At 37.9% G+C, this 114,067-nt stretch overlaps 5 protein-coding genes across 8 annotated transcripts; 3 read left to right on the forward strand and 2 right to left on the reverse strand.

Annotated features, from left to right (window-relative positions):
• Positions 1-14,146: 14,146 nt before the first annotated feature.
• Positions 14,147-28,187, forward strand: LOC145786351 (PAN2-PAN3 deadenylation complex subunit Pan3-like). 3 transcript variants are annotated; one of them, XM_082597993.1, is made up of 17 exons: positions 14,147-14,445; positions 17,210-17,368; positions 18,077-18,255; positions 18,355-18,448; positions 18,613-18,756; positions 20,472-20,642; positions 20,950-21,059; positions 21,550-21,712; positions 22,137-22,295; positions 23,362-23,478; positions 23,778-23,903; positions 24,505-24,634; positions 24,841-24,955; positions 25,582-25,694; positions 26,220-26,349; positions 27,030-27,233; positions 27,434-28,187. In XM_082597993.1, exons 1-17 carry the CDS (start codon positions 14,403-14,405, stop codon positions 27,569-27,571), a joined length of 2,295 nt encoding a protein of 764 aa, XP_082454119.1. In that variant the 5' UTR covers positions 14,147-14,402; the 3' UTR covers positions 27,572-28,187. The 3 variants fall into 3 exon arrangements, with proteins under 3 accessions (XP_082454119.1, XP_082454120.1, XP_082454121.1); XM_082597994.1 differs by having other exon boundaries at positions 18,358-18,448; XM_082597995.1 differs by lacking the exons at positions 14,147-14,445; positions 17,210-17,368; positions 18,355-18,448 and having other exon boundaries at positions 18,194-18,255.
• Positions 28,188-35,615: 7,428 nt separating this feature from the next.
• LOC145786628 (ubiquitin-conjugating enzyme E2 K-like) lies at positions 35,616-39,794 on the reverse strand. Its single transcript, XM_082598319.1, has 6 exons — positions 39,553-39,794; positions 39,159-39,252; positions 37,429-37,570; positions 36,946-37,109; positions 36,788-36,855; positions 35,616-36,431 (listed from the first exon to the last, which is right to left on the reverse strand). Exons 1-6 carry the CDS (start codon positions 39,607-39,609, stop codon positions 36,357-36,359), a joined length of 600 nt encoding a protein of 199 aa, XP_082454445.1. The 5' UTR covers positions 39,610-39,794; the 3' UTR covers positions 35,616-36,356.
• A 19,642-nt stretch (positions 39,795-59,436) lies between these two features.
• On the reverse strand, positions 59,437-69,312 carry LOC145786623 (kelch-like protein 9). Of its 2 annotated transcripts, none has more exons than XM_082598312.1 (12): positions 69,205-69,312; positions 68,214-68,437; positions 67,674-67,846; positions 67,214-67,353; positions 66,864-67,010; positions 66,528-66,651; positions 66,014-66,149; positions 65,518-65,674; positions 65,167-65,359; positions 63,581-63,762; positions 61,181-61,319; positions 59,437-60,915 (listed from the first exon to the last, which is right to left on the reverse strand). In XM_082598312.1, exons 1-12 carry the CDS (start codon positions 69,276-69,278, stop codon positions 60,739-60,741), a joined length of 1,866 nt encoding a protein of 621 aa, XP_082454438.1. In that variant the 5' UTR covers positions 69,279-69,312; the 3' UTR covers positions 59,437-60,738. The 2 variants fall into 2 exon arrangements, with proteins under 2 accessions (XP_082454438.1, XP_082454439.1); XM_082598313.1 differs by having other exon boundaries at positions 68,214-68,434; positions 69,205-69,278.
• Positions 69,313-82,226: 12,914 nt separating this feature from the next.
• On the forward strand, positions 82,227-94,689 carry LOC145786462 (uncharacterized). Its single transcript, XM_082598120.1, has 10 exons — positions 82,227-82,355; positions 85,175-85,318; positions 86,092-86,294; positions 87,485-88,333; positions 88,644-88,714; positions 89,754-89,905; positions 90,421-90,745; positions 91,411-91,476; positions 91,884-91,961; positions 93,370-94,689. The coding sequence occupies exons 1-10, from the start codon at positions 82,272-82,274 to the stop codon at positions 93,504-93,506; spliced, it is 2,109 nt and encodes a 702-aa protein (XP_082454246.1). The 5' UTR covers positions 82,227-82,271; the 3' UTR covers positions 93,507-94,689.
• Positions 94,690-97,917: 3,228 nt separating this feature from the next.
• Positions 97,918-105,636, forward strand: LOC145786475 (uncharacterized). The gene is made up of 4 exons (XM_082598139.1): positions 97,918-98,628; positions 100,113-100,181; positions 100,998-101,141; positions 102,139-105,636. The coding sequence occupies exons 1-4, from the start codon at positions 98,175-98,177 to the stop codon at positions 102,492-102,494; spliced, it is 1,023 nt and encodes a 340-aa protein (XP_082454265.1). The 5' UTR covers positions 97,918-98,174; the 3' UTR covers positions 102,495-105,636.
• The last annotated feature ends 8,431 nt before the right edge of the window (positions 105,637-114,067 follow it).

Here is a 114,067-nt window from a genome sequence, read left to right on the forward strand (position 1 = left end):
ATAATTAAAAACACCTTTGACTACAAATTAAAACTAGGTTCAGAACATTTATCTAATTTACCAGTGGTGGCGAATTTTTTATGGTATTAGCCTTAAACATTCGGAAATGTTTTCATCCTATTAGTGTTTCAAATTGTCCATGACATTTTTAAGAACGATTCATCTACCTGTGTGGGAGCTTACACAGAGCACGTATAGCTTAATAGTCCATATAGTCCCTTAAATAATTTATAAATAATTAGGCTCCAACAACACTTAACTACAGAGAAGAATATATTTTGCACTTCCTACATTGGTTCGGGGACCTTCCGTCAGTGGTTCAAAACTTTTGCAAGTGTAGGCTAAAAAACGCCAGGATAATGCTTTCAAAGTGCCAATATCAATTTAGACAAGGTTAGGCTACCACAGACACAATCAATCATTTGATCTTTAAAGAATTAGTTTGCTCTCTGGTTTGACTGAAAAGAAAAGTAGGCTAATGACAAATTCTAAAATTAGCAAAAACAGAAAGGAGGTAAAAAACAACAATTGGACGGCTACAGATGCAATTTGTAGGTCATTTTTACAGAAATGTCCGCCCCGTTAGCTCAGTGGTTACACGCCAGGCTCAAGATCACTCGGCGCAAGTTCGACTCCCGGAGTGTGCGCTTGAGCAACGCACTTTCAGGACTGCTCTCCATTCAGCGGCACCTTGTGAATGGAATAATTCCCCGGCAACAACACTTCAACCATCGGAAAAGTTCACTTTGTCAATCTCGGTAACCGGCCCTGCGTCAAGAGCTTCTACAAGTATATGAAACTACCAAGAATAACCAATCAAGGCTTGTCAGTCCGAGGATGAAGATTCAAAACCAACCAAGCCAACCAACCAACCAAATGGGAAAGCAGCACTATTTGGCATGGTGGTAAATATTAGAACATGACCATCGATTTAACAAAAAAACATAAGCTATGAGGATTAAAAAAATGTTTAATTATGCTTGTTTTTTTGAAATCTTAGCCTGATATTTTATTTTCTCGTTTTTGTTAACCACACTCTTTTTTCCCCTGATTGTTTATGCTTCTGTTTCTTTTTTGTTAAATCAATGGTCATGTTCTAATGTTTACTAGGTATGATAGTGCTACAAGGGAAAGAAGTAGAGGTCGACAAAGATTAGTAGGCTACTGCTACTACTTGTACCAATTATGAACATAAGAACAGTAGCATTGACAAAAGGTTCCGACATGACTAGGGGCCCAAAACCTTTTCAGAAGACATGAAAAAAAAAAAAAATAATAACGTTGCATAGCCTAGCCCGTTAGCTCAGTGGTAACGGTAGGCCTACCATATTTTCATCGCCTAAAAAAAGGACACGTTAACCACGAGGACCAGCAAGTAGAATTTTACGCCTGAAGAATCTTTTACATGTTTTTAGATTATTACAGTATAGGCCTACGCAGCCAAAGTTACCAAAAAAAAAACACAAAAAAAAACAAGAAAACAGATTGACTGAACGTTTAACTTATTTTTTTTCTCATTTCTAGTGCTTCCGACAACAAATGATTTTATATTTTGAAAAGTCAGCAAAAAGTAAAAAAAAGACCTAATTTTTAGACAGTTTCAGTCAGACAGCAAGGATCGCAAAAATCTGCAAAATGTGACAAATCAGGCACGACCTCCAGGTCAAGCCTTAACTTTTTTCAACAAGGAATGGTCAGCCTTAACGAAATTGTTAAATTATTTGCAAAAAATATGATTAAAACAGTAGGCTAAAACAGTAGGCTACACTTTCCATGCAGCTGAAACATGGGCCCAAGAAGTTGACAGAAGTTGACAGAGTTAAGTTTCTGCTTGTAGAAATGGAGGGGTCTGTGAATTCGTTCACTCATGAGTTGCTCCTGAACGAAGAGCGTTGGAGTGGAGCACTTTTAGACATTCGTTTCGATTTGTTTCAAGTAACAAACGAGCTAAACTCAATTGGTAATCAACAACGTCTACAAGCGTTGTATCAATATAAAACGTATGTATGTAAAAGAATATTTTTTTTGTGAAAGTGTGAGCATGGCCTTTAAAATGTTTAATATCTTACAATGAACCAGGCAATGAACGTTCAACAACAGTTCCATAAAATGCGCCAATTTCTTGTAGAATTTATAAATCAGCATGTTACATTGGTATGCAAAATGTTTAGAAAACAAATAGCCAGTGTTGTAGGCGTCAATGAAATAAATTAACGGCGTCAGCGCGAATTGCCTAAAAACTTTACGGCGTAAAGTACTGCGTCAGCTCTTAAAGATATTGACGGCGTCAGCGTCAGCGCTAATTTCTAGCGCTATTTTAGTCAAGATCCCACAAAACTGAAGCATTTCAACCAAGTTTAGGCTAACAATAGCTATAAATAAAAAGCAGGTAGGCTATTATGTTTTGAGACTGCATTGTAATTAGCTGCTTAGCTTAGGCTATTAGTTATTTCCTTGTAGAAACACAGCAAGCATTTCAAAACGTTAGTCTGACAATTTTTTGCGTTTGGAACGCATAACATCCTTTCCAAGTGAAAACATGTGCTCCACAGCATGCTGGATGGTATTGGTGTGTTGTATTTAACAAAAAAAGCCTTGAAAGCGTTTACTCGGAAAGGTATCGCTGTTCCAAGCGTGCTGTGATGGCTTAGCATATATAAATCTTTTAACGAGGTCCACTGCACCAGCATCGCTCTTTTCAGGGGCATAGAGCTCTTGAAATAAAGCATCTTCAACCTCCGACATTCATTGATTTTTCGCTTTCTCTCTCTGATCCCTCGTTCTCGATACTATCTTCACGATATGAGTGATCACCATTTGGCGAACTTCTTCCGCTTGTATTCCAGGTAACCATTCCAACAATTCAATTCAATTTATTTTTTGCTGCTGGCGCAAACATGTACAGAACGGCAAAGTAAACATACGAATTTGACACCAACAAACGCGAAAGCCGGTAATTCGGATGAGTCGCGCTGGCCAGAATACATTGTGAAACGAGAGTTTCCATGAAAACAAAAAATGACGCATAGCGCGTGACGCAATCGGCAAAATAGTTGACGGCGCTATCACTTCCGTCAACTAAAAAATAAACTGACGGCGCTAGCCTCAGCGTCAACGTAGCCTACAACACTGCAAATAGCCTACAAGCCGTCGCTGAAACGTCATCAAGCAATATAATCCCGTTGAAAATATAAACATGAAAACCCAAACTGTCAAAAAAGAGGACAAATCCTCTTAAAAGAGATTATATGGTAGCCCTAGGTAACGGGCCAGGCTCAAGATCACTCGGCGCAAGTTCGACTCTCGGGGTGTGTGCTTGAGCAACGCACTTTCAGGACTGCTCTCCATTCAGCGGCAGCTAGTGAATGGAATAATTCCCCGGCCACAACACTTCATGAATCGGAAAACTTCACTTTGTCAATCTCGGTAACCGGCCGTGCGTCAAGAGCCTCTACAAGTATGCGAAACTACCAGGAATAACCAATCAAGGCTTTGTCAGTCCGAGGATAAAGATTCAAAACCAACCAACCTATAGGCAGAGATGTACGCATGCGCCGCAAATTCTACGCCGCATACATGCGGCGTAGACTTTTTGTTTGCGCTAACGCTTGCGGCCACATTTTTTTGGATAGTTTGCGCTTGAGGATGCGCCGTAAAGTTTTCGCGATTTTTTAGCGCATAGCGTCAACGCATACTTTTTAATGTCTTAGTTGTTGTTTGCATTTTTTTTTTGTCAAACTGCGAAATGTTAACGTCTTGCAATTGCCCATTGTTCTAGTGTTGTGTCACAGTGTCATCTATTGTTCAGTCAGCTGGAGTTTGTTTGTATATCGCACTACTGCCTTTGACGCTAGAGTCCCACGTGGAGACTGAAGTCTTGCAGAAAAAAAGAAAGAATTAGTTAAAACAACTTAGGCCTACTGAGAAATTACTTAGTAAATTACGGGTCAGAACAGGAATGTAATTTAAGCAAGCAAGTAGGTAGGTTGGTAATGCCGCTCCATGTAAAATGTAAACAATGACTTGGCTTCGTAGTGTGAAGTTTTTTTTAGTCAAGCAGTGTTGAAGGCGTTTGTAAGCAATTGTGAGCACTTTAATTTATATTAGTTAAGTCTTGCATTTTGGGACAAATCAGAAACTTCTCAGGCAATGAGCAGTGCAGCCTATGTATCTAAACAAACTCAAATATTTGGTCTCCGACCGTGATTGCTTGCATGATGTTGTACTCTGTATGTTATATGTAGTACATTACTTTGCCGGTTATTCTTGTTGTAGGCTATGTAGCGTAGTAATGTGTAGGCCTACATACAGTAGGCTATCAAGCTAAGGTAATTTTTACTTGACAATTTATACAGTACATTCTGTTGCGTAAGTATGTAATTATATATGTTTTGTAACTTGATGAGCAGTTTAGCAAAACATGCATCCAGGGGCCAATTGTGAGAGGCTTTTGAGTAGCCTACTGCTAATAACACTAGTAATGCTAACTATCCCTGAATGCTAATAACAAAGAGTTGTGCAGTTCAGAATCTAAACTTGCTTGTGTCTGGCAGTTTTGTCTTCCATTAACCCACTTTTTAAAAATCTTATCAGAAAAAAGCATAGAGCTTACTGAGAGAATTATGGCATTAAAAGCAACATTAGTCTTATTCAAACGGAATTATTTTAAAAGTAGTGTTTTTTATAATGGATTTTTAGGGAGCGACAGTTAGTATATTACTAGGAGCGACAGTTAGTATAACACTAGAATTTTCTTGATAGGCATATGCTACAGTTTCTTTACTAATCTCCAAGTGAAATGGAGAATGATAATACAAATCCATGGCCCTGCATGGAAAAGTATTTTAAGCTCTTCTTCGAAAGGCAAAAACTCATATTTTCAATGCCAGCTGTGCCTTCCGGCCAAAAAGATAATTTCTTGTAACGAAAAATCGCGAAGTGGCTTGAAAAGTGTGTTGTTTCGAGTGGTTTATACCGTGTGAATGTTTGGCACCTAGCAAACAAAATGAGTTTGCGCTAGAGTATGCGCTAACGCTGACGCCGCCAACTTTTTTTACAAGTTGCGTTGACGCATGCGGCGTATAGTTTTTCGAACGTTTGCGTTTGCGCTGACGGCGTCAATATTTTTTGTATGCGCGTACATCACTGCCTATAGGCTATGTGTTGACTCTGTTCAGCTTAATGGTGTTCGTTGTGGGACTAGAGATTTTCATTGGTAGGGAAGAGTGGGGTTGGTTGAATCGTTTTAAGGTTTTATTCCACTTGTGGGCGCTACACACTATAGATCATGGTAAAAATTGGTCTGCTGATACTTGGACATACACTCTACTAGATGAAAATGGTTTCATATAGATACTACAAAGCAGTTAAAATTGATGCAAATTTCAAAAAAGGTACTAATTTTTGAGACAACGTGGTTGGTTGAATCACATGGTGGGGATAGTTGAATCATTCATAAAATCATTTAAAAAAATTCCTTGTGTTGTATAACATAACACATTATTTCGAATAACTACAAACTAACTAAATGGCAAAATATTTATAGCATTCCACAAAAACAAAAAAAAACAGTTTAACACATTTAGTGCAAATAACAGCCCATCTGTACATAGCTCATGAGCCCATTACGATACATAAGTTATAAGGTAAGTACGATAATAAGGTAAGTGCTCACGAGCCTTATTCACTGCGAACGATTATCTGCAACTTGGTGGCCTTGGAGACATTGCTGCCAAAAAGCGTTTAACAAGCAAGCCTTGCTTTCCTCGCTAGTGCGAGCGAGTGAAAGCGACACCGGCCTAACTTTATCAGCCTTTTTAGATTTTTTTTAAAGTTAGCTAGATAACTAAATAACTAGACAGTTTAGAAAATAGCCTACGACAGCTAGATCAGTGGCCCCCTTGCTGGGAACCACTGATCTAGGCGAGTAGTTAGCTTTTTTTCCCTCCCTAGATTTTTTTTTTGGAGTCAGCCTTTTCCCCTTAAGGGAATTAGCTGATTGCCACGTAGATAGGTCAGGTGAGAATAGTCAGTTAGCTACAGCGAGTCTAGACAGTACGTGACCAGCTTTTAGGGTGTGGTCAAGACAGAATTTAGCTGAACTTTCCTTTAGAAGGAAAGTTTGAAACTGTTAAAGCTTGAATTTCGGTAAGTCCTTTTGAATTTATTTCTTACTTACCTAAATAAACATCTTTAAACAATACTTACTTCATGATGGGCGATTCTAAGGCCAATGAGTTTAAGTATCAAAGAACCTTGGTTGTGCAAGCATCCAGCCAGACCTGGCTTGATGTAAGCACCTTCATCAGCTTCTTTATGCAAGATGGCTTCCTTGCAAAGTATGGAAAGGAGCTAAAAGCTGTGCGTGCCAAGAGCCTGCGGCAGCACATTTTCACCGTCACGTTCTCAGCTTCTGAGAACGAAACAAAATCCTTGTTGATGGAACAGCTGGCGCTAGACCATCAGTCACCTGTGACCTACAAGTACAAGGAAACTGATTATGTAATCAAAGTATGGCGCCCTATGCCACCATGCGACGTGATTACTTTATATCCAGTGCCAGACGAGTGGCATCTGGACTTAATCAACGAGTTTGCTTGCCAAGCAAACTGGGGGAAAGTCTACCAGATGACCAAAGGTAGACATAAGCAGCACCCCACCATCTGCAACGAGTTTCTGCATGTTTACCTGCAGAACACTAAACTCGATAACATCCCAGAGAAGGTGCAGATGTTTGGTGAATGGATCTCCATCACCAAGCCTGGAGAAGGACATTTGCCACTCTGCCAGATTTGCAAAATCCGGGGACACCTAACGTCGAAGTGCCCCACGAAACCGAAAAAGACCCAGGCCAACCCACATCGAGACGGGGCGTCCAAAACTGATCCACCCCGTGACCGGGCGTCCAAGCCGACCAGAAACTGGACGCCTAAAAGAAGAACAAAACACTCCCGGGATAGGAGCGACAAAGTATACTCAAAACGCTCCCGGGATTCGTCACCGGCCAGGTACCGTCTACCCTGCCATGTTTGCGGATCAACAGACTTTCACAAGCCTGGATGTGACGCAAGAGAAAAGTTCCGGGAAATGTGTAGTGGAAGAGGAAGGGGAAGAGGAAGAGGCAGAACCCCCCCGCCCCAAACAACAGGAAGAGGAAGACCCCCCCCCACGAGCGACGATGGCTTTATCACCGTGGGCAAAGGAGGGAAACACAAACCCAAAACCAACGTGCGCAGCATCTTCTCGCCAGATGCTGAATTGGATAAGCCCATGTCCAACACAGAGTCCAAGACATCGACTCCAAAAGAACTCGCACACACGCGGAGATCGGCTCCCCAAACAGCATCTCCGAAGACGATGAATCCCAGAGATCATGACGCATCCCACGCCAGCTCCAAGGATGCGTCGGTCTCAGTTGACAATGACAACTCGTCAACTGACTTGGAGTCCGTTTCTTCGAGAGAGTCTCTGCGGGCTGGACTGCCCGGGACCTCTCCTCCCCATCGAAATGTCTTCAGTTCGATGGGTGAGCTCACGGACTCAGACGGCGACGACCCAGCCATCTACACGGTCTAGTCCGACTTCTTAAACTTTAACCTGCTGCTTTCTCTATCTATAATCATGTTCGCAGATACGGAGAGTGACGATTCGGACGCCGGACTGGGCAACCTCAAGGTTGGCTCAATGAACATCAACGGAATATCCAAGAAATTGCGAGATGTCAAACACTTCTTTACATCTCACAGACTCTCTGTTCTGGCAATACAAGAAACACACAGAATCCCCACCGATCAACTTGAGACGTGGGCACAACATAACAATTACACAACATACACCAACATAGAACCTGATAGGACCCCCTTCTATGCAGGGACAATGTTCATCGTAAAGAAGGACATACACGACAGGTCCGAAATCACACATCACACCATAATACAAAATCGAATACATCACCTCAACATCAAATGTGGTAAAAATAACATAAACATATTCAACGCATACCTTCCGCAGAGCAGCGGAGAGAGAAAGTCATGTTTTGAACTGCTCTCCGAGGCTATGCTGGAATATGAACATCAACATGTGGTCTTACTTGGTGATTTTAACGTGATCCTTGATCCGTTGGACACTGCTAAGCCGCAATTTTTCTTCACTACACCGGATAAAACAGCACTTAGAACATTAATACATCATAACCAATTGACAGACATATTCAGACAAGAATATCCTTACAAAAGACTGTTCACGCGCCAAAACCACAACAGTAAGACCAGGATAGATAGAATATACATAAATGAACATGCACTTGAAAATTATCATAACATCAAACATGAATACTTCACATCATCAGACCACTGCACATTACCAATAATTCATCTCCAATATCAACAACACACCAAATGGGGTGAATATTCATACAAAATCAATAACAGCATATTAGAATATGCTCACGTCATAACAGAGCTTGAAACGGCTTGGGAAAATTGGACCATAAACGTACCACAACTAGAACCACCAGACATGCTTATAAGGTGGGATCATGGCAAGAAAATGTTGAAAAATCGACTGATTGAACTCTCGCAAGATGTCGCACTCAAGCGTAGAGAAGATTACAATCAAGCGAAAAATATGCTCCACACTCTGGACGCTCATCCAGACCACGTCCTGGAAGATCGTCGCCCGGAATTCTTGGAGAAAATCAACAACTTCTACGATTATAAAGCAGTCGGATCGCAAATCAGATCCAGAACTATCCCAACTAGCGATGAAGAGCCATCTAAAAGCTTCTTCAAAGCAGAGGAACAAAATTGTAAAAGTAGCTCTATCACTGAGATACACGACGCAAACAACACAACTCTCACCAAGAAAGAAGACATTCTCAAAGAAGTACACAGCTTCTACCACTCCCTATGGGGTGTAAAAGACAACATAAACTCTCAAGAACAAAACAACTACTTAAACATTCTTGGAGAGGCCAAAATTGAGGAAGACGCAGCTGAACAAGCGGAACAGCTGATCAGTCTCAAAGAAGTAAAAACCGCCATCGATTCTCTTAACAAGGATTCTGCACCTGGATCAGATGGTCTCGGCTCATTATTCTACCAAAAATGCTGGCATTTCCTGAAACACGACATTCTAGAGATGCTTACAAATTGCTACTTGAGAAAAACAATGACTCCCTCAATGAGAGAAGCAAAAGTGAAATTAATCTTTAAAAAAGGTGAAAAAGAAAAGCTCAAAAATTGGAGACCGATCTCTCTGCTCAACACAGACTACAAGATCTTGAGCAAAATCCTCTCCAACAGACTCACACCCATGATCACAAACCTGATTTGTCCGAATCAGAAATGTGGACTGCCAAACCGCAGAATAGAGCATGTTACAATGAATATACAAGCTGCCCTGGAAGCTTCTCAAACACAACACAGGGACTTGTACGTCATGATAACTGACTTTGAAAAAGCCTTCGATAGAGTTAGTCACTCCTTCCTCTATGGAATCTTGAAGAAACTCGGAGTAAAACCAATAATGATGAATTACCTGTCATTAGTTTACCACAAAACAAAAAGCAAGATAGAAATCAATGGAGCTTTAACAAAACGAATAAACGTTAAAAGGGGCATACGACAGGGTTGTCCCCTCAGCATGCTCTACTTCATAATCTGTGCTGACGTTCTCACCCGACGCATAGAGAAAAACCATCTGATCAACGGTTTTCGCTTTTCCAAGCTGACAATCAAAATCCAGCAATATGCGGACGACACCACATTCATCACAAGAGACATTCCATCTCTCAAGGAAATCAACAAAGAACTAGCCATCTACCAGACGATGTCCGGCCAGAAAGTGAACCAGGGAAAGACCCAGATCCTGGCGTCCAAACCTGACCTGGCCCAAAGAGCTCAGCAACTCTTTCCAGAAGCTGCGATCTTGAACAACGTCAAGATCCTGGGCATCTGGCTAGGCACAAACAAAACACAACTTGACAAGATGAACTGGCAGACCGCCATCAAGAAAACTCAAACGATCGCCAACATCCACAAACCACGAAGACTCTCCCTCTATGGAAAGATCTCGATCATCAACACTCTCTTGGTACCCGTCACTTTGCATCTCAGTAGAGTGCTGATGCCAACGAAACAACACATCAAAGAACTAAACAAAATCCTCTTCGACTTCCTCTGGTATCCTTCACCATTTGAACAGCTCCAGAGAAGCAAGACGTTTCCTCCTGTCAAAGATGGAGGCATCAACATGGTGGACATCCAATCAAAATTTCAAACAAGCCGCATCGACAGAATTCGCCACCTCTTCTCACTAGAAGACGCCACCGAAATCTGGCACGAATGGGCCATGTTCAATTTGAGCTACAGAATGAGACACATTAATCCTCATCTGTTCTCCAACAGCATTCCGCATGCCCCAATTCCAAACGAAATGTATGCGGACATCTTCAAGTCCTTTTACAAACTCAAAGGCTTGAAACACGACTGGGAAAATACTTCCTACAAAAATATCTACATCAATCTGAAAACGCAAAATGAAAAGAAAATTGACAAGATTGATGAAAACGGAAAGAAGATTCCTTGGAATGAGATCCTCTTGAAAAACAAGGGAATCAAACTCTTCCTTCCACCTCACCTATCCTCCATGTCCTTTCGGATTGCACATGGAGGATACAAATGGGGAGATTTTAATAGATCAATACACTCCGACAGAAAAACAAACTGCAAATTCTGCAGAAAACCAGAAGACAATGTGGCCCACGTCCTCACCAAGTGCTCCTTTGCACAAGGAATATGGGAGCGCCTGAAACAACAATATCTTGGCCTAACCAACGAAGACATAGAAATAACAAAGGACATGATCCTTTACAACCAACTCCCTGGAGGACAAAAGAACAACCCGATTCTTTTGACCATGATAAATGTCGCCAAGCACACCATCATCCAAAAGAAGAAATCTCTGGACATAGGCGACACATATATACAGGACACAAAACGGTCCACCATTCAAGCCCTGTGGGTGATCATGACAAAAACGAAAGACATAACACAAAAACATAACATTCCTTTGTCATCTGACATTTCTACTCCTTCTAAACCTCCTCCTACGGTCAGAAGAAAGAAGAACCAGTCGAGATCCACTCTTCAACCGCCCTCTCAGTCGTCCTCGGTGGTAGGGATGACTGATTGCAGCGGTGGATCTCACTAGCACAGTACGGTCGTAGATCATCTTTGAAGAAGATTAGACAGCCAAGGGCGTAACAACCCACCTTTATCCCGTCCCTCTCACTCATCTACAACGGCCTGATGCCGGAAGAGTGATTGCAGCGGGAGATCTTTAACCGTCCCTCTCCGTTGTCCCACTCGCTCTGGGACGACAGGATTGCAGCGGCCCATTCCAAGACGACTCTGGGGTCAGCGAAAGCTACCCTCTCTCTGGCCGCTCCTCTCTGGCATCTCCGCCAAATGAGGTGTCAGACTGCAGTGGCCCGTCTCCCACAAGCAGGTGCCCTTCTTCAAGCGGGCAACAAGAAGATACACACACATAAACAATTACAAATAAAATTAAAATTAACTCTCTACCAAAACACGCTAGTTCTTGAGCTTGACCCGCCATCTCCTAGACTGCTCCAAGATCAGCAAGAAGAAAGTTGAGACAGGCAGATCAGCTTGAGGCAGCCACTAACCAAACATTTACATCCACATATTACCATCTACCGCGGTGGGTCCCTTCGGTCGTAGTGAATCCCTCGCCTCCCTGGTAGGTATCTTCCATGTAAGTATGGTGTGCCTGCTGAGTGTTTGGGTGTGTGGACGGCTCCCGGAGCGGACGCACTAATGATGAGACAGGAAACAAATCCATTCCATATGGACAATTTGTAAACCTGCAAGATGTAGTGGTATCCATCTTGAACTCTGAGCGTTGCGCGAAAAGAAAAAAAAAAAATACATTTCACCCAAGCTTCTCTGTCAAGACTCTTATTGTAATTTTCTCCACATTGGTTGCCTAGCCATGCTCTTCCATCTGCAGTAGCTGCTGAACCTCTTTTTCCTTTTTCTTATGATTGAATTTTGCTCTTCTTCTGAGGCTTCTTAGCAGTCTTATGCTCAATCGCTTCTTTTTCTGGCGTGGGCGTCAGTATCGCACACTTGAGGCGTTTTCTTCCTACATTTCTTTTACCTGTTTTGACAGGGGCCTTGGGTAACGCACGCACCATTTCAGGACTGAATGGCATTGAATTAACGCCAGGACTTGTCAATGCGAGTCTTTTCCGACATGAACGAGAGGTTGAAGGTGTATTGACCGGTTCCTCATCGCTTGTGGCGGCCAACAGGCCTTGCACCTCAGAAATTGAGCTTTCGTTCGAGGCTGGTGGCTCATCAGCAACGCCAATGCTTTGTGACATCACAGGCGTTTGAATATGATCACATTGGTCAGTGGATTCATTTGGCAGTTTATTTGACTCGTCTCTGATTATTGATTTCATCAGGTGAAAATATAACGGGGTTGGTTGAACCACGTGATTCAACCAACCCCACCAAGATATTACAGAAAATAAGAGTAAAAGCTATTTTACACTGAGTTTGAACTTGGCCGTCATTACTGATTTCTTAACACGTAACTAACTGGCTGCAAAAATAACTTCCACCTTCTCATCTGCACACTATCTAACCAACGCTAAACGAAAAATACTAACAAAACTGAAATGTTACAAACAGCTATAAAATATGGGGGTACTCAAAAACGCCAACTAAACACCAATTTCAAAACTCGTGCGTTGCAGCATGCTGAAATGATGGCCATGCCTTGCGAAACAAGTCATCTGATTCGGTTCAATGATTTTAGTCTCAGCGCAGTCGACCGTGATTCAGCCAACCCCCGATTTAACCAACCCCACTCTACCCTACCATGCTCAAACTAGCCTCTAAACGGGCCTGAACACAAGTAAAAAGTCTCCAACAGCGCTCTGTAAATTTGACGGAAGAGAGCAATGCTTGATAGGCACTTCATGAGACAGACCGTGATATACGAAGCATCACCCAGCCCGGAGCACTCATTTCCATTACAGCTGCACTTTTCAATCTTGCCCGATCGCAGTAGACATGTAGCTGCTAGCCATCAAGTGTGTGTGTAGCCAGTAACCACCTATTCCAAACACTTTCAAAAGGGACTTATGTTTGTCTCCAATTTAGATCTGGACCAACTCCAAGGTCCAATGGAAATAATATCATAGGCAAAGGGGCCAGGCTTGGTAGCTCAGTAAGCCTACAGCTTGAATGAAAAATAAACTTTTTATTTGCAACCATTTTTCAAAGTATTGTCTTCACATTTCGCTGTTCTTCATCTTCACATTTCTCTTAAAACCGTCGGCATAAAACATAAGTGTTTGTCTTTGTCAGTTTTGTGAAAGTCGCCGTTTCATTTTCGACCCCAACTGAAGAAAATAAATTAAATGAAACAATGACAAAAATTAAAAACAAATCTGGCAACTTAAAAATCTAGCAACACTGAGATCGGAGTGGAACAAGGATGGGGATGGAATTGGAGTCGGCCAGTTATATATTGAAATTGAGGAGTCGGAATCGTATATTTTTCTTTTGACTGCACAGCTCTGTTAAATTGTGCTGTTCCAGCGTACACCTCAAGAGGAACCAGCGTTTCTCGCTTCTCTCACTTGGTGTTTGGGCAGACGATCAGTATTTTAACATTTATAAGAAGAAAAAAAATGTTTTTCATTGTTAAAAAAACGGAAATGGTAAAGAAACATTTTCGCTTTGCAGGTTCCAATCAATCCCTGTCATTCTAGTGTAAACACTGAACAGTAATGACAAGACTGACATTACAATGACCAGGACTGTTGCTAGATGACTAATAAGTTAGATTTTTTGTCTGGATGTACATTTCGAGTTATGTTTCCTTTCTTATGGTTACAATTTTTGCTGATTGGCCAGCATAAAGCGCAGAAGAAAAGTCATAGGCTATGCTGAGAAAATTGTTTTTTTAACAACCTTACAATGGTGTGTGCTGACTAGTTTCTTGGCCTATGAAAAATCTGTGTCACCTACAGTATGCCACATACCGGTACCATACGTAAGGATACTGATCGCAGTTGTGTCTGTATCTTACAGGATTTTAAGTTAGTTTGTTTTTTGGTTTGTCTTATAGTGAATGAAAGCAAAAATGGTAATCTGATCAATTAAAGTGTTGGAGTCACCATTTAGCGTAGGCTTTGTGAAAGTCAGTTGCCAATACATAAAACTTTTATGCTTCTTGTTGGTTACCTCTTTCTCTGCTGAAAAGTTGATGCAACTCAAGTCATCAAATAATAAAAAAATAGCTGCACATCAGAATTTCTCAAAACATTGCAGTATTATATCTGACAAGTTATATCCAAAAAGATGACAGATCCTGCCAACAAAGATACGACAATGCTGGATCATAGTACGTCGAATGGTTGAGTTAAATATAGGCAGTGGCTATTTGACCGGCGCCGGTCTTTGAATCTGAAACACTATTTGACCGGTCATGACGTCACTATACAGTCACTTTTTTTCTTTTTCTCTTTCAAAGCAAAAGATGAGAAGCACGTATATATAAGTTCTAAATCCGACCGTTTTATTCAACTCGTTACGTGGCGCGAGCGTTACGTCGCCGGCTCCTGTTCTAGAGGGACTAAGTTCGATACTACCCGGAAGCGTTCCTTTTTCTATTATTTGTTTTTTAACTAAATTTTAACCCGAAGTGCATTTTTGTAGTTAATTTTTAAATTGAGTTGTCTACAGCCCAATTTTTTATGTCTTTTCAAATGTGAGTAATAAAGTTAGAGTTTTTTTAATTTGCTGAAATTTGAGAATTTCTCTGGGTAATTTTCCGTTTGGGGCCGTGCTAACTATAGCCTACTACATAATTTTTCATTCAGGCACGTTTTAAACCTTTCAAAGTTTTGCCACCTTTTCCCGTTCATTAACGTGCTGGTAGGTCTATATCGATTTTTGTAGTTAGTATCTTTTTCGTCCCGGACGCGTTAATGACGAAAAATAAAATGTTTGATTGATTGTTGTGACCGTATTTGCCGAACGAAACATTACATTTTTGCTCTCAACAACAAGTAGTTATATACAATGCTTCTTTTAAAAAATTGTAATGGTATGTAAATGTAATGCAACTCAAATTAAAAATTGACTACAAAAGTGCACTTCGGGTCAAAATGTAGCTAAAAAAATAAATTAATAAAAAAAAGGAACACTTCCGGGTAGTATCGAACTCAGGCCCTCTAGTATAGGAGTCTGCGACGTATCGCTCGCGCCACGTAACGAGTTGAACAAAATCGTGGAATTAGAAGTTATATACGCGCTTCTCGTCTTTTGCTTTGAAAGAGAAAAAGAAAAAAAGTGACTGTATAATGACGTAATGACGGTCAAATAGTGTTTCAGATTCAAAGACCGGCGCCGGTCAAATAGCCACTGCCTTAAATATATAACTGGCTTACAATATTCATTACCGTACTCATTCTAACTAGACCATTAATTTTCATAATTAGTAGTCTGGTAATAAATAAATTTTTCCTGCGTTTGCTACAATTATGCACGATGTGCTTACAGTTATGTATGATATCTTACTTATATAAGCTATACTAAGGTTGTTTTGGTTTTAATTTATCATGAATTTTATGCAATGTCAAAATTAGTTCACACTGAATAAATTTGTTACCAGTCTTCTTCAATTTCTTTAATCTTTTAAATGATTTTTGCCTGGTATAATTGATCTATATGAAACCTTTCCATGTGATCTTTTATTCTCTCATTGTGCAACGAACTATAAAATTATTCTTTGAAGCATGTTGTCATTGCTTAAGCCTTAATAAAGTTGTTTTTTAATTAACACAAAGTATTGAAAATTCAATGAGGCTGTTTACCAGGCATTTAGTTAAATAACATGATATTATATGACGTTCTTGTGCAAACCAAGCTGGGTGCAACTTAATTCGTACCATGAACAATTTGTACCGTCAGTTTGTACCTTGAAAAGATTGAGAGAAAAAATTTAAAAAAGCCGAAGTCGATGATCACAGTTTCGGCAAACATTTTAAAAGGGTTAGGGTATCGGAGTATCGTAATCCGCAAACAAATAAACTGAAAAGATCGAGAGAAAAAATAGAACAATGCTGATCGCAGTTTTTGGAAACATTTTAAAATTTTCGGTAATGATCCTAAGAGTTTGCCGAAGTCGCTGATTGCAGTTTCCGCAAAGATTTTAAAAGGAGGGTTAGGGTTGATCAGAGTTTCCGCAAACATTTTAAAAGAGTTAGGGTTTAGGGTTAGAATATTTCCGCAAACAAACAAACTGAAAAGATCGAGAGAAAAAAATATAACAAAGCCGAAGTCGCTGATTGCAGTTTCCGTTTTTCTGCAAACATTTTAAAATTTCCGGTAATGATCTTAAGAGTTTGCCGAAGTTTCTGATTGCAGTTTCCGCAAATATTTTAAAAGGGTTAGGGTTAAGGTTGATTGGAGTTTCCGCAAACATTTTAAAAGGGTTAAGGTTAGAATATTTCCGCAAACAAACAAACTGAAAAGATCGAGAGAAAAAAAATATAACAAAGCCGAAGTCGCTGATTACAGTTTCCGTTTTTCCACAGTTTCCGCAAACATTCTAAAACTTCCGGTAATGATCCTAAGAGTTTGCCGAAGTTGCTGATTGCAGTTTCTGCAAACATTTTAAAGGGGTTAGGGTTAAGGTTGATCGGAGTTTCCGCAAACATTTGAAAAGGGTTAGGGTTGATCGGAGTTTCCACAAACATTTTAAAATTTCTGATAATGATCCTTTGTTTGCGGAAAATTTTAAAATGTTTGCGGAAACTGCAAACAGCGACTTCAGCTTTTTTCAATTTTTTTCTCTTGATCTTTTCAAGGTACGAACTGACGGTACGAATTGTTCATGGTACGAATTAGGTTGCATCCACTAAGCTGAACTACCACAAGATGTATAAGGTGATAATCTGCTTTTATTTTGATGTTTTGTCAATCAGACAAAACCGACTTCATTGGGCTAGGTCAAGTAGTGACTACCTGTGTCTGACTGTCGTGTCTCATTGACAAAATGTCGGAACAAAAGCAGATTATCACCTTGTGAATCTTGTAATAATTTACCTTAGTTTGCACCAAAAAACGCATACCATGTTAGGCTATTTAACAAAGTATGTTAGTCCACAGTGCTTTAGTGGGAGAGCTACCTTCATTTGCACATGTTAAAGAATCCAAATTACAACATCTCATGCAAAGAAATGCAAAAACTACTTCCCAAAACCACAATGGATTTGACACTTCACTATCTGTGGAAGCGAAAGCATTTCAACCAAGTTCAGGTATTTTCTTTTTTTTTTGTGTATTTTTCTTTTGGAACTTTTCAAGTGCCGTGCATGAGATAGCATTATTTGTATTCAATGCATCTTTATAAAAACAAATTATAATCAACAAATTATACCAAAATTGACTTGATACATGTGCTACTATATTATTTTGTCAAGGAAATTCTACAGGTGGTGGACATCATTCTTCAACAAAAAGCAAAAGCAATGCTTTTCATTTTCTTACCTTGAGAAAAAGGGTAGTATAATGTTAAATCTGTCATTTTGTACAATTCACCACTATTATTCACTTGCAGTTGTTGATTAAATCTATATATATAGTTAACTAGAGTTTATACGTTAAGTCAATGCATTAAGATGCCTTTAATTAAGTTCATTTTTAAACTGCTTGATGCCTTTCATTTAAGATGCCTTTCATTAAGTTCATGTTTAAACTGCTTGTTCTTTCATCATTTATTGTGCAACTAAGCAGATATATATAATATATAGGCTACTGTAGCTGTTTCACTGAAAAACTGTTATCTGTTGCACCATTTTTATTCCTCTCACTATTTTAATTGTATTAAAAACAACAAACAACAACTGATTTACTCTTTGAAGATATTTTAATGGTACGGTATGCTAAGTTATACCTTTTCTACTTAATGTACAAAAATATAGGCATCATGTCTTACACTGAAATAGCGTAAAGTTGTGTATGTGCAGATACCACCATGAAGAATCTGCAAGGAGTTGGCAGCCACCATATTTCTTCTGGAAACGACTTTATTCCCAGAAATACTTCTGCTCCATTGCTGAATCAAAACCAACAGAATGGAAAGTTTAAAATTCCAGAATTTATTCCAAGCAGGGCCAGAAGCAGAAGTAATCTTTCTCAACAACAGGTTTGCTTTTTTGGAAAAATTTTCTAATAGTTGAATATTTGTTTTTATTGATTTTTCGGAACATATGTACAGTGGCAATCAAATTCTATTTTATTTCAGCAGAACAATAATGGGTCGTACTCTGACATCTCACCGTCAAGAATACCACATCAAGCTAATACTTCCACACCATCGATGTTAGAGTACCTTCCAGGTGGCGGTTGCTTTCGTATAAATATCATCTTTCGATACATTCACAAAAACCTTTCTTGTTCTTCAAAATACATGGTCTTTATTTTTTACCTAAATTTTTTTCACAAAAGGTCTAACGATTAGTGTTCTTTGTGAAATATTATTTCAATCAGATTTTACCTACAGGAAATCAAATGTCATCGACATTTGGTGGCCCGCTGCATGCTTCTCATTTACAAGATTCCCTGCTGTATCCCACGCCTCCCCCTCAAAGTAATTCAGTTAGTTATTTCAGTGGAGACGGAAATACACCGCTTTCAGTTGGGCATGGTAAGTGTTCTGCTGACTTATGCAAATGGATTGCTCTGGTAGACAACAATTTTAACTGGACCAAAAGATTGACGTGCCGGGTCAAACTGTGGTTGGGTATATGACTCTAAATGTCTTCAATACTTTTCATATAGTTCTTTTTTTCTGCTGTGTCTGAACACGAAAAACAGCATTTGTTGATAAACTTTCATGCTTCTATATATTTTTAAAGTGATTTTTTTGTATGGAAATTGGAAATGTCTTTAATTTTTGTGACTCATTTTGAGTATGATGAGGTGCGAGATGTTGATTTGTTACTGAAATTTCTTCGCTTTGCAACAATGTTGTTTCCAATATAAATTTAAAAACTAGTGAACCGTACGAACTACAGAGGCAATTTACTAAAAAGAACTTCAGGGCAAAGGAGACACCAGACACGATGCAGATCAGTTACCTTGCATCTAGATTCTAACATTTCAGGGTGTTAAAATTTTGAGTTAATTATGCAAGTAGCGCTTTGATGTTTTTACAACTAGCATCACCTGAGATCATATAAAGGTTTGCAGCAATATTGAGAAAACAATTTTCTTGCATGTGTTGCGAATTTTAATTAAGGCAGTTAGTTAGTACCCTTGTGCTGTCACACATATAATATAGTTATATACATGAAATTTTTAGTTATTCTGTACATGAGGTATTTTAGGTAGGTGTTTTTCTGTGATAAGAAAGTATTCCCATCAAGTTTAAATAAGTTTTGAAATGTTAAGGCAAAGACAGAGCAAGCAGCAGAGACTTGAAAGCTAGCTTTAGAGTTATCGAAGAATATGTCCAAAAACTACTTTCAGAAAAGGCCAGAAACAATACAAGCACAAAGGAAGGGAAAGGTTTGCTTTGAATTTCATATTTAAATTTGACCTGTGCTTTACACTTAATCTTTGTAGTTTGTACCTTAGTTTCTGCAATTGAAGCACAGAATTCATGTACTGTAGTTCTATACTGTTTGAAAGGTAACAAAACAGGTTACGTAAGAAAAAAAGTAAACGAAAGTTATTCCGAGAAAGTGAACTACATTACATAAGACCCACCAGACAGCATGGTAGCTCCTTTTAGACACGTGAGAAACTTTACAAATAAAACACCTTTCAACCAAGCAGAAAATTTTCTTACTGGACCACTTTATTTACATAACTGACTGAGTCAATTGAGTGGTAGTGGTTGTTGTCTTTGCTGGTGCTTCACTATGTACCCTACAAAGGAAACGCTACAGCGTCTCATATTGTTTTCAGAATTATTTAATTCTTGTAGGTCTACATTTATAACCAAGAATAGCTTACCAACTTGTTTGTTGTGCGAATTATTGTGTTTTGTATACTTTTGTTTTTTCGCCATAAAACCAATAAACTCAAGGGAGACAAATTTAAAAAGAGGCTTAGAACACAGTTGCAACTAAAACTGAACCATTGTATTTCTACAGTGCTCAAAAGTTATATGTAGCTCGTTTTGCAAAAGCTTTTTTAGACTCCACAATAAATCACCAAAAGAAGAAGTACAATCTGTATTTCCCGAAAAATGGTCGGACTGCCAATCTTCCGTGAAACACTTTATAGCTATCTAGTTTCTAGTTAACAGCTGCATTTTCACAATAGCTTAACATTTCAAGATAGCCCCCCAGCTAAATCCATGTAAGCCAGACGTGAACAATGTTACTGAAAGCGAGGGACTTGTAATCTTTGTAGGGTTTTCTACACCGAATTCATCGTCACCGTTTTCTGGAGCCCAAGTCGATGCCTTGTCAAGCAAGACCAACCCACACGAGCGAACATCTCCACTGCTCGCCAGGAGGATTGCCGGGCACCATCGCAGCTCCCCGCTCAGCCACGGCTCGACTGGAATCAATATTAACTTGAGTACGTTGTTGAATTACAAAACGGCTTGAGTAAACTTATAAATTTTTGAGCAGATTTCAAGCGGAAGGGAGATTTTTGTGTTACGCACGAATGTACCAGTATAACGCATTGCTTAATTGTGGATCGTGATAATGTTGTGGATAAATTGCTGAGTGCAACAACAAATACCGCACATTAAACTAAACAGTAGGCCACAGGTGGCCATGGCTAAGGTACCTTTGTTTTAGGAAAGATAAAATAATGTAAAATGACGAATTGTTAGTTCAATGTAAGTTACAACACAGTAGAAAGTCTTTATTTTGTGCAGGCGCCGCTCACCCGGATCCTAATCTAGTTCAACACTCCATGGGCCGGGAGGACGGTGGCACGACCTATTTCTATACTCAGAAAGCATCTCAACAAACTGCACCTGGCGTGGTAAGAATCATTTTTAATTCCTGTAACTTTTCTTTCATTACTGAGTTTTATACTAGTATTTTTTCTCATATTCGGTTGTGCTTCGATATTGGAGCTTGCTGCTTTTGTATCATTTGTTATATGCAAAAACCTTTGTTATGATTACTAAGGCTGTGACTTGTAAACGCATTGTACGGTATTTTTACATAGAATCCCTATTCGATAGTAGTAGCTTCACGACTACACACTTCTGGATAGTTTCGACCATCTATTGTATATAATTGTAAAAACAATTTCATTTGTTATGCCACAGCATAATTTTTGTGACCTTTTTGGTGTTAACTTAGTTATTGTTGACATTTTAGCCTTTGGAACCAATGTTGCCATATTTCCTCCGCCCTCTTTTACTTATATAGTAAAAGACTAAAAGCTGCTCATTCAACTATTGTACTGTAAGTTTTTTTGCAGGAAATAAGTGCAATTAATTACCTTAGATCGTTGTCTTTTCAAGGTCATGCCTTCATATGGCATTTATCCTGGCCCTCCTCCCAACATCAAGTACATGAAAGTTAAAGCAAACGCTCCTTCATTCTTCATGCCCAACGAACTCCGGCAGGCCATCGTGCAAAAACACGCACTCACCATGCTCACTGCGGACACCGAACAAGATCCAAGTACGTGGGGGTTTGCTATGCTTTGTAGAAAGCAGCGGAGTACGTCATTGTTATAACATTGTTGTGCACATGCTAACTTCGGAATTGAAACTTTCCAGTAGTTATAAGTAGTTCAAACGTTGTTGCTTATAGCCAGATACTGGAATTGCACCCCGGAAACGTAATGCTGCTGTAAACTCAGTTCATCAAAACAGAGTCAGCATGCCATCAGTAACGATCTAACTGTGAAAAATCAAGGACCTTCTTGTGGCAACGTACGGCATATAACCTGCATCATATCCTGGAAACAATTTTTGAGAGCGAGAACTTATTAAAATAATGTCCAAGTACTGCAATTTTAGATTATCCCAGTTTTCAGTTGTGTGTGTTTTGTATTGCGGTGTGCTCACTCAAAAACAAATTGGGAATTGCCGAACCTTTTCAGGTATTCCAGCGGAGGTCGACAACTACCACAGTTTGTTTCCTCTTGAACCAACGTCGGGAAATCCCCTTCAGAAGTCGAGCACTTTCGGCTTTGTGACGTCATGCTACAAAGCTATCAAATCCAGGGACGGACTTCCGTACTGTCTTCGCCGGATCCACGGTACGTCATATACCATCGTTTGCAGACGTTGAATCAACGCAAAAAAGGATGAGGTCTGATTTGAAGGCTTTCACCGCAAAATCACGGTTTTGCTGTCCTGAAGGTTTTCCAAGAATACTGACGATTTATCTTCGGCGGACCTCCAAACAATCGCATGCGTTTCTTATGTGGGAACTAGCTATGCTGAGTCGGACACAACACGTTAGTGTATCGCATTTCGGTTATCTGTTCATTATAAAATTTTATGCAGTTCATACAAACTTACATGATAGCAAAATTTTGATTACGCCTTAAAGGGGCATAATCACTCCTACTGGAATATTAATTTCACCACCACTCTTGATAAATCGGTCGAAAAGTGTGCTTAATTTGTAGAAAACCTTACATATTATATATCTTTGGAAAGAGTATGGAAATTGCAATCAAAGTATGGCACTAAAATAGATGAAAAACGTTTCTGTGAAAAAAATCTCAAAGAAACGCAAAAGTTTTGTCCATTTTTTTTTTAATTTTTGCCACCGGTAAAAAAATTAATAAGTCTCAAGGGAGAACTTATACCATTCCTACCTTTTTGCTGACATTGTCGCAATCCCTTACCCTTATAATGATGAGAGATTTTTTCCACAGATGTGTATATTTAAAAATAAATGAATTTTGAAATTATGTATTAGAAAAACTTGATATATGTGCAATTGTTCTTTAATTTTAATTGAAACTACACAGAAATAGCAAAACTCCTCTTCATAGGTCACTTCTCCAGTATATATTGATTATGCCTGCAAAATTTAATGCCATTCTGACAAGAAATAAATGAGTAGTTATAAATAGAGTACAGTAGTTGAAAACATCAAAAAATGACTCGAAGAAAAAAGCAGTTGAAATACAGCCATTAAGCTACATTACTCACATTTATCACTAAGTTTTGACACACAAAGGCTTTGAATAGAGTTAAAATTTTACCATATTCAGAACCCTAATGAAATTTAATGCTTTTTAGATACATAAAAAAAAATTGATAAAAAAATTATTTCCATCAGGAGTGCCCCCTTAAAATCAATTGTTTTAGGTTTTCGTCAAGTGAATCAGCAATGTATGGACTTTGTTGAAATGTGGAAGAACCTGCAGCACGCCAACATCGTCCAGTTACGCGAAGTCTTCACTTCCAAAGCGTTCGGAGAACATTGTAGGTTGTAGGCTAGGATGACAGAGTAAGGGAATTGACTCAAAAGTGCACAAAACTAAATAAAAAGAAACTAGTCTAAAGTGTTTCAGCAACTTCTCTTTATTTTCAGTCTGAAAGTAAAATTTGATTTTTCGATTCTCATTTTATTGAGGTTGAATAAGCCTCCTCCAACCGTTTACTTCTAAATACGTTGAATTTTCGTGGCTCTTGTGTTTGTATGTCTATGCTCAGCCGCCGATTTCGGGGATAGTTCCCTTTGTAGAAAATAAAAATCAAATTCTGTTCCAATTTCGTTGCAGCTTTGATATTTGCACACGACTATCACGCGGGTGGAGAAACGCTAATGTCTCGACACTTTCGAAATTCCAACAACAATTACGCTTTGAAAACGAAGTGGAATGGTGGAACCACTCGGCAAAATGCTGGTGGGTACTGGTCGCAAATATGCTGGTTTAATAGTTTATACATGTCTAATGTTTATGAAATGTACAGTTGTACACTACATATTGGCAACGTTATTCAGAAACCGTAAATATCTCACCCTCTGTCCCTTTTGCTTCAAAGAAGCCTGGTCTTCATCCCGAAATATCAGGGTCGACCAGTTGTCTGTAGTGACTCTATTTCTCTCTATTGTTTGCATTTTCATTTTTTAAGTTCCTTTTTGTTAGGTTATCCTTCACAATGTCTTCCCATGTTTTCTTAGGTTTTCTCCTATTCAGAAGTGATTATTGCGACTCAGCTGATTTATCAAGCGCTTTTACAAAGCCGAAATAACTTCACGTTCGAATATAAAGTTCCGTACATTAAGATCCATTAGAGAAGGATACCGTTTGACCAGCACTGTTTTACAGCTTTAAATCCGACCTTCAAATCTTCAATCAAAAAATGTGCAACATCAAAAGCTACGCAATCGTAGTTTATAAATTCTCTCCTCTGGTCATATAGCTGGCGACCTTGCAATGAACCTCTCCATCATGGTAAAATCCCCAAGCCTGAACAACTTTCACTGCTTCATTTCTGTTGCAGGTTTACTGCCAGAGAGCTTGATTTGGACTTACGTGGTACAGCTCACCTCCGCACTGCGATCCATTCATGGTGCTGGCCTCGCGTGTCGTGTTATGGAACCAACCAAAATTATTATAACGGACAAATCGAGGTATTTCCTTTGATCCATTACGTTTTAAAGACGTCTAGGGCGACATCTGCAAAGGCATAACTCTTCAATGTCATCATGTGTTAAACTTATCCTGGTTGTTTGTGAAGGGTTCACTTTTTGTTATTGCGTAGGTTGAACATTGTACAAGAACAAAACCTTCTTTCGCTCAGAAGTAATTTGAAATTAAAATGTGTTTTGTCGCTCAGAATACGGATCAATGGAGTTGGTGTATTCGACGTGTTGGGATACGACAGTACCAATCCGAATCCTCATGCACTCGTGCAACAATACCAACAAGATGACATGATGGCACTTGGCAAGGTGGATAGGCTGGTTTTTTGAATAATTGTGTAGTTATATTCACGGCTTAAGGCATGTGCATCGTCGTGAAAATCTGGATTAAGTTGACAGAAAGGCAAAGAAGCCAATTTCCGTGTCGGCACGCATGGGAATTGTTTTCCTAAGATACAGCCATATGTTTCCATAGGTGTCGAACTGCCGTCCTTTCAAGGTCTTACAGATACTGTAACTAACCAATCATAGCTGACCTTACTTGCGATGTTTAGTTTAGACTGAATTTTACACTCAAACATATACTTCTAGTGTGGAAACCATATGTGATTGAACAGTGGAATATTTATAACCTGGTGACAATAATTATGCATTAAAATCTTTCGTTGACGTATTTCTTTTGTAATTTTCCTATTTTTACAATTCGGATACCCCGCTACAACTACCGTGAGTGGTAAGAACGCAATAATCCGGATTGACGGTAGTTTTATTTATGACATAGGCCTTCATTTCAATTTGAAACATGTCGCCGCTGTTACCTGGAGGTTAAAAGCTGTTGGCAACGAATTTTTGCAGAAAGAACTTTAGTTCGAATAAGCCTGCTGAAGATCAAGAGATCAGCAAATATCTCATCATTTTTAATTGATTTTTTGCAGGTTATCTTGGCCCTTGCTTGTAACTCGGTGACGTCAATCCAGCCTGACAACATGCAAAAGTCTATGGACTTGGTTGTCATGAATTACTCCAGCGATCTTAAGAACCTTATCTTGTAATTAATTATTATGAGGCTGTAGATTAGTAGAGCAAACTTGTGATTACTTTATTGTATAATCTGCAAATGTTCACTTTTTAGATTTTTTTAACCCCTTAAAAATTTTTAAGTAATATGGTTTGGTTTTGAATCTTTATCCTCAGACTGACAAAGCCTTGGTAGGTTTTTTTTGGTAGTTTCGCATACTTGTAGAGGCTTTTGACGCAGAGCCGGTTGCCGAGATTGACAGAGTGAAGTTTTCCAATTGTTGAAGTGTTGTTGCCGGGAAATTATTCCATCCATTAGATGCCGTTGAATGCAGAGCTGTCCTTGGAATACGTTGCTCAAGAGTCGAACCTGTGCCGCTTGATTTTGAAGCTTCTTAGTTCACGAAATCACGCTTTAACCAACTGAGCTATCGGGGCAGACGAATATATTTGATATGCTACCGCAGACTGAATTGTGTAGACTGTAGATATTTTCACTTTGATTTTTCTGCCACGTTGGCAGGGACACTTGCGTTACTGCTACCACTTTACGCAGGTATCTACTCTCACCCCAGCGGCGTCCTTATAGCATCAATGACGTTATGCCGATGATAGGGGCGAGGTTCTACACGCAACTTGATGCGGCCATGTTGAGAGGTGACGTCATTGAAAACGAGCTGGCAAAGGTTAGATTGACGTAGGGTCAACGGAGTTTGTTAGGAAACGACTGTCACTGCATTGAAGCCTATATACTATAGAGTCTTAACGAATTTGTTCATGCTATCAAAGTGTTGGTAAGTAAAAAAAAGCAAAGAATGTACACTACAAGTGTTAGCAAAATGTTCATAACCTGATTATACTGTAGCTAACTGCTCTTGGCTGATGCTGAGCTGCGTCGGAGTCTGCCTCGCTTTCTGACCTAGTCTTATTCTGAAACGATCCCTGTTCCATATCTAGAAAGCTAAAACCTCAATTGCTAAGGTAACAGGGATCAGTTGTTCGCACTTATTCAGTGCATCGTCAGTTCAGATCGGAACTGACGATGCACTGAATAAGTGCGAAATATATTTTCTGTAACATCTACTGACAACTGATCCCTGTTACCTTAGCAATTGAGGTTTTAGCTGATTATACTGTACTTTGAAAAACTATATTTCAAATACCGAAAAACAAAAAATACGAAAAAACGGAAGTTTTTTAAACTACAAGCTACTGCCTTCTGTGAACATTCTTGATTTGACAATTTGCATTTAACATGATAAAAAAAAGACTTGACACGGACAAGATGCACAGCCGAAAGCTTTTGCTATTTTTGTTTCTTTTGCCGAGTTGTTGCTGAGTTTCGTTTGCTTATTCTTGGTTGTAGGAAACAGAGAATGGTCGCTTGTTGCGAATGCTGAGCAAGCTTGGTGTGGTCAACGAGCGGCCTGAATTCGGGATGGAATCCAACTGGTCTGAGACTGGGGATCGCTACTTGCTGAAGCTCTTCCGTGATCACTTGTTCCACCAAGTCACAGGCAACGGGGCACCTTGGGTTGACTTGCCTCACATCATTCAGTGCTTGAATAAGGTACATGTATGACATTGCTGCTCTATGACCGGATGTAATGAAAGTTATGCCGTAGAATTCGTTACCTTAAGGGAATTAGCAAAGATCAAAACTCAACTGCTTCTGCCGGAACCGACAAAAAATTGACGAAAAAGGCGAACTGATGAATTCTACTGTACTATTTCTGTAGTTTCTGTCACCAACAACTTTTCTTTCAACAGCTGGACGCGGGAGTTCCTGAAAAGATCTGTCTTATGTCACGTGACGAACAGAATGTGCTTGTCGTGTCGTACGCTGAACTGAGGAAAGCGTACACAGACTGCTTCAAAGAACTTTTGCGGGGCTCTTCTGCACATTAGCCGGGCTGTATGGCTGCAAAGCGTCACCACAATTTGCATATATGCTGCTCCAATTTCTGTAGCAAGTTTTACAGCACCTTGAAAGAATGTCTTCACTTGGGAATGTTTTATTTATTCATAATTTTTCTTTTGTTAATTTTTGGAAACGTAAGCAGAAGTAAAGTTCGTTATTCTATGTGTAATAACTAGTAACTACAACTACTGTACTTCAATACGATGCGAGGCATTTTCGGTTTTGCCCCGACGCCAGACCAGCACAACGTACTGTAGGTTGTGCACTTTATTATGTTCTGCATTTACATTGCCGTATTGCATATTAACAAAACATAAAATAACACTTATGGTTAAGTAATGCGTAGTAATAATTTCATTATACGCGTGCCTTTATCTCTTGTCCACTAAACATCAGAAAATGTTAAATTTTACGATTGCTGTTGTCCACTTCAAGGTGTAGTGTACTTGCATAGAATCGATGTCAAAATATTTGTCTAACTGCATACATTTTTTTTACTGAAATATCGTGCAATAAAACTGCCAACAGAACTAAAGTACAAACTTTTCATCGCATGTTTCAATCATGTGACGTTTTAAGTGTTCAATAAATAATGTCATTGAATGTGCGTTGGTGTGAACCTAAACGGCAGTCGCAGATTAACAAGTTGGTTTGAGTTGTCAGAGCCTTCATATGAGTTAGGACAAGTGGGTCCTCGTGCCCCATCATGTAACAACTGCACCCAAGCAAATGCCAAACAAAGGGCCTCCACCCGGAAGGCACAGGGGCAATGGAAAGCTCAACATAGAAAGCTTTACAACAAGCATGATTCAAGTTGTGAAGCAGCTTGCCATGCTAACTGGGCACTCGTCAGCCGCCTCCAGGAGACTATGCAGATAGGCTAGCTATCCCCAATTACACGCTAGCCGGGTCGCGAAATTTTTTTCGCACGAACTTTCTCATTTACGTATTTCGGTAAGTGTAGCCATTATTGGATGTCGGGTGCGGTAAATCTATCTCGGTTACTTCGCATAGAGTTTGTATTAATAGGCTACCGTGTGAATGCAAGCATTTTTTCGTTGGCTTTAGCTTAGTGGTTTCATCTTGTGCCTAATGTTTGTGAGAACGACGGTTCGACGCCCATCGAAGTCAATTTTTTTTCTTTAAATTAATTTTTGCGGTGCACAAGAGCTTTTCAAAGAAAGTAGGATTAGGTTTAAAGGGGTACTAAAGGAAAAACCTGACTTGGCGATTTTCCACGTTCTTTGTGTTTAACTTGCTACCATAAAACGATTTTCAATAAAATTTTGCCCCATTGCGGTCTGATCAGCATTCCGCGCGTAGGCCCTACTTTTGTCAGAGCTTTCAAAACCAGAATGGGCCTGAGCAGCGAAGCGTGCGACTGTACAGTCTACGTAATAAAAGACGAGCAATCAGCTAATCACGCAACAGTTGTTACTGCCGGCGATTTAACTGTAGGCTATGTATGTATGTACATCAAAACATCACATTTCAACATCAAACAGTTTGCTCAAAACCTCAAATCTGATGTTAATTAAAACATCAGATGTTGTAACGTGGCTTTTGTTATTGCTGTCTTTTGTGACGTATTCTCGAGCTGTGCTTGCAATTTTTGGTCATTTTGAAAAAAAAATGAAAATAAATGAAACAATGGACTTTGGGCCTTGCCAGCGCCATTGAAAACAAATTATTTTTCGGTAATTTTTTTTTAAATGTATTCTTAAATGTTCAGTTTACGTATTTTAATGCTTAATTCCCGTTTGAAAATTTCATTTAGTATGCCTTTAAGCTTATTTTTTTATTATGATTGCAGAATTTCATTGGCAAGTAATTATTTCGGAATCTGAATGAACCAATCTCAACACTTTTGGAAAATCTTACTTTTAAAGTGACCAGAATCAATTTCTTTTTTAAACTAGGTGTGTCTCCAGGCTTTGTTTTTTCAAATTCAATGTATAGATTTGGACCTGGAGGACGAAAATTGGCCGCTGACTATGAAAACCGCGCGAAATGGTGTCCTACAGGGGTCGACCTGGTTCCTCTTCTTTTTAACATTTACATCCACGACCTGCCAAGCACGGTCTCAGAAATACGCATATGCGGATAACTTGGCAATTCTCCACTCTACAAAGTCGCAGGAAAACCGGCAAGACACCATGAGCCAGGACCAGGGGCGCCGGAACGATTTTTGACAGGGGGGGGGCAGAAATTTGAAAAAAGGGCACTTTTGTTGCTGAAAGGCCAAGTTTTTTTTTGAAGTTTTAAGATACAGTAAGATATAGCGATGATGCTTTTCTATCAGCTCACTATCGAGTAATGATACAAGTGTCCTGTGTCCGGTATACAAAGAGCAATGGCACGGAAGGGCATCATAGTAAATTATAATCATGTAACCTTAGGGCTACCATATGTCCTTTTTTTAGAGGATGTGTCCTCTTTTTTCTAGAAAAATTAATAGTCCTCCGAGGACACTTAGAAATGCTCAAATTTTCAACAGGATTTTATTGTTGTGCGAATTTTCGGCGATGGCTTGTATGTGCTTTCCAAAACAATTTTCTGCACCAATGTAATATTCAAAGATAATTCAAAAAATTGGCGTAGCCTATCTTGATGATCCGTTGTTGTAAACAATCAGACGTCTACAGCCTACTGTAGGCCAGTGGTTCCCAACTCATGGGTCGCGACCCAAAGTTGGGTCGCCTGATAATTTTTTTGGGTCGCTTGTTTTTCAGGCATATTGTGTCTTGGGCGAAAAAAATAGCAATAAAAAAAATTTAAAACGTGAAGAGATCGATCACAAAACTGGAAAATATAAACACCAGTCATGAAGCGTTTCATGTCGAGACATCGGAAAGCTTTGTAGCATGATCGTAGTGCAAGAAGTTTTAACAATTTTCGCTTTTATTATTGTTATTATTATTATTAAATGTAAACCCAACAAAAAGTTCAGTCTCAAACATAAATTAACTTGACAAAGTTACGGGATATATATTGTAACGTGCACTATATGTCACGAACGCTATGTCGGACAAACTATGACAAAGTTTTCCACGTTGGACCACGCATAGTCTGGTGTGGTAAAACGCATCAAAGACAAAGCCCCAAGTGCTGTATGGACTTATTGCTTTCTCCACAGAGAGGCCTTTGCTGCAAAAAAGCTGCCTCAAGAGCTGCACGAAGTGTTGAATGATGTGAAGTGTGTAAACTTCATCAAAACAAGTCCACTAAATCGGCATTTGTTTTCGTCTTTGTGGATTCTGATTATTATCAAGCATTGCTGTTGCACACAGAAGTGCGATAGTTGTCACGAGGTCGTGTCCTGAAGCGAGTTTGTAATTTGCGGGAGGAGATTGCTATCTTCCTGAGGCAACAGAACTGTGTGAGATTAGCCGAGAAGTTTTTGCAAGAAGATTTCAAGGCAACAGTTGCTTACCTTGCCGATATATTTGACTCTCTGAATTCTCTAAATTTATATATGCAAGGCAACGGTTTTACGGTGATTGATCGCGCTGCAAAAGTTTCTGCTTAACACAAAAACTCATATTCTGGAAAAGTAATGTCACCAGAGATGAGTACGATATATTTCCTCAGCTAACGTAATATATCTGTGGAAATGAAGTTGATATTAAGCAAACCATAATTAGACACCTGGAACAGTTTGCCAAAAAGTTTGTGCACTACTATGGAGAATCTCTAACACTTAATAACCAAAATGATTGGATAATTGATCCATTTGTTGAAAAAGATCTGCCTCAACTTTTCATCCATGTTGCTGAACAGTTTATGGACATAACGACAGAAGTAGCAAACCGTATTTCTTTTGCGTCCTTCAAAGACAAATACCCCAAAGATTCTGCAAACATCCACTTTTGGGCTTCCATGTACAAAGTGTACCCCACAGTTTCACAATTAGGGATTCAAAAACAGATTCCATTTGCAACAACTCGGCTTTGTAAGATTGGATTTAGCGCCATGTGTGTATTGAAAACTGAACAGCGAAACCGGCTGGAAGTTAAAGCCGACATGCGGCTATGCCTAAGCAAAATAACGCCTCGATTTCAAAAACTTACTGACAGCAAGCCAGCACAGCTATCTCATTAGTGATTTGATAAACATATTATTTTCGAAAAAAGTTACTGCTTTTGTAGTGCTGTTTGTTTGCAACACAATCTTGTATGCCTGTATGGCTTTTAAAATATTACGACAATTTGCTTGGGTCGCAAGATTTTACCAAACTGAATTTTTTTTTAAAATGGGTCGCCTTAAAAACGAGTTGGGAACCAGTGCTGTAGGCCAGTGGTTCCCAACTCGTTTTTAAGGCGACCCATTTTTAAAAAAAATTTACTTCAGTAAAATCTTGCGACCCAAGCAAATTGTCGTAATATTTTAAAACCCATACAAACAAACAAACAAACAGCACTACAAAAGCAGTAACTTTTTCCGAAAATAATATGTTTATCAAATCACTAATGAGATAGCTGTGCTGGCTTGCTGTCAGTGAGTTTTTGAAATCGAGGCGTTATTTTGCTTAGGCATAGCCGCATGTCGGCTTTAACTTCCAGCCAGTTTCGCTGTTCGGTTTTCAATACACACATGGCGCTAAATCCAATCCTACAAAGCCAAGTTGTTGCAAATGGAATCTGTTTTTGAATCCCTAATTGTGAAACTGTGGGATACACTTTGTACATGGAAGCCCAAAAGTGGATGTTTGCAGAATCTTTGGAGTATTTGTCTTTGAAGGACGCAAAAGAAGTACGGTTTGCTACTTCTGTCGTTAAGTCCATAAACTGTTCTGCAACATGGATGGAAAGTTGAGGCAGATCTTTTCCAACAAATGGATCAATTATCCAATCATTTTGGTTATTAAGTGTTAAAGATTCTCCATAGTAGGGCACAAAAATTTTGGCAAATTGTTTCAGGTGTCTAATTATCGTTTGCTTAATATCAACTTCATTGTCACAGATATATTGCGTTAGCTGAGGAAATATATCGTACTCATCTCTGGTGACATAACTTTTCCAGAATATGAGTTTTTTGTGTTAAGCAGAAACTTTTGCGGCGCGATCAATCACCGTAAAACCGTTGCCTTGCATAGATAAATTTAGAGAATTCACAGAGTCAAATATATCGGCAAGGTGAGCAACTTTTGCCTAGAAATCATCTTGCAAAAACTTCTCGGCTAATCTCACACAGTTCTGTTGCCTCAAGAAGATAGCAATCTCCTCTCGCAAATTACAAACTCGCTTCAGGACACGACCTCGTTACAACTATCGCACTTCTGTGTGCAACAGCAATGCCTGATAATAATCAGAATCCACAAAGACGAAAACAAATGCCGATTTAGTGGACTTGCTTTGATGAAGTTTACACATGCACTTCACAACATCATTCAACACTTCGTGCAGCTCTTGAGACAGCTTTTTTGCAGCAAAGGCCTCTCTGTGGAGAAAGCAGTAAGTCCATACAGCACTTGGGGCTTTGTCTTTGATGCGTTTTACCACACCAGCCTATGCGTGGTCCAACGTGTGGAAAAGTTTGTCATAGTTTGTCCGACATAGCGTTCGTGACATATAGTGCACGTTACAATATATATCCCGTAACTTTGTCAAGTTAATTTATGTTTAAGACTGAAATTTTTGTTGGGTTTACATTTAATAATAACAATAATAAAAGTAAAAATTGTTAAAACTTCATGCACTACGATCATGCTACAAAGCTTTCCGATGTCTCGACATGAAACGCTTCATGACTTGTGTTTATATTTTCCAGTTTTGTGATCGATCTCATCACGTTTTAAATTTTTTTTATTGTAATTTTTTTCGCCCAAGCTACAATTTGCCTGAAAAACAAGCGACCCAAAAAAATTATCAGGCGACCCAACTTTGGGTCGCGACCCATGAGTTGGGAACCACTGCTGTAGGCTATTCTAACATATCAAACACCATTGTTTCGCGGTTATCGGAAATTTGTGACTTTGAATTTGGAATTTTGCAAAAAGAAATCGTGGCATAGACACTTTCAGTTGATGCAGATGCAAATAGAACGCATTTTATGTACGATTCTTGTTTTAACCTCAATGGTGCATGGGAATAAACAGCCTTTTAGTTATCTCAGTCCGTTTTCAGAATCTCATCTATTGAGTAGCATACAATTTCAATCATATTTCATGCCAACAATTTTGTAATTTCAAAGCTGATCCTTTCTCACTGAAAAATTTAAGGCATTGCTACTTGGAGGTGGTGCCTGATTTGTCACATTTTGTAAATTTTTGCGATCGTTGCTGTCTGACTTAAATTTTCTAAAAATCAACTGACTTGTAATAATATGACAGCTTTTTGTTGCCTTGAGGAAGCAGTCAAACATGAGAAAAACTATACTAAAAAGCGTTCAAGCAGACTGTTAAAAAGTCTTTGTATGTAAGCCCTGTTACAAGTCTGAGTGAAATCTTATAGGTCAAATTGTCTTCGTTTTTCCAACCTTTGTGATGTTGAAACTCAATGTGTCACTTGGGAAAGAGAGCAAAAGATGTTAAAATATGATTTTTAAAAATTTTACTCAGTCAGCAATTACAATTACTCAGGCAAATATCTTAATTCATCTAAACAAAACAAAATTATTCGTGAAATGTTAATAATAAATGACTGAAATTCAATAAAACTGCACTGACCTGCGTACAAGCAACAACTGACGAACAAACACAAAAGGTGGTAGCAATCTGTCATAATTATGCGGGAGTGTGGTCATGAGACAAAATAGTGAGCGGACAACATAACATAAAATAAACGTTAGCTAATACAAATTCAACAAAAAAGATGCCCCTTTAGCGAATAATTGTTTGTTGAGCCTGGGGTTGTGCTGCTTTATTTGGAGTGCCTCATGAATTTTAGTTTCAAACTCTGATTGACAGTTGCGAATTATCTTGAATGAATCTAATGTAAATTTGATGTTGGAACAAATACTGCAGTCAGAAAGTTTTGCCGAAAACGTTTGAAATTACTCAGACAGCAACCAAAAGTTGGAAATATCTGGAAACGTGTTGCAGAATGTAGGCTAACAAATCAGGCCGTATAAGAGGGCTGCAAAATATTCATAGGCCAAATCTGGCATATAAATTTATCATGTTTTTTTGCTGTAACTTTTGCTGCATAAGTTTAAAATTATCCAAAAGATGTAAAAGATTGTCCAAACGTAAAATTTTACTTGCTGGCTAAACGTGTCCTCTTTTTGGGCTATGAAAATATGGTAGGCCTATGTAACCTACTATGATACAGAATTTTGTGTCGTATTATTTATTATTATTTTGAGGCAAAAATGAAAGATTATAATTAGACTAAAAGCGAATAATAGAAATTGTTATATTGCAAAATATGTAGTAGCTGACATGGCCTTAAAAGGGCACCATTGCCCCCCTATCCAGAGAAAAATTGAGGGCAGGGGGGCATTCGCCCCCCCTGCTTCCGGCGCCAGGACACAAAATCCCTTTCAGCCTATCCAGAAATGGCGACTGAAACTCAGCGAAACCAAAACTTGGCAGCAGTTTTCCATCTGCACAATCAGGAAGCTGATCGTTAGCTGAATATTCACAATAATGGAAAACCTCCGTCCTTCTGCCCTGAACCAAAATACCTTGGGGTGACATTAGACAGATCGCTCACGTGCCGCCACCATTTGGTGTCACTGCGCAAGAAACGCAGACGAACCAGATATCTCTGCTGCGAATTAGGCAGACAATAAATGGAATTTTGAATGAAAGTCAAACAACACCAGACCTTGTTGGCTGCGTAACCGAGTTGTCAAAACTTTGTCTCGGCAAAGACACTTAATGGCAAGCCATAATAAGAGGAGCAGCTGACTTGAAGACTACATGTCACTTAGCTGCGTTGGAAGATCGGATTCCAATTCTGTCAAGAATGAACTCCCACAGACAGTAAAATGTGTCATTTTTACATTGATTCAACGTTTGCGGATTTTGATGTCTGGTGTATAAGACAAAGTTGATACGGTTTTCATCAGTTTGCTTAACTTGTCACCTCTTGAGATCATGGATTTGGTAAATCCTGTTTTTATTACTTCGCTCAAAATAGTTACGACGTGTAGTCAGAATCTGGCGATAAAGACAGTAAGACACGACGCTTAAATCTCTTGCTTCGACAATAATTCCGATATTGGCGATCAGTCGCAAAAGCGACATTGTCATCAGGCAATTTTCATCAATTGACATTTCTATAAAGTGTGGAAATTTGACTGTTTACAGGATATAAAAAGAATATGCAGTTTTGCTTTGTAAATTCAGTCTCCCATAAACCGCTTTCGAGAATAGAAATTATTTAACCACGGACCATACGCAACGCTACATGGCCAATAATGTAAACAAAATCATTAATGGCACGGAAACAAAATTTATTGAATGTCCTTTATGAAATGTGCCAGCCAAGTGCATTGAAACATGTCAAGATGGTCGTTCAGTGCAGGTTAAACTAGAGCGGTTTGACAAACAGCAGCCGTGGCTATTTCGACTAAACTTTTCAGAAACGTACCGGTACAAAACTATTCGAAAATAAAAAAAAGTTTGCACATCAACTTCAAGTTTTGCTCAATAAACATCTTAAGTATATTTCGTTTTGCAGAGAGTTTAGTTGATAAAATGCAATCCTAGCATCGTTTATGCTTGATCAAGTGATGTTAAAAATATGCATCTCGTCAAACACGAAAACACCTTGAACGTAAGCGCTTGCTTGAAGTATTTCCAAAAATGGCGAACTGGAGTGGAAGTTACGAGCTAGTGAGATGCTGTATCGCGCTTTCTAAATGCCATGAATGTGCCGACAATGCTTGCAGAGAAATATCCTGCAAAAACATATCCATTCAATGCACCGCGATATCAGGTCAGTTAAAAGCGAGAAAGATTTGTTAAAACCCGTATGACTTCAAACAAGTTGAACAAAAGATAGCAGAAAGCCTATATACGATCGGTCCTTGGTGGGAGGTTACATTTTTCTAGTCGACACGAATTTTAACTGCAAGTGCAAAATGAATTCAAACAAAACGCAAATTAAAGTTAAAGACAAGGTAAAGTAGCCTATTCAACTAGCAAAAGTTTTTTTAGACCATTTCAACGTCATTAGATGATGAAAGCTACAAAAAGGAAAAAATAAACAGATATTAAACTTGAAATTGTGCTACGTAAGCTACTTTCCACTCACTCTATAAAATCCCATTTCCGAAGCTTTCCGTAGTTTAGCATCGCAATCGTTATCACGTGGCCCAGGAGCTAAATTAAACATTTCATCTGTGAGGCCAATGAAAAAGGATAATGTATCAGTACAATTGAACACAACAACTCCATAGTACTCTAGGTTACCATTTGCATAGTGTTGTGCCCAAAATCTTGCAGTCTTGGTAAAAGTTCTTCTGTTGTCTTTGTATTGGCGAGCAACCACAGCGTCTTGTGGATCATCTGGTTCGGCGGCGGATAACAATGCTTGCAAAGACAACAGGACGGTTCGCAGCGTTAATGCAGCAGCCCTGGACCACATAAACGTAGTTAGGTCCAAACTGGCTACAGTAACGTTTCTTTAAACACAGTTTAGTTAGTGGGGTGCTTTTCATTCCAACCACATATGGCTGTTTTAGTCGCATCTGAACATTTCAATTGTGCGATATCACAACAATCGAACTAAACTCAAGTACCGGTAATTAAAGCAATTTTTTATGATGAATATGGATCCAATCTCTCCAGTAGCATACGTTGTGACAACGAGACAGCCTCTGCTGTTTTCAGTTTAAAGTTCAAGGTGGTATAAGTAGAACAACAAGGTATGGTCCAGCAAACAAAGTAACTCACCATTGGTCTTTTAATATATCGAGGCAAATCGCTCCGGTGACGGAGCTGATATTAGGATGCCATATCTTAGTTTCAAAGTTCACTTTAGGGGGATTAAAGGGATACGTTTCCGGTATTTTAATATTTAACTTAAAGATTCCACCTGCAATATAGAGTAGCTTAATCAGGTGTACTTTTGGACACAGAGTCCTTCAAAGGGTTCGGAAACTTGAATAAAACATTGTGTATTATTTTAATATAGTGCTACCGCTTTCTTTGATAAATTTAGTAAGATTTTCGCTATTTTTCTTCCAGAGGGAGGTGTGCTGCTTGTTTAGGTTTGTTGTTTGAGGGCCCAGATATCTCATTGAGCCGAGGTCCAAAATATCCTTTCAACGACCTCAGCAATATTTCACAGTGATAAAATGTTTCCCACACTACAGAATTACACAAGTTTTCAAGAACCACAAACTACTGCACTGTAAATGCCTGCTTAGTTCTACCACATACATTAATTCTCTCCATTTTGCAGTTACTTAAAAAGTTAATAAAGCTTTTCGGCATATGCGACCGCCTTTAGAACAGACAGAGCAATAGAGAATAGCTAAGAGAATCCATCCAACCCTTAATAAACACTAAACAGCCACCATAAACCTGCATTCAGGCTAAAGCGAATTTGACTGCACCTTTGGACTGTGATTTTTTATTTTATGAATGATAGTTGCAAAAAAACTATGCAACAAAAATGCTTTTAATGCAAGTTACAAAGCTCTGCTAGACTGGAACAACAAATATACATCAGTATCTTGTCGGGTCGTAGTAAACACCATGAGTCTAGAATGAAAACTTAGTGATAGTTTATTTAATAAACTGGGATTATTTTTAAACATGTCTGAAAGTTTCATTGGAGCCTTTTAACTAAGTAACGACTTGCTGCAGTATGTTCCGCACCAGTAAAAAATGTTCCAATTAACACACAATCTATACATACAGCCATAGGCGCCAACTTTTATTTTTGAACGGGTTGGCGGATAGCACAATATGGCAACCTAAAAACTTTCAAACTGCATGTTTTTGTTTGATTTTTACTAAGCGTGTTTCGTAGATGCAATTGTCTTTTCACACCTGATTTGTAGCTCGATAATTTACAAAGCAACTTTAAAACAAAGCACAGGAGGTATGTCGTGAATTTTATTGTTACGTTGCTGCTCTGACACTTAGCATGTGGCAAAGTATTTTTGCGAACAGCAGCTCTGTCAATCCAACTGTTAATTAACTGGTCAAGTTGTAACGGTGAAGCTTCAGCTTGATAAACATTTAAAATTAGGACGTGGTTCAATCGCTGTTGCGTCATGGTAGATCGCAAGTAGGTTTTTATGCGCCTGAGTGCATTAAACGATCGCTCCGCCTCGCAGGTGGTGGAAGGCAACGATAAGTATATTTTCACAATGCAGGCCACGTTTGAAAGCATTAATGAAATTGTTTCATTGCTTGCAAATAGATCAAGCAGATCAAAAGATCGTAGCTTGTGACAAAAACAATCATTTTCTTCGCAATACTGTATTGGTTCACCTCTTGCTTTACGTTGACTTGAAGCGAAAACCAATGATCAAAAAAAGATTTAAACGTCCGTTCATTATTTGCAGTAAGTAATGTAACCTAAACGGGGTGGCTGCCACCCCGCCACAGCGGTTACGGGGTGGCGTGGCCACCCCGTAACCCCGTAAGTCGGCGCCAGTGCATACAGCTACCTTGGTATGGAGTTCCTGAAGGTCCCACAATTTCTCCTATTAAGCTTGTGAACTCATCATTTCTTAATTTTATTTTTATATTCTGTCCAGAGCTCTGTAAAGAAGAAAAGGTGGAATGAAAATTAGTCTCGTTCCAGCCCAATAAAAAACTTTCTACAATGTGAACTGGGAGTGGTGTGTGACCTTTATTGCTGAGGAGCCAAATACACTAAACTGAAGACAGTATGTGCATGTATTGCTTTCATCTATGAGTAGTTTGTATGAATGAAACTTGTTTTATATATTTAACAATTCATAAAATCATGCCACAGCAGTCAGCAGAAAACGATACAAGATTTTCTGCACTGTAGCCTGCACCAAAGACACAACGAAAAATGAGACCGCAAAAGCTCACCTCAGCTTTAATGTCTTTCAGTTCTCGTTGGATTCGTGTAGCTGCAATGCTGCCCATAATTGATAAGCTACACTGTCAGTGCATTGATATGACTGTAGTTGCTTTAAGGTTAGGACTTTGCAAAAAATGACTTCAAAGTAAAGGTAAGTGACAGACTGAAGATGAAACCAGCCTTCATATGAATTCCATCAACTTAAAAAGTTGTTTACAAATGAAAACAAAGAGAATTCATTCAAACGTTAATCTCTAAAAGTATAAATATAAACGGTTGAACAACATAGGACAGAAACAGCAAATGTAAAAGTTAGGCCTGTGCAGCAAACCGCTCACTAAACTTTTTACACGGAGTGCAGAATGATTGAAACTTATTTTATACTACAGTATATTATAATTCATACAGTTATACACAAATAGTATTTCTTGAAATTAGCCACTGTTAAGATATATTTGTACTAAATAAGATGATTTTCCTAACAATAATTGTAAAATGGTTAACAGATTTCACAAATAAAATTAGTAACAATTTTTCAATCAGCACAATTGCCTAATCACTAAATGCAACATGTTGTCACAGATAAACAGGCTTTAAAAACTACAGTGCATGCATGTTCTACATGCAATGCATGTTCTAAAACAGTGCTAAAGAAATTCATCATTTCACATCGCAACGATTGCAACAATGTTTGGTATTGTATAAACATATACGGGTCATTCCATTATATTTCAGGTCATGAAAAAACCAATACTCTTGGAAATGTTTCATACTTTGGCAGTAAGTTCACAATCATTAACTGAGCACACCAAAAAAATTTTTTTTGAAATTGACCAAGTGGTATAGAAGTTGTGGGGGTTTGAAATTCACCACCTGACCGGGGCATCGTGCCCCCCCAAATTCAAATTTTGCTAATATCTTGTAATTTATAGCTAAAAAAAACAACCAAAATATGTAGAATACCATTTTTGGGGGCAAGGAATCTGAATTTCCAGTCAAAATTGGTAAAAATATATCATTTATAGATGAAAACAACATTTCAAAAATTTTGAGGGGGATAACTTTGGGGGGTGCTTTGGCCATGTAGCCATGACCAAATTCAAAATTTTTTTTTCTGAAATTATTTACCTGTTTATGTTATGTCTTTATGATGAATTATTTTAGTTGTTCCATGTGTTTTTTGAGAGGGACTGCAGTTTAAAACTGATACTCAGTTTAGCAAAATTCCAATTTTTTTGACATGAAGTTTTGGCATTTTTGAAACAGCAAATTGTAATGTCTGTCATCTGACAGTGATTTGTTTCAATCCATATGATCAAAAAAGTTAAAAGTATAATTAACTCCCATAGGCACACTGGTACAGCTTAGAAATTATTGAGTGAGCATCAAGTAATAAAAAATACACCAAATTGCACATCAGTCTAGTTAAAAAGTTTTTCAAGTTTGTTCAGTTCTTGCGAGCTAAAAGTGTAACTTCTACCATTGGATGTAGAAGGTGGAGTTAGTTTCAAAAGTGCAGAAGTGGGTGACATCCAGCATATATCGTCTTTTCCAAACCAAACTGGTAAACTCCTTTCCTGCTGAATAATAAAAACATCATAGCCAGGCAGTTTTCTACTTCAATGAAAAGTTAGTTCAGAAATGATAAGGGTGCAGGCAGGTGCTGGTTTGATAAGAAACGGTAGTAAAATCTTGATCAGACTAGCTGTGTGATATCAGCTGAATAATAAAACATTGGTAGTTTGACACATAAAACAATTCTTAAAAAAATAGACCATAATATGGCTGAACCCTGCAAATATTGTGACAAAGCATCAGTTATGTTTCAATTATTTTCATTTTTTTGATATGTATGGGTTGATATTTTCTAAGTTGAATATTTTGGTTTATGCAACACTTACATCAATCAAATTTCGTGAAAATATTATTCTTCAATTGCTTTGTTTGAAAAAAAATTTTTTTTTTGGGATCTTTTTCTCAGCGCTTCGAAATATTCCCCCAAACTTAGCGTATCAAAAATAAATTAAGAAAAACTTTAAACCTAAATTACCATTTGAAATGTTCATCTTAGCATATTTTTAATTGCAATTTAAATTAGGGGCGGATCTACCGGGTGGGCCTGATTGGTACAGGCCCACCCAGATTGACAGTGGGCCCACCCAAAATCAGATTTATGAAAAAAAACATTAATGTTTAATACTAGAACAACCAAGTGGCACTGAATTGTCTGCGGCATCACTATTTCGCTGCATTTGTAAGAGATATTCGGTAACACTAAGTTTTTGTGTGCTGGGCCGCCGTGGCATTATTGGTGAAGGCCCACCAAGATATTTCTTAGGCCTATCCATAAATTACGTTCTGAGTCCGCCACTGATTTAAATGAGTTCCTTGGATCTTAAATTGGTAAAATGCATGTTTTCAGTGCGAAAATCGTTCAAGGTAAAGAGTTATTGTCAAAAAATGAAGGCCCAAAATGAAAAAATAGCTGTGCTCAGCTTCCAAAATCCTACTAGTGGCCGAAAATTTAAAGTGCTCTATCTCGGCCCCCAATGAAGATACTTCAAAAAATTTTTTGGCTCCTTTCATCATTTTTTAGTATGTACAAAATATATCAAAATAAGCAAAATCTGTGACTAGTGGTTACAAAATTTGAAAAAATCTGATGATTATAAATGGAATGCCCCACTGTACAATGTTAAAAAAGCATTTAAAATTTGCAAAATTTTAGAAAGAATTTTGACCGCCAGTTCAGGCAAGGAACAATATGGAACAACAAAATTGGAGTGTGTTTATCAAAATATAAGTCCAACTTAACATCCCCCCAAAAAAAATGTTTTTTTTTCTTCGGCTACATGGGCAAATTTCTCCCCAAAATATACACCTCAAAAAATATTTACAATCAAATTACTCCAAAACTACATGTTTTTCTTATATTCTGTTTGCAAATTTGGATTCCTCATCCTCCAAAATGGTATTCTACATATTTTCATCAACTTCCTAGCTTCAGTATAACAGATATTGGGGCATTTTTACTTTTTGGATCTGAAATACTGCCACCGTGCGGTTAAAATTGAAAATGGTGTAACTTTAAAACCCCTCGACCAATTTCGAAAAAATTTTTTTGTTGAGCTCAGTGGGTTGCCATCTCTCACATGTGTCAAAATCAACCAAATCGGAGAGTATGGGTGGCATTTCCTCTAATTTTGACCTGAAATATAATGGAATGACCCATACATATAATAACAGTAATATGGGGCTTGAAACATGTACCGGGTATATTAGGGTGTTTCAAAAAAAATTATTTTGGATTTCGGGTATGCATACCCTCTCATTTCGTGAGGCTTGGTGAGAAAATAAGTTTCCCAAACTTTTAGCTTGATTGGATATCATTAACAGACCTCTCAAAGGACATTGATATTGCATGGAATAACCCTATGCTTATGCATTGGCGTTTGTCCCACGCCTATTATTGCATACAAATATGACCATAACCAAAACCAAATTGGCAAAACCAAAATGAAGAAGGGCAACTCAAAAGACCAGTGCAGTGGGTTACCCTATATGCGTACTGCACTGCAATGAGCTCCCTCTACGAGATATATTTACAAACTCAGGTGGGACAGCAAACAGCCATTCATCTTTTTCTGGAACCATTGGAAAGGAATTGGGAGGCAGCGATTGTGAATGTAAAGTTGTTCAATTCAAATCAATCCCCAATTCCAAATTTCCTGCGTTGCCCAACAGTGTGATCGATAACCTTAGTTCTGACCAGTATTATGGCTACAGAATGTGTTGGGCTGTTATGCTTGGGCATGTTGATGAAGACTTAGAGCAGAGAGCAGCAGTCCAACAAATCCGTTCCTTACGTTCATAAGCACAGGAAAAGCAAAGCAAGAATTATGTTGGTTCCTCACAACAAGCTGAAGATGGAAATCAAAAGCTGAGAAAGGAAATTTCACCAGCTGTGCCACCTGTAATACACAGATTTCTTGTGCCACAGCTTAATAGCAAAATCATGGTCACCAACTTGTGAAGATTGACACAGTTCATAAGTCTGAGCCATCTATCAATCATGAGATCGCTAACCAGATCAACAACTTGACAATGTCATCGACTAACCTATGCGGCTGGATTATCCTTGCCACATTCAAGAGGTGGAGCGTCATGTCAACCTTGTGACTGAAGCAAGCTTATGCTGTAGGTTTTGGAAGAAGGGATGGGCTGATTCGTCAGAAGGTGCAATCTCGTAAATTTATGAAAGAATTTAACAGCAAGAAGCAATTCCCACTAGATTGACATGTTCACCTTTTTGTGCTGGTAGCTGAAGTCTCAATGTAGTCCCGGTAGGCTAGCCCGAGCACATGCAGCAGTATGAATCATATCAATCTGTGTGCTGGTATTTCCTTGACAATGATTTCATGACAGATCACAGTCTACCCATCACCAATTACAGTATATGTCATGTTATTATGCACCTTCACTTTGAACAGGTGCCCAGTAGTAACCTCCATATTGTGCAGCAGTGCAGTAAACTTGTTACTTGCTACTGTGTGTGTACATGACATGAGCACTATATTGTATTACCAGTCACACTACTGTACCGTTTGACAAATGACCATGGTTGCCACTCAGGGATGCCACTGCCAACATACTCTCGATTAATCCTTGTGTTCTCTACGTCATGTATACCGTATATTATGCATACTATGCTGTATATTTATTGCAAATACAATAAGCGAAAGTATCCAAGTCATCTGTAACCTGCATATGTAGTACAGCATGTGCATTTTCCCATTATCTTGTGCTTGCGCTACCGTTTTTGACCAAAACATGGTCAAATATACGTTTTTGTCATAATTTTTTTTCTAGTGAAATTAAGGCAAAAAGTCTTCTTAGAGCAGATAGAAACATTTTGATTCTGCATCATTTGATACCAAACTCGTGCTTCTAGCACCAGCAGTTCCAAATTTACAGCCGATTTGAGAATTTTGGGGGTATTTCCCCATAAAATGGGGGGTAGCACGGCCAATAGGGGGTGCAACTCCTCGAAACCAGTTTTGCTATTGTTTTTTTCCAATTTGTCAAGGATCAAGACCACCTTTTTTTTAAATTATAAAAAAAAGTTTTTTTCACTCCACCCTAGCCACTGTCCCCATAATGCTAAAATTATCAAGTCCTTGAGAGGTCAGTAAATGACCTCCAATCAGGCTAAAACCTTTACAGTTCTTTTTTTCTCCCTCAACCTCACAAAATGAGGGGGTATGCATCATCAAAATCCAAAATTATTTTTTTTGCATACAATCATGAAACACCCTAGGGTATATCATATGATGAATAAAATAAAATGGAGAATAGGAGTGAAGGCAATTGCTGCAAGGAAAGAATCGGCCACCTCAACTAGTGGGGACAAAACTAAATTTGAATGATGTTAATGATCTTTATCATACTGACGAGTAAGCCATTTCAGCTACAATGCCATGGTACTCTGACAGAAACTTCCGGTTGCTTTGTCTCTGTTCATATAACAAGTCTGTTATATTAACTTTTATATACAACATACACTTTACAATAAACAGGAAAGCTTTTGTCTACAGTATTTTGTCACATGCAGGAAAGAAAAGGCCTGAAAAAATCACGTATTAAAAAATAAATAAAAAAATAGGCTACCGGTACTAGAAAAAGCAATGTCAGAAAAAGTATCTATAATAATATATATACATATACATTATACAGTATCACATCACATGTGAATACAAAAGAAAAATGACTATATACTTATAAATTACTGCAATTTATCAGTTTACTTACAATTTGTCGCTTTAGGGTAAGTCTTTGTCAACTTGACCAGAAAAAAGGGAAAATGTAACCCATGGTGTCAGATTTTGATGAAACTTAGACACTTTGCAGAGCAAGTCATTCTGAGAAAAATGATACCAATCTCAGAAAAATCGGCTCAGCGGTTTTCGGGATATGGCCATTTGAAAATGAGGTGTTTTTGCGTTCGCTCAAGCATGAAATTAGTGAAAAGTTGGTACAACAAATTTTAAACGTAAATAAAACATACACCATTAATGTTACAAACTTCAAATTTTGTGAGAACTTAAGTTTGGTTGAAGTCAACACATTTACAAACTTTCAACAATTTTGGTCATGGTTGAATGATTTTGAAGACAAGTTAATATTGTTGTGGAATTGAAATCAATCAACCGTGACGTAACTTCCAAGCACTATACTGAAAAAGGCCCCTCGTCAATTTTTTCGAGTAATACATCATATGAAAGGTCTTAACTTCCCCTATACAGTGAAACAAAGATATCTTTGTGTATTTGAGAAAATCTAGGTGTAGTAAGTCGAAATGTACCATACACACAAAGTGGCTAAATTGATTGTTTTTATAATTGTTCAACAGTGCTTTGCTTCCCTTTTTTCCAATTATGCACAAAATATATACATTAGTAGACATAATAGGTAAGTTGAAAGCTTTGAATATCTTGCTTAGTCAATTAACCATACTAATTACTATGACTACTGAAAATCAAAGCAAAGATTATTGAAATTCAATGTGTAAAATGTTTCACTTGAAATTGGTTTTTAATGATTGTATAGTTTAATGCTAGAAGGAAATAAAACCAAGAATACTAATAGAAAAGTGGCTCTTTTTACCTGGTCCAAAGATGCAATTTAATCAACAAAAAAGGTTATCGTGCTTTGAGAAATTTTAAGAAAAACATAACGATATATCACAAAATTTGTCAGCAAAAGCCAAAGGATAATTATATTGAACTCTCATTGCAGTTTTGAACCATGATAACTTTTGGGCTGCTTTTCAATTTATATTCCCAATTTAAATAATTGGTTAAACTGGATATTAATGTATATATAATATATTCCAAAGCATATGTGTGACAGAAATTAATTATTTATTAGCTGATCTCCAATGAGTTTGAATTTGTTGCTAACATTGCATGGAAAATTGATATTGGTCTTGAGTAGTTGCAAGGGTTGGATTGTCTACAACACACAAAACATGTTCAAAAGGAATCCAACATACGTCTTTGGTTCTTGGCCAATGAAAAGATGGAGACGGTCCATTAGGGTGCAGAAAATTTACAAAGATGTCACCATTTTCTGTGTCAACTACCAAAGTTACTCCAACATAACCACTTTCCATCATACATGGCTGCTACAAAGTTACCTTGATTGATGCTTTTGTTGCTGTACTTGGTATCAAAGTTGAAAGTGTAATTATATGTGAGTTCATTGCTTATTCTTTTGATGCCAATTTTAGACTTGTCAACTGGTTCAAAGTAATGAAATCCTTTGGTTCCTTTTATTGCACTTGCTAGCTTGTTGGCAAAGAAAATTTCATTTGTGCCTGCACAAACATGATTTTGGCCTGGAAACATCATGGTCTTTCTTTGCCACAAGTCATGGTAAGTCACCTTGCGATGGCACTGGAGGCACTGTAAAGCATTCCATAGCTATGGAAAGTTTACGAAGACCTCTACATCATCAAATTGGTACTTTAGATGAAATGATGGATCACTGCACTGAAAAGTTGCCTTCAATACATTTCATCAAACTTCTCAAGGAAGATTTGACGAATGAAAGAAAACGTCTGGAAGAAAGGTGGAAGCTAGCAAGTACAATAAAAGGAACCAGAGGATTTCATTACTTTGAACCAGTTGACAAGTCTAAAATTGGCATCAAAAGAATAAGCAATGAACTCACATATAATTACACTTTCAACTTTGATACCAAGTACAGCAACAAAAGCATCAATCAAGGTAACTTTGTAGCAGCCATGTATGATGGAAAGTGGTTATGTTGGAGTAACTTTGGTAGTTGACACAGAAAATGGTGACATCTTTGTAAATTTTCTGCACCCTAATGGACCGTCTCCATCTTTTCATTGGCCAAGAACCAAAGACGTATGTTGGATTCCTTTTGAACATGTTTTGTGTGTTGTAGACAATCCAACCCTTGCAACTACTCAAGACCAATATCAATTTTCCATGCAATGTTAGCAACAAATTCAAACTCATTGGAGATCAGCTAATAAATAATTAATTTCTGTCACACATATGCTTTGGAATATATTATATATACATTAATATCCAGTTTAACCAATTATTTAAATTGGGAATATAAATTGAAAAGCAGCCCAAAAGTTATCATGGTTCAAAACTGCAATGAGAGTTCAATATAATTATCCTTTGGCTTTTGCTGACAAATTTTGTGATATATCGTTATGTTTTTCTTAAAATTTCTCAAAGCACGATAACCTTTTTTGTTGATTAAATTGCATCTTTGGACCAGGTAAAAAGAGCCACTTTTCTATTAGTATTCTTGGTTTTATTTCCTTCTAGCATTAAACTATACAATCATTAAAAACCAATTTCAAGTAAAACATTTTACACATTGAATTTCAATAATCTTTGCTTTGATTTTCAGTAGTCATAGTAATTAGTATGGTTAATTGACTAAGCAAGATATTCAAAGCTTTCAACTTACCTATTATGTCTACTAATGTATATATTTTGTGCATAATTGGAAAAAAGGGAAGCAAAGCACTGTTGAACAATTATAAAAACAATCAATTTAGCCACTTTGTGTATATGTTACATTTCGACTTACTACACCTAGATTTTCTCAAATACACAAAGATATCTTTGTTTCACTGTATAGGGGAAGTCAAGACCTTTCAAATGATGTATTACTCGAAAAAATTGACGAGGGGCCTTTTTCAGTATAGTGCTTGGAAGTTACGTCACGGTTGATTGATTTCAATTCCACAACAATGTTAACTAGTCTTCAAAATCATTCAAGCATGACCAAAATTGTTGAAAGTTTGTAAATGTGTTGACTTCAACCAAACTTAAGTTCTCACAAAATTTGAAGTTTGTAACATTAATGGTGTATGTTTTATTTACGTTTAAAATTTGTTGTACCAACTTTTCACTAATTTCATGCTTGAGCGAACGCGAAAACACCTCATTTTCAAATGGCCATATCCCGAAAACCGCTGAGCCGATTTTGCTGAGATTGGTATCATTTTTCTCAGAATGACTTGCTCTGCAAAGTGTCTAAGTTTCATCAAAATCTGAGACCATGGGTTACATAGCTTGGTCAAGTTGACAAAGACTTACCCTTTAACATCTATTGAAATCTATAGACAAAAAAAAATCGTCTATATATGGTTTTGAGAAAACTATTAATTTGTTCAGTTAAATTTGACAATCTCAAGAGGTTTCCAACAAAGGGTAAATTTTATCAAGAGGTTAAGTTTATATTTTTTCAAGAAAGATAAACTGCATAAAAATACCAAAATACTTGCTGTAAAATATTTTAAAAAGTTGCTTAGAGTAAATTTTTAAACTCCACATGGCGATAACAAAAAGGTTGGAAACCTCTGGCCTGATTGAATAATCAACAAACCTTATAAATAAATAACAGAATGCCAAACCTGGCTAACTATCAACTTATCAATGTAATAGAAAGTCTTTGCCAAAAAGTTTCACATTAAAATTGCAACATCATCCTCATTTTTTGCGATATACAGATAGAAGATTTACTTCTGGTAAAGATAAAGCAGTAAGATTCTCAAGGTGTAAAGCAAGTCGATGAGCAGATTCCTTCCACGCAGCTTCAGTATCAAGACTTGCTGTTTCTGACACATTTGCTTCAATATTGTCAACCTCTATGACATCAGATTCTTCACTAAAAAGAGCTGATGTGAGATCTTCTTGCGATTTGGTTTTATGATTTTCTTCTGAAGGAATATACTTTGTTAAATGCACTTTGGGATATAAAGTACTGTCTGCTGTTACGGAAGTCTTTTGACGTGATAAATCCTCAGCACTTTTTGAGATTGTTTTATCAAATTCATCCACAATTTTATCATCATCTCTCTGGCAACTCAAAACAGGAGAATGAAAAAGAGTTTTTAAAGGCAGCTGTTGTTTTTTAGAAACATTTTTTGTGTAAGGGTGATATTCCTCCAAATTTCCATTTTCTGAAACATAATCACAAAGTAGAACAGTTTTTTGTGAATGCACTGACAATTGCTCACACAAATAGTTTTTTCTTTCTCTTTTTTTCTTTATACACATTCTGGAAGCAGGAAGAATTCTCCTAACATATCTACCAAAAGTTTGTAATTCTTCTTGTGTAAAGTCACTAAGCTCAGGTACATAATTGTATCTCAACATTTTTAATATACATAAACCTACAAATAATTAAAGCAAATTATTTGGGTCATACTGTACAAAAATTATTAATTACATTGGGCTACCTATTTCACATAAATATATAATAATACTAATGTTAATAATAATGTTAGTTTTTATATAGCGCTGTATCCAACGCAGAATGCGTTGCTCCTCAGCGCTTTACAAAGCAGACAGTGTCAATGCAGCCGTATAAAGGCGCAACTGAGTACATTATTACCCGAATCCACTCCATTGCTCAGTGCCAAGCAGGAATTACATTCAGTACCATTTTTTAAGTTATTGGTATGACCCGACAAGGTATCAAACCCATGCCTACCGATTCAGAGGCGGGTGCACTAACCACTAAGCCACTGAGCTGGCTATATACTATATTATATGCGTAGCCTACTTTAGATTTCACAATAGCTACAGTTCATTTCTATTAATCTGTTTGTCACAATCAATGTGCAAGGTCTCGCGATGGGCTGCTTTGTATCTTGACCGAACGGGCTGTTTTGATTGTGGGATTCTTATGCTATATGTTATTATCGGTTACTGTCCGAGTGTCCGGTAGTAACCTCTGATTGTGAAATCTTTATTATGTGACGTATTTCTAGAACATTTTACCCTACGCGCAAATCTGGAAGCTTCTTTAACTTGTTTGTTTACGTGTAGTGCAACTTGACAGAACAACGAGTTCTTCTGATGTAACGTTACGTAACCTTCTTGAAGTTACTAGACCAAACAACCTGCTACAAATAGTGGTGTAATTTGCGAAAATTTATTATGAGAGTTGTATTATGAGTTGCAGATTGTTGTTGTGGTGGTAGTGGGTAATAGATGCAGAGATTATTGTAGATTGAGAGTTGAAGTAATTGAATACAAGTAGGTGAGAGTTGGTGTTGATATAAATTGTGATCGAAATTAGAGTTATATACATGAGAAGCTGTGAGTGAACTTTGTTAAAGTCCTTCAAGAAGACAATATAAGAAAGATATGAAGAAACCGTGACAGTATTTTTTAAAAACAATTATTGATGAAGTTAGATTGGTTGCCATCAATGGAGGTGGGTTCAACACCGCTCCAGAGCACGCAGCTGTGTCTCGACAAATACACTTAATGGCAAGCCAAAATAAGGGGAGCAGCTGACTTGAAGACTATATGTCACTTCGTTGCTTCCTATCATCTGTTGTATCGCATTTGTGATCACAGTGGATGATACTGTATGTTATCGCAATGGTCACAAATAAAAAAAACACGATTATATATTAGAACAACCTAGGCAATTTACACCGTAGTTTGAAAAGACTTTATACTTGTCAGAAATTAACATTTTAGATAAAGGATTTTCAAATACATCATTTGCTGGATTTAGGCTATAATTTTACATGAGCAGATAACATGAATTTCACAGATTGTAGGGATCACGAGACTGCAGTCATATCTATCCCAATAGCTCAGTTGGTTACAATGGTTAGTACGTGACTTTGTGAACAAAGAAGCTTCACGATCAAGCAATGCTGGTTCAACTCTCAGGGTCTGCGCTTGAGCAACATATTTTAAGGACTTCTATCCATTCAGCGGCACCTAATGGATGAAATAATTCCCCAGCAACAACACTTTAACAATCAGAAAGTTCACTCTGTCAATCTTGGTGACCGGCCCTGCATCAAAAGCCTCTACAAGTATGCGAAACTACCAGGAATACCCTATAAATAAATAAAAGCTTCAAATGTCAGTCTAAGGATAAAGATTCAAAAACAAACCAACATATATGGTAAACTTCCTTTCAATTGTAAAAAGCAAAACTTTTACTTAATAAAAAATGTAAATTTGAAAAAAAAACAGTTTTTGATTTAATCAGCAAAGATTCCAAACACTGTGAAAAACGCAAACTATTAGTATTATAGCATTGCATCCAAACTACATGATTTACTAACATGACAGCTTTCTTTCACACTTTTCACAAGCTTTGCCCTTTCACACAAGTTTACCAAAAACTGAAAACTGCCTAATAAATATCAGTTCAGTTTGTTTTGATTTCGCACTATCACAACAAAAACAATATGCAGTGTTCTTTTACTGATTATATCAGTTGTTATAAATACAACTCTTGAAATTTTTGTTCTCAATTGAACAAATTCACAAAAATTTTATAGTTTTCTATTGGCAAAAGTTTAATTTTAGCTTAGCATTTGGCAACCTTACAAAAATTTGGCAGCTCTATAGCGGAAGTTGATCTGTTAAATAAAAATAAAATTGAGATTAAAAATCTTCAACTCAGAGTTTCATATATTTTATCCCAATTTAGAACAACACTCAGCTGTCCAGAATTAAATTTTGAGTAAAAACATCAAATTTTTCATAAATGTTTTCATAGAATATGGCAACACTAAAAGTGTGTTGCCAATTAACAATTTTTACACTTTGCTACTGGCTTGCTTTCCGCCAAAAACCCTAAATTTTTTAAAAACCAACTTAATAGCCTACCTCTTAGATAACTTATAAAAAATAGATTATTTTTTAAATCAAAAAAATGAAACCTTTCCAGTGTTGCGGATGTAGTTTCGTATCCCCTAAGTTTCTGTAACATTGAAATGCAACATTTTGGTTTGGGGTGTTTTCAAACGGTCGTCAGTCTTTCCTTTTCCTATTTACATTTTCACAATCATAATTTAAGCTACAATTGAGCATAAGTTCTTCTTGCTGTCATTTTAGTTTTTGGAGCCCAAAATCTATCATTTTACGACTCTACATCAGTGGTGTAAGCTACCTACGGTGACCCCTTTTGGGTGTTCACAATTTTTAAAAAACTTCAAACACATGCTTGATTTTCACAGTGACTCTCTATATAACCCATCACGTCAGTTTATTTTGATATGATACGAACAGCTATCGATCAAATTGCAAACCTATAGTGTCCGTTTAAAGCAGTTATTCTCAAACGCAGCCCACTTGGCCGCACGCGGCTCTCAACTATTTTTTTCGCGACCCTCGTCGATGCAGCAATAACATTAGGCCTAATTGTGCTAGCTAGAACTGCCCAAAATAGTGAGAATACATGGTTGTCACATAACTTACGTCTTGGAAAATAAAATGCCTTACTCTACTGTAGGCTATAGGCTAATTACATTTCTGGACACTATGGATAGCCTATAGGCTACATAGTAGCCTAATTAGCGTGTTTATCAGAAGAGTTCTTCGTCGTATGAGCTTTCTTCCGGACTATAGTAGGCTATGTTTGGACATGAGGTCATCAGCCACTCGACAGTCTCGTCATCCAGGGCCTTCAGTCCAAGCGTTCCATGTGGTGATTAATGGATTGGGCAGTCATGGACGACATGGTCTATTTTCTGATCTGTGGCACCACACTCGCATCCCGGTGAGCGAGTCAGGCCCCATCTGCACATGTCTGAACGAAAGCGACCGACGCCGGTTCGTAGGAGGTTAAGCCGGACCCACGCAAGTCTTGCGAGGGACATTCTCCGAGGGTGGGGATCGACGTCGGGTAGGAAATCACGGAGTCGAGAGGTGTTGGTATGCCACTCCGTGTTTCATGTGTAGTTCGTCCAGTGTGCCGCACTAATTCCAAGATCTTCAACGTTGTTCAGAAGCTGTCGTGCAGCGGGCACAAATGGGCGTCTTGAATGCAGTCGCTGCTGTTCTCCAGAACTCTCAAAAGAGTTATAGGCTAACATCTGGCTGACATTTTTAATAATTTCTCACGAATAATTTCTCACTTTGCGTTTCATTCACGGCGCAACAAAAGGGATAGCCTATATATAGCCTACTGTAGATCTGTTTCGTGAATTTCGTTCAAATCTTCTAGAAACACACATTTAGACCCGTCAAAGGTGTGTTCAGTTGCAACAGCTGAAAGTTAGGCTATTCCATGTTAGGGAAGCATCAAGATCTTCATGGACTCGTTAGCAGATGGCGTGAAGAGGATAATCTTACCCAGGGATATCTAGAACAACGGGATTGCTGACTTTGCAAATTTCGATAAAGTGATAGACACTAGAAGGGTCAGCGCTGTTAACGCCCAAAAATGAAAAAGGCGAAAGCGCGTGTCAATTACGCTGTTGAGAAGTCGCCTTTTCTAGATATCCCTGCTGTAAAGCTAAAATAAGGTCTTGAAAGTGGGCACTCCTAGGCATCTTGCCTAGCAACGCCCATAGCAACAACTAATGGCTGGCCTTGTTTATAACTTAAGATCATCATTTTAAAGCAAACTTTTGCTGTTAGTCATCCAAGACCATTGAGTATTAAACACAGCTTTAGTTTTCATATTTAATTGATTATTGCATCACTTTTGGACAAGTTTTAGTCATCAAAAATAGGAAAGAAAAAATCAACATGAAAAGAAGTAAGAAAATTCAATTTCGTGGTATTGCTAAACAAAGAAAGTTGGATAAGGTTGGTTGTAAGTCTAACAATGGTGGTAGACTTGATAAACTGTTACTGTAACACAAGTGTAACCTTTCCTGTAACACCAGAAAGCCATCCAACAACAGAAGATCAAAGCCCTTTTTGCCCCCCTCCTCATTCAGCAAAAAAAATTAGGAAAACAAGACAGTGGCAAAATCTCTGCATATTCAGAAATCAGCCAAATACTCGACAAGTTTTGACTTGACAAATCAAAAAAAAGAAGCTTTGACACATCCAAGGCCAGGAGAAAAACATTAAAAGCACTTAAGAAAAAATTACAAACCCAAGCAGAGGCAAAAAAGGGGTCTACTTATGATAAAGGAGGCTTTAAGGTGTTGAAAATGTTTATTGTTGTTTTTCGTAAAATGTGATTTTTGACCAAGTACTAAATTTTAATCCCAAATGTCTCTTTCATTTATTTGCATCCCTGGCCAATCGCTTTCAAATTTTTAACACTATCAGACAGAGTAAACATGCAAAGCCTCTGGTCAAAGAATTTTGGAAATTTTGTCCATGATGCTGTCGGCACCCATTTGTTTCATGTCCGAGGATTAAAAATTTTTGAAAAAATGCAACAATTCGAATAACTTTTTATTTTCTCAAAATATCTTCATTTCCTTCCATAGAGCTTCAGTCTTGATACTTATAAACATTCTGTTAAAATTTGATTCAAATCCAGCATGTGGTATTAAAAATATTTGTGTATATTTTCACCACTTGGTGGCGGTTTTGGGAAAAATGGCCACATTTTCAATTTTATTTTGCTTTTTTAAAATTATTTCGTCTTCAAGTATCATTTAAAAACAAGAAATGGGTTGTATGTTGAGATATCCACATTTTAGTTTGTGCAGTAATGATGCAGTAACCCTCCTATTGTCCACTTCAAAACAGAGTCAGCAATCCCGTTGTTCTAGATATCCCTGTCTTACCGCTGATGTAGCACAATATTGAATTTCACACCAAGAAAGCATCGTTGACCGTTGTTAATTTACTGAAAATGTCTAATGTGATAGAAATCGTAACATTAACAGTAAATCGTATTTGTGTAAATGCGCTTGACTATCCCAAGTTTAAGCAATTTCTAGAAGATATTGATACTGACTATGAAGAAAAGACGTGCTCGTGTTCACTGCCGTTCCGTGGTTAAGTCAGAGAAACAACTGAGTCAATGGATCATTCGAAAGTAGCACTAGGCTTATTAGCGACATGATTGATGAATTTCAGAGTCTAATTAACAGTGGGCCATCAATTCTTTTCTGCTTTTGACGAAAATATTCGCAATAGCTTACCTATGACCAGAGATAGGCACGGTACAATTTAAAAGTAGCCTACCGCGGTACTGGTACTCGGTACTGGTCAAAAACAGTACCACGGTACCGGTACCGGTACACTATTTTCAAAAAGTACCGCGGTACCGGTACGGTACTCGGTACGGTACTTTTTTAAATACAAGTTACAAGACTTAGAATGATGATTTTTTTTGTGATGGAATAATCTTGTGAATAGAGATGTAAAAAAACGTTTTTTTTTTGTTTTTAAAAAAACGAGCTCGTTTTTTTTTGTTTTTTATCGTTTTTTTTTGTTTTTCATTTGTTTTTTTTGTTTTTTTTACCTATTTTGACATTAAATGTCACAATAGCGTCTCTTTCAACAAACAAACACTCTCATAACTCGTATAACTTATTTCAAATCAGACTATACCATACGTCTGGTAGGCTATATTGTTTCATTGCAATTTTGTAGATCTCAAGTCTCAACACACGAGCCATAAAGATTTCTCATCGTCTCAAATAGTAGTAACAAATCCTATGGTTGGCACATCTCAAGTATTGTCCGTAATTTGGTCCAGCCAGTAGTTAAATGCAGTACCACACTCGTGTACAGTTTCGAAGTCACCTGGGATTTTGCTTAATGGGCATGTTAGGACCAGGTGGTCACTGGTCAGTGTCCTGTTTCTCTGCTTCACAAAGGCAGTTTTGACCAGCACACCACACCTTTTCCAGTACAACGTCAAGAGGTTGTTCCAGTTGATGTGCATTTGGTGCAAACTTGATGAAAACCATACAAGCGGTTCTCATCAAGTTTGCACTATAGTTATAAGTGAAATAATTATAGTTAATAAGTGAAATAAGTGAAATAACCTTAAGTTATAAGTGAAATAACCTTAGCCACTAGGTGGCTTCATAGATAAGGAGCGATAGAAAAACGGCAATATCTCAAGAACCGCTCAACATATTTGGATAATTTTTAGCTCTACCCCCATGTTTTCTGGGTGGGCTATCTGTTTATGAACATTAAAATAAGTTTTGGCTACTACTTTTTGAGATGAAAAGAAATTAACCTCTTGTCGTTACGCACCGATAAAACCATGATGCGTAACTTTAAAAAAAAATCTTTTTAATCGGGTAGAGAAAAGATAGATGAAAAGTTTGGCAAAGTGCTAAAGTCCCAACTTTTAGCCCAAATCACATTTGAATGTAGTGAAAGATGGAACATTTTGATGTTTTTTATTTTCTCTGAAGAAGTTCAATACTCCTTTGTGATGTCATAGTCATGTTTGTTTTCCCTTAATCACACCATTGTGCTGTCATACACATGTTTAAAAGAAATATGGTTGCACTTAATCCATCCAATTTGAACTAGTTTGCAGGACTTTGAGACTTTAGCACTTTTCTGTTTTTGCCAAACTTTTTGTCAACCTTTCCTCTACCCAATAAAAAAAAATGTAAAGTTACGCATCATGGTTTTATTGGTGGGTAACGACAAGAGGTCAATTTCTTTTTATCTCAAAAAGTAGTTGGCCTAGTTCCCAAATAAAATAAGTTTTCATCCTTGGTGTTTGTTTTGTATTTTTATCCTGCATTGCGGGAATATGGGTAAAACTTTATACTTGTCAGGAAAAGTATTATGAAGCATTTATTCACTACGTGAACACTGAGCAGTGCTGAAAAACTCCACTTTAAAGGGATAATTTCTTCATTCAGGGTTGGTAGATACTAGCAATAGTCAACATGGCTGGTGGGCATTTGAAAGGAACATTAACCTAAACCTTTTCTGAGAAATGCACTTACTTTTGACAGCTAAAAATATTAGTGATAAGATCTCTTGCATTATGTCACAAATGATCTGCAAGAAGCATCAATGACAAAGTGTCTAAGACATTACAAGTTACAACACGAAAAGAATACTTCTGTTTCAACATTTATAAAGCATATACATCGTTGTTAAGCTATCAGTTAAAAAACATGTTGAAACAAGCTATTGACAATAGCTTGGATTAGTAAATTACCACAAACAACGTAATGTGTGTTCTGAATAGCCTACTGCCATCTTGTTTTTGCCAAAATTTCGTCAACCCATGATTGTGTGTGTACAAGAATAACCAGTCCCGGTATACTAACATCGTAGGCTAACTTCCATAAAAGGATAAATAAATTAACTCATCTACATTATGTCACCTAACGGATCATCATTCAAATAGAATACATGGCTGGTTACGGAGTTAACATTAACATTGATCATTAATCATTAACATTAACATTAATCGTTACGGAGTTAACATTGTTGATAAAAAAGTACCGATAAAAGTACCGGGCATTTTGACCAAAAAAGTACTGGGTATTTAGGCAACCGGTACAAATTTCAAAAAGTACCGCGGTACCGGTACACAAAAAGTACCGCGGTACAATTGTACTCGGTACTGCCCACCTCTGCCTATGACAATAGTTGCAGCTACCGCTCCACCAATGATTTTCAGCTGGATCTGCTAGATTTATAGTGAGATGTGAAGCTGACACAAGCATTCCAATGTGATCATCTTTAGGTTAACTTCACTTTTGGAGTCGAATTCAGAGAGAAAGTAAGGGTAGCCTATCCTAATTTAAATTGACTGTTTAACGTTTGATATATACCTACCAATAAACTACATCATCGATCCTTCCAAGTCTCTTTACGCATAAGAGATAGAAAGAACTGTTACAGTAGGTTATATGTTTTTCATAAGCTATGTACCTTTATCTTCTTCGCCACTCTAAGGGTGGAGGGGCTCTGCCTTTCACCACCCTTGAGCAGTGGCGACGATTCGATCTAGATGTTTGGGGAGGTGTCTGAGCAGCTGCTAAATTGATTCGTCATCGTGTTTGCGCAGACTACGCACATGATGGATGGCACTGTTGCAGATGGTGTGCTATGCGGTTTGTTCCTTCTTGCCACATTTACAGATCGCAGATGAAACCATTCCCCATTTGTGCATGTTGAAGCGGAATAGTCCGACGCCAGATTGCAAGCAATTGAGCCTCACCCAGGTCTTCCTTGGCAAAAGCATTCTGGTTGGATGAAAGCCAGTGTCGGAAATGAAACTTTGGAGTTTTGAAGAGTTCTTCTTCCACTCCGAGCTCGTCATAGATGCTTATTGGATGTCTGTGTCCGCAAATGCATTCAAGTTTGATGATATTAATCTTTTTATTGTTATTAATTTGGCTGACAAGAAGGAAGAAGCTGAATACTAAGAACTTTATCGCTTATCATTCTAACTCTATCGGTGTTTATTACTTATCAGAAATATTGGGCTATCGTTTCTACTATAGTAGTTGTAAAGTCTGGCCAAAGTCTGATAAACGTAGCGTTTTACCTGATAAATACAAAAGTAAAAGCAAAAACATAAGTTGTTTTATTGCTCAACTGATGTTTCGCGAGCGTCATTTTCGTTATTGTTTCAAAGACAATGGTGCGCGAAATATCAATAAAGCAATAAAACCACTTGCATGCTTCTGTTTTTGCTTTCGATTTCATCAGATAAACGTAGCAACTACTTCTAGAAACGATGACTAGCAGCTGGTAATGTTGTCAAAGGCCAGAATCTGCAACAATTTGGCTTTTTATGGTTAAGAATAATAGCTTACTCCAAGCTAGACCCGAATCTCAATTTTTACTCACTACAAGACAAGATCGCAAATTTGCAAACTTTGTACAAATCAAATAAAATTCATGATGTCATAGTCATAGGCTATTTAGGTCTACACTTGAACGAATAAAAGCTATTAAGCCTATAACCTATACTGATGATTAATCATATTTTAGAAATTACTGGAGAATAAACTGCTAGTTGACAAGAACAGCAGCTTGCGGTTGATAAGCTTCAGTAGCAGTTGAAACGTTTAAAAGTCGGCTTGATTATACGTAAATGTCACGATTTCTTTCTATCTCTTACCAGGAAAAAGACTTGGAAAGGTTCAATGACGTAGTTTAATGGGTTATAACCGAAAAGCAGTCAATTAAATGTCGAATGGTTCTACTAGTGAAATGATAATCTAACTTCTTGAAGGACTTTAACGAACGGCTTCTCAAATAACTCTAATTTCGAACACAATTTATATCAGCACCAATTCTCATCTACTTGTATTCGATTTCTTCAACTCTCAATCAACAATAATTTCTGCACCAACTACCAATCTACAACTCATAACACAACTCTCATAATCAACTCATAATAATACAACTCCCATAATCACATAATCAACTCAATAATAAAAGATTACACAAATACACCACTATTTATAGAAGGTTGTTTCGATCTAGTAACTTCGAGAAGGTTACGTAATGTCACATTGTTCTGTCAAGTTGCATTAATGTAAACAAGCAGAAGCCCAAAGAAGTTTAAAGAATGTCACGTAGGAGTAGAAGATTCTTACATAATAAATATTTCGCAATCGGACATCTACTGGTAAACATCCTTATGACGTCATGTCAAACGACGCTCAGAAATTATGAAAAACAACAGAACATTCCAGATTTGCATGCTTACAGACGATTCTGGAAATGCGTTACATAATACAGATTTCTCATTCAAAGGTAACTTCAGGTCAATACTCGATAATAACACATCGCTCAAAATTCCATAATGAAAACAGCACATTCTGTCAAGACGCAAAGCAGCCCGACGCGACGCCTTGCACATTGATTGTGACAGTAAACCTAAGCTTCTTGGTGTAATCTAGGCTATTCTAGATTAAAACGTTTTTCATGCATATTACAGCTTACTGTACAGTAGCCTATTACAGGCCTAACAAAAAATCTATAAACACATAGGCTAAGTAGGTCAAAGTCAACAAAGAAAGACAGTTTGTACACAGCCGCATATGAAAAGGAAAAAACAAATTCAAAAACGTGTAGCATAGGCTAAACCTCATAAAGAAAACGCCTTGTTTTCCTTCAGCAATGGTGGCGATTTGTCAGAAGGTAGCCCACTTTATGCCAGCAAGCTAGGTCTATATAAATATTCTGTTGCGCGGACTGCTGTTGTGCTTAAAAATAAATGTAGAATAAAAAACAATAAACTATTGCAACATAATTTCAATTTTGCCGAAAATTTTCTGTCAAACAGCAAATTCAACTTCGGCAGTCAAGTTGATATCTAAACTAACAAAAGACACTTTTTGACATGCTTTCAACGTCACATGACGCTGAATTTATGTAAAACTGCCAACGTTGCTAGCTGGAATAGCTATGGAAAGTTTTTAGTTAAAATGATGATTTTGATGTTCTATAGAAATATCTTCATCGTACGAGGTGATGGGGAAGAGTCAGGGTGCAAAGTCTTAACCCAGCAAGTCCACGAGGTAGGTTTCCCACTCTTTCCCAGTCATCTTTGTCTGGTTCGTATGTTTGAATCACCTTGATACACCGTCTTGCTGACCAGCAGTAGCCACCAACAATATAAATTTTGTTGTCCAACTGAAAACATGAAAAAGCAACTTCACTAATTGCCATACATTACAGTGTAGCCTATGTCACCATAGTGCTGAATTCATTCAAATAACTATAAACACTAGAAAATGATGTGAGAAATTGTCTTATTTTAAAGCAGAATATACCTAATAATTGCTCATATATTTTGGACATCACTATCCACTCCAGTGTAATTAATAAAATAGTATGATAACATCACATGAACCAGAAGCCCAAGTTTGAACGAAAAGATATATAATGAGTTCATTACCACACAAGCCCCAGCTTCACTTTGTCCCATTGATATGGGAGTAACAATGCTCCACTGATCGAAGTCCGGGCTGTACACTTCAGTTTCAAGAACATCGACTCGCTTGTTGATGCCTGTGTTGCCTCCAATAACGTAGATCCTAAACATGAGTGTTTTACAGTGTTTGACACTTGCCTGTGTTTTCTCAATTGAGGCACTGATTTAAATGTACATCAAAGACCCAATTCCCAGAAGGAGGCTTTTTTAACTTTTGGGAAAATTAATTATTAGTTGCAATCGTTAAGGAGAAGTGGCCAACATATGGCCTATCAATAATACGATAAATTAATTATCACTCAATAATATGGTGTGTATATTAAACTATTTCTGTCCTTTCCTCAGTAAAGGTTATTAGTAAATTGGCCAATGCTTCGCATAGTTTCCATTAACATTGTTAATGAGCACGCAGGCTGTATCGTAAAAACATGTAGCCTAATTATTTATTATGATTATTATTATTTCTTTGTATCAGACAGTTTTTTTTATTTAATTTGAATTTAATTTAGTTTTGAAATTTACTTTAGATCCAACATTAGTATTTTTGTTTAGGCTACACTATGAAATAAAATAAAATTAAACATGATTGCAAAATTTTATTGATACTGTAGTCCAGTGAAGAGCAACGTGGTCCAGGTGGACCACAAGTGGTCCACAGAGAATTTTCGGTGGTCCACGGATAAAATAATTTAAGACACACACACTTTCGGTAAAGTTATTTTCATATTGTTATGGTATTGTACCAATGCTAAGTTATTAATGTTATTAGTTATCAATGCTAAGTTATTAATGGAAGATCGAAACACTGGCCTTTGTCCGTAGTTACTTTTCGTAATGTCTTTTTAGACATTCTTTTTGAGTCAATAATACTTTTAAAGAAATAAAAAAGAGTCAAAAGGCATGTAAATTTCACTCTGTGTGGAGCTACATGTACTTGAGAGGTTAACTGTTATTTTTTTATTCACTTGTTGATTCATTCGTATCAGTTTGTATCCTCTGGGGATCCTTCTCTTGTATCATGGGCCAATCCTATAGATGTTTGCTGGTACACCCCTTCATTTTCTTTGAATGCTAAGTTATTACTTAGCAATTTAACTCCGTATTGTGACATATCATTGGCTTCCGAACAATATTATAAACATGTGTTTATGATTTCTTGGGGAATCCCCATGTTCGCCTTTATTTACGATCAGCTGTTTTGCTATTTTTTCCCGCGCTACTGAGATGAGTTGAAAGTGCTGAATAGTTACCAATTAGCGGATAACATAACGATATTGTTAAAAGTAACTGACTGAGTAATAGAGCAGAAGACTGATTAATGATTATCTTATATGCCGCTGAAGTATATTCAGTGTGTATTGCCTGAGTAAGGTTGCTAACCAGTACCTGGCTTTTTTTTAGGTTTTAAGTTGTTCTTAATATGGCTCCTCCTGTTCATAAAAAAGCAAAAATAGTGAGACAGTATAAGCAGGACTTTTTGTTGTTCGGTTTCACAGCTGATGGACCTATCCCAGTTTGCATTCAATGTGACATAAGAATGACCAATGATTCAATGAAGAAAGTTAAATTACTTAGACACCAAACCTCCAAGCATCCTGAATCAGTTGGAAAAGGCATAGAATATTTTGAACAAAAGTATTACAAAAGGATTTGTGTCCAGAATGAAAGAAGTGGACCCTCATATCACTCATGTGCATTGCATAATTCACAGACAACATTTGGTTGCTAAAAGCTAAGGCGGCGATATGGAAGAGGCTCTTAATGCTGCTGTCTCAGTTATTAACTTTATAAAAGCAAGTTCCATCAATGACAGACTTTTTCAACAACTTTGTGAGGATGAAGAATTCAAAACATTGCTGCATCATACTGAAGTGAGATGGCTTTCCAAAGGCAATTAGCTTAGGAAGACTTGTAGTGTTATGGGAACAAGTGATGGCTTTTTTGAAGCTTAAATCTGATTGTAAAGAACCTTATTCAAAAAAGCAAGCATTAAAAGCAAAGACCATTATGGAGAAGCTTGAAAATACAGAAATCAAGTCAAGATATTAATAACCGTGGTACAGTAAGATTAAGATTGAATCAAACTTTTACTTGTAATTATGACTTAATGTGTGACAAACATCAAGAACAAGGCAGTCACTGACGTAAAATTTTATGATATTTGGTCAATTGTTACTTATAAATATTTGGTTAAATTTATTACTTATAAATATGTTGTTTTTCTAAACTTTAGCCACAATTAATAATCTGATATACAAAAAAGGCTATGGTCCACAGAGATTTCTAAAAAAAAATTATGGTCCACAGTCACAAAAAGGTTGCTCATCACTGCAGTGCAGTCTACTAGAAAAATCATATACAGACTTGTCTTTAAGAGTGCTTTGGCTATGCCATCCTCGTGGGTATTGCAAGGGAGAGCGCCGTTCCCAGATGTCATGTTTCGGATTGTAGCAAAGCATCGCATCACTGAAATGGCCATCATTGAATCCTCCACTAACGTACAACTTGTCACGATGAACGGAACCGTTGTGATCACAAAGAGCATTCTGCAAGTGCATCCTATTTATATAAATGTTGTGTAAAGGGCCACTTTAACAATTGTTTTGTCCAATTGAATATCAACAATCAGTGGAATTGAAAAAATAAGAATTAGAAACAGCCTCAAATAGGTGGTGAAGTCACCTTTCATAAAGCTATTGAAAATGGCGTCTCCATGTGTTGTCGGTAGGCTGGTCTTCTAAGACCAGACGATTCATTTTTAGTGGATGAAGTATTTACAGTATACTCATCAGCAGTGGCGGCTCGTCTATAGAAACTGCAGAACTGCAGCACCCCCTGCACATTTCAGAAATTTATTTTTTTTATTAATTTCACGTTTTTTTTTCATTTTCTCTATAGATCCTACTGACTAGAAGTTTCATAATTTCTGGATTTTAAAAAATATTATGATTTTTTAAGTTTTGTATTTGGCAGCTCTGAACTGCAAGCCCTGCAGTTGCGATCTTATAAAAGAAGAACAAAGAGAAATTGTGACGTCATATTTTGGCTGAGGTTGCTTCAAATCCCACAATTTCGAACTGCAAATTTTGCAGTTGCTGGTCACGTGGTCAGGCCAGCTACTGTTGCAAATACTGTTGTTTTCAAGCACGATATTAGGTGGCTGCGACTGATGCTGTTACATGGTTAGACTAATGTGCTTTACTTTCTGCACGAAAAGATAAAGCTTAGACTAGGTTTTCATTATTGTTGTTAAATTAAATTTTACCTAGGTTCATTGTTAACTTACCGGTACGACAATAAGTTAAGGCCAAAGGTCACATGCTAAAACAGCCTATTTAAACGTGTTGAACATCAGGAAATTGAGTGCTAAAATAGCCTCAGAATTCATGAAATACCACTAAAATAAGGTCAAATTTTATGGGGGTCTTGTCCCTAGGGCCTAGACCCCTTGGCATCGCGCCTTTGGCGCTCGCTCTTTCACGTATAGGCTACCTCCGGTTGCAGCACCCCCTGCTATAAATACCACGAGCCGCCACTGCTCATCAGTAGTAGACTAAGCATAGGCTAGCCTATAATGTTCTACTGCTTTAATGTTTCGAATGCACTCTAGTCTAGCCTACATAAACCAAAGCTTATTTTTATATGGTCCCCTAAACACATCTTTATCTTTCAGAAGCATTAATTGGGTAAAAAGGATAGATTAATAAGGAATTTATGTTTTTAAGATAGGAAATATAGGATACTGTTTAAAAAGGCGATTTCATTTTCTATCGGGCGTAGGTCTATTTACTAAGTGTGGTGCTGATAGCTTACTTACAAATGTTTCTGGCCATGATTTAAGAGTAGTAGACAAAGTAGGCTAAGAATCTGCCTACTGAAACGATGCGAGTATGCAGAATAACATTTCAAATAGCAAGTAATCAGGAGACTTTTTGAAAATTTTAACCAACCTGTGTTGATGCAACGTATTTCCAACGATCCTCCTCTACACAGTAGCACTCCACCGATGAAAGGCGACCTACAGAGTTGACACCGCCCACAGCATATAGCCTATTGTACGCAGGAATGGCACTAACATGGAATCCAGCCCGGTGTTCATTCATGCTGGCAATCTTCATCCAAGCATTGAACCGTGGATCGTATCTGTATGCATAGTAATAATGTGACTTCAATTGTACGCTATATGCAGTAGTCCATTCTTCAACCACAGCAACGGCTTGGATACGAAAAAAACGCTGTCTATAAACCTATGAACTTAACGAACCCCCGAAAGCCTACAAATCATTTTTTTATTAATTTACCTAGTTACTGTTGCTACTGAAGTTTTTCCTCTCTCCTCAAAGTGGTTTTGTCCTCCCAACACATAAAGAAAGTTGTTGAGTATAGCTACGCAGTGAGAATGAACTCCAGTATCCATACTTGGAAGAAGTGTATAAGCTGTCAGCTCACGATTGAATACTGAAGAAAAAAGTTATTTACAGGAAAAAGTGCAGGTTTTTAAGTCTTTGTCATAATTGACTCGAAGACCACAACGGTCACTTTGCAAACTTTCGTTGTTATTTACTTCAAAGTGCAGTGTATCTTTTTTAGTTTCGCATACCTTAAAGACTGTGAACTACTGACGCAAGCCCGGTCACCGAGATTTGAAGTGAAGTTTCCGTTTAGCCTACTGTCAAAGTGTGTTTGTGAATTATTTCATTTAGGCCTACTGGGTGTTGCTGAATGGAAACCTAATCGTAACCTGCGTGTTCAAACGCATGCACTTTTATCCTGGGAATTTGTGAAGGCCAAGCCCACCTTTTAGCTGATTGGACACTTCGTCAGTATTATCGGCTCCTCCAAGCACCACAAGTCTTCTGTCGTTTGATCGAATCATAGTCCTGCTGGATGGCACTATTGGTTGAGAATGGGGCAACATGTGATAGCTGCTTGCCTGTAAAGTCCATCAAAACATTACAGGCTTAGTCTGAATTACTCATAGATTTCGAAGTAACTATTTAATTAGGATCGTCTATTTGCGAAGAAAGGCAAACGATTTAACTTTCATGGGTTTTGAAATGTAGGTTTTAAACTTAGTTAGTCTATAATATACTGGGTGTTAAAAAAACTAATAAGCTTTAGAGTAGGTATACCTCGCCATAAATGCTCTCCAAAAATAAAATTAGTTGGTCGTCAACTATAGCCAACATAATAACACAAACTCACATTAAAAGTAGGCTACGGTATTACAAATGTTGTTTGCAGTTTTGTAACCGGGATTTATTTATCAACGGGGCAGAGACTTGAGAGAATGAAAACACAACAATCTTACTTCAAGCAGTAAATCATTACACTTGGTTCTCATGAAATCAACGACGTTGACGTGCACCATGAGATCCCGAGGAGGCATAAGTGGAAATCGTACTTTTTCCATCAATTTGCGAATGTATGCTTGCCTGTGAGAGTAAAATTAGGCCTATATGAAAATTTACAATGGGCACGGCTCAGTTAAAAACAACTGCATTGAACACAGCTCTACTCAGCCAACTAAGCTGAGTGTAGACTATGTTGCGAAGGAAATGTGTCCAATTCCCTTACAAAGCTACCTATTATACTAGTTTTTACGATCGGATTCAGTTTTCTCTAGTTTCTACAGGCAATAACTTACCTTGAATGGTCGTACATAATCCACTTCAGAGTCGCTGCAAACACATCTAATTCTGACATAACCTTCAAATCATTGCTGTCAAGAATATGACTCATGTTTTCAAAGGTAAGCTTCTGTAGTTGGTTTGATTTCATAAATTCTGGAAATCTGAACCAAAACATCGGTGTTCATTTTTACTGCGGTTTGGAATGCCGTGAAAGAAAATTTTACTTATTATGTTTAGCTTGTTTGATAATCTCTTCTGTGCTAGACGACAATAGGAAAGTAGCCTAATTTATTATTGTTATTTATTTGAATCAGATTAGGCCTACGTGTGAATTCTAATCAGGTTTAAACAAAAGCACCCCTACCTATCCAGCAGATAGCTGTAAGCCTTTTCTTCAAGCTGAGCCATACTAAACACCTCTGCGATATGAATGATGTCCACGCACGTGTTCACATCAATCGCAGATATGAGAAACTCCATGCAGAAGTCCAGAACTTGCATAATCTAAAAAAGCTGTTTTTTATCAAGTACGTCATTTAGGCTACTTATGTAATTATCAGAGTCTTGTCTCAGCAACCGAAAACTTGGCATTCGGAATTTTTTGAAAGAAACAGATTTGTTTACTTCTTCTGTTTACATTTGATCCCGATATTCAGAACAATTCGCACAACCTTGCCCACTTATACTACAACGAAAGAAAGTGGCTGCTTAAATGACATACGGTATATTGTTGCGATAAGAAATTGGAAGTTCAAACAAGTAACAAAACTATAAAACACCAAGGTGAGTAAAGCAAAAACAATCGACCAAAATGTCTACTTTACCTGCATATGTCTAGCCACTGCTAAAATATTTTGGACAGATTGCATGCTGATTGGAAGCTTTCCAGTATACATGAATTGAACAATGTGCTTCAAACCTTCAGAACTGATTCCTCGAAGTTCAATCGATTCCGAAAACCAAGTGTATTTAGCTCCTTCATTGCGACCAATTTGAGCTGAAAATTATTAGGCCTGTGTAATAGTTTATAACTTGTCTTGACAGAAAACATGAACAGCTCACACAGTTTTTGCTTAAGACACAGAGGAAATGGGCTAAGACGTTTCCAAAGGAATAGGCTACCTCTAATGTACAAGTTATAATAAAGGCGAATAGAAAAACCGTTTGCAAGAGTACAACGTATAGGAACGTGGTTTTAAGTCTATTCATTAAATATTGACGTTGTCAAAGCACACCAGGGAAGCCCGAATGATATCTTGCCAGAAGAATTTCAAAAATAATTTGGAACCCTACATTTTGAAATGTGCTTGTATTTGATTAAGCATTTTTCAGAAGTTTTTAACAGTGCTCATATTTGAAAATACCGTTGTGATTGTCTTTAGTAAACATTTCCTTGAAGTAAGGACTGCATGCTGCAAGAAGAGCTCGATGGACTGGAAAGCGAGCAGATCCTGAAATTAGTGTGACGTCACAAAGAAGAACTTGAGATCTCAATGCGTTGAATCCCTCCAGAAGTTGAAGGTTGTAAGCATTAGACATATAAACATTTTCCTCATTTCCTCCCTTCAGTTGCGACTGACTAAAGCTGCTGTGAGAATAAAACGCTTTGATTAATTTATTAGATAATTTTCCAAAATGCTAAGCTTCACAAAGCAATGAACTATTGCTATTTGATTTAAGGATCGATTCTCAAAAAAATTCAAGGATCAATTCTGAAATTAATTGAAAAGAAAAAAAAACATCTCGGTTAGGCTCAGTGTCATACTCGGGGAAGCCATTGGGCTATACCCCCTCCCTATCAAAAATGTTGATTTTTAGCGTTGTTGTGAAGCAGTGGTAGCCTATCAATGAGCTCCGGAGCACAAGCTGGAGCTAATTTACGATAAAAGAGAGCTCCGGAGCTGGAGCAATTTAACATTTACGCCTGCTTCAAAACTCTGGCTGTGATTGTGTATTGCAAAAGTGTTTTCAGTTTGTTTAATGTTTTATGGCTATTTGAAATGAAAAAATGTTGCAAATATTGCAACAAAAACTCGATATTCAATGGCTTAAATCACGCAAGGCTCTATATTAAAAATTGTTGTTCATGTTATTATAGTAAATGCCTTGTTCCTGTTGCTTTGAATATAAGTTTGAAAAGAAACCGTGTTTTAAAAAGTGTTCAAAGATATTTTTATTTCAATAATTGCTGACATAGCAGTCTAACGGCTATACCAATTAAAAATCAGTGCTTTTTGATATTTTTTCAGCTTACGGCTCTTTTGCTGTCAGATTTTTTGGAAAACGTTTCGTTAAAAAGTGATTGAATAATGCTTTGGACTGTTGACCTGAGCCGCTAAGATATTAGTAGCTTACCTTTCAGTGGTGGAAGGAAAGCTTGACACGGACGAAGCATCCGTGGATGACTTGACCATCAATTTTGCAGACATTTTTGATCAAGTTTTTTGTTATTTCAAAAAGTCTGTTGGTGAAATGTGTAGAGTAGTCTATGAGCATTGATAAATCATGATAATATAGCGTTTTTTGACGTGGATATAAATAGCCTAAACACTTTTTTCTGCTGCGTAGGCAACAAGCAAAAACTCCTGTCTGAAGCTGAAAAAAAATGTTAGTTCGATACTAAGTGGGAGCACACGAGGCTGTATTTTGGCAAGATATTCAAAAGACATGCTCGAAAATGGACGCGAAGTCCGATTTGTTAACCATCAACTTCATGCGAAGCCTTCGGTTGTTCCTTTCAAATCTTTCTTTTCATTTACTAGCTTGTTTTTTTAAGTCTGTTGTTTAGCCTATTTAACTCACCCTATGAGTTTTTATCTAATTTTCTTGTGTGAAAAACGAAATAGCGAACCTCTCGTTTTCCTATGAAAAAGTTTAGATCTTTCAACAATGAGCTGGAACTAACATTAGATAAAACTGCTTCCGAGCAGTGACCGGTTTTTCTGGTTGAATTGGTTTGGCCTCTAGACACGTCATAGTAATGTAGCCTCAGGTGTCGACGCATATATATCATTGCGTCGTGAATTATCTTGTTTGTTTTTTTACTTTGACGTGCGTTAATACAACCCTACCAGCTTGGTTGGTTTGTGAATTAGATATTAGCAATACCTGCAACAAACCACGAAAATCTTTTGATAAATTAAACCTATATCTTACGTTAAATAACAGAAGAGTTTGGGTGTTCACCAAGATACATGGAACACGGAAAGCGCTTGGCGTACAGGAAAAACGAAATCACATAATCAAAAATTTATATAAAAATCTGAAAGTTATCAACCTACAATAGATAAATTCTAACTTCTTTTTATCGCTATTGTTGCTTTATGAATATAAGTTTGGTTGATAACTGTTTCTTGTTTGATTGGCTATACCTACCTGTGCCTATAGCCAGGGATGGAGGAACCACGTGGGCCTCGTGGGCCTGGGCCCACCTACTTTATTTTCTGGGTGGGCCTGGCCCACCCACTTTTGAAAGCCAAATTTCTTTGAAAAGGTAGTGAAAACGGTAATTTAGAGAAGGATTTCCAAAAAAAAGCTCTTCACTCATTTGATACACACTAGTTTGATTACACAGGCCAACAAAACAATTTTGACACAAAAGGTGAGAGTCATTTCAGAGTAGGCCTATTTCAGGGCCCTGATTCCAAAAATGCACTTAGTTTCTTCGAATTTTCGAAACTACCAGGAATTGAATTTCGAACCAAGATTACATTCTTCCGTAACAAGGATAAAATTTTAAGCAGCTACTTTATTGATACGGTATAAATGGCCTTCGTACCTTGATGGATGTTGCTCAGTAGGCCTATAGTAAGTCTACCATAATAAAGAATTGCGTTTGTTCATCGATGGCTTTGTTTTGCTTATTCGTCTAGTTTGTTAAGCAAAACAATGTATGTATTTTATTTGTACTTAGTAGCTTAGTAAGTCTGATATTGTTGAAGTCAACAAATATACAGTATTAAGGTGATTGATTTTAAATGGCGTTTATACAACTCAGAAATGTGCCTAGGATTACTTTCAGTTTTGTCTATGTAATAAACGACACGATAATAAAAACAGAGAGAGACTGTTCACCAGGCATTTGGTAATAAAATTAATGTGCGTTCTTCTGGTGACTATTTACTAGGTTACCTCGTGATGTTAAAGAACTTAAAGATGATAACTAGCTTTTGTATTTCCGACGTTTCGTCAGTCAGCACGACTGACTTTATCAAGGTGGCTAAAACAGGGTAACACAACCTGTTCAGCAACGATGGCACAACACAAAAACATACTGATAAAATGAATAGAGTAAAGCAGCAAGAATCAAAATTAAAACACGATGTAAATTAAAACACAAGCAGCAAAAACGACACGATGTTAAATCTATAGAGGCTCAAAATTGCAAAAAAAATGTTTTTGCTGTAGGCAATCTTAAAAACTAGAGCCAATTCGAAAAAAAAGTGCATTTTCGGAATCAGGGGCCTCGAAATACCCTAAAATGACTCTCACATGCCGTGCCTTTAAAAAAAAATTTTTGTTTGCCTGTGTTATCTTTGATAGGTCAATGATGACATCTAATCTTCAAACTTTTCTGTTGAGCCCACTGTTGATGGGAAGCACGTGTGGGTGTGGTTGCGTGTGGTAATCTATAAATCAATCTAATTGTTCTCCAAGGTTAAAACAATGATATCATTACATACTATGCAGTGCATGCACGTCGGCCTACTGTGTAATGCTGCAGATTATTTCTCCCAGGTTGGTATTATAACTGTGTGTGTATATTGCCTTTTTATTTGTGTTTACATCGCCATATTTTGTACAGCGCTATAGAGCGATTTAACAATTTTGTAATTTATTTGGCCAAATCTGACCCAAAAATGGAAATTTTTCGCTGGTTGGCATAAAAGGCAATCATGAAAACACAATGTATAAGCGATTTGAAGTATTAGGAATGCAGCAATTTCATGGGGGGTCTGGAGGGCGAAGCCCCGCAGAAGTTTGATTAACTTTAACTGCTACGCCTTTGGGCCCACCTACTTTTAAAATGGTTCCTCCATCCCTGCCTATAGCCCAGTGGTTCCCAACCTGGGGTTCGCGGACCCCTTGGGGGTCCATGAGAAAGCATTTGGGGGTCCGTGATTACCTTGATGAATTTTGGAGAAAAAAAAACTTTGTTCTATATGCACGGATGAAGCACCAGCTATGCTCGGGAACAAATCCGGATTTGCTGCTTTAGTTAAAAACAAAGCTCCTCGCGTGGTTGTTACCCATTGCTTATTGCACATGTACGCCTTAGCAGCAAAAACTTTACTAGCAAGTCTCAAAGAAATTCTGACAAATTGCGTGAAATCGTTAATTTCATCAAAAGCAGACCTGTAAACCACCTTACTTTTAAAGCGCTCTGTCACGAAGTAGGGTCAGATTACGGAGTACTTTTGTATCGGTACGTTGGTTATCTAGAGAAGTTTTAAAACGACTGCAACAGCTAAAAAATAAGGTATCAACTCTTTTGAAAGCAAAAGGAAGTCCCCTTTTGAAAGCAAAAGGAAGTCCCCTTTTAAAATTGTTCGAAAGTAAAAGTTTTCTATACGCATGGCCTACTTAGCCGATATTTTCGGTCATATTAACAATGTTAATCGTGGCATTGAAGGACCAGGTGTGACAATAATTGATGCAGCTGAAAAACTGAAAGCGTTTTTAGCCAAGTTGCCGGTTTGGAAACGCAGATTGGAAGCAGGTAATTACACTAACTTTCCAATGTTAGAAGATCTTATCGTGATAAATGAAACTCAAAGAGAATGTAGGCTACTCTTTTGATCTCCATGAGAGAAAAATTTTGCGCACACTTGAAACCCTGCAAATCTCATTTCAACGTTATTTTAATTTAGAACACCTGCCGAACGAAATTGAAACATGGATTCGAAATCCTTTTCTTTTTGACTTGAACAACATTAGCGATGACGATCTCAGTAAAGATGACCTAATTGATTTGACTTGAGATCAAAAGAGTTATTACGCATTGAGTTTCATTCAAAAACTGTGGAAGAATTTTGGTGCTCACAACTGCAAACCTACCCATTCGTAGCAAAGCAAGCGATTATTGTTTTGTTACCATTCATAACTATTTAACCTTTGCGAGGCAGGATTCTCAGCTCTTGTTACAATAAAAACAACATAGAAATCGCCTGGACAGTGGACGTTGAAGATGACATGCGTGTTGCATTGTCAAAAACTCAATCGCAGTTCAGTCGTTTAGTTCAGGAAATGCAACAACAACCATCTCATTAAATTTGCTTACGTTGAAAAAGTTTCGGCATGGCACTTTGGGTCACCTTAATATTCAAATAGGCCTACTGCTGACATTTCTTAAATAATCCTTTCATTTTCTTATTTGAGCAACTGTTTAACCTGATATTTGCCGCAGGAGTCATAGCGGCAATGCAATATGACACAGTAGCCTATACAGTAGTTGAGTAGCATAATTATTTGTATTACAATAGTCAATGGTATGTTAATTGAGTTTCAGGCAAAATTTAGGTAGGGGTCCGCAGAATTAATAGTTTGTCTAAAGGGGTCCGTGACAACAAAAAGGTTGGGAACCACTGCTATAGCCAATGCCTGCTTGGCTCGAATAAAGTCACGGTCAGTTTGCAAATTCCCTTTGTTTTTTTTTTGTTTGTTTTTTTGTGTAAAATGCAGTAGCCTACTTCTGTTTGACTATTTTCCTTGTGTAGCCTAAGTTATGATTTATTTGAGCGCTGTGTCATTATGCTATAGGCTAGCCTATACCTGTGTTGTTACTGAATTCAATAGCGAATGCAAGGGAGGTAGCACTTGATCAAGTTCTCCTCCACAAGCGCTCACTTGATCTAGTTCTGCCCTGCAAGTGCTCACTTGATCACGTTCTCTCCAAAACATCAAGAAAAACATTCACTTTTTGTCCAGTTTTGAGAAACTTGTTGCCTCGCCTCGCTTGATTTTATTTTGCTTGTCACTAGCTATAAGATGGCAGAATTTTAACTATACCCTAAGTTAGTTTAGAAAAGGAGAATTGTTTTTAACAATTTATAGCCTAGTCAATTTTATTTTTGATTCTGGCGCGAACATGTAAACACAAACAGCAAAGTAAACACACGAATTTGACAACAACAACAGAAGGAAAAGGTAACAAAACCCAAAGTTTTAAAATAGGCCTAATGCATAAAATAGTCGTTATCTTTAATTTGCACAACCACCAAACTTAGGATCAATCTATCACTTAACAATTAAATGAATGTCAGAGCATATCGTTTGATTTAACAAATCCTCCAATATTTACACAAAATGTTTTTAACTTGAGTTGAAATTTTTTTTTATAAAATTCAAACTTTCATAAATTTTCCAGGTAGGCTATATTTTTGAAATGTTCACTTTAAGTTTAGATTATTTTTGCATCTAACCATCACTGAAAAGCAATATTGGCTATGCCAAGCATAGCCGATGTCTAGAAAAAGGTAGGCTACAAGCGGCAAAACAATGACATTATAATGTGCTTGATACCAAAACAGGACAATCAGTTTAAAGTATGGCAAGGTCTCAACACCTTGTTTAATTGATTGAATCTTCCACGGACTGAGAACATTTTTTTGAGAGCTTAATCTTGGCATTTCCACATGGGCTAGCCTACTTGTGGAGGCTTTGAACAACTGACGCAGGCTCAGTTACCGAGATTGTTAGAGTGAAGTTTGTAAATATTAAAGTGTCGTTGTCTGTGAATTATCCCATCCACTAGGAGCCGCTGAATGAAGAGCAGTCTTTAAAATGCGTATATTTGTTTTGTTGGCGAAAAAACAAAATTTTACAAAAAGCAATAAACATAAGTAGCCTAGGCCTAATTCGCACGACTAGGAAGGCAGGGAAAGACAAAAAGGTCACCAAAGTCTGCTGCTGCTCAAACTTTTAACAAAACAACACCAAAATTGAGTAGACTAATATGGCCTAATTAAATGCAGGTAGGATAACATATAAAAGGCTACTGCAATATAGTGAATACCAAAAACAAGGCAACAAAAAATTAAAGACTATGATTGATTGAATCTTTATCCTCGGACTTGGAAAGCTTCTTGAAGAGCTTAATCCTGGCAGTTTCGCATACTTGTAGAGGCTTTGAATCAGTGACGCAGGCCCGGTCACCGAGATTGACAGAGTGAAGTTTCCGATTGTTGAAGTCTTGTTGCCGGGGAATTATTCCATCGATTAAATGCCGCTGAATGGAGAGCAGTCCTTAACGTGCGTTGCTCAAGCGCACACCCTGAGGGTCGAACCAGCGCAGCTTGATCTTGAAGCTTCTTCGTTCCAGAAGTCACGCACTAACCAACTGGGCTATCGGGGCTATATGGGTAAAAAGATAAGCAAATGATATATTTTAACCGTATCTGTTAGGCCAGTGGTTCCCAACTCATGGGTCGCGACCCAAAGTTGGGTCGCCTGATAATTTTTTTGGGTCGCTTGTTTTTCAGGGATATTGTATCTTGGGCGAAAAACAATAACAATAAAAAAAAATTAAAACGTGAAGAGATCGATCACAAAACTGGAAAATATAAACACAAGTCATGAAGCGTTTCATGTCGAGACATCGGAAAGCTTTATAGCATGATCGTAGTGCAAGAAGTTTTAACAATTTTTGCTTTTATTATTGTTATTATTATTATTAAATCTTCTTCTTCTTCTTCTCTCGTTTGACTTGTAGTAGCTTAGATTGGCAATGCCTCCTCGTGCAGCCAAGATACGGTAGTTGGGTGCAGTTGTCGAATACCAGTGATTCCACTTGGGGGTCGTAAGATGGGACATTCGTGGAGTATGTGTTGCATTGTTTGTTCTACCGCTCCGCAGACACATATCGGCGAATTATGCAACCCCCACCTAAACAAATTAGCTCCAGTACAGCCAACGTCACATCTGATCCTGTTCAATGTGACCCATGCCTTTCTTGAGAGGTCTGCTCCAGGAGGGATGGAGAGTGCTGGCATAACTGAAAACTGGGGAGGGATATGTGGCAGCTCGTTCCATTCTTGGGTCCATGTTTCCATGCAGCTGAAGTTCTTATCCACGAGTTGTGTAGCATATCGATGGAATGGGCGCCTTGATGATAGGCGTTGAGGTCTGACTGGTCCATTTGTTTGGGAGTGACTGTAGAGAAGGTGTTGAGGATCGAGTCTCGCATGTAGAGCCAGTTTGTGAGAGGCTTCTTCCCTACGGACATGAGCAGGAGCAATGCCAGCCAAAGTTGGCAGATAAGCAGTAGGTGTGGGGCGGAGACAGCCAGTGATGATGCGCAAGGTGTCGTTAATGCACACATCCATCTTTTTTGTGTGTCTGCTGCGGTTCCATACAGCTGAGGCATATTCGGCTGAGCTGTAGACCAAGGCTAGTGCACTTGTACGCAAGGTTGATGCTCGGGCTCCCCATCCTGTTCCTGCTAGGCTTCTCAAGAGGTTATTTCGCGAGGTAACCTTGGCACGGAGTGACTCGATGTGGGGTCTGTAGGTCAACTGCCGGTCAAGTTTTACTCCAAGGTAAGTTGGGTTTGCAGTGTATGGTAAAGGATTTCCTTTTAGCGAGACAGACAGTTGACGCTGAGATTCCCGATTATTTAGATGGAAAGCAGAGATTGTTGTTTTCGACGCATTCAGTTTGAGCCTCCACTTGTCCAGATAGTCAGCCACCAGTTTCAGGTCAGTTTCAAGTTTTCTTTCCACCTCATGCCAGTTCCTGTGAGCATATAGAAGAGCTAGATCATCCGCATAGCCATACTGTTGCGATGTAGTGCATGGGAGGTCACTTATATAGATATTAAATAGGAGTGGCGATAGTGTTGACCCTTGGGAGACGCCATTTTTCAGGCGGCGTGGTCTGCTGGGTTTTCCCTCGTTGGTATGCAGTATGAAGGTACGGTTCGAGATGGTCTCTACCAGAAACTTAACCATGTGTCGGTCAGGAATGAGTTGTAATAGTTTCATAGTAAGACCACGGTGCCACACAGTGTCATAGGCTGCTGTAAGATCCACTAGGACAACACCCACCTTCTCACGGGCTTCAAAGCCACTTTCGATGTCATCAGTAAGCTTGACAACCTGGTCAGTTGTGCATCGGCCGCGTCGGAATCCAGCTTGTTCTTCTGGCAGTTTTGGGTCAACGAGTGGTTCGAGTCTGCTCAGTAAGAGACGCTCAAGTAACTTGTATGGCACACAGAGCAGGGAAATGGGCCTGTAACTTTTAGGGTTATCAGCTGGCTTGTTGGGCTTTCTAATGGCTATGATGTTAGCTTTCCTCCAGATCTTTGGGAGGAGCAACTTCTTTAGGCAGAATGACATGAACTGTCGCAGCCACTCTCTTGCGAGTGGTCCAATATGTTTAATTAGCTCTGGTGGGATTTTGTCTTGGCCTTGTGATTTGCCAGTTTTTAGGTGTTTGATGGCTGCGTCTAACTCAGAGATGTTAAAAGAGGTAGATAGGAAACAGCTTGAGCTGGGTACCTTCCATAGTTGGTTGATTTCATTTTTCACTTCTCTGGCATGCGCTTTATCAGCTCCTTGATATTGGCCATTTGCGAGAAGTTGTTTCGCTATGGAGTTGGCCGTTATAGGGCATGGCTTTGGTTTCGTGGTCCTGCCTGTGAGGCGGTTGAGCGTTGACCAGGCTTTCCGACTTGAGTGGGTGAAGTCTATTCCAGCGACGGATTCCTCCCATCTATCTCTTTTTTTCCTGTTGATGCAGTCTGTTAAGTCAGTAGCGGCTGCCGCAGCTGCCAAGCCAGGTTCGGATGACATAAAAATATCATATTTTTGCTGACATTCGTTATCCCAGGTTGGGATAAAATTTCTCCTGCAGCTCCTTGGGATGGATAGCTTGGCTGCCTTGATGAGGTGTTGACAGATTTTTTCGTATGCTGCGTCCACTCCTACGGTGTTTGCTTCAGGAATCTGGTTACATTGCTGCTCTACAAGGTCGGTGTACTTTTCCCAGTCCGCTTTCCGGAAGTTCCATCTTGGGATGTATTTGGTTGGTACTGGTCGAATTGGGTTAGAAGGGACAATCAGTGAGGGTCGGTGTTGGGACCGAGGGAATTTCTCCAGTACAGCGCGATGCGGGAGGATTCCGCCAAGCTTCACAAAGGCCAAATCGGGGTTAGATGTGGTACCCCATCTGGCAGAGCGGAAACTATCAGGTTGATGTTCTAAAACTGTAGACTTGGCTCTTGAAAAGCCTTCCACATTGAGCTGCAGCAAGGTTATTCCTTCCCTTACGACATTCGTTGATGTCCGCCCTAATAAGGGCGCTTGATCGGGGTCGGAATTAATCGGAGACTGCAAATCCATTTGCATGTTGTTTGCTTCAGATAAGCTTTGCTTTCTCTTTGCTACTTGTCGGTTTGTTGTCATTAGTCGAATCCAGGGCTCACCACGTGGAGGTTGACAACTTGAGCATTATTATTAAATGTAAACCCAACAAAAATTTCAGTCTCAAACATAAATTTACTTGACAAAGTTACGGGATATATATTGTAACGTGCACTATATGTCACGAACGCTATGTCGGACAAACTATGACAAAGTTTTCCACACGTTGGACCACGCATAGTCTGGTGTGGTAAAACGCATCAAAGACAAAGCCCCAAGTGCTGTATGGACTTATTACTTTCTCCACAGAGAGGCCTTTGCTGCAAAAAAAGCTGTCTCAAGAGCTGCACGAAGTGTTTAATGATGTGAAGTGTGTAAACTTCATCTAACTTCATCAAAACAAGTCCACTAAATCGGCATTTGTTTTCGTCTTTGTGGATTCTGATTATTATCAAGCATTGCTGTTGCACACAGAAGTGCGATAGTTGTCACGAGGTCGTGTCCTGAAGCGAGTTTGTAATTTGCTAGAGGAGATTGCTATCTTTTTGAGGCAACAGAACTGTGTGAGATTAGCCGAGAAGTTTTTGCAAGAAGATTTCAAGGCAAAAGTTGCTTACCTTGCCGATATATTTGACTCTCTGAATTCTCTAAATTTATCTATGCAAGGCAACGGTTTTACGGTGATTGATCGCGCTGCAAAAGTTTCTGCTTAACACCAAAAACTCATATTCTGGAAAAGTTATGTCACCAGAGATGAGTACGATATATTTCCTCAGCTAACGCAATATATCTGTGGCAATGAAGTTGATATTAAACAAACGATATAATTAGACACCTGGAACAGTTTGCCAAAAAGTTTGTGCACTACTATGGAGAATCTCTAACACTTAATAACCAAAATGATTGGATAATAATTGATCCATTTGTTGGAAAAGATCTGCCTCAACTTTCCATCCATGTTGCAGAACAGTTTATGGATATAACGACAGAAGTAGCAAACCGTATTTCTTTCGCGTCCTTCAAAGACAAATAGGTTACCCCAAAGATTCTGCAAACATCCACTTTTGGGCTTCCATGTACAAAGTGTATCCCACAGTTTCACAATTAGGGATTCAAAAACAGATTCCATTTGCAACAACTTGGCTTTGTAAGATTGGATTTAGCGCCATGTGTGTATTGAAAACTGAACAACGAAACCGCCTGGAAGTTAAAGCCGACATGCGGCTATGCCTAAGCAAAATAACGCCTCGATTTCAAAAACTCACTGACAGCAAGCCAGCACAGCTATCTCATTAGTGATTTGATAAACATATTATTTTCGGAAAGAGTTACTGCTTTTGTAGTGCTGTTTGTTTGCAACACAATCTTGTATGGCTTTTAAAATATTACGACAATTTGCTTGGGTCGTAAGATTTTACCGAACTGAATTTTTTTTTTAAATGGGTCGCCTTAAAAACGAGTTGGGAACCACTGTGTTAGGCTACTGCTTCCTTTTGGCGGCAAAAGTTACTGGCCGAGACCATCTGACTACGTCTCTCTTATTGCTAATTACCCTGTCGGCTTATACCAAATAACACCGGGAAAAAGTATGCCGTTGGTCAAAAGCCTTATCTACTACTTCAATCAATTTATTTCGCAAAATATATTTGTGATTGTGTATTTTTGGTAGAAAAGGTGATAAAGACTCGGTTTTTGACCTATTTTCGCCATTTCTCGGTCAAATTTCTCAGTTCAAATTTTATTTTGAAAGTCTTCTTGCATTAAACAAAGAATTTCATCAATATTGTTTTTCCGTTTCTGTGCTTTTTGCACTACAAAGCAATTTGCGCAAATAACAAATTAGCCTATCTTCCTAATTATTGTCTGCCAGCAAAGAATGACTTACATCGCGTCAGACTACCGACTCCCTACCCAGACAGCAAAATTGACGTTGAATCAATGTAAAAATGACGGATTTTGCTGCCTGGGTACAGAATGGAATTTTAGCGCCGTCGCGTTATGAGTGACAAACACAAAATGAAACCTCACGCTAATAGTAAACTGTCAATCAAGCTATTGAATATCAGCAAGTTTCTTGCATTTCATAACTGGCTGTGACAAAAGGTTTATTGTAAACTTTACAATTATCCGATACCAATATAATCGGGATTAAAAGTTGGGGCAAGAAAACAAAGTAAAAGTCAAGAAATCTCAGGTTTCTAGCGTCACTACTTCTATGTGAAATTGCTGAATTAGCAGAGGGCGAGACCAAAAGGTCTATGCCAGTAACAGGTACGGTTAAGAGGGATTATTGTACAAGTTCTTTGAAAACCATTTAGACATATAGGCTACGCTATTTAATTACGGTAGACTAAATTTAAAAGTATTGTATTTTTTTTTCAAGCAATAGAACTATTATTTGATTTATGCCGAAACGACGTGACGACTAAATAAACTTAGCTAGTTTTGGAAACTTACATCAGAATCTTCTTTATCGTTACCCTACTTATGTTTAAGAATTAGAATTAATATTTATACCACTGAAGATTAAAACAGTGTAGTTTTCGTAACATGTTGCTTACAACGATGCCTTTCGTGGTTTCGTATGTTGCATTATATGGGTTATGGCTTACCTGGCCTATGTATGCTAGTTCCCACACTATTCAAATTGAACGAAATATCTTAACCCTTGATGCAGTAGGCTACTTCGCAAATCCTTTTACAATTTTGTAGATGTCAATCTTCAAAAAAATGTTACATGAACATGAATGCTGTTTGCGATTTCGACGCTTTTGTCGAATCTTCGTATTTCAATACCAGAGCCGTCAATACTGCCATTCGCAATGTAGCCTACTAGTAAACAATTCTTCGCAGTAACATTAGCCTATCTGTTATCTGGGTTATTATGAATATTACTTGTGTTGTTTTCTTTTTGTTTTACGCATGTTTGGTAATAAAAATGGACCTATTCTATTGATCTGATGCAAATAAATAATAAAACAAAAAACAATCTGCAACTAACAGTTTTTGAAGCCATTCAACCGTGCTTTTCATCGTAAGTAGGACACCTAGCAGACATTTTATCTCCTTGGTTGCCACAATGCTTTTAAATTCAGCAATCAGTCTCAGTGGTTAACGGTTAGCCTTAGCCCACTGGACAACCGAACTTAAAACACATGTCTAGTTGTCTCACACCACACAGTTTTGAAGCAAAAACGAGTCATGTTCAAGTTTCTATCTGTCTACTAGGCTATTGGAGCTGGCCTGCAGTTGTAGATATAATGATCTCAATAAGGGAGAGCTGCAATACAGTTCATTTTATTTTTAGTCACAACATTACTACAAACCTTTTTCTTAGAAAGTCTAAACTGTTGAATTTGAAAAATATGAAAATATCATTGATTGGTTTTTAGTCCCAATGCACATAGAAATAAAGGGTTATTGATTTGAGTAGTGACTTTTGGATTAGAAAAGGATACACTTACAAAAGAGAAAGCATTGAAAACATAAAATGACCTTTGTCCTCTTTTCATTTGTCAAAACGTAATACCAATGGTTAGCTACCGTAATAATGTGGTTACTTTTTTTCTCAAATAAACTTGATCAAAAACAACTTGATAGCATGGATGATTGATGAAAGTCTATTTGTAGCTTCTCCATGTTCGACTTCAACCACCCACACTTGCTGTTGTTTCTTTGGGCAAGAAACTTTACGATAATTGCCTCTACCCAGTGATCGATTTCGAGTAATGGGTAGTACCAAATTTAAGTCATAAGTAGAGTAGACAACCGGAAACAGACATTGCCGTCGGCTGCAGCGTGGGTCAGGTGTACGTCGGAAGGCGTACACCGATGCATAGTGCTCAAGTCCGCTTTCCCGCAATGCAGGATAAAGATAAAACAAACAAACAAACAATACGGTAGTAACTTTCATTACATCTAATATCATTTGGACCATCAACATTTAATCAGTGTATTACCATTTGTTAAAAGTTAGATTTATTTCTAAAACGTATAATTGTCACAGTTGTCACAAACATAAATTTTATACGATATAATACTATGCCAGGATGAAGCAGTGATATGGCTGAAGCTTATGTAACTGTCACCTGCATTGGAAAAGGCTCAAGTGGATCTGTCTACCTTGCAAGAAGTAACAAACTTAATGTAAGTATCACTACATGCTATTGATTCACATTATCATTACTATTAGGTTTCAGTATCAATTATTTGAGGTCCTCTGAAAGCATTTCAATTTAAATACAATTAAAACTTTTATAAAAATTTAGAAGTTTTACTCATATGGTTTTCTTAATGCAGTAGATGAGAAAACTTTACAGGTTATAAACTTCATGTCTTGTGTATATTTTCAAGGTAACAGTTTAATGTAGTATACGGTATACAAGTAGTTTTGTTGACGACACAACTGAAGCTGACATCCATGCCTTTCTTTGCATGCTGTTTTTTTCAAGGATGGTAACAAATTTCGCTGAAAAATCTCATGACATTTATTAAATATGATTGTGAATATGCGGCATGCGCCTGTATTTCATTATTTTAGACAAAAATGCAAATATTTGTTAAATTTGTAAGATGATTTGCTAAGGATGGCGGTGTTAGTAGTTGCTCTAAAATGCAAGTAAATCTTGGAAATGTCATGAATGTTTGAGAATTTAATTTATCTGCAATGTGCTATCAGTATTGTTTTTTGGTAATTGCAACCATATAATAATCAAAAGCTTTATAATTGGCTAATTTTAAAACTTAATGTGTGATTCAGTATATATAATGAATTGAGACTATTTTTGTGTTGCCAACACCATCAATTTGATCATTGTTTGTCTTCCACTGCCATTCCTAATTCTTATTGCACAAATTGAGATTTCCATGTTTATTGTATCGTATATATATGCTGTTTGTATTTTGCCTAATGAAATAAAATGATGTAAAGTTTTAGACTTTGTTAGCTGTTATATTTAGTTTTAGACTTTGTTAGCTGTTATTCTACAACTTTGATTTTGCTTAATTAGATTGATACTTTTGAGAAATTAATAAATTAAGAAAAATGATAAAATTCAAACTTTCTCAAATAGAAACTAAGCTAAAATGTTTTGGCAACATATTACGTGACATATTTTATTGATGAGCAACCTCCGGCTTTGGCCACTTTTTTCAACTTCGACTCTGGGCCATAGGTGATAGTGGCTCTGGCCTGGAGCCGAAGGTGTGTATGTCAACTGTGTGTGGCTGTGGTCAAGTTCATGACCTTGAATAAATGTAATTTTATTTATATATCATCCATTCATCCTGGTATTGTATTAATGCAAGATTACACATGTTGGCTGTAACATTGGTCTTAAATGTATAAAAAGTAAGATTGAAAATGCAAAAATCTTCAGTACAGTAGCCTATATTATATATCTTAAAAAACAACACTGCATTGTGTGGATAAAATACAAAACCAAATTTACCTAAATGTTTACTTTTAAATGAAGCCTTTTAAAAAACCATAGGCATTGCCCTAAAGCACCTTTAAGAGTGCCTGGTTATCGCTTCACTGCTTGATAAGAGTGGTGTACCAACAACCAGGGTCATTGAGAGGATAATTTGGGCCCGGTACCAATGAGACTCTCAGGCCCCAAATTCAGACACTTCAAAGAAAAACGCACCATACCCAACAAATACGAGGTGGTTTCTTCAAGTTCCCGGGGTCCCTTGGAATCGTTATGGCCCTTAAAATAATCATTCCTGGTCCAAAAGTACCCTTTGGACCTCCCTTTCAACCTGCTCCCAACAACTGCATGGTTAAAACATTGATTATATGAGGTGGATATTAACAAAGGCCGGACATTCTCTAGCTGGAACATTCAGCCTCCAATGCATCACCACATATTTTATCGTATGTTGATCATGTAGTATGTGAAATATGTAACTGCATTCAAAGCATAGCTTTCATAGAAGCAGAAAAACGTTTGATTTTGCTGTCATAACTCATAGCCCTTTTGGTTACATTTAAACGTTAGTCAACAACTGATGCTTTAAAACACCAAACTGACAACTACAAGACTATATATTGTTTTGCTTTGCTGATTGGTTATGCATTGGTCAGGAAAAGTTGCAAGTAATTTAAGCTTAATCAAAAATTGACTGTATGTTGCAATGTATCATGAATGGTTGAATGCGTTAGTATTATCATCATGTCTATGTACGGTAGCCTATTTAAATAAAGCCTTTTTTCATGTATATAAGTTAACTCTAAAACTTTTTGTCGTTTCCAGGCTTTCACCCGGTGGTTGAAGATTTAGATTAAGTGGACGGGAAGGCAAGCTAGCCAATCTTTGTGTCCACCTTCAGGCATGCCTTTAAGTGTCCCGCCACAGACACAGCCGCATGCTCTTGAGCGGTGTCGAACCTTCGCCCTCTCGATTGCCGTTCCAGTGTTCTCACCACTCGGCTATGCAGCTGACAACACTAAAACTTGAGGAACACTAACCCAGTGTTTTTCAACCTTTCTTGAGTCACGGAACACTTTATCCATTAAAATAATTTTGCGCAACACCATACGGAACTTTTTTATGATGCAATAAAATAAACAACACAACAACAATTCATTCACTTTTAGTTTTTGTCAGTGCAATATCTGGGCCGTTTGGTGTTCACAAAGTTGATATTCGGGCAGAAATTGGCATTGCAGAAGACAAATGCGAAGCTCTTGTGATTTTGATTTTCGACCGGTGTTCCATAGAACACTAGTCAAATTAATAAATTTCTTGCGGAACATTTGATGAAATCATTGGGCTAGCCTATGTACTATTTTAGAGCACTAACAGTACGAGTTGATTTTATCTTTTATACGCTACTGTTTGCACAAATATATAAAGCATAATTTTGTGAAGATTAAACCTGACATGTTGCTAACTTGCAAATAGTAGATATTCATCGCTTAAATTGACATTAAAATTGTTTTTTCTTTTTATACCTTTTAGAAACTGGTTGCAATCAAAAAAATCCTGATTGACGAAACCAGGCGATCGAGATGCAGAAAGTCTGTTATACGGGAAGCAAATATATTAAGAACTTTAAATCATTTCCACATTGTCAAATGTTACGAATGGTTTCTTGAAGACCAGGTTAGAAGTCGTAACAAAATATTATTTACATAATTACACAAAGAACTGGGCATCCATCTATATAATATATGGTATGGCAACCGATGTATGCTCATTACGTTACCACTTGCAGTTGCCGAAAACATAGCAACATTGTATTATATTATACCAAAATTGTATATATTAGTTCCAGGGTTTTAATATCATAAGGTCCTGCAGCAGTGCAGGGTTGTCGGTATTTTACCCAACCCAATAAAACCTGGGTGGTTTTTTTTTAAATCCCACTTAAAAAAAACCAGAGCATCACATTTGTCCAATTTTTATCAGAAAATTGAAAAAATGAACCAAAGTACTACAAGGTACTTAAAACAAACTTCAAATTAGGACTTAAGGATGTGATTGTGAAGGAAATTTCCAAGGATAAATAAATTGAAAACACAGTGGATATTTCTGTAAACTAAAATCAAGTAATGCCACTTTGTACTACACTAGAACTCATTTATGCAAGAAGGCCTCATAGCTAAACAGCCCTAGTGCATTATTTTATTGAGTTATGCCAGCATGTACTGTGAGTGAGAGGCACTTCATTGGTAAAAAGTAGTATTTGAGGTGAAATAAGCATGAATCTACTTTTTTTAATCTTTTTTAAATAAAACCCGGGTTTTTAAAAAAAAACTATAATGCGGGTTGGGCTTTTTTTTAAAAAACCCGGGTTTTTTTCAACCCTGTGCAGCACCCACCATTTCCAGTTATAATAGTTAAATTCCATTGTAAAACTCTGTTCTGTTTTTAAGGGGGCAGATATCAGCATGGTTCTTGAATATTGCAATGGAGGAACATTACAAGATCGCATTGCAAGCACTCAAAAGAACAATTCACGCATTGAAGAGAATAAAATACTAGAATGGACCACACAAATTGCTTCTGCTGTGGATTACATACACGAGAAAAGAATCCTACATCGTGATCTCAAATCTGAAAATGTTTTTTTATTAAAGTAAGCTGTATTATATAATATTTCCACAACATGCTCTTTCCCAGACAGCAAAATCCGTATTTTTTACATTGTCGTGTGCAGACGTTGAATCAATGTAAAAATGACGAATTTTGCTGCCTGGGTTCGCATCATGTTAAAACAGTCAGTAAATTTGTAATGCATATTATCATCGTGATTAACGATTGTAGCCTACTTCTTTCCCCATGAAAGATAAGTACAGTATGACAAGATTAACTTCCGTATGCATCAGCTTCGTGCAAAGGTTGAGCGTTATATTTCGCGTCACAAAGAGAATGACCTTCGCTGCCTGTTATTGATTTTAATGTTATTTTCCAAATTTTGCCTTGGCAAATTTTTCCGATTTCACCGACTTTGGAAACTGAACGAAATCGAGATGTCGCCCAGAATTTGGAAGGTGGCAACATCTCTAAAATTGTTTCTAAAGTATGTATTTTAACTATTTCTACAAAAAGTTTGGCTTTAAAAACCCACTTTTAGCCTCGGACTATTTTGTAGTAGGCTGATTCAGGTGAGACACATTTCAAGATCTACCTCACAGAGTTAATTACATTGATACAGTGCTTCTGAGCGTTTTAAGACACTTTGGCGAAGTAATTCTGGTTGGTAAACAGTGAAAGTAGTATCGTATTTGTACAACAGTACCTAGAGAAAGGTGATATGTACATTGGTTCCCACGAGACATTGAACAAAAGATCTTTTGTGCGGTTTTTACAATAAACTGATCTCTGAATTTGTTATGCTTTAACTGCTCGTTTGAATAGAGCCAATCAGCATGTGGTACTGTGGTAGGCCTGTAAATATTTTTGAAGTCCTTTCATTCCATTTCTGCTATCACACAGCTATAGCTTACCGCAGGTTAAATCAACAGCAGTTAACTCTAAATTATCGAAATTTTTTCCTAACACTATACGCAATCCAAAGGAAGCTTCATGTAAAACGGAACAATCTTGGTCTAAAAGCGATCTATATGTTTTCTACAAAAAGAGAAGTTGCTCAAATGCAAGATGTAATGATTAACTGCCGCCACCTCTTGTACAGCACTGATCAGGCCCAACAAGCTGAACGATTCTTGTCGGTCTTACTCTGGTCATCTGAATGTACGAATTAATAAGCGATTTAGTATTGATATTTATACAATTGACCAGATTGCGATTATCATTCTCTTTCAGGAGTGAAGTTGTAAAACTTGGTGACTTCGGAATCTCGAAAGAAATTGATCACACCCTTGACAAAGCAAGCACATGCGTTGGCACACCTTGTTATCTGAGCCCTGAGTTATGCCAAGACATTCCTTACAATTTCAAGTCAGATATCTGGGCATTGGGCTGTCTTGTATTTGAAATGTGTGCTCTGAAGCCTGCGTTTGATGCTGCCAATTTAATTAGTTTATTTTATAAAATTGTAAACGGAAAATATTCCCCCCTTCCCAACACTTGCTCGTCATCTCTGAAGGAAGTCGTGGCTAAGATTCTTGTCCGAGACCCTGATCAAAGGCCAACTGCTCGGCAGCTTCTGAATCTTCCTGTTTTAAAACGGTTTGCAAACAAGGTTCGTACTCCAGAACCAGGTTTGGGAGCTGGACAGAGGCAAACTAGCAAAGAAAATTTAAAAAACTTTGACGAAACTGGATACCTTGATGATTTGGACGAGCTTTTGAATCAAACAGAGCAAGAACTAGCAGATATAGACTTGAGCAACAAAACCAATGCTGTACCGAATAACCGGTCGCTATCCGTCCATGGGAACTGTGCCGTTACTAATGATGATTTAGGTGATTTATTATCTGAAAACGATTCCGCGTCCGAACGCCCTCAGACGTGTCCGCATTCTGCCGTACAACGAGAGAAAGCTTGCACTCCCACAGATACTATAGCAACTTGGTCTGGGTATGGTGATCGTGGAAGCAAGAGGCCTAGCGCAAAGAAGAAGCATTATAGTTCAAGTGACGATGATTCAGATCATTTGTCTGACTACAACTCAGACATAGACTCTTCACGTGACAAAGCCACCGTTAAGAGGTATGTATTTTTTGCAGTTTGTTTATGAGCTTAGACTTCAATCTCTATTTCCCAGCCTTCAACTACCCTTTCCTACATTACTTCAACGTCTACAGACGTTGATACAGTATAGATAATGACTGATTTATTAGTTGGATTGAGTCTTTGGCCAAGGGGCAATGCTTTTACTGCATGGAACCGATGCACGGATGTACTTTTCTGTATAAATTATTCTGCTGTACAACTACAGTTTGGCATGCCATTAACTGGGTCTGATTAGACTAAGTTTGTTTAATGCGTGTTACAACTTACATTCACTTTTGTTGTCTAGAAATTACTCATCAGAAGATTTTTCAAGTTACTCAGATGACGAAGATTTTATAAACACAGCCCGAACGGCAAGTAAGTGATCTGCACTTGACTTTCCAAGGAAGTCAATATGAGAACCACCTGCACATTTCCCCATTATTTTTTATTGAAGCAAGCTAATCAGAATGCAATGTTACAATAATATCGTAACATCAGTTGGAACGTGTCCCAATTTGACTAGCACCACTGCTTTTTTTACCCATAGGTGGACGTGACAAGCTGACTTGTTATGGAAGTGCTAGATACGCTTAAAATTTGTTTTGAGATTTATTGTTTGAGAAAAGTGTTGCTTTTATAACGCTGTAACTCTCAGTGCTTAGCAGAACAATACCTGGGTTACTTGGTCTGTATATTTTCTATACAACTTACAGATATTGCAAGGCTTTTGATCCTTTTAAATATGACTTAGTTTCACAGTATTGCTGGATTTGCAAACCGTTCATCTTTCAAATCTGTTGTAGCCGGCATGCTCTATAAACTGTTTTTGCGCTTTCACTCATACAAAAGAAAAAATTTTGAATAACATATGTGTTAAATTTACATTTATTGTGGTAACTGAAACATGATATTCTATTTTTAACGTTTTATTGTCTTTCAAAAATCACAATGTTGTTTTTTTAAGCTGGCTTGGATAAAAGGTTTATATCAAGATGCCTTTGATTGCCTTTTTAGCTAGCATTCATAGTTCTTTCGTAGTCACGACTTGAAGTTGTATCTATTTTACATTTTAAACTGTTATGTTCCTCCAGTATTGACTGCTTAACGTTTTTTAATTTGACGAATTCGTACAGGGTTAGGGTTAAGTCGTAGGCTACTATTTGTTCATTATTTTACAGATTATATTTTTCAATCTGTTTGAACTTGTTTTCCCCTTACCAAATTTTCAAAGCTAGATTTCCCTCCACCAGATTTTTTCCAAGTTAGCACTTGTACTGTATATTTATCACCCTGTATGAGGACCACACCCAGTTGAAAAGCTCTTAGATTTACAAAAACCGGATAAAAGTGTTCCGTTAAATGTTTGCAGTTTGTAAAAGCTTATTTCTCAGCATTTTTTGTTTTGCCTCCACAGTGACCATCGACGAAGAGATTCCCGAAGTAATTGAGGCTTGTGATGACACCAAAGTACTTTCCTTTGAAGCTGACAAACCTACCAGTGTTTTAACTGTTCCTGCGAAACCTAACCTCCCGGGCAGTGTTTGGTTGCAATCTAAAAGAGCTCAGGTACGAGAGTTGTGTTGCGCGGCTCAAATGCAACCACTTTGTTTTGTGTAACTTTACGACTTAATTTTTCGTCATCATATTTTGTTGTAGCCTACTTTGGACGGCTTCTTTTTTCCACTTTGATCGATTCTTAAAATCCAGAAAAAGTGTTTGTTTGTAATCGTCTTTTTATTCTATGGTTCGCTGCAGCGGTGATTTCACATTTAGAAGTTGTTTCTTGATTTTTTTTCATGTTATTTGCTTGGCTATTGTTTTTTAACCTTTGCATAATAACAGCGATTCCTAAGCTGAGTTTCACGCAACCCTAGCGTTCCATAATCAAGACAAGGCTAGTATTTAGTTTTAAGCAAAAACAGCTGAACAGGTTCGTTAAACCTTTGGGCAAACAAGGGCACGACAATAGATACACGGGGTCAAAACTCCACCCATTGAGTGTTTTTTGTTATACTGTACTTCTTTCCATTGGATTCTTTACTGGATCTGTGGAGTTTTTTCATCACCTTCTTCAAATGCAGGTATTGCGCCAGAAAGAAAGGCCGCCCTTTATTTCCGTTGTCAACAATAAACCTCTACAAACCAACGTGTTAAGGAATTCATATCCAACCACAAGCAACAACCATGGTCACGCTAAAAATCTGGCCTCTCAATCCATCAACCATCCTACCTCAACCAGCATGAAAAATAAAAGAAAAGAGAGACTCCCAGGAAGTTCCTGGCTGAAGAAGAGTTCCCGGAGCAACACGGAGGAGATAGTTCTTGGTTATCCAAAAAAAAATGAGCAGAAACTAAAACACAATGATTTACCGGGCAGTGCATGGCTGGTAGACAAAGGCAATCCAGGTAGCTTCGGTTGGTTGGTTTTGAATCTTTATCCTCGGACTGACAAAGCCCCAGATAGGTTATTCCTGGTAGTTTCGCATAATTCTAAAGGCTTTTAACGCAGGACCGGTTACCAAGATTGACAGATTGAAGTTCCCGATTGTTGAAATGTTGTTGCTAGGGAATTATTCCATTCATTATGTGCCGCTAAATAGAGAGCAGTCCTCAAATGCGTTGCTCAAGCGCACACCCCGAGAGCCGAACCAGCGCCGTTTGATCTTGAGTTGAGCTAACACTTAACCACTGAGCTATCGGGGCGGATTCGTTAAAGTATATTTTGCATTAAATTCAATGCTAGTTGCTTTACCAATAAAATGGTCATTCATCAATCTATGATTGTATTTGTAACTACTTTGCATGTCAGATTTATTTAAAAAGCGCTCTCAGAGTCTCAGCCATGCCAGTTGTAGCCCAATCGAACACGAGTAAGCTAATACTCACACAACGTCTGAATGAAAGAATGCTCAGCTGACAAAAGTTGCCATATTTACATCGTTTCAACATTGCTAGACGAAACATGGCGACATTGCCAGCTGAGTATTGATCGTTTAATCCCAAATCTTACTGATTAGAAACGGATTTGTTTTTTTGTTAATTTAAAACGTCAGATTCCCATTTGCTTTCAGAAACGAGCCGTTCTACTGACGACTATCCGGACGACTTTGAAGAATATGATGACGACTTTGATCTTGGTCAGTATGTTGTGTACTTGTTATGGCACAAACCAAACTTAAGCATGATGTAATTTTAATCAGTATAATTGCGAGTTATACAAAATCTTTGACCAAGTTATCGTTGCAAACAATTTTACACAAGTTAAAAATACTTCTTAGCTCTACTTACAACAAGGTACAAATACATCTCTTTACTTGCAACAAGTACGAGAAAAGTAGGATTCACTTTCCTGTTGATCTACAGCTGCTAACCCAGACAACAAATCAGTCGTTTTTTTTACATTGATTCAAAATCTGCAGACGTTGCAGTGTAAAGAAACAACTGCAATGTAAATCAAAAACGCTTGATTTGTTGTCTGAGAAAGTCTTTGAACGATTAACTATTTTGTGTCTTGTTTGCGATGTGAATATGTTTTATCCTCTAGATGGCGATGATGATTTAGAAACGAGTAATACCCCTAAACCTCCATCTTCTATGCAACTGGTGCAGCAAGACTGTATTGGTATGTAACATGTACAATTGTAAAAAAACGCTTGATTTGTACTCGATGATACAGTACAGTAGAAACCGTTTAACTCGACAAGGCAAACTCTGCGTATTTTTGCGTGTTCGTAGACGCTTTGCATCTGCGCAAAAGAGAATGAGTTTGGAATGAGAGTAGGTACCTTAAACAGAACCGGAATGGCCCGTTTCGGTGAGTCCGATTCGGTGAGTCCGATCCCTATTCGGTGATTTTTTCAATTTTTGTTTTTTTAAATTATCGGGTACCGTAGCCTAATTATCATTGCCGTTTTAGGGTTAGGGGATAGGGTTAGAGGTTAGGAACTCACCGAATTGGACTCACCGAATCGGACTCACCGAATAGTAGCAGACCCAAACAGAACAGGCATCGCAGAACATTTACGTCTGGAAGACGGAAAATGATTGCGTGAGGTTTCAATAATGAGCGGATTATCTCTTGTTACTGAAGACAACAGCTGTTTGAATAAGAACGACGCCAGACATGTGATGAGTGTGAGAAACGAGGTTTAATAAATCGCAAGAAATTCGGTCAATGGTCAAAATCAAAATCCAACGCAAGCAATTTAACGACAAGGCAGAAGCAATCCTTCATACAACATAACCATAGGAATAATTGGTTTAATTATTCACCCAAGGCCGTCGATGCCTGGTTTAGGCAAGGCATTTGAAGAAGATTGCAAAGAGAAAAACGCAATCCTATTCGACTGACCCTTGAAAAGGCCGCAAATCCATTTACAGCATGACGTTCAGTTTGACATCGAAATTGTCGAATTGCACGAAATTCCTTTTTGTGGGGACCCTGAAAAAGGTGTCGAATTAGAGGGATCGTCGAGATATCCGGTGTCTCAAATTAGCCGGGTTGGCTATACAGTATACGAAATCAATGGCGTTTTTTCGGGACCAGGGAAAAGTGTTGACTTAGGAGGAATGTTGACTTAGTTGCTGTCGACTTAGGCGGAATGTCAAGTTAGCTGCTGTCGACTAAGGCGGAATGTCAAGCTAGTTGCTGTCTACTTTGGCGGAATTACAAGTTAGCCGCTGCCGACTTAGGCGGTTTCTACTGTATTCTATATGAGGTCTTGAGCATTGCACTTCTATGTTTTATTCTGTGCCGTAGCTGCATTTGTACAGTAGACTATCAAATCTATTCTCTCTCTCGTTTCAATAACATTATTGCTGTTTGCCTGGACAAAAATTTTGACAGTTTAGCGTGATTTCCGTCAAACTTAGGTATGAGTTTTTTGTCAGCTAAATTTGAACTGGAACCGCTTGCTATCGAAAAACACCTTGGATAACACCCGCATACAAAACACGTCGTATCCTGCTGACGAAAAGTTTCCTTTTCATTCAACATCGTTCGCAATTACTTATCGTTTTTTTTTTTGCAGACTCAATTGGTAAAGAGGTTTTTGAACATCTCAAAGACTTATTTACGAAAGGATTCAGCATTGGCGAAGCATACGAGAAATGCAAGGACAAGGTTGATTTTGAGACTGTCGAAACATGTTATCTTTTAACCACTTGAATGAGGTGTTAAACTGTAGCTTGCTGTAATATTACGTTCTTTTAATGCACTTTTTTCAAACAAATGCATAGTTCATAGACAGCAAAATCCGTCATTTTTACATTGATTTAACGTTTACAGGCTTTGAATCAATGTAAAAATGACAGCTTTTGCTGTGTGATACCATCTTTTTCAACGTGAGTTTTTATGAGAACTTCATATCAAATGCATCCTGTTCACATTCCTTCAACGTGTAAAACCGTTCGATGTAAAAAGATCAGGACTGATTTTGCTACTAGGTAGGAAGTTTCGGAAATTGTTGCTCATTATGAAATGCCATGAAATTTCTGTAGATTGTGTGAAGAGGGTATTTTTCACTGTGCTGTAGCTTACACTTCCTTTGGATGTTAACTGTGATATTACGTCGAACCGTTTCAGTAAAACGTTTCAGCCACTCAGGCGTATTTCTTTAATCCAAAAAACGTTGGTCTGCATCAGATTCAACTAGAAACGCATAATTTCCATATTTAGTAATACATATCTCTTTATTGTTCATATCAGAAATCTCCATATATATCAAGAACTAAACCCTAACAGACTTGTAGTTTTACGTTGTGTTTTACTTCTAATAACGTGTAATAAATATAAGTGATAACTTTAGTGAAGCGAAAACAGGTCATGTGCCAAGCGTTCTCAGTGCATTTTGCTGATTACACTGTGATATTACTTTTTAATAGCCTCTGTGTTCCGGGTACGTAGAAGAAGCCTAAGGTAGGCAATTCTACCACGCGTCGTCTAAAAAACCTCACTTTGCAAATTCAGTCGCTTTTATATTTAATTATATTACTAAATGTCTGCAGACATTGATAGGTCTACTACATAAAATAACTGGTTTTGATATCTGGGGAATGCACCAATGAATCTTCTGATGCAAAAAATCATTGATCATGGCTTAAATTTGACCTGGTATAGTGTTAAGTGGAAACGGTGGTAGCCTGAATGCTTTGTAGCTTCCAACTTAGATTTCATGGCTTTGTTATTTGCGAAATTTTGGTTTCACTCGTAGCCTACCCATTTCTTACTCCGGTTTCTTCATTCCTGTTGGTTAAAAATTTTTCGTCACAGAAGGTTAAAGACGTGACCAGTGATTGAGCATTTCTTGAGCATTGTTCAATATAAGCGCTCAGTTTGAGGCATAGTAAAGGCACCCTGGTGTGAAAAAAATATATTCTATTGTATTGGCGAAAGTATGTCGACATTGAAAAAAATAGAAGATAAAAGCATGTGATGGAAAGAAATCTGTTGCGACGTTGCGCATGAAAATATCGAAGTTGAACGAAGAAGCGGCAGAGAGAAACGAGTGGAAGAAGAATGATCCACAGCAAATCATCCAGAGTTAGTTCCGATAAGGAGGTGCCCAGGGAGTGCTTTTAGAACTGAGCCGGGATGATTTTAAGGGCCTGTAACCTTTCCCAGGGTTCCGAGAACTTGAAGAAAACAGTCTTTGGATTTAGTGCATTTTTTAAAATTGTCCTAATTTGAAACCCGAGAATTTTATTTGTACCGGGTCTCAAACTACCTTCTCGGCACCCGTGGTTCCGATAGAGGGTGGTTTGATTGATCTAGGACGTGAGTTTCACTGGGCATTTTTAAATGTTCTAAAAAAAAACGTTAACGTAAGAGAACCGAAAGCAAAAACAGTGTTGTCTTTGAAACAAATTTTCTTGCGACACTTACTTCCGTGTATGACGTTACGAAGCAACAAGCACACTCCAAAGTGCCTTCTGCACTATACTTCCGTTCTATATTCAGCCAAATCGCTTGTCATAAAACAATCAAGCAATTGAAAGATTTTCCAAGGTAGGTTGTTACTTACTATAACTTGCCAAATATGGCCTCTCAATCTATACTTTTTTTTCTGAATACAATGTTTAGCCTACATTTGTTGTGGCATCAGTGCAAACGAATTTAAACATAGATTTGTAGTTGTAATTTGTCGAGCCAGTTTTGCTATTCTTGTCCCCCGATGACACAAATGCTACAGCAACATTACGTTTCACATACGTAACTTGAATAACATCATAGGTGGAAATTATGAGTTCATATGGAGATAGCAAACGTTGCTATTTTTACTCTGTTTTAACGTTGCGTGGGAAAGCCGTGCAGCAGAAGCTAACCTCGCGTGCTTTGGTTTTGTGACCCCCTGGTGTAGGCTACAACAACGCTAATTAGAACAGAAGGCAGCTATCGAAATACATACCCTTTCTCTTACTGGAGTAGATAATAATATTTTAAGCAATTCAACGTTAAGGAATGTTAGGCTTAATTGTAGTTTCAATCGCATCATGGTCAGATGCTTTTTTAATTTCCTGCTTCTTCTTCCGCGTACGTGACGTCACACCAAGAACAAACATATAAAACCAACCTTTGTGTGTTTGTTGTATCACAAATTGGACTCCACAAAAGCTCAAAGAACAAACGCTTGCTGACGAAATGGAGTTGTAAAAGTCAAGTTGCGGTAATGTCGTTGCAGTAAGATTCCAAAGAAAATTTTAGCAACCAGTTTTACATCAATTGAGGTATTCAATGATCCGCGAAAGGGGTAGATATAATTTTTCTTGACAATTGCAGCATCAAGGCGGTCCATATGCTTGTTTTAAATTGGTTGCAATCCAATTTGTTAATTTACTGCATCTCGGGCGACACAATATTTAAAATAAGAGTTTGCAGCTTTTGGTTTTTAAAGCGTTACATAGTTTACATTTGTTAGTTACAAAGTTACATTTTTGACAAGGATTTTGGCCTACAGTTACTTCGTTCATTGAAAAGTACAAATATTTTGTGTGCAAAAAAGGCAACAAAGAAAGAAGTGATTACCGTTTACACATACTAAGTTAATAAAAATTAGGAGATTATTTTTTAACTTTACTTAACTAACTATTTTAACTTTACCAAAAGTAATTTAAAATAAACACTGACCCATTTATAGAAGTATCTAAAAAGGAATTTGCCATCATATCAAAGATAATGTCGAATATAAACTTCTGAAAATTTGGCTATAGCTTGGTTGCTTAGGCTAATGCTCTTGTACGTTAGGCTACATCATACTATTTGAGTATTTTCAATTCAAAAGTTCAAAATCGACATGCATCACAACTGAATGCTGCTTAAAGTTATTTTGCAGAAATATGACGTCATTTGTTTTTTCTTCGTGTCTCAAATTGACTGATGAAAAAAGGGGCATTGGTTTTACAGGTTTCACAAAGGAAACGAATGAATCATTTTTTTATATTTATTAATTAAACAACTGACAACGCAAAACAATACCAAAAGAGGAATTAGCTAGCTACGAAACTTTGACAACAGAAAACTCAGCTTCCACAAAAATAACTATGCTGACATAGTCCGCCAAAGAAAAAAGAAAATGCATTAGATAGACCTTAGGTGGCAGGGTTGTCGGATCAAAATTATCTAAAAACTCAAGTGATTAAAGTTTTCTTAGGTAAGCCAGGGAACAGAGACGGAGGCTGGCTAGAAATAAATTGTTAAGGGAGCAAAAGCAAGTGCTGTGGGGACAAGTGTTTTTATATTTGAAATAAATACTGTCGTTTGTTTAAAAGAAGGCTTTAGGCTAGCTGCTGAATTCAGCCAAACCTTTATGAAGCGTCATTCTATAGGTAGGGCTATACAATTTCATTAAAACGTTGTAATAATATTAAAAACTCTTTTGGGAGGTGGGGCAAGATGAACTTTTAGGAGAGCAGTTGCTCCCCGTGGCTGCGTATCTACCAGCCAGGGAATAGCAAATAAATTTAGTAACACACTTAAAACTAACACACCAAAAGTAACTGAATTAAAAACGTAAGCCCACTGTGTTATTTACATCAATGTTACTCAAACTTTTATTTTAAAATATATTAAGCTAGTGAGACAAGCCCCATGTCCGCCCCGATAGCTCAGTTGGTTAGCGTGTGACTTCTGGAACGAAGGAGCTTCAAGTCGAAGATCAATATACAATCATAGATTGACGAATGAGTCTGACCATTTTATAAGTAAAGCGACTAGCATTGAACTTATTGCAAAATGTACATCAAACAATCCGCCCAGTTAACTCAGTGGTTAAGTGCCCAGCTCAAGATCAAATGGCGATGGTTTGACTCTCGGAGTGTGTGCTTGAGCAACCCACGTTAAAGACTGCTCTCCATTCAGCGGCATCCAATGGATGGAATAATTTCCCGGCAACCAGATTTTAACTATCGGAAACTTCACTCTGTCAATCTCGGTGACCGGGCCGCGAATTTTTTCCCACGAACTTTCTGTCTCATTTACATATTTTGGTAAGTGTAGCCATTATTGGTTACCGCGTGCGGTAAATTTATCTGTCGGTTAGCCTACTTCGCATAGAGTTTGTATTAATACCGTGTGAATGCAAACATTTTTTCGTTGGTAAGCTACCAAAGACTGATTTGTTTTTATGCACGATTGGTATAGTTTTAGCGTTAAGATTGGTGAAATTTTATTTTGATTTCCGACACTATTTGTTAATCTAATTACCAAACAAATCTAATTATTCAAAAGTAATGCGACTGCAAGTAATATACAAGTAATGATAAATATATATCTTGAAACCACTGAAGCATTTTACTTTAAAAATTCCTTTTTTTAGCTTTTAAAACAAAACTAAAAAATATGGCGGAAACTGACAGCAAAGAACCGGATGCCTTAAAAATGATAGAGATGAATGAACTAAACTCAGGACAATCGAAAACAGACGATCAAAGCAAAGACAAACAAACCGATAAAACAAATGAAGATCAAAGCGATGACAAAGAGAAAGACGTGCAGACTGAAACTGAGCAGCCCACACAAGAAAAAAGCAGTAAAGAATCAGAAGTAACACAAACATCAGAAGATAAAGTTGGTGAATCGTCAACCAAAACAGAAAACAGTGGTACTGATAAAAGTAAAGAAAAAGACAATGAAGAAGACGAAGAAGAAGAAGACGGAGAAGACGAAGATGAAGAAGAGGAGGAAGATGAAGAAGAAGAGGAAGATGAAGGAGAAGAAGAAGATGAAGATGATGAAGAGGAAGATGACGAGGAAGATGACGAGGAAGAAGACCAGGAAAAAAATGAAAAAAACGGTAAGCAATTTAGGCTTATGTTATTGTAGTAGTACTGAAATTTAGTAGCCTATTGGTTACATCCCTGGAAAAATTTAAAACATTGGAAAACGAAAAAAAAACATTGGAAAAAAATTACGAACTGAGCATCTAGTTCATCAAAGGCCGCATCGGCTATGATACTGTACTATAGTAGTAGTTAGGCTACACTCATTGTGTTGTGTGACATATTGTTTCTTAGCCTACGCCCTTTTCAATATCAATCCACCTAATAAAAGAACGTTTTTTTTAAACATGCAGGCCTATTTCAGAAATTTTATTGTTAATCCCTGCAAAAGCGTTTTGCAAATCATTTACAAATCTTGCCTTATTGTTTTATTTAAAATCTTAAAAAGTGATTTTATACTTTTAACTTTGAGTCGTTCTTATGACTAAATATTTACAATAAACTTTAAAGTTTGAAAATTAAAAGCATTTTGGATGATCGTTTCGCGTTTTGTCGATAACTTCAAAACTACAAATGCAAACTCCAAGCAAAAATTTCTCAAGCGTTGCAAAGTTTTGTCGAGTTGAAAAGACATTGTGTGATTAGGCCTACTGTTATTATTAAGTTGATAATAATAATAAACTATATTAAGCAAGCAAACTAATTTTCTAACAGTTCTTTACTCACGTTCTGCAAACTGCAACACAATTTTCACGTTACTTGATTCTTTCTCTTTTTTATACGACACAAATTTTTCAAAGTTTTGGGCAAGTGGTGAAAAGCAAGGTTAAGATAGCTGCTTCCAGGCTTCTCCCACTATGCGATGCGTCGCGTTTTGTGCACAGCCAAACCCAACTTTTTGTCCTATGCAGGCTAATTCCCGGTACTTGAAGATTTAAGCAAAGGCAAGGAAGACAACCTTTGTGTCTACCTGCAAGTATGCCTTAAAATGTCTTGTCAAAGACACAGCCACATGCTCTTCAACGGTGGTGACCCAGCGCCTTTTCGAACGTCGCACCAGGGCTTCTATCACTCAACCATGCTACCAGCCATGCAAACCCCAGTTGTGCAAAGTGCATCCGTAACATACTGTAGTGAAAATGGCCAACTTCTGCTGGTAGTCCATTTAGCTTCATCCAGGTGCAGTCTTGCAGACGTAAATAACGCTAAACGTGAATGAAAAGGTTATCGATCGCAAGGTGTAAAGTAAAAAGCGATGTGATTCAATCTACTTACTGAAAACGTGATTAAATCATGAGCAAAACTTCAGATGTTTCAAAACAATAAAAATGTTTCTTTCAAGTGTATTATGTAGTACTGTAGGACTGTATGAGTGTAGGTCCACGTTTTGTAGCATTACTATGTTTATTCTTTAATGCGAAAATTATGAATGTTTTGGTGGAACGAACCTTCACGCAACATCATGTTGGCAACATCACAAGCGATTATACTTTTTCAGCAAATGAGCGTTACTCAGTAGGCTAAGCCAAAGCTATATAACCTATATTTTTATACGCAGGTCAAAAGGAACTAATTCCTAGTAGAAATAAATATGTTCAACCACAAGTTTCGTCAAATAATCCAGACGGTTCGTAATCTATTTATATTTGATAATTTCGTCATTAGATCAATAATTACACATTTTACATCTTGCGTTTGTGGCCGCCCCAGGTCACGTTGTTATATCCAGGCGCAGCAGCCAATCCCAATGGATTGTGTGTTCATCGAACGTTGTTAGGTCTACATGTCTAATTGTCTATCCTTGGGTGGGGATACAGGACATTGGTAGAAAATGTGGTATGCAGTCTGAAACTCTGAGCCACATGCACAAGATGGCGAGATAGGCGAGGCCCCATTGGAACATGTTGCTATTGAAACGGCGCACCTCATTTCGCAAGCGATTGGGCTTTACCCATTCCTTCCGAGTTAGTTCTGCTCCTGGTGGAGAATTGGTATTGGGAAGGACCGTGAATTGAACTGGTTTTGCGACTTCTTTCCATTCACTATTCATTCCAAACTTCAGAAATGTCAAGAGCCACGACATGGTCAAACCGAGAAGGATATGATTGCGAAATTGATATATGATTAAAAAAATGAGGCTGGTAGACTGTTTGTAGGCTATATGGTGTAGCGTTTAGCCTACTTTTTTACTTACTTATGCAGGCTAGAGTACTTAGGTATTGTTGTAGCCTAGCCACCACTTGTGCTTTTCAATCATAAAAAACAGTTATTAAACGTTTCTTCTGCAAAGTAAACCTACGTTATCTCATCGCCCTTTTTTATCCTTTGTAAAATATGTCTTCTAATGTGAAGTAAAAAAAAAACCTTCCGCTTGGAAATATTGACAGTAACGCATATCCGCGATGGTAAGAGCTCTATATAAATTAAATATGTTTGTTTTTAGGAGGAAATATGATTATTGTCGCAAACACGGGATTATTCTCAAGAATAAAAACATTGGTTCTTGAACACAAACGAGAAAGTGCCATTCTTGCGGCAATTGTAATTGTCGTAATAATTATCATTGTTCTCGTGGTGGCTATTTTGAGTAAGTATTTCTTTTTATACCAAGAACTAGCCTCTTCTTATTGTTTGTGAAACTACTCATATCATGTAGCCTATAACTTAATCACACTGCAGTAGGCTACTCCATAATTTAGTTAAGTGCAGTTATTGGGGAAAAACAGTAAGCAGAATAATTGCTTGCAGCCTTCGTAACCAATTTTACATTCCAATGTAGATAATTAATTACGTTTTTTCGACGGCGTTATACCCCTGATGTTCGTTCGAACCACCGTTCGAACCATAGGCTATATACATTTCTAGTAGCATTGACAGGGGTCCAGGGAGTACTTTTGGACCCGGGCCGGGATGATTTTAAAGGCCCGGAATCTTTCCAAGGGGCCCAAAAACGTAAGAAACCATCATGTATTCTTTGGATATAATGCGTTTTTCTTAAATATGCCTTGATTTTGGTCCCTGAGATCTCATTGGAACCAGGCCCAAAATATTCTCCCAACGGCCACAATTCTCTGATTAAGTTACCAAAAGGCTATTTACCTTAAAACTTTCAAAATAATTTGTAGCCTACGTAATTCTTATGTCGTCGTTGAAAGGTGATGTCAAATTTAACTTCATTGTTCAGCCAAAACTTTTGACTAAGTTCTAAAGAAATCTAGTTTTGATAATTATAGTCAAATCAAAATCATTTTTGACCAGAAACTACGCAAAAAGGGACCAAAACGGGGTAAAATATGTAAAAAGTTTCTGAGGGCAATCCCAGCTACGGTGGTTGCTTGTTTACACTTTTACTTTTGCATTGTCCATTTTCTCTCAGAAAATTTTGGTTTGTGTAAACTTTGGTGCGGCCTTTTTTTTTCTAGTTCCGCTAAGGTCTATAAGCTATATAGTATGGTTATAATTTGTCAAGGTAACAATATCTAACAGTTAGTCAATTGAAGTTTATTCTTTTGAAAATTTTAAGTTTGAGATAAAAAAATAAAAACTCAAACAAAAGTTACTGAAAGTTTTTGAAATCTTTTCAGATCAAGGAAATGCCGAACCAAGCCAATCGACTTCAACAATTAGTCCTACTACACTATCTTCAACTACACCAACTACTACAATCACAGTCACAACAACACCAGCAGCAACAACAACAACAACACCAGCAGCAGCAACACCAACAAGCGCAAGCATACCTACTGTGTCACCAACTGCTGTCCAACCAGAAACATCTGTGTCGACAACCACTGCAATTACAGAAATGGCATCAACGGCTGAGACTAATGGACCTGAGGGAAGCGGCACAACAGCAGAGCCAGTGGAAGTCACTACATTGCCACAACGGAGTAACGAAACATCTCAAGAGACAACGCCACAAAATGGCACCGTCGTATAGGCCTATAGGGTAACCGTTCACATTTGTCAGTGCCTACCATACGGGTAAGGTAGCCTAATTGGTGAGCGACATACCAAGGATACATGAACCTGAACAAAATGAAAATTGTTACATTGCAACAAGTATTTTATGAGCTTTGAAGTTTATGATAGTCGTACGGTATTTTGTTCTTGCTTTAGAATGTAACGTTGGTAAAGATAGATAGCCCATTATAGACCTAAGCCTACACCAGCCTACGTTTGAACGTTTGAAAAGCACTAATTTTTAGTCTAATCTTTTTAAACCTCAAAACAGTTTGGTTCTGATGTTATCCAGACAGCGAATCTTTACAGATGTCTTTGTTAAATTGAAACACATCGAAGTTGTTTATTTTTTATTTTTCGCGCAAAGTGTTTAAGATTAGTTTTAATTGATATGTTTAATGTTGGGTAGTCCTATTAAAATTATTGTGGGCTACATTCTATACAAGCTTTGCCAAATATTCGATCTTTATACACGCTCAGCACAAAACGTTTAACTGTCAACTTTTTAAAAATGTTTTTAAGATACTGGCTTACATTATTATATCAGTCTGAAAAGTTTTAAGATGTAAAACAAACTAATGGCTTTTACTGCTAAACACTGTTAGAACAGTAGCAGATAAAAAAGATCAACAGTGTTGAAATTTGGTTCATACGGAGAATGATGGGAATTAACTGGACGGATAACATCACTAACGAAAATGTGTGGAGACGCTCTGGGTGTACTCCTGGCGTCCTCATGACAACTATCAAAAAAAGGAAATGCTATTTATAGGGCATGTCCACCGCAAACGCGGAATTGAACATTCGGCAATGATGGGGCGACTTCCTGGTCAGAGGCACCGGGGGCGTCCACGTTTGGAAATCTTCAAAAATCTTTCAACATGCACAAACCAAGATTTTGTAAACTTAATTAAGAACTATGGACAATCGATCGTTGTGGAGACTCACGGTAGCCGACACCTTATTCAGGCATGGCCAATGATGATGATGAAACACTGTTGAAGCGTAGGCTATAATTATTTTAACCATTAAAGATCTATCTGTTTTTGCCACTTAAATTTTTCCACAAAAGGTAGGCTGACGATTATTTATGTTTTCATTCTTGATGCAATTTAAGTCAGCATAAGCTTCTGAAATTTGTTTTTTGTTTAAATGAAACGCTTGTTCATACGCGTTACTTTTAATCTTTGTTATTATCCCATCGATTTATATAGGCCTACACTTGTCTTGATACTCGATGATTTTAAAGCTTCTGTCGCAGAACTTATATACATTACTAAGTGGAGCTTGAGTCGTTTATGTTACTGGTGGATCCAGGAGAAGCACTTTGTCACTTTGCCCCTTAGAAAAACGAAATAAAATATTCAACTTGGTACCACTTTAGTTTATTTTTTAGATCCGTTGCTGGTATAAGTATCACCTTTTTCTTTAAAACAATTTCCTTATAAGCTTAAGGTGAAACTGGGACCTGCAAAATATTGGGATGTTTTGTTTGATGTATTTTTATGCAAACATTGGCTTCTGGAAAGTGCAGGAAAATAAGACCGCAGACGATTCACAGTTTTATTTCGTATCTGGACAATGATGCTGTGTCTGTAAATTGTTGATTTTTATGTTTGAATTGAGTTCATTTCTTTTTGTTACAAACCTTTTGAACTATCGTTTTGGTTTTAAATTGCAAGCAAATTTTCACTTCCAACATTGTTTAGTTTGTTACTTATACACTTGAGCGTAGCCTATACGTTACTTAGCCTACATCTTTGCCCGTTTTCATGTGCATTACAAGCACACAGTTTACTTTGAATGCATCAAAAGCAATCAATCCATCAAACATGTTTCAAAACTTCAGCAAAATCAAGCCTAATTGAAAATAATCTAATGCAATCCATAAATGGCTCTATTTCGCACCTTGGCCAGGTTGTGAAATGGTAGATGTTGGATATTGGTCCGACGCCGCTCCGAAGCATGGTTTTGGTTGGTTGGTTTTAAATCTTTATCTTTGAACTGATAAAGCCTTGATATGTTATTCTTGGTAGTTTTGCATATTTGTAGAGGCTTATGACGCAGGGCCGGTTACCGAGATTGACAGAGTGAAGTTTTCCGAATGCTGAAATTGCCGGGGAATTATTCCATCCTCTAGGTGCCGCTGAATGGAGAGCAGTCCTGTCATTTGTTGCTCTGGCGCACAACTTGAGAGACGAACCAGCGCCGTTTGATCTTGAGTCGAGCGCTTAACCACTGAGCTAACTGGGCAGACATAGCAGGCGACATAGCATGCGGCTATATGTCTCGGCAAGAGGCTTAACTGGAAAACTTTATGGCATCTCAAACAAATCGTAGCAGCTGACTTGAACCATAACTATATGTCTTTTCCTTGAGGGACGTACCCCCCCGGGAGCATTCCTCCCAACTTTATCATGCTCCTCTAAAAAGTGTGTTTTTTATATTATTACAACGTTTTAATGACATTGTATTACATGTTGAATAACGTTCATAAATAGTTTGTAATGCATTCAGCAGCTATATTTATAAACAAAATTTTTATTTATCATCTTATTTGCCCTCCCCGAAAGTTGTTTTTGCCCTCCTAAAATTATCTTTCTATCTACGCCACTGATTTTTCTGCGTCTAGTTTTCTGTTGTACCGTACGCATCTGTGATCGCAGAGTAACTTACAGTACGTTATCGCAATAAGGGCAAAATAAAACATGATTCTTATTATTTTTATATTGTTATTGCTTAGCTAACCAAAAATCGCCTTTCCGTAATAGCACGAATTACTGCAGAGAAGACATCAAAAAGAAAACTTCTACTAGCTAGCTAAGCTAATAGGTTTTCAAGCAGCATAAGCAATATAGACTATAGCTCTTAACGTGAGAGCTTCCGTGTTAGGCTCTTGGGTCGGAGTTTTCTTTGCCAACAGAGATGGTGAGTTGACCTTGCCTGTAAGCTTTTACGTAAGTAAATGCCAATACAACTATTCGATTGCATTATCTGTATCTATTGGTTCAGTTTTGTTCAACTATTCAGATTTAAATATTTAATTTCTGTTGAGAAACTATGTTATAGTGATTCCTCCGTACCACCCTTATGCTCTTACATTAAAAAATATACAATGAACATTATGGCTTTCTCATTGATGTGGTTTGCATTCTGAAAAGAGCACAGAAGTAGATTTTATATACTAGGTCTACACTATAACCATAGCCGTAGGAGAGGGGGGCAGGGGGAGCGGTTATTCTACCGCTGCAAAAAAAAAGTTGTTAATTTGAGCAAAAATGTTCAGTTATTTGGGCAAATCAATATTAATCTTTCTATGATGTTTCGACATCTTACCAGTTTAGAAAACTTTATATAAACCTTAATTGTTATTAAACTTTTGTATTTGTTATTGCAATTTGGGCAGAATGTTAAGTTTCGATTCAGCATCTGAAAGAAAGTAAATGTAAAATAATGCAATTGGCGAGCCTGAAATAAACTTATTCTTACATACGGATATACAAACTATAGTCTACAGTACATTTCTTTATCTAGCTGGGTAGCCTACTGGTAACCTTGAGGTTTTTTGCTTTTGTCTCTTTATCTTACTACCGGTAATGTAATTGTTTTTAAAAGTATTAGGGAAAAAAATCTACTTATTGGACAAATTAATCTTACCACGAGTGATGCTAGGATGCTCACAAAACTTAACCTAAATACTACAAAGATTTTCAGATATGGCCAAACAAGTTAAGCACTTTGTCGTAAACTTTAAAAATCAACAGTTGTGAGTCCGCAAAGGCGCATATACACCGCTTTTGTGAGCATTTGATCCCAATAACTAACTACAGGCTTGCACAAAGTGAAAAAGTAGTCTCTATTAAATAAAAAAAAAATTGTGAACTTTGTAGCATTGATTTCATGTTTTTGTGGGTTACAGCTAACTGTTTTCTATAAAGGAGTTTTTTTATAGACTGCTGTTTGTCTTTGCCAGTCTTCGAGTTGATATGCGCAGCAACAGTATTTACCATCTATGACACAATATTATAGCAACAATAAATAATCAAATATAAAGGCAGGTGTTATGTTGTTTAATTCAGTGGTTTCCAACTCGTTTTTAAGGCGACCCATTTTTACAAAAAATTTAGTTCCGTAAAATCTTGCGACCCAAGCAAATTGTCGTAGTATTTTAAAAGCCATACAAGATTGCGTTGCAAACAAACAGCACTACAAAAGCAGTAACTTTTTCTAAAAATAATATGTTTATCAAATCACTAATGAGATAGCTGTGCTGGCTTGCTGTCAGTGAGTTTTTGAAATCGAGGCGTTATTTTGCTTAGGCATAGCCGCATGTCGGTTTTAACTTCCAGCCGTTTCGCTGTTTAGTTTTCAATGCACACATGGCGCTAAATCCAGTCTCACAAAGCCAAGTTGTTGCAAATGGAATCTGTTTTTGAATCACTAAATTTGAAACTGTGGGATACACTTTGTACATGGAAGCCCAAAAGTGGATGTTTGCAGAATCTTTGGAGTGTTTGTCTTTGAAGGACGCAAAAGAAATACGATTTGCTGCTTCTGTCGTTATGTCCATAAACTGTTCTGCTACATGGATGGGAAGTCGAGGCAGATCTTTTCCAACAAATGGATCAATTATCTAATCATTTTGGCTACTAGGTGTTAAAGATTCTCCATGGTAGTGCACAAACTTTTTGGCAAACTGTTCCAGGTGTCCAATTATGGTTTGCTTAATATCAACTTCCTTGCCACAAATATATTGCGTTAGCTGAGGAAATATATCGTACTCATCTCTGGTGGCATAACTTTTCCAGAATATGAGTTTTTTGTAGTAAGCAGAAACTTTTGCGGCGCGATCAATCACCGTATACGATCATGCTACAAAGCTTTCCGATGTCTCGACATGAAACGCTTCATGACTTGTGGTTATATTTTCCAGTTTTGTGATCGATCTCTTCACGTTTTAAAATTTTTTTATTGTTATTTTTCGCCCAAGATACAATATGCCTGAAAAACAAGCGACCCAAAAAAATAATAATCAGGCTACCCAACTTTGGGTCGCGACCCATGTGTTGGGAACCACTGGTTTAATTCATGCAGTTGATGTATCATAAATTGTAGACAGTGCTATTGGTAATGTGGTCTTTATTTTTTGACAAGGATTGAGTTAGAAGTTATTACCCCTGAGTCATTTTTCATCAGTGCTGGCGATTTATGTAGCTGCTTCATTATGAAGTGAGAATATCTCTGTAATGACTATGATTTCATTGTAATATCAAAATTTGTGATATTAAAAGTAGTTTTTTTTCAAAGATGCAGGTATAATGCGCATAGCATGATTTCAGACTGTAGAGTTTGAAATAGCATGGTTGGATAATAAGTGACATAGTGGCCCACGTATATTTAGTTCTTGCAGCGTTTTTATAATGTTACATGCACCGGTAACATATATGATACATTTTTTTTTCCATTTTTACAAAAGTTTCTCGCTCAGCCACATTTTATTCATCTAACCAGCGAACTTGGGCATGCATAGGTTTGGAAAGTGAATGAAGGGAGTAAAAAGCTGTTATGTAGGCTATGTTCCACAAAAAAATATATAGATGCAATATTCCGAAGTAAACGCTGCGCACTCAAATAACTTCACAAATCCTCTATGGTTGTGAATGGATTTGTTTTGAACTGGTGCTTGTTATGGTGTTATTTTATTTGTAGCCTAGTGTTTATAATTGTTGTAGGCTACGTAACGTAGCCTACCATTTTCGCAACAGACGAAAGGAAAGTTTACTCTCTCTCTGGTAAGGTGACTTAAATTCAAGCCAAACCTCCTACCCAAATCCAATTTAAACTTGATGAATTTGATTACATACAAATTAAGTACCGTAGCCTATAGGCTATGCACAGGCGCGGATCTAGGAGTTTTTTTCGGGGGGGGCCCAGAAAATTTGAAAACCAATTAAAAAGAAAGAAAAAGATAAAACAGATATGAACAATGATACTACGACAGTAGCGTAGCCAGGAATTTTGAAAGGGGGGTTTGACGGCCGACGGGCGAAGCCCAACGGCGTCTTCGCCAAAGACGACACCCAGCGGCGGAGGTCTGGGGGCATCCCCCAGAAAAATTTGAAAAATTACTTTGAATTTGGTGCATTCTGAGAGCATTTTCAACAAAAGTGTGGTGCTGTCTGGTGGCATAGCAAAAGGATAAAATCATGTTTTCTTCAGCATTTTTCGGTAATAAAGCTAAGTCTCTATGTTTTCTTGTTGCTAATTCCTGGCTGAGATATTGGAATGTTTAGTATTGGCAAAACTCGCTCTTTAAATGCAGTTTCGTTTAAAATTAGGCAAACTTTGTTTTAGAGACATAGAGATTGAAAGCATATCATTCTCAATATCGTGATGTCACACGCGTGCCAAAGGGGGGGTTGTAACCCCCCCCCCCCCGTTGGCTACGCCACTGTACTACGACATTATACGATATGCCATAAAATAAAATAGACATTAAAAGAAACAGCCATTTTCATCAATTGTAAACGTTTAAAAAATACATTTTGCTTGAATAAAAATTGCTATGCATGCAAAGTAAACTTGAAATCTGGTTTAAAACCCTGTATGCAGTGTCGATGACCAATTGGATGTTTGTATGTTTGCAGGCATATACGGCAATTGATTGAAATTATAATGAAGGCTAAAAACTATAAAACAGCCATTCAAGGTTTCAGATTGTTTCAACTGACGTCATTCGATTCAGCGTTGGTTTCAGCTGAGTCAGCTCCAACAAATGTTGCTATTAAAATGCATTTGCAGTTGTATGAAAGAAAATAACGGAGTCTGATCGATGGATGATTTTAACTACAGCATGATAATAACAAAAAATTACCACCCCCCCCCCCAGATTAGTTAAGTCCGCCGTGGGACTAATATCAGCTGTTTAGACGCATACCAAACGATTTGATGCGGATACATAGAATTTCAACAATAATTCCTCACAACATTTCGGGGGGGGGCCCGGGCCCCCTGGGCCCCCCCCATAAATCCGCGCCTGGCTATGCATCTTGATAAAAAAACAAGATTATTGCATCAAAAATGGCAAAAAAGTGACCAAAACAGATTGTACCTGTCAATTTTTTTCGGGAGGCCAACTTGAGCCAAGCTCAATAGAAGTTGAACAGGCACCAGCCGCTTCCGTTCCAATATGCACAAATGCGATGGCTTCCTCATCGGCCTGGCGGTGTGGCACAGATAGAGATGGGCATAATCTTGAAAATCACTTTTATGTTAGTGATCTTCATCGAAAATCACGTTTTTGTGTGATTTTGAAGAACAATAAGATCAAGAGTTTTTTGTTTTGGTCCTAATAAGTCAACTTCTTATATAATAGGCTACTTTATGTTGACGCAGGCGCGGATTTATGGGGGGGCCCAAGGGGCCCGGGCCCCCCCCGAAATTTTGTGAGAAATTGTTGAATGGTTTGATATGCTTCTAAACAGCTGATATTAGTCCCACAGCTGACTTACAACCCCCCCTTTGGCACGCGTGTGACGTCACGAGATTGAGAATGATGCTTTCAGTCTCCATGTCTCTAAAACAAAGTGTACGTAATTTTAAGCGAAACTGCATTACAAGAGCGAGTTTTGCCAATACCAAACATTCAAACATCTCAGCCAGGAATTAGCAACAAGAAAACATAGATGCTTAGCTTTACTACCGAAAAAATGCCGAAGAAAACATGATCTTATCCTTTTGCTATGCCACCGGACAGCACCATTTTACAGGAATATTTATACCCATATTTATGTTGAAAATGCTCTCAGAATGCACCAAATTCAAAGTAATTTTTCAAAATTTTCTGGGGGAGGTCCCCCAGACCCCCCGCCGCTGGGTGTCGTCTTTGGCGAACACGCCGTCAAAACCCCCCAAATTCCTGGCTACGCCACTGATTGTTCATAGGCTATCTGTTTTATCTTTTTCTTACTTTTTAATTCATTTTCAAATTTTCTGGCCCCCCCAAAAAAAACTTCTAGATCCGCGCCTGTGTTGACGTATGATAAAACTGATTCAATTTTGCTCACAATTCTGTTTTGTGAATTCTAAAAATATGTTTGCCTTTATTGACATAATTTTAGATGTTTTAAAAAGTCTAGAATGGCGGTGCTAAAAAAATTAGAGTTTACTGTAGCCTATAGCCGACTTTGGTCATATAAAGTGATTTATTGCAGCAAATTAACGAGACTAATTATTGTTTAGGGCAGCATTTCATAAACTGGGGTAAATTTACCCCTGGGGGTAAATTTCTCGTTTTTGAGAGTAAATGAGCTATCAATCAAAATATTCACATCAGTTGACAGGACAGAAAAATTGTGCCAGTTGTAGTTATTGTAGCTGACTTTTCTAGTTCAGATTAACTGCTAACCGAAGCTAGTCTAGTAGCTTATTGATTCTTTATTGTCTAGTGGTGGTAACGTCATACTTCGCTAATAGATTGAAATATCTTCTCTGCATTGCTTACTATCAAATCTAAAGCAAGAAACCGACTTAATGTTGAATCTGATATTCGTTGTGCATTATCTACTACTTTACCAGACATTGAACAACTCGTTGCCAAAAAGCAAGCGCATCCGTCACATTAAATATAACTGATGTAATTTGTTTTTTCGCTTTTTAATGAATGAGCGCCATTTTACATATTGGGGCTAAATCTGATAAGCATCTTTGTTGAAAGGGTAAAACATACAAAAAAGTTTAAGAACCACTGGTTTAGGGTCTGAGTATAAACAAATATATTAAAAGTGAATACATATATTGTGCTGTCTCTTTTTTGTATAGCTTTTGGATTTTTGTTTGGAGCGGTTTACCTGGCCCGTGTTGATCAGTGTAGCCTATAATTTTTGAGAATCTGTCTCCACGCTTCCTCCATAAAGCCAGACTCCACTTCAATCCGACTTCGAAAAATTTCATTATTTTACATTCTGAATCCACTCCACTACAAAATCACTGACCAATGCGTAGGCTATAATACGAAATAGCTCAGAAGTGCAAAAAGTTTTGATGAACTTCAGTGGTAAATGTATTTGATGGAGCACACTTATTAGCATCACCGCAAAGTTGAAAATCTTGGGAACAATATTTTTTTCTTTCACAAACATAGGCTAACTGGAAAAGAGTCTGCTAGACTAACTTGATTTTCTAAAATGGAAAGTTGCTGAACCAAGCTCCGAATCCACTCCACTCCTAAACTTTTGTGAAAAATGAAACTGAAATAACGGAATCCACTCCATTTTCCAAAAATCGGGCAAACTCCGGCTCCACTCTTAACTCTACCACAGAGTGGCACAGACCTCTAAACGTTTTTGATAGCAGACAGCAGTGTCAAGGTTGCCAGATGAGTAAATGGTGCAATCAGCATTGATATAATGAAGTTAAAGTTGAAAATTCTTAATAACACGACTAAGCTTCCCATATAAACCAGACAAAAATTTGGTGAAAAATGGTGCAGTTAAAGGTTTTTTTTTAAATAAAAAGCATAAAATTAATAATTGCCAATGTTGTGACTTTTTTAGTACCGGTAGGTCTACTGTAATTACCCTCGGTTTTGGGTGTGACGTTGCGATTCTACGCAAACTACGACTATGATTGATAGGCCTAATAGCAACGATTACTCACTTATTACATTCTTATGCCCTGCCCTGCGATCGATTATTTAAAAGCAACAGTTAGCAACGCCAATTAACTTTAACTAGGTTGCTTATAGTAAGATTTGTTGTTTTTTTGCAACATCATTGATCAAAAACTTCATTTTTTTAAGTAGGCTGTTTACATAAAAAATGATCTTGAAAGTGATCGTGATTTTGAAGATTACGATGTTGATCTTGAAGATCACGTTGTTTTGGTGATAATCTTGATGTTCAAAATCACGTATTCTTAGTGATCAAAACTGGTGAAACTGGTAAGCTACCCATCTCTGGGCACAGAAAGAACAAACTGCCGACCATGTCGCTGTGGAGTGTCTCATTTGCAAGGCACCAAATAAAATGCATGAATTAACAGTAGGCTTCTGGATGAAGCTAGACTTAGGCCTACCTGGTGTAGAATATTTTAAAACTTTTGTTTGTGCCGTATTTTGTATGCGATGGTAGCCTATCACGCTGACGCTGGTCAGATAAATGAAGCGTGAATTTGATTGCAAAAGAATGATTTTCGCTTCGGCGCCGAAGAGACGTTAACCTCATTTACTGGTGTCTCTGAGCGAAGATAGGCAGGTGGCCTCAGAACTGTTAAACGAAAGCGTTGTTTGTATGTTGTAAATTCTTTTCCCTAACCAAGTTTTTGTGTAGGCTACAGTAGGCTATTTGTTTTGTTGAGTTAAGTTGCAATGGCTGGTAGCAGAGCTAGCAGAGAAAAACACGATTTAAAATGTAGCTACAGTAGCCTACTGTGTTACCTGCAACAGGCTAGGGTGGCAGCTGACATAGATGACCTTACAGGTCTTTTGGTGCCATCCTGTACTTATGCCAACTCAAGATCCCCAAAATTTGGAGACGAGCCAAAGTAGTCGCGATCCCTAAGCCTCATAATCCACAAGAGGATCCGAAGAGCTATCGACCTATATCTCTTCTCTGCATCCCTTTTAAAATCTTCGAACGTCTTATCTACACTCGAGTCGAACCAATTATAGACCCACTCTTGCCCCGGGAGCAAGCTGGTTTTCGACGTGGAAGATCTACTGTGGACCAAGTCACTCTCTTGACTCAAGACATCGAAGACTGCTTTGAGGCAAAGAAGAAGGCTGGTGCTGTGTTTCTTGACCTCACAGCTGCATACGACACCGTATGGCACCAAGGCCTCACCTGCAAACTGCTCCGCCTGCTCCCGGACAGGCACATGGTCCGCATGATCATGGAGCTCGTTTACAACAGAAGCTTTACTCTCACCAACGGAAGTGGTAAACCAAGCAGGTTACGACGCCTTAAGAATGGCGTCCCTCAGGGATCTGTCCTGGCCCCCCTTCTGTTTAACATCTACACCCACGACTTACCAATCACGGTATCCGCAAAGTACGCCTATGCCGATGATCTGGCCATTCTACACTTGTCGAATCAATGGCAAACATTAGAAGGGACTCTAAACCAGGACATGTCGACACTTTCGGCATACCTCCAGAGATGGAGACTGAAGCTCAGCGAAACCAAAACAGTGACGACAGCCTTCCACTTAAACAACCGGGAAGCAAAGCGCGAGCTCAAGATCAGCACCAATGGAAAAACCCTGCCCTTCTGCCCAAACCCTAAATATCTAGGGGTAGTCCTGGACAGGTCGCTCACTTACCGTCAACATTTGGAGTCACTACGCAAAAAGATCTCAACACGCACAGCTTTGCTAAGGCGTCTGGCCGGCTCTGGCTGGGGAGCCGGAGTTGATACCCTGCGCATTGCCACCATCGCGCTAGTTCACGCTCCAGCAGAATACTGTGCACCTGTCTGGAGCCGCAGTGCCCACTGCCATCAAATCGACACTGCCATAAACAACGCCTTGCGTATCGTGACAAGATGCCTGCGA

Source organism: Aplidium turbinatum, chromosome 17 (genome assembly GCF_918807975.1).
Source record: "Aplidium turbinatum chromosome 17, kaAplTurb1.1, whole genome shotgun sequence".
Classification (NCBI taxonomy): domain Eukaryota; kingdom Metazoa; phylum Chordata; class Ascidiacea; order Aplousobranchia; family Polyclinidae; genus Aplidium; species Aplidium turbinatum.

Coding starts and splice junctions, on each gene's coding strand:
- LOC145786351 (XM_082597993.1), top strand. CDS start 14,403: ATGACAGATCCTGCCAACAAAGATACGACAATGCTGGATCATA. Junction 18,256..18,354: donor GTAATCTTTCTCAACAACAG/GTTTGCTTTTTT, acceptor ATTTTATTTCAG/CAGAACAATAATGGGTCGTA. Junction 18,757..20,471: donor ACCGCTTTCAGTTGGGCATG/GTAAGTGTTCTG, acceptor TAATCTTTGTAG/GGTTTTCTACACCGAATTCA.
- LOC145786628 (XM_082598319.1), bottom strand. CDS start 39,609: ATGGGCAGCATTGCAGCTACACGAATCCAACGAGAACTGAAAGACATT. Junction 36,856..36,945: donor GGCACAACACTATGCAAATG/GTAACCTAGAGT, acceptor TGTTTAATTTAG/CTCCTGGGCCACGTGATAAC. Junction 36,432..36,787: donor CGGAAATGGGATTTTATAGA/GTGAGTGGAAAG, acceptor ATGTTTTTGCAG/GATATTTCTCTGCAAGCATT.
- LOC145786623 (XM_082598312.1), bottom strand. CDS start 69,278: ATGTCTGCAAAATTGATGGTCAAGTCATCCACGGATGCTTCGTCCGTG. Junction 67,354..67,673: donor CAGTGGCTAGACATATGCAG/GTAAAGTAGACA, acceptor CAGCTTTTTTAG/ATTATGCAAGTTCTGGACTT. Junction 67,011..67,213: donor TACAGCTATCTGCTGGATAG/GTAGGGGTGCTT, acceptor GTTTTGGTTCAG/ATTTCCAGAATTTATGAAAT.
- LOC145786462 (XM_082598120.1), top strand. CDS start 82,272: ATGGCTGAAGCTTATGTAACTGTCACCTGCATTGGAAAAGGCTCAAGT. Junction 85,319..86,091: donor AATGGTTTCTTGAAGACCAG/GTTAGAAGTCGT, acceptor TCTGTTTTTAAG/GGGGCAGATATCAGCATGGT. Junction 88,334..88,643: donor GACAAAGCCACCGTTAAGAG/GTATGTATTTTT, acceptor TTTGTTGTCTAG/AAATTACTCATCAGAAGATT.
- LOC145786475 (XM_082598139.1), top strand. CDS start 98,175: ATGGCGGAAACTGACAGCAAAGAACCGGATGCCTTAAAAATGATAGAG. Junction 98,629..100,112: donor GGAAAAAAATGAAAAAAACG/GTAAGCAATTTA, acceptor TTTTATACGCAG/GTCAAAAGGAACTAATTCCT. Junction 100,182..100,997: donor TTCGTCAAATAATCCAGACG/GTTCGTAATCTA, acceptor GTTTGTTTTTAG/GAGGAAATATGATTATTGTC.